Below are 121,896 nucleotides of genomic sequence, written 5' to 3'. Positions count from 1 at the left end.
TTCGTGGGTCGGTTCTTGGAACCAGTTTCTGAAACCGTTCTAGAAAAAACGATTTGGAACTGATTTTCATTAGTACAATTATAAGTAGTTGGTTTTGGTCTTTTAGGACCATTTCTAGCCCTTTTTTCATCATTTAATCACCATTTTGTCAATCCTACAAACTTGTATATATATCTAAGTTGAGTTTGATTAGTTTTAAGACCCAAATACTTAATAATCACTAATCTATCCAAATTCTCACAAAATGAAGACTAATTCCGCTTCCCAAACACAATCCATCGATGTTGGTTTTGTAAGTACGCAACCCTTGGTGCCAATAATAACTAAAATAAACCTCAAAGTATTTCAACATAAGGATGTAGTTGTTAAGTTGTGTAAATATTGTCACCATCTTTTGGTTAAAGTATTAAACATAATGTTGTCAAAAAATACAAAACAACATTGTCCAACGTTAAAACCACAAATGTAAGGTCTTTAATCTTGGGAAAATTCACCAGAGTTCGTTTATCATTTCTTACATTTGTAGGAGGGGATTCTTAGGAGGGGTTTCGAGAGTCTTGGGTTTCATCCTAAATTTGCAGTGGTTCAAGCTATGCATACTGCCCAATTGGATGTCACTGTGATGTCTCGGATGTAAACTGCTAACTATTAAGTACTAACTGCTGTTAAAAAAACCCACAAACGGAACAAAGTCAAACAACAATGGCAAATGATGGGACATTTTTTACATAGTTGGCAGTGCGTTCGTGAGCAATTTTATCAACTTGTCATTCAAGAAGCTTTGTCATTTAACCACTTCGACAACCTGAACTTGATTAGGGTGATTCAAAACACTCTCCAACCTCGGTACCCTACTCTAACTCGTTATACTCTTAAACGTAAATGTATGAAAATGTGGAAAACTGCTAAAAAACAACTTGTAATGGAATTTGAAAACACAAATACTAATACTTGGCAAATGATGAAGTGCACGATTGCTTTTGAAAACTTTGAGAAATCTCACACGGGTGAAAATCTAATTTATAGTTTACAAGATGTGTTGACATTCTTTAAAATTGAACAAATTGTTTTTTCAACATCATTTGATAATGCAAGTAGTAATACTAATGCTATTAAAAAACTAAAAAAAAAATATATTGCCCGTTTTGTGATGGTATTTTGTATCGTGGTTGATGTGTTGCACATATTCTAAACTTGGTTATGCAAAGCGGTTTAGATGTTGATGACTGAGGGTGTTAGAAAAGATTTAAAGAATTTTAAGGGATGTATTTTTGAGGAGTGATACAAGATAAAAAAAAAAAATCAAACTGTGCAACATTACAAATTCATTTTATAACCCCTAAATGGGTTTGTCTTAGCAGATGAAACTCGACTTTTAAAATGTTTGATTGCACTTTACGTCAAAAATCTATTATAAAACAATTTCATAATGGAGAATCGTTGTGCATCGAATAAGTTTGACAATTGTGATATTATTAAACACATAGTCAATTTGCTACAAGTGTTTAAAGATGCTACAATTTTGGTTTAAGATATTCACTATTCCACTAATCATTTGGTACTAATCAAATTTGGGTTTATTTGTGAAAAGTTCTGGGAATATGAAGTTGTTTATGGGGGGTTTCTTTGAAAGTATGGTAAGTACCATGAAAGAAAATTTAAAAATATACTTTAAAAAACTATCCCCCATTTTTACTTGTGACGCTACATTTGAATTCCACTAATAGACTTTTTTTCTTTCTTTCAAAAACTGAACCCGATCGAATTGAACCTGACCCAGTCCGGAAACCCAATTATTGAAACTGGTTTCAAATTGTCGGATTTTCCAAAATCAGAATCGGCTTTAGCCACCACACAAGTTTGACCGGGTTTGATTTCAGTTTTTCCAACCCGTTTTTTCAAAAACTGATATTTTCTCGCATATCTACCAATAGTCCAATACCAATGGGGGATGGCATAGATTTTTTCGAAAGGCCCAAACAATAGTAGTCCAGCCCAACTTAAACCCTAAATTACCAACATCTTATTCCAATCTGATCGGACGGTCAATAATCATCTGCATACTAAACTAATACTATCATCACCATCCGATACAACTTAACCCTAATCCTCACCTATCTATATATATCTATATTCTCATTTCCTCCAACCCCTCACTTTTTGTTATACATCTCCTTCAATTCATTCAGTTTTACGGTATGTTTTTCTCAATTTTATTCTAGTAACTCTGGTACCTTCCCCATTGATTATTACTCTATTATTATTCAGTATATATATATATATGCAGATATCATGTTAAATGGCATTATTTTATATCCGTATTTAAATTAGATATATATGATTATATATAAATATATTTAGAATCTGTGTATGTAATATGTTTGATTTAGCTGCAGATGTCTCTGAACTTTGCAGATCCATTTTATTTAAGTTTTAGATTTATTATTTTTTTTTTAAATGTTTTTTTGAAATATTGCTGTATATGTACTGCTTATATAAAAATTTAGTTATTTTAAATAGGTTATATAAATTATTATTCTGATTGTTGATGCTATTTTTTGTCTGTGATATGTAGAACTTATTTGAATGGTGTATGCTAACAAATAAGAGTTAAAACTTAATTTTATTATCATGTATATATATGTCTATATATCTATATATATTATGCTTACATATATATATATATTGTGATTTGGTATATATATAAATTCTAAATTGAGTTTGATAAAGAGATTTTTGATCTTGTTTGCATGTTGGTTATGCCAATATATATGTTAATGGTGAATTAAAATGTCTCCTAAATTGATACAACTTAAATCAAGGCTGGAGTCTCAAAAGGGCTTGTTTGCCAAATCCTGATTTTTTCGGATTTCGGTAAAAAACACTAATGAGCTTGAGAATTGACATAACTTTATATTTATGTCATAGGCCTTTGGTATATTGGAGCATACTATTTTCATCATAACATATACTTGGTTTAAACCTTCTGCATCTATTTTTTGTATTGTAAATGTTTTAAAAATATATATGGGTTATCAAAAACTGTGTTCCATTTTATATTTTAGTTTTTGGCTTACTCTGTTAGTTTTTTTGGTGAAAATGTGTCTTTTTTTGAACTTTGTCTTATTGTGTATGGACATGTAAATATTGTTCATTTGCATTTATGCAACTTTTGTAAAAGCTATAGGTTTGATGTCTCAGGATTGATGAAATATATTTGCTATATGGGGATATGAGTTTAATGAGCTTGAGAATTGACTTAATTTCATATTTATGTCATTTGGTATATATGTCGATTTTTCTGAGTTTTGTCTTATTGTCTATGGACGTGTAATCTTGTTCATTTGCCGGTTATGCAGCTTTTGTAAAAGCTAGTATTGATGTGTTAAGATTGATGTGTTTTATTTGCCATATGTGTATATGAAATTAATGAGTTTTGCAGGTTTATAGCAAACCAAGTATCATGTCTCATCGTAAGTTTGAGCATCCAAGACATGGATCTCTGGGGTTTCTTCCTCGGAAAAGAGCTGCTCGTCACAGGGGAAAAGGTTTAGATATTCAGTTACTTTTTTAGTGATATTAGGACTGAACTTTTGTATGATCTTGTTTTGGTCAAAATATTCACTCTGTTTGTTACTTTGTTATAACTGATTTAAAAGCCTTCTTTAGTCATTTTTACATAGTTTACTGTGGATTTCAGTTGGGTTATTGTGATTGTATTGTTGGTCACACCTTTTGAAACATTTGTTATAGTTTATATGGAATCAAATGGGATTTTTAAATGTCGCTTCTGTATTTTGTTAAACGTTTTATGTTTAAATTAAGTTATTTCGAAATCCACATTTTTTAAAAGCAGGGTTACATTTATGTTGCCTTTTTAAAAATTCATATTTTAATCAATCATATCTGTTAGTGATGTTTCAATGGATTACATTTGGTTTTCTGTAAATTGTAACTATTTTCAACATTGAACTCTCTTTAGTTTCTGTTGGTATTCTTGGTTAAATATCTTGTTTTTACTCTCTCCTTACGCTTTACTTATTATGATTATGCAGTGAAGGCCTTCCCCAAAGATAATCCCACCAAACCATGTAGTCTAACTGCTTTCTTGGGGTACAAAGCTGGGATGACGCACATTGTTAGAGAAGTCGAAAAGCCTGGGTCAAGTGAGTATTATCCACTTTATTTCTATTATTAATCAGTGATATTTTTTCTTTGTAATTAGAAAAGAGATAAGCCAATAGATCATCTTTATATATTTAAATAACACTTTATATAGATCATCTTTATGTTCCTATATTTTAAGACTCTATTTTTCTTCTCAGAACTCCACAAGAAGGAAACATGCGAAGCAGTGACAATCATCGAGACACCCCCAATGGTAGCTGTTGGGTTGGTCGGTTATGTCAAGACTCCACGTGGCCTCCGCAGTCTGGGTACTGTCTGGGCACAACATCTTAGTGAGGATGTTAAAAGGAGATTCTACAAGAATTGGTGCAAGTCAAAGAAGTGTGCCTTCAAGAAGTACTCAGCAAAGTATGAAACCGAAGCTGGAAAGAAGGATATCCAGTCACAGCTTGAGAAAATGAAAAAGTACTGCAATGTTATTCGTGTGTTGGCCCACACACAGATCCGAAAAATGAAAGGTCTGAAGCAAAAAAAGGCTCACCTGATGGAGATTCAAGTGAATGGTGGTGATGTGGCACAAAAAGTTGATTTTGGCTACGGTTTCTTTGAGAAGCAGATCCCTATTGATGCTGTTTTCCAGAAAGATGAAATGATTGACATCATTGGTGTTACTAAAGGCAAGGGTTATGAAGGTGTTGTCACCCGATGGGGTGTCACCCGTCTGCCTCGCAAGACTCATCGTGGGCTTCGTAAGGTTGCTTGTATTGGAGCATGGCATCCAGCCAGAGTTTCCTATACTGTTGCAAGAGCTGGTCAGAATGGATACCATCACAGGACTGAAATGAATAAGAAGATTTATAAACTCGGCAAGGCTGGTCAGGAATCTCATTCCGCTCTTACTGAATTTGACAGGTATAAACCAACTTTCATTTAATTGAAACTGTAATATTTTGTGTTATACCCGTATATCATAAGGCCCTAATAATTGATGCTTTAATGTTTAAGGACTGAGAAAGATATAACTCCAATGGGAGGTTTCCCTCATTATGGGGTGGTGAAAGATGATTTTCTGATGATTAAGGGCTGCTGTGTGGGACCAAAGAAACGTGTGGTGACCTTGAGACAGTCGTTGCTGAACCAGACATCAAGACTTGCTTTGGAGGATATTAAACTGAAGTTCATTGATACCTCATCCAAGTTTGGTCATGGTCGTTTCCAGACTGCCGATGAGAAGGCCAAGTTCTACGGACGAGTTAAAGCTTGAGTATTCAAACGAGTTACTGTTTTTTGCTTTTCTTTACAAAACTTTTTATTTTCAAGCACCTTATCATGCCATACATTTTGTTGATTTGAGAAATTTTTCTTTGAGATTTAGTTCTTGCTCTTTTTTTAAAAAAATATTTTTATTCTGGTTCTATTGTTGAAATTGCCAGTTTTTTTAATACTGGTATTTAAATCGTGTTCATTTGCATTGTTATACACTGGGTAATTAGCTAACCTACAGCAGTAAAGCATAGTCATATAACATAGAATTAGACTTAAATAAGCGTGCATTGATGAAATATAACATACTTGACATGCCTATAGGTTTTACAATACTTGTGTTGTGAATGGGCGGGGACCTGTATCACTGTATGCAAAGCCAGCCTGTAGGTACTTAGCCATTTGAAGTCTAAAACCAATTTGAAGAAAGCAACTATTAGATCCAGTATTAGTCTTAAGTACATAACATATTAAATGGTTGAAGGAGATTGGCACGATGATTAATTGATTATTAGTGGTTTTAGGGAAAGAAATTTTGTGATTTATCATTTTTCTATCTGATTTGGATCCCTGAACTTAGAATGGATATGGCTGTGTTATTACTCACATTGAGGCCAGCCTGTAGGTACTTAGCCATTTGAAGTCTAAAACCAATTTGAAGAAAGCAACTATTAGATCCAGTATTAGTCTTAAGTACATAACATATTAAATGGTTGAAGGAGATTGGCACGATGATTAATTGATTATTAGTGGTTTTAGGGAAAGAAATTTTGTGATTTATCATTTTTCTATCTGATTTGGATCCCTGAACTTAGAATGGATATGGCTGTGTTATTACTCACACATCAATGTGACTGTTACGTTTGTTTTATAGAATTTGATGAAATTTAATGTAATTGAAATTAAATTTCATATTTTAGTGCGTTTTGGTCCTTCAAAGAAAGAATAATCTTATTCCGTACAAATGTAAACATTCCATCATTTGATGGAATCTCCATTCCTTAGGGATGAAGGAATTCCGTCACTTGAATTCTCAAAAAATTTCTATCAAATTTCATTTCTTCAGATTCCAATTCTTTTAAGAGATTCAGTTTCTTCAAAAAACATTATGTGAACCAAATGAGCCCTTACATGTTCTTGATTTTTCAATTTTCATCTTGTATTTCAACCATTGTGCTTTAGAAGGGAGAAAATTACTATATCATCTATTAGGTTTACCACACTATAAACTTTTAAAGCAGATTGTACAAATTATAATATGAATATGTATTATCCGCCTGGTTCATGTTATATTGATCAAACAAATAAAAGCAGCCGATCTGGAGATCGAATAAACAATATCCATACGTGCAACAACCAAGGAAACACAAATAACTAGACATTTTTGTGACTCGCCAAACATCTAGTTACAAAAAGGGAAAAATCCATAAAAAGGTAATCTCTTTACACAAATTTTCTACTAAAGGGAACCTATTTAATTTTCGTCTATTTAGAGGATCATATTTTAAAAATTTTGCAATAAAGAGAACGTCGTTAGTTTTTAACAACAGTCTTCCGTTAAATGCCACGTCACCACTGCCACATCATCAGTTTTGCTTACGTGGCATTTGACTACACTTGAAAAAATAAAACTGATGCGTTGACTAATATTTACGACTATGTATAATTCTTTTATTAATTATTTCCACAAAATTCACAATTGATTATTTACGACTATGTATCCCGATTGCGTTGTAAGCATCGTCGCTTTACGATTTCCAACTCATTGGCCGTCTATGTTCATCATCTCCGGCGACGAATTCATCTTTAAAACCTATCATCAACGGACATTCCTCTATGTTTCCCGGCGTCAGATCTGACGAACATCTGACGAAAGTTATACTCACCTCCGATTCATCACATATGAATTTTAATACCAATCGAATTTCCCCACCAACTAAATCTCCTTACTTTCATCTTTACAAATATCAATTCCACTTTGAAATTGAAACATCATCACATACAAAGTTATACAGTTTTCCGACGAGTTTTTGTGGTATTTTGTTTTCTTCTCCGGCGACGATAGATCTTATATATGATTTATAGATCTATGATAGTGATTATGTGCTATGACTATGATTTATGAATCTAAATTTCAACCCTATTTGTTGATTTTATTTCCGCTGATTGTGGTATGAAGACGCCAAAAATTTGATGGGAGTGATGGTGGGCTTTAGTTCATGTTTGTTTATTTAGTGGGTCTTGAAAATTTGATATTGGTTACGGTATTCGATTAAAAACAGATTTATGTATATGTTTTTGTAACACATGGCATAACAAAGACACCATGGCAAATACATATTATCATTTTTATTTATTTTTAGTCAAAGTCAAATACATATGTTTTTGTAACACATGACAAATTCATGGGATTTGTCTTTTATAGACATTAATGTTTATTTCTTATTCTATTTATAATTTTTTAGTCACTTACATATCAAGGCATTAAATTTTTGAAAATTCCACTCAATACAATAAGAATAAGTCTTTTTAAATTAACTTCTTTCTTTTGAAAGACAAAAAAAAAAAATTTGGTTTGCCAAGTGATTTCAGAAGTTTAAGATTTTTTAAAACTTTCATTTCAATATATTTAAAATCCAACATGAATTAAACTTAGCTGAAAATCCTCTAAACTGTTTATGGTATGATTATGTATGATAAAAACCTATATATCATAAAAAAGGTATAATGTTTTTACATTAAAAGTAAAGGTATTGTCTTTATTTAAAATTAAAGAAAGTGATTATTATAAATAAGTACTAGTACTAGTGTTATTGGAGCAGCCTTAACTTTTATGGCAGCTTTCACTTGTATTAGTGGGAGGATTATGTTGATGTTCAGATTTGATGGATCAAATGTATATTGGTAATGAAAGAATATATTATGTCTTTGCTAAATAACTATATCAAAATAAATAATCAAACATAATCTTTTAGATCCGGTTCAACCCGCACCGAAAGCATGAATAGTGTCCATTTCCATTGTGAATGAGACGAGAAAAAGTAAAGATTTGTATTACTTTTAAAAAGCCCCAACAGGATACTCCAGTTATGGCTCTCCAATAAATAACACGAGTAATTCATAATAATAATAATAATAATAATAATAATAATAATAATAATAATAAAAATAATTATTTCTTATATCTCGGTTTCACATTAATTTCTTGTAAACCCAAAATTTTTTAATAATAATAATGATAATAATAGCAAAAATAATAGTTACATGAGTGACGCAAATGACATCATACAAAAATGTTTTAAAAAATTGCAAAATCTTTTATATAAATAAAAGAGAATTGTTTCTAAAAGTTTTTTTGAACTAAAATCTGATGTGTCAACCTCATACTCTTTCCTACAAAGGTTATAAGAGTATCTCCAATGGAGAGGTTTTTTCAAAAGCTTTTTACTATTCTATCAAGCTTTTTATTCAAACTAAAAGTTTTTTTTAATTATAAGTAAAAGTTTTTTCTTAATGACTTATAATTCCTCAAGTCATTACACTCTCTCTCTTATTTAATTTAATGTTTATTAAAGAATTTAAAGCTTTTTAAAGACTTGATCCATTGGAGCAAAAGCTTTTTACAAATTAGTCTTTCATAAAAAGCTTTTGAAAAACCTTCCATTGTGGATGCTCTTAAAAACCATGACATTATAATTCATTTTTCCCCCCTTTTGACTGTTGTATAATTTAATCTAATTTAGAAACCAATTATTGATTATTGATTAGTGATGTGTGAAAATCTAGTTAAATTAAAATCCTTAAAAATACTCCGAATCGAATACCACACACAATCGGGCAGTGGACCCGTTCGTATGCAATATAGATTAAAGTAAGTAAAGGTTCGTTCCACGGAGACTACAAAGAGCTAGCGAGTTTTAAGTAGTTAAAAAGAGTTTGGTTTTTAAAGACACCACGTCATCTTGGTGTTTATATTAAAAGTTAGTAGATTGAAAGAGTTAGAAATTCCTAAGAATTTTTCGAAAAGAAAAATTGTTTTAAATCAAATAGGATGAGAAGATCATCCACTTCGACTCCATGATACACATTATTTAGGTTGCATATAATTGAAAAACCAATTCAAATATGTTGATTTATAACCGAGAACTAAACAAAGACTCACCCCGTACCCGTCAAGTTCGTTACTTTATTCAATTCCCTTAATTAACTAGTTCCATTACTAAGACCGGTACCCCAAGACGTCTTTCATAACTTTCCTAGCCAACTAATTGTTTTGGTTATTTAGATAACAATTGTGTCTATTGATTGTACCCAACCATTAGCCCGTTAACCCTTATTAACTATTAATTACTTTCTACCGTACCCGTCATAAAAATAATTGCTTCTAACCAAGCAATCAAAATAACTTCTACACAACCTAAGTTACCACTAAGATCATGCAAAAACTATCAGCAATCAAGAGTTAAATAACAAAGAATTAATAAGCTAAGATTACGACACAACGTTAAATCAAATCAACTTGAATTCAAAAGATTATGCAACCATTATTCAATGTATCACTTTATCTCAGTGGATGACGATTTATTTAGCTACTCATAATCATAAACAAAGCACAAAAAGTAAAAATATAGAAGAACGTATTGTACCAATGTGTAGAAAACAAGTAAACGCTAAGAAAATCGACAACCGAATGCCTTGAAGCTCACGAACAACCCTTAGACCTTGATGGACGAAAAAGCTGCTGAGAATAGCCCCAAAGAACCCTAAAATCGACTAGAAGTGATTGTATATCGAATGGGAGGGTTATGGTCTTGTATTTATAGAGTTTACAAAAAGTCTTCACAAACCGACCTACAGGTGCGACACACCAAGCTTCAGGTGCGGCGCACCTGGCCTTGTTTCCAAAAATCATTCCTACCCGATATGCGACGCACCACAGGGTTGGTGCGCCGCACCTCCCTGCTTTCTAACATCTTCCAACTTTCTGAGAAGAAAATGTTCCGCACCACTCTACCAGGTGTGACGCACCTGCTCTGTTTTCAGCCAAAACTTGTAGTTTCCATTCCGTCTTCACTCGTATGCGTCCATGAACCATCCTAGTGCATCTTCTAATCATCCGAAAGCTGTTTCTAACCATTTCACCTGTTCTAAGCCTACACCACTAACAATACCATCAAAGCATCGAATATACATGTAAATTGCACATAATTAAGCTTAAAACGACTTAGAAACGATATGGGAATATGCATATAAATGGACATATCAATTAGCAAAACTTGTATTAAAATACCCGAATTATTTAATTAGTAACTTAATAAGAAAACCATTAAAAACGCGAAAGGTCACTAATTTCACATTACGTTGTATTCTCTATTATTTTTAAAGGCACGCTATTTTTCAGTAACTTAAACTAGAAAGGGTACTATCTGACATCTGAGACGTGACACAATAAGAGACCCCCACATCAATATTCAGTCAGTTGATAATACTATTCATTCAATTTTGCAGGTTTATTAAATGAACCGAATGAAATTTTTTATTTAACATAATAAAAAAAGTACAAGTTACGTATATCTCTAGACCTTTAACCATATTAATACATATGTAAAATGTTATAGATTTTACTACTAAACATTTATAAGATTTTGCTGGCTATAAGTTCTAAAAATTCTTTTATTGCAAACAATAAATATAATTGAACACTCAATAGTCAATATCACAATATCCAATATTTTTTATTTTATTCTAACCAGGATAATCATATCTTTTCAGTTTAAAGAAAAAATTAATTTTTATGCTATGAAATATACAGAGTTATAAAAATATTGTACTTGACTACCTATTAAATATTTTAATTCTATATGATAATATATAGCCAGGAAAAACAGTTTCATGTATTTAAAATGCTTAAGTTTTAAAATAAACATATGTCCAAAAGGACCATGAAAATACGTGTTTTAAAGTGTCAATTACATGATGTTCTAACCATATTTGCCATGATAACCAATTATGTCGATATATTAGATGAGCACTATATTATTTGCTCATAAGGAAGTGAAAGTATTTGAGTTAGAGTGAACATATTAGTCCTTCTCTATTAGCTTCTCCCTTCCTTCAAAGAGTAGTAAACCTACACAACCATGGACGAGTTCGATACCGAAAAATCAAACCATGTGAACTTGAAAGGAACTCCATCGCACGAAGAAAATGAAGGTATGTGGAAGACTTATGGGATGTCGATTTCTTTGGGTTTTGTTGCCACTGCGGTCTTGATATCCATGTTTCTTATCATAGCCATTTTAGAGCAACTCTTCAAACCAAATGCTTCATTTCGCTTTACTCAACGATCCATCCAACGACTACATGAGCCAAGATCGATTCACAAGCTCATAGATGCGCAACCCTCACATGTAAGTTTTTTTTTTTTGAATGGCAAACTTTCAAACTGTTTCAAACTTTTTGTATTCTTTTTTTTATTTTCTTGGTCAGGGTTACAATTGAAAGTTTGAAACAGTTTATTACTACTTCCAACCTAAATTATTGGTTCATTTTTTTCTTTTTGGATTGTCACAAAATCGATGTCCACTACTAGAATAGTAGTTGAAATTGTTTAGCTCTATTATGTTACCCGTATCAAAATTACTCATACTATTTAGTACGTAAAATATTAAATTAGGATGAAAGTATTGTACCGATATCGAGTTAATTAGCATTCAATATTAAATTACTAGTAAAATATTAAATTACTAGTAAAACATACATATATTAAAAAGTCATAAAATTGTCTTGTGGTTTTTGCAAACATCAAAGCTGTAATAAATATATTTTTTAGACTATATGTTTTTATCTAATGCACAAATATTGAGACGGATTGAAGTATTATTTTAGAATTACTTTTTGATGACACAAGTCACTAAAACATCCGGTTTTTATAGGTACAAATGGAAAATGAATCAGATATATCGGTATTGATGCCGGGAGATAAGTACCCAACGTACATTGCACATCCAACACCTCTACCTTGTTCAAGGGAAGGTGTATATTGGCCTTCACATTCTCAACACGATTTAGTCCATAATATTAGTTAATCTATGCTGTTTTTTATACATTTTTCTCTTAAAATTTGTCTCAAGATGATCGATCGACTTACCTTTACCTATGTGGAATCTTTGTATTTCAACACTAGCATTTATGCGTCGTTTGGATATCGTTCAAAAAACTTGTGATTGGAATTTTGAGCGAATTGAACCCGACACGAAGCATACATACAATCTTATAAATGTTCGTTTGGTCGGGTAGAGTGGAATGAGAAAATGAACGGACGAAGAAAGTATCATCAGATAAATCAAATATATGGTTGCTTTACATGTTTCGTTTGTCCTTATTATTTTTGTAATGGAATTTATATGTGATGGCAAATTGGCAATAATACCGTTTATATGTTGACATTTCTATCTATCATCGTACATGGCTTTTATTTGGCCAAAAAAAACTAGATTTTAGACCCGTGTTAGATACACGAGTTTACAATATTATAAAGATTAGATTATTATCATATGCAAGCAAAAAAGTCTTATAAATTTAAATAGAAAACTTAGCCCAAAAAGAATCCTCGAAGTTTAGATCTTAAGAAGCATGTATCCCCCTTCATTAACAGTTTAAACATTAGAAGCATGTATCCTCTTTCATTTTTTACAATATTGGAAGTTTAGATAGTAAGACGTTAATTCAATGTTGTAGTGTTTTTTGTATTCTCATCTTTGTCACATATTAGCACCTTGAAACCCTTTTTTGACTTAACCTTAGAGATTGCAACATACAACTATTCGTAGATGATGACTGTACATTGGAATAGGATCTAATATATAATTTTTTGAGAGTTTTGTTAAATTTTTTAATTAATATTAATTATGACATCATCAATGTTTAATTTGATAAAATTGAGCTTTTTGATTGGTTAATAAGCTATTATGTCAGTGGTCTTTTGGTATATATAATGATAAAGATAGATTTAGACCTGTGTCAAATACACGAATTGTTTATGACATATTACAGATAATTAAGTAGATGTAACTAAAAAAAACTGTGAAGAACAAATCAGTAAGTTCAAATATAAATAATATAATTAAAATTATGAAAGAACAAATCGATAAATTAAATATAAATAATGTAATTTCAAAACTTGATGGTATTGCTTGTAGTATGAGTCTCTTAATTGTATTCTAAAGATTTGATGTTTTCTATATAAACTAAAAATGTTTTCTTTTACTACATCTAATTGATATATGCAAGTTAATAATTGATACTTTGTAACATAATCTCTATCTTTTAAGTCATCTCTAATGGTGATGAAAAAACTTTTTGGAAGAAAACCTTCCGAATAGGTTGATACCAATGGTTGGAGGACTTATCCATTGGGTCTGAGGACTTATACTGATACATACTAGCATTGTACCCGTACGATGTGGCGGCTGTTTGGTTATGACGACGACTGGTGATGGTGACGGCGGTCGTGGTGGTGACGAACTATTGTTGGTGGTGGGTGTAAGTAATTAATGTAAAAATATAGTGAAGATATTTTAAAAGATAAGGGATTGATGATATAAATTAATTAATCAAGTGTAAAGTGGTAATTTTGCATCTAACACTTTATGAGAAAGAAAGTGATAATTATTATAAGATAGTACTAGCATTGTACCCGCACAATGCAGCGGCAGTGACGGTGATAATGACGGTGGTTTAGTAGTGTCGGTGACGGATGGTGATCGATGACATCGACAATTGGTGTTGAGTGGTCTAATTGTGTAAGTTAATACAATGGTGATGGTGATATATTAGAAGATAAGGGTTTAAAGTGTAAATTAATTCATTAAGGGTAATTTTGGTAATATCTAATAACTCTTTCCTTAAGGGTTGTTTATTAAGGGCAATCTAATAATTTCCCATCTGTGACACCCCGCTAAGGCGGAATATAGGATGCAACAGATGTATAGTACATAGCACAAGTCAATAGATCATAACATGCCATTATATTACAAGAAGTACAAAAGGAGGATTACATTGTACCAGAAAGTCCCATAACAAAAGACTAAAATAGACAAGATACATGATCTAAAACATACCAAAAGACTATACAATGATCTAGAGAACAATGTATCTTGACGAGGTACAAGTCTGAAACGTCTTCTCGAGAGTTGACCTTACTAACGATTTCCTGAAAGACACGCAAATAAAAATGGAATCAACTAAAAATAGTTGAGTGAGTCCATAGGTTTTCAGGTTCCATGTCAACTTGTTTATAAGAATATGCTTAGTCAATGTACTTAATTAATATAATTGGTTGATTAAGTCTAAGACATTTAGTATTCTTGAGCTGTCAATTGCAATGAGGCCATTACTAAACCGCTTGACCGACTGTGCCCTATGAGGATTCATACTCTAACATCGTATTAATAGGATCTAAAGATACCATGCACCCACTGAGCAGTGTGGATGAGGGCTGGTCTGACCCTAGATAGCACTATCCCATAATATCTATGGCATAAAGTTAATAGTAATGTGAATGTCTCAGGGACTTAAAGTGTTAGAACTCATGCAATAACGTACAAGTATACAAAATATGTCTAAAAGTGTATAACAAGCTCAAAAGCTTAAAATATGTCTATGAGTTCAACAAAAATATAGATAAGTCTAAAAATATTAAATATATACAATTATGATCAACCAAGATTTAATTAAATAAATCATGCCTTTCACCCCGAATTTAGAAAGCTGTAAATTAAAAAGGGATATGAACTCATCTTAGATAAACTTCTAACGGATAAAGCACGAGTAAACGAGAGGTTACTGTCCACGAACGTCTAATCCCACGCACAAAAATATGCAAATGAGAACTAAGTCTCACGCTAAAGTCATGTGCCTAGAAATTATGTCTTTTCTAAATGCCATGATGTGTTTATTATATGATTATCTTTTCAAGTCTTATGTTAACATATAATAAACAATTTAATTGACTTGATAATGTTGTATATGGATTGATAGTGTTGTATAGCAACTGCCATGTTTTATGTCACATATCACACGTTCATTAGGCTAGCTATCACATTACTTTGCCCTTAAACAAAATACATATCTCGAACTCATGGACATGAGACTCCAGATAGGATATATTTAACGTACATCATGAACTCATAACGAGTAAGATCAAAATGTTAAATCGAGCTTGACTCGGAATATAGTTGTATATTGAAGTAGAATAGTTACGACATTGAGCTAGACTCAAAAGCTTTTTGTTAACACTAATTACTTGCACAACTTCTTAGACCAGACGATACTACTTAGGGGCTGTTGCGATACTATGAAGTTGGTCGTCACTAGTTTTGAACGACTCTACTATACCTGATCAACTCGAATATATTGGACATCACTAGCTTACTGATGTTGTCATCTCCATCAGCTCCTTGTCGAGGTTACGGAGACTATAATGAGACCAACTTAAGGTAGAAATAACGACATGAATTCACACATATTTAGATATCTATTAGTGTCTTCTAAGATTTCAGATTTAATTAAAGCTTGAAATGGCTTATTAAGTATTTACAAACTATATAGTTATAGCCTACAAAAGTTAAGTTTAATCTGCAATAGTCCATTTAAAGTCAGTATTTGGAACTCACTTGTTATTTAGCCTACTAAATTCATGATGTATTATGTGAGTGCAAGAACTAAAATGATAATAGTATAGTGATTGACTCCATCTTTTGTTCATTTAAATTTAAGAGTGCTAATAATATTATAAGTATAAGGCTCCTGTACTAATTAAATTCTATCATAATAATGATACAACATATCTGGTGATTAAAATAATGTGAAGTAAAAGATGAACTTAGAATGTTATCAATCTTACCAATCGGCTGTAAACTTCAAGACCAAAGATGGGCTGAAATCTAGTTTTGTTTATGACAAAAACGGTGCGTGATTGTAGAACGAGATGATCTTCAAATATCTAGTAGCAAGTAATAAGTTATTATCTCCCTTTACTAATGTCTAAACCAGAATGGAAAATCATTGGTTATTAATTATTATGATGATTATTATTATTATTAGTATTGGTGACAATCAAAACTAGAGTGAAAATTCTTTGTTACAAAATCATAATAATATGCATGATCATTAAAGGGGTTTCAATTTGGCCATGATTCTGTTTTAGCTTAGAAAATAGAAGAAGGTGATAAAACTTTGTATGTGTTTCTTTTTGCAATGGAACATGATCTGCTAACTAACGTAGTTAGTTAAATTGATGACTAAATTTTAACAAGTTTTTTTTTTTCTCCATTTGACAGGTGTTAACTTAATTTGATGATCAACGACTAGAATTTAGTCATAGGGAGACACATGTCTTATAAGTAGACATGTGTCTAATGACACCCCATAACACTAATAGCCTATTTATAACACTAATTTATGTTTAAACTATAATTAAAATGTTAATTAAATACTAATAGACTTCTAATGTAAGTTTAAGTGTATAACTATTATACTTAAATAAATATAAAGGTTATTAATGTATTTAATTATAAGTCTTAAGTTCATAATTACTTATTAATATTTGATGATGGCATTTTGTAAAACATATGACAGTTTAGGCATTACATGACTAAAAATGACATGTGCTAGGTTTTAAAGTACTAGTCTCGTATAAAACACAAAAATGTTCAAGTCTAACCTTGAAATTAAACTTGACGGTTGTTACACCATCTAACTATTTTTTAACTCTTTCCTAAAATAAAAGGGCGAATAATCATTATAAAGGAGTAGTGGATAGATAAATTGTAGATGTATTTAGAAAAACTATATTAATTTTCTTTTCTTCTATAAATGTATTATAAATACACGTATATGCAAAGTTATTTAATATTAATAATATTTTTCTGTTATTTTCAAATTACAATTGTATTTAAAATCTATTAGTTTTGGATCTTTGTTCGTAGAAAAAGTTTGGATTTGATTGCTTCGACAAGGATAAAGTTATTTTATTATAACATTTATCTATAACTTAGAATTGTAATGGGATTGTAAATTTTTTTAGTTTGAGATATTTGTTCTAAAGGAGGTTTAATTTTTTATCTATTAACATACGGCTTTAATATAATTTATTAAATGGGTTGTATATAATTTAATTACATGCTTAATAAACTAAATTTGCAAAATTGAGAGTTGTGATTGGCCAATTGAAGTTTAGTCAGTTGCCTTTTATTATAAACTAAGATAAGATTTATAAGTTTTTTTTAATGACAACTCGTTATCTCTTTAACGTGCATGATCAACGGTATTTTTTTTTTTTAGTTAAATTTAGCGGGTGGACTTTTCATATATAAGGTATCAATTTTTATGTATATTATTGATATCTTAAGTTCTGTTATTAGTAAAATACAATCTAAAATTTGTCATATGAATCAAGAAGGAAAAGAAAACTCAATCTAACAATGAGTCGGTAAATCTAACACAAAGAAAATTGAGTCAAGAAAATCTATCAATGAGTCAGTTAATCTAACAAGACAGGTAATGGAATTCACCCACTCTAGAAAGAAAAAAACCTAATGTTACAATTCTAGCATATATGCTAATGTAAACACTTTTTGTCAACGGATTATAAACATAAGAAAAAAACAACAATATTAAATTCCGTCGACCAAAATATTAAACATTTAACTACAAATTAAACATAGCATGAAATAATTGTATCGAGATTCGAGAATGTAGCTAAAATACTAGCGTTATAAACTTTCTAGTCAACAAACAAAATATGTAGTTAGTATGCATCAAGATTCAAGAAACAAATACAAGGAACGTGCTGCTTTTCATATTAAAAGAACACAAAGTGAAAGTCATAAATGAAATACAAAAGTTGTTTTTGTATTCTAAACAAAGAATGAAAAAGTGAGGGAGTTGTTTAAGGGGTTTGAACCCGACGTGAATCGAACACGCAACCTTCTGATCTGGAGTCAGACGCGCTACCATTGCGCCACGGATCCCTTTGTTTGGTTTCTTATCCATGTAATTTATATTGCAACTATTAGAAAAAACATAAGTTGAAGTCATTTTGTGATTACAGATATGATTCACGGTGTCATAATTTTACCAAACAAATATATGAGCAATGGAATAAGGGAAAAGATCGGCTAAACTTGGCCCGGACCGAACTGAACAATGAAAACCAAATTTGCTGGAAAATGAGACCCACGACCTAGAACATAAGTCGTTATTTGGCTAAGTGAACTCATAAAACGGCTACTTTTACAACTTTTCGATCAATGATCACAACATTCGGTACTCGATAACGAGTCTAGCACTCGAAACAAACCAACACACCGGCGATTCTTGCTCAACGGTAAGAAAAGAACTTTCTTGAACCCATGACTCTATGAGAAAGTGCGTTTTCTTAATATACTGGTGCACACGTGGGAAAAATACGTGCTACCAACTTCCATTGATCTTTTTCGTAGTATAAATGGTCGTATAGTCGATTCGTGGGCCAAGTTTCCATGTGGATTGTCTTCCAGTTGGACGACTTCGGGGAGACACGAAAATTGTCAACCTTTTTAAAGACGCATGGACTTCTAGATATAGTGAATGTGATTTTCCTTTGAGTTGCACAAACTAAATTTTAACAAATTGCCTCAAAGTCTTCTGAATGAAAATACGATACACATTAAATGACTTTTGACCCGTTCTTTTCTTAACTTTGCTAGTTTGTTTACTTGACCCGTTTGGGCCATTCATTAGAATGGGCCGGGATCCACATCGTGGCCTTCAATGTGGTGTGGATCTGATCGAGTATATCTGTATATAAGGTGCAACCAAGAACCATAAAGGCAATATAAACTTTGAAAAAACATTTCTACGAATAACCCTTATACCCTTGATGACATGTAACCAAAAAACAAGAAATAATATACGAATTAGGAGTGACAAGTCTGTGGGTTTTTTCCCTGAATCACCTGTAACGGCTTATGGTCTACATCTCGTAATCTAGAGTAAGTGCATGGCTTCACCATTATACGGTGAGGTGTTCCCTGATGTCGAATACTGACTAACTGTTAAAAAAAAAAAGAATCAAGAATAATGAATAGATAATTAGCCCAAAACCTTGTTTTATTTAACCTAGGTTAATATCCTAATCCTACATGTATGATTTTAGCTAACATATGTTTACAGAGTACTTAAAAGCTAAATAATGAATAGATAATTATGTGTATGTAGACATATCACATATCGTGTTTGGAAATGGTAGTTAAAAATTTAGGGAAAAAGAAACATATTGTTAACATGGTTAAACAAATCAATCTAATCTACTTAATCCATAGCTAAAATAGAATTATTTGTTGTTTTTTGATTATGAAACGGATGATCTTATATAAAGGGTCTAATTATCACTGACTACCATTCCATGAACAACAACTTTCTTATGTTTGTAAAGTTAACAACCATTCTATAAAGATGTTAACCACTACTAACACTTAAACTACCAATGTAAAAGGCACAAAATGACAAAATATTGTGAACGATCAATATACAAATGTGTTATTTGGTACAAACTATACACTAAAAAAATATTATTTATTCACACTTACTTTTTAAAAATATGAGAAAACTTATTAATTTGTTCACATTTAAAAATATTTAAAAAATATAAAGATTTAAAAGTATGAAAACTTTTAAAATTTATAATTTTTCCACACTTATATATGTGGAAAGAAAAAGTTCACATTTAAAAGTGTGAACAAATTTCAAACATATTCACATTTAAAAATTATAACACCTAAATTCTTTACACTTTTCTTGTGTGAAGAAATTTAGTGTTACCAATTAATCCTCACACTTCTAAGTGCGAACGATCAATATACTTTCACACGCTAAAAAGTGTGAATTTTCTTTTTTACATATATAAGTGTGAAAAAAGTATAATTTTCAAATTAGCTTACACTTTTATAAGTGAATACCTTTTACATTTTGTTAAAATGTGAATAAATTAAGCAATTTATGCACACTTGTAAAAAGCAAGTGTGAATAAATGAATTTTCTTTTTGTAGTGACATATATTATCCGTGTACAAGTGACTTGCAACCTAAAAACGATGGTTGTGAACTTATGGGTTCAAATCCCGGCATATATCATTTAATGGTCGGATACGGTATAATGTAGTAGGTTTAGGCCTATTTTTCTTTTTTTACTTAACAGCCTTAATAATCAACAACTTAATATATTCAGTCAAATTTTATGTTTTCTTTTTTTACTCAATAAACAAAAATAACCATTAATTGCTTATTTTATTTTTAATACAACAAATATTAATTATACATTTAGTTGCTTAATACACTATTAAAAAAAATGAGACCTTAGTTAATACTTTACAACGGTTCAAAAAAGATCAAATGGCGCCCATGGCCTAATGGATAAGGCGTCTGACTTCTAATCAGGCGATTGTGGGTTCGAGTCCCACTGGGCGTGCTTACAATTAAATTTTACTTTTTTTAACCTTTTACTCTTGATCAGATCAGTTACGAATGGCGAGTTCATTCATATTTAGTAACTGTAGATTTATATTACGTACATACAAAAACCATCTAGATATATAATAAGTTACATTTCTTAATCCAAACATCACATAAAATTTTTCTGATCTCCCAATATTTTTATTTGACACATTCTACATATATACACAACAAGTACGCATATATATAAAAATTTGTAACAAAAAACATAAATAAATGTCGATCATTGGCGGTGATGTCGAATCGGTATCACCGAGTTCCACCGCCGGATCGACACCGGCGACACCCAGAAATCGTGTCAAATTCCTATGTAGCCATGGTGGCAAGATCCTCCCTCGTCCCACCGACGGCCATCTCAAATACGTTGGAGGGGAAACACGAGTAATCTCTGTGTTACGTGACATTACGTTTTTAGGTATTTGTCCACGCATTTTGAAATCTCATATTTGTAATCAAATTATGGTTTCATTTTTATTTATATATTGGTTTTGTATGCATATGAATATTTTGATCTTAGATTTTATTTTATTTATATTTAACGTTTGTGTTTATGTATACGAAGGATGTGGATGGTCGTGTTTATATATTTTAAAACACATTTTATTTGTGGTTTATAACTTTATCTGTTATGATTTGAATCCATATAACGTTTTACACGTGAATGAACATAGATACACACTTTTTACATGTGATAAATATACAGTACAGGTACTTTTGAAAATTTTGTAGTTCTCTATGACTTTTATTTTGACCTTTCACTAAGAATAGTATCATATATCATCATGCTTTCATACATGTTGTATTTTATTCAATGTACCAACCATTTTTGTTCTAATTGTGAATTGATTGATATGTAATTCTTGTTTTGAATTTGAATTGATAGAACTTAAGAAGAAGCTAACTAGCATGTTCGACGGTGAAATGATCTTAAAGTATCAGTTACTGCCAGAGGATCTTGACGTATTAGTTACGGTAAAATCAGATGAAGATGTACGCCACATGGTTGACGAATGTGATAGACACGAAGAGCTAGGAGCACCAAGACTTCGGGCCTTCCTTTTTCCTGCGAATCAAGTTGTTACAGTAAACCATTTGGGCCCGATAATGGATCACTACTCTCTTGAGCAAAGATATATAAATTGCCTCAATGGGATTACAATTCATCCAACATCACCACCATTATGCAACAATTTTAGACAAATCCCGGTTAACACTAGGCACACGACTTTCAGCATTTCCTCTGCTTGTTCTTCCCCTAGAACACTGCCTGAAACAAATAGTACGGTTACAAACTCTGAAGTAGTCAACACTAGTCTTCATGGTAAGACTAGTTCATTAACTAGAAACCATAGTTCACCTAGTTTGTCTAATCTTGGTTGCAGTTCTATAACAAACCACCAGAACCAGATTGTGACGGCGAACCAAACCAACCAACAACTGCCACAGTCACCACAACCGAACCATTTTCATCCACACTTTCATACTCATCACCACTCCCAACCCCACATGTCTCCAAAACCACCGTTGGATCGCAATCCTTACAAGACTCCTTCTGGACCCGAGAATATTGGCAGGATAAGGTCTGAGTATTACAAGCATCAAATGGATTATTCACCGTCATCTTATAACGTTAGAGGGAATAGAGGGGGACAAATGCACTATCAAAGAGGTTCAGTACCTTATGATGATTACTATGGGAATTATAGGTATGACCGAAGCAATAGTCCTCCAAGCCCTGATGTCGTGTCTCCAAGTCATAGGATTACTTCAGGACGCTATGAATCATGAAATGGTGTCGTCGGTTCATTTCTTCAGTTATGAATGAAAATATGGTTATATATATAAGCCCCAAGTCTGACTATGTTTGTTAGTTGATTACCTACAAATGTAAATATATGAACAATGATATATTAACTGTAAAGCTTAATATGGCATATATGAAAAGAGTCGTATTCTGAAACTCATCACTGTTTTTATGTCCAAGTGAAATTATTGTTCAAGAGATATTTGCTATTCGGGTCTTGAAATGTTTCGACTTTCAAGTGTGTACTTGAACTAAGAGGATCCCCAAACCTTGCCACAGGTGTTATCAAACAATGACGAATTATAACAAAGGTAACCGGCAAACAAAGGAACAAAACCTAAGTGAGCATATAATGTATGTCTCCATATATTCATTTTCACTAAACTGCTTCTTTAGCTTACATGTATAAATCCTATAACGTTTTTGGTTGCACACGATCATGACAAGCTTTTCTTAGACACAGGATTACTGGTTTAGAGACCCCCATGAGTCTTAGAATAAGGGTGGTGATTATCTTCTATGTACCGTTACAAGTTTATCGGATGTCCCCAAAGGGACAATATGGGTGGTGTTTATATAGATAGTCAAGTTATGTAAAGGAGATTTTGCATCCATGCTGCAATTATGGGATTAGGTGTCTGCCTTTGCTAATCTTGAGGTGGGCTAATTCTGTGCTGTATTGAGGTTAATCTTACTTCAAACCAAGGTTCTATTTCTATATATCTATGTTAATTTAGAGTTGAAAAATATACTTTTTTATCTATGAAAACGTCTTACGCCTCTGTATGCAAGCAATTAGCATCTCCACTGTATGACTGTTGTGGTGTAGACACTCTATTGACACTTGCACACACGTTTATCCTTTACACGGTTAGTGCTTGCATTTTCTAACAGACATTGAGTGAATACATATGAGGTTTCGGTTTCTAGTCAATGTCCTCGAGAACAACTAAATTTACCATTATAAATGTTTTGTCAAAGAAAGGTTGGTGTGTATATCAGAGAATCACCACTTTTACGGTTTTACCTAAGAAATCAAGGAAAGACAAAATCAAAGTAGAGACTGGACTTGCACTTGCAGGATGTTAGAATTCGACATGACTGTTACACATATTTAAATGAACTCTCGTTCTACATAATTTGGTGACATTCCGATGACTATGTGAACACTTTTTCAGAAAAGACTTTGGTAAAGCCTTGTTTTCGCTTATTGCATCCATTGAGTTATTATCAGACTATCAGTATTTGATGAAAGTTTGTGTTGTTCAGCATCTATCTTGTGGAATAAGAAATGGGATAACAAGACTTGGGTTGATAACAAGGTACAAATCCCTCTTTTTGACCTTTTTATAACTTACATTGATTGTTAAAAGTTACTCGTAATACAGATAAAATTTAAATAATTTCAAGTATGTTAGTATAAGATGATGATTCAAGGCAAAAAAGACTGATCACAGAAAGGTGACAACAACCGAACAACATAAAAACAACAAGAGGACAGGATCGAAAATCAATGTTGCTTACACAACTCTAGGAGCTGAAGGTAAACACCGATATAAAGTAAGTTATTATTTGATGATGAGTGCATAAACTAATGTGGTATGTTTTGAGACTGTCATTATATTAAGTTTTTGAAGATATCATGTGGTTGTATATGTTCAAACTACAGCAAATTTTATTAAACATTTTCAGATCTTTTGGGTTGTATGAGCTTCTAATGTCCTATTCAATTAGTAAACAATGCTTTTTGTTTTGCTTCAGGTCCCCTATATTATAGAAAATATGTATGTCACAGTTGTGACATCTGGTTTTCCTATCTTTGTGTTAATATGATTTACTAGTGTAAAACAAATTTTGAATGATATATTGTCTTTACAAAGCAACTGCATATGTGCAGAGAAGTTTAAAAGTGCAAGTATATTTTTGTAGAACATAATTGATACATGTATATGACAGATCCGATGGAAGAATACATGGAATTAGTCTCTACCTTTTGATAGAGATACAACTGTATGCATTTGCAGTATTTCAACTTCCTCGTATGCCATATTGCCACCCATGGCTGGGATTTTGGTTATTGTTGATCTTATGGAAAAATGTCCTACAAGTTTAGAGTCTGTTATATATCTTATAGTTTTGTTACTTATCATATTGTACCCAAGCATGTTAAATAACCCTTCATAGTTCTCATTGACATATACATACAAGGTATATAACATCTTTTGATAATAAGTAATTCTATCAAGCTTGTAGTCTGTTATTGCAGCCACATAGCTTATACCTCCTTTTGTCTTCTTCAATTGATGGGTTCCACACTTTATTTTTGTAGTTACATACTTACATAGCTTATAATTGATTATTGAGATGTAACATTATTTTGTCAATGAGATTTGCAATTGAGTTCATTGACCAATGTTGCATACTTGCACATAACGTACATATAGTTCAGGGGTAAAGAGGAATATAGGCATGAAAGTACATATAATTATATCAGTTGATTTAGGTTGAAAGAGAATTTGAAACAATGGTCTCGACTCTTGACAACTTCTTTTCAGAATAGATGCTAAAATGAGCAGATCTCATGATCATGGTTAATTATTTGAGCTCGTCAATTACTAGCACGTCACTACAATATCGTTGCAGATGCAATCAAACACTACATGTTGAACGGGCTCATCATCATATGTTTTCAAACTAAACCTACACCTATTTCAGGGTGGACAAAAACCATGCCGATTATTGTGAATCTCCCCAATAACTCAAATGGAGCTCAAACTGCTTGAGACAGCCATGTAACAGTGTACCAAAATTGATGTCAATCCGTCTGGAATTTTTAGGAAATTTGTTTCACTGGAAGTGCTCTCCAACCAATATCTTTTCGATAAAACCCACCTTCCCATTTTATCTCTTCAACAGCCCGGTAAGCTCTATCTCTTGCTTCTTCAAGATCTTTTCCCTTTGCTGTGACTCCCAAAACACGGCCTCCAGTTGCAATATAATTGCCATCTGCATCTACGGCTGTTCCTGCATGAAATATTTTAACACATGGAGCTGCTACCTCTGCTTCTTCAAGGTTTTGAATTTTGGTTCCTTTCACATAGTTTCCAGGGTAGCCGTTGCTAGCCATGACCACCACCATGGCTGAACCAGGGGCCCAATCGAGAGTCACAGAGTTTAGTTCACCTTTACAAGCAGCAAGTAGGACTTGTGCTAGATCAGACTCCAAACGAAGCATCAATACCTGTTTTACTCAGAAATTCATTAAACTTCGAAGAGCAACTCAGACCAGGGTTTCTGGATTTGCATTTTATTAACTGGCAACATCATCATTACAGTTTTTGGTCACAATAATAAACTTTTAACATATGCTTAAACAAATTCTGTTTCTGCATAAATGGCTATTTAGAGGGCAAATAATCAGTTTTTGATAATTGATAATCAGTTGGTTACATGATTCTGATTAAGTCGCCTACATACTAACTGAAAAAGGTTTGTGTTGACTTTTGTCATATACAGGTAGAACCTAACTTACCTGGCATTCAGGATCTCCAAAACGCACATTGTACTCTATTAATTTGGGTAACCCAGATTTCTTCTCAATCATAAGTCCTGCATACAGAACTCCAACAAACTTGCAGCCCTCTTTTGACATCCCTTTAACCGTGGGAAGAATTATAGAACTCATAACCAAAGATTGAAGTTCCTGTGTCAAAACAGGCGCAGGACAGTATGCCCCCATTCCACCTGTGTTTGGACCTGTATCTCCATCACCAACTCGTTTATGGTCCTGTGCAGATTCTAAAGGTAGAGCATTTTCACCATCAACAAGAGCAAAAAATGACGCTTCTTCACCATCCAAAAACTCCTCTATAATTATGGAAGAACCCGCCTTTCCAAATGACCCCCCTACAAGAATCGAGTCAACAGCTTCAAATGCTTCCTGCAGACTCATAGCAACAATAACTCCTTTTCCTGCAGCCAACCCGTCTGCTTTAACAACTATGGGAGCCCCTTGATCCTTGATATACGTTTTTGCAGCCGACGGATCCGTAAATGTTGCATACTGCAACAGGAAATAGACAAATATGATAACAGAATTCTCAGTTTCTTTATTTGCAGCGGAAAATAAATGAAACGAAAGCATTTAACAGGTGCTTCGGTGTGCACTTTGAAACTGATTATATGAAAGATAGTGTTTGCAACTGATTTTACCCTTTGAAGTTGTTATCATTAGATAACTAGTTTAAAAAAAAAGGGTAGAGGGCACCCTGTCCCCGGAACCACATTAGATCCCCATCATCCCACCCCGTAAGGGTTATAATGCCTGTAACATATACCTTCACTTAATACATTAGATAACTAGTTAATTAAGTGTTATACAGGAATTAAGAAATAGGACATTCTTTAAAAAAAGAAAGAAAAAAAAAGTGAAACATCTTACGAAATGGTATAAAAAGTATCCCAGTGAAACAGAGTGGATAATTAAGTAGTAATTTCATTTGACTCTATGATTATCAGATTTGTTGCAACTAGTATGAAGCTGCTTACCCAAAAACTGGTTATTTAGTAATTAGATTATTAGAAGTACAATATTTTTATCTAAGCATTAAAGACTGATTGTTTTGATTATACAAGTGATAATAATGAGATGATCAGTTCAAAAATGCTAATTCAGATTCCACTTTTTGTAGCATAAATTCAAGAATAGTACAAACCTTTGCGGTTGGAATTCCGTACTTATCACATAAACTCTTCATGAAGTTCTTGGAACCTTCCAAAGCAGCAGCTTCTGCAGAAGGGCCAAAAGCATGGATCCCAGCTTTCAGAAGATCATTTGTGAGACCTGAAACAAGAGGAGCTTCAGGACCCACCACAACAAGCCCAATTTCCCATTTACGGCAAAAATCTATCACGGCTGAACTGTCAAATATATCAAGATCTTCAATACAGGTGGCATCCCCTGAATTAGAAATGCCAGCATTTCCAGGGGCACAAAAAACAGCATCACAGGACTGAGACCGCTTCAAGGCGTAACAAAGTGAATGTTCTCTTCCACCACCACCAATAACCAGAACACTAACTCTTTCTTCTAAAAAGCAAATTGGATAAAAAACAATCAGAAAACATTAAAAAATAGGTTGATGTTGGTGTAGCTATTGTCCTTGTTTCTCACCAGAAATGGCATGATCTGCAGAAACACTGTTGAAAATAGCGGTGAAGGATTGAAAACGCTTCATACTGTGATAAGTATGTGAACCACAAAACACTACTGATTTCAGAGTTCTGGGTTGCAGGAAGAAAAGTTGAGAAACTTTCTTTGGAAACTGCCTCTGACCCGAAAAAGGCAGCTGATTTAATTTCATGGAAACTCCGAAACTATGTGAAATGCAAGCCATTTCAATTATGTCCTAGCAGAATCTATACCCAAGACAAGAAAATTATTAGCCTCCATATATACTAGTATAAGCAAACAGCGAAACTATATATAAAGAAAGGGTAAACATCCAAATGTTATTAAATCCTTTGGCTGGTTCAATTATTCATGTTCAAAACACCTTTAAAACTTGGAGTATATAGCCTTGAAAAAAAAAAGATTTCTTTTATTAAAAAAATGCATTTTTCCATCTTTTTCGAAGGCACTTGATTAAACAGTCTAAACTGCTCTAAAACCCTAAAGATTAAACCCCTTTAGTTATAATAAAATTAAAAGCAACTGCATGCACAAAGATAAACAATTACATAGGCAAGTTAATCAATGCACACACACTAATATATAATTTGCAAGAATTTAACTATAAACATATGCTAAAAACTAAAAAAGCACAGAACTTTAACCATAAGAAACAAAACCCATCACATATAGAATAAAACTATAAAAGTATAAAACATTTAAATTTCTTTTTCATTCAGGCATTTTATCAAACACCTGCAGTGCAATATAAAAGCTTTGAAAGAAAAAAGAGTTGTTACCTTTTTTTAGTAGCGGTAAGAATATTCACACAGAATAAAAGGGTGTGCTGTGTTACATACAAAGAGATGGATAGATATAAACACAGCTCTGTACGATAAAGATAAAGAAAGTATTAAACCTCGAAAAACCTGACAATATATATCTTTTATCTATTGGCGGCCCACCGGAGAGATGACAATTAACAGTAAATATGATACAACGTTCCAATCTAATTTGCACTCTAAAACAAAAAAAGGTTAAGCTTGTAGCTTGTGAAGTAAAAGTAGTACTTTATCAGGGGACTTGATTCTTTGATGAATTTTGTGGAGAAAACATTTGACTTACCTAGAGATTGGTGAAGTAAAGGCTACTTTAGCACTCTAATACGTTGTTTCATAATGGTTGACAAAATGTCCAACTAATTTTTACTTTTTTTAAAAGTTTACTACTCGTATTATTCACAACGCCAATACACACCAAATCACAGTAAACTATACACAACAATATTATATCAACTCAAAATTACACCACTTGTTCCATGAGATCGATCATTTTTTCCTCTATTACTATACCATAAGAAACCAAGTGCTCTAATATCATTAAAAATCCTCTCGATGTTGATAGTGCCATTGGCAAAACACAGTTCATTTCGCATTTTTCAAATGCACCAACAAGTGATAAAGACATTACCTTTCAAGGCTTCAACACCCATCTAGCCTTTTTTCCGAGCCCAACTGTTTTATGGATATTGAGAAGATCCTCTAATGAAAAGAAAAACAAAGGTGGAACCTTACACCACGTTCCCACCCTGTGCCAAATAATCGAAGCCACTTCACACCCATACATCAAATGCTCGACTGATTCTTCCTTTTGCTCACACATACCACAGATGACAGAACCAAATTGGCAATTTCTTGATCTCAAAGCCATAAGAGTTGGAATTCTATCCATCCCGACTCTCCACATAAATAAGTTACATTTCCTTGGCACCCATTTGGACCACCTAAACACCCGTCTATTGCTGAAATCTTTGTCACTCATGAGAAACTCTTTAACGTTCTTAACTGTAAACACAGGTTCCTTCCCCCCGATCCACAACCATCGATCCTTGTTACTGTTTAATTTCTTTCATTCCAGCATCGGCTTAATACCTCTACTTTCACCTGTTTCAACATTCACCAGCCAAGTACTAAACTCGCTATCATCTCCCAAAAACATATTTGTATCCAAACAATACTTTTCAGTCTTTTATCCTATTATTTTTGAAAAAGACCCGGGAAAACATTCTTTAGCGGTTCATTGCCCATCCAATGGTCGGTCCAAAACCGAATATCTCTGCAATCTCCAAATTCTCATTTGACCAGATTGCCCAACCCAGTTCCAGCTACCTTCAGTTTCATAACACATTTCATAATAGAGCACCAAACTCCCGTCATTGCCCCATTAACTGGAACAGTGGACCAACACCTTTTAGTCTCGTGTAATGCTTTAATCACTTTTCTCCAGAGACAATTTGGCTCGTTTTTATACCTCCAAAACCATTTGGACAGGAGAGCATCGTTCACGTCCCTTAATTTGCACAATCCAAGACCTCCCACGACGATTGGGGATGCCACCATATCCCACACAACCCAATGTATCTTTTTCACCTCATCATTCCGACCCTATAAAAATCGTGTCCAACTAAATCAACATTTTAAGTTTGACTAAATGGATGTCTGGACGATGAGCGCCAGTGATGTTAATGATGACATTATGGTGGCGGTGGCGATACGTGGTAGTAGCGTGGCGATAACCGGTGATAGTGGTGCCAACGACTAGTGTAAGTAATTTATGTACAAAGAGTGTAATGTAGTTATTTTAGAAATCAAGTGATAAATGTTTTAAATTAATGCATTATAGATATTTTTAGTATAATATATGTTTCGGTTATTAGAGATATAGAAAGTCTGTGGGCATTTTAAGGTTATGAAATCTTAGTTGAGAAAAATATAGATAATAAATACTTTATAGGGTAAATTACACAAATCATACCCGAGGTTTGTTCGAAACTACATTGGTAATACTTACAATTTAAAAATTACGCGAGGCATACTTATCGTTGTCAAAAACTTACACTAACCATACCTATCACTGACAATTATTTATTTGGCTGTTAAGTCAAGTCACGTGCCGTCCATGTGAAGTACCAAAACCGTAATTTCGTGTAAACTTCGAATATCATCCATGTAATTTACCCTAATGAAAGGAGTCAAGGTATTTTGGCCAAAATACCAAAAGGAAGTAAATCCGTTTTTTTTATTCCCGTGGAAGTCCACATTTTGGCCGAATCTTGTTCCATAATGGTACGGCAAAATAATTAAGATATATATATATAAGGAAAAGTGAGTATGAGGCTGTTATGCACCCAACTGAGTGAAAAACCCCTCACATACTAATATTTTAATATTTTAAATAAATACATGGCCCCCCCATGATTTTTACCTTTTAAAAAAAGGTATGTGAGGGGTTTTTCACCCAACTTGGGTGCCTAACAGCATCATATTCCCTTCCCCTATATATATATACATTTCATTTATTAAAGTAAGTAGATATTCTATATTAAAATTCACATATACACATACAGTCAAACCTCTATAAATTAATAATGTTGGGGTCGCGGTATTTTATTAAATTATCGAGATATAATTATATCGATAAATTAATAAATTATTAATTTAAAGAGGTTCATGTATCACTTTCAAAATTTTCATATCTAATGTACATTCACACATTAAATGACACAAGAGTCCAAAGCAAATTGCTTTCGACGATAAAATTTGTTTCATGAAAAAGACATTCGTGAGCTTAAGAGCTTGATTACGGGTATGCATTATTAGCACAAAAAGGATGTGAATGAGTTGCGGGATTATCCTGGTGAAAATAATGAATGCTATGAGGTTCAAAACATTAAAAAATTTGTGATGGTTACTGTTCAAAATCTAGTTGATGGTGATATAGTAATTTTGAAATCAATCACTCGGAAATAAGCGGCTAACAACTCTTCACAACTTTTTGTTGCGACAATGTCTCAACTTTTAAATGCAATGTAGAAATTTAAGGATAAATTCAACATAGATTTAAAGTTTAAAAAAAAAAACAAGTGACTATAGATGCATTTTTTACTAAACAATATTAAAATTTTGAAATATATATAGTTTTGATGGGACCTATATATTTACCTTGGGTTTCAAACGTGTGGTTTACATCCCTGTTATGAGGTTCAAAACATTAAAAAATTTGTGATGGATACTGTTTTAGCAGGTTCAGGACATTTTCAGGTTTCATAGCACTTTTGGTCCCTACTTCGGAAACCTTTTGCAAATTTGGTACAAATTAACGGTGGTTGTTAAATGAAGCCGTTAAGTGCCGTTAAAATTAAAAATGGTATTTAATTGTAAATTTCTAAAAATCTAAAGGGTATTTCTGTCAAAAGTGTTAATCAAAAAGTTTGTCCTTTTGTCACAGTTTATTCCGATTATTGCTTTTATATCCATTTCTTTTATTTAAAAAAAGATATTTTTTCTGCAAACTTCCCTCTTCGATTCCATTTTCGCAATTTGTTAAATTGATCTGAAAAACATCAGATTTTGTTTGTGATCCGATTCCGGTCATATTCATATTTTAAGTTTTCCGATTCATCGAGATTCGTTGACAGTTACTTTCCAGGTGAATTTTCTGGCAAAGTTTTTTGACTGAATAATAGGCTAGGGTTTGTGCGGAATGCAAGCCTGAGCATTTTGGTACCGGGCGTGTTTTATTTCGTAAAATCAAAGTTGAAATCGCAAATTTAAGTTTTTTGGCAAATTGCCATATTTTCCAGCGACGGTTTCTGAAGTTCATTTTGGTCAGGGTTTGTGCGCGGTGGAATTCTGAGTCGATTGGTATTAGTTTCGAGTTTATACTCGAAGAAGGGAGGAAGAAATCGTGAATTTCGTTTTTCCCGACGCGTTATGAATTTTCCGACGAACTGTTGAACATTCCGACCACCATTGTCTCTTACATTTAGCGAGCTAAATTATAAAACTTTCATTTATAGAGCTTGTAAATTTTTATAATTTTTTACAAACAAGCACTTGTATATCTTAATGACAACGTGACAAACTTTTTAACCATCACTATTAACACAAATACTCCTTACACTTTTATAAATATACAATTAAACACCATTTTTAATTTTAACAACACTTAACGGTTTCATTTAACAACCACCGTTAATTTGTACCAAATTTGCAAAAGGTTTCTGAAATAGGGACAAAAAATGCAATGAAACCTGAAAAGGTCCTGAACCCGCCAAAACATACAAACCACAAGGACCAAAAATGCAATTAACTATATAATTTATCTCACACACAAATACACCTATATATACCCCACACATATATAAAACAAAAAATAAAAGATAAAAGGTCGACTCACCTCGAGCGTCCCCATCTTCCACAGGAGGACTAATGTTGAAGACGCAGACACAAGGACGCATGGTATCAATAGGGAGGGAGCGTCTACATTTCCAAGGACGCACGTGAAGACTCCCTATAAGCACTGCCCTAACAGCATGTTGCCAAGTCATGGTATAATATTTAACCGACAAATCTATCGTTATGATACACCAAAGCACGCTATCATTTAACTTTTATTACTCCATAATATTACAATATTAATAACAATCTTAAGAAAATATATAAAAAGGAGATTTCTAGGCATTTAATGCTAAAATATACGTATCATCAAATTCGATTTTTGAAACCACTAAACTGCAAACCAAATTGAAACGAAACAAGAGGCGGTGGTGTGTTCTACCGGTTTCTTCCAAACCGGTTTCAAACCAAGTCTCACACCTTCCCCCCTCAGAAAACTACTACAGTAGTAGACATAACCATCAGGAAGATTCTATAACCTACCAGCTATTCCTAACCTTAAGATGTTTCAATTGGGAAATGCTCTCTGGAAGATTCTTTAACCTATCAGCTATCCCCAAGACGTCTAACAGTTCCAAACTTTGTAAACGTCTAAACTCATCAGGCAGTTTCTCAAGCTTATCGCAATATGAGAGATCCAATGTTTTCAAACGAGTTATCCAACGAGTTGCAACGTTTCCACTACTTTTTGACTCGACTCGTGACTCGTACGAGTTTAACAACTATGCCGATATCCCCAATTATATACATACAGACGCAAAAATCCAAGTTTATTAATACGAGTATATAAATGATGCCATGTAACAGAAATGTACAAGCCATGAATGTTAATTAGGAAGATTCTCTAACCTAGCTTCTAGCTATTTCTTGACCTCAAGATTTTTCAATTGGGAAATGCTCTCTGGAAGATTCTTTAACCTATCAGCTGTCCCCCATGTGACGTCTAACAATTCCAAACTTTGTAAACGTCTAAATTCATCAGGCAGTTTCTCAAGCTTATCGCAATATGAGAGATCCAATGTTTTCAAACGAGTCATGTTACAGATGCAGTCAGGAATATTCTCTAAGGATGAACAATTGAATAAGAGTAACTCCTCTAAACACTCCAATCTATCCAGATCCTCGGGTAACTGCTTTAGGTTCTCACACCAACCAAGGTCAAGTACTCTTAGACGAGTCATGTTACAGACGCAATCAGGAATATTCCGCAAGGATCCAGACAAAGATAGGCTTAACTCCTCTAAACACTCCAATCTATCCAGATCCTCGGGTAACTGCTTTAGGTTCAGACACCATTGAAGGTCAAGTACTCTGAGATGATGCTTCAACATATAAATGCTATCATCTACTCGAAGATGATTCATGTTTGGAAACGACAGAGTACTACTCTTAAACTTCTCCAGTAGATATGAAAACGACCCATAATGATGTTCATCCTCATAATCATCGATGACGGAGAGGACTCTAAGCCTTGGAAGTTCTACAGGCACAAAGATTTTTTGACAGCTACTCAGTGATAACACTTCCAGATTAGGGGTCAGCCCAAGGTTGAAGCTACGTAACTCTTTATTACCACTGAGGGTGAGTTCAGTGAGCATTGTACATTCAACAGGCATATCGAGTTCCTCTAAATCTTTACAATAATCAACAGGCATGACTAGTTCCTCCAAGGCTTCACATTCTTCAACTGATAACACCTCCAGATTAGGGGTTATCCCAAGGTTCAAGCTACGTAAGTTGGTGTGACTGACGGAGAGTTTAGTGAGCATTGGACATTCAACAAGCATGACGAGTTCCTCCAAGACATCACAACGTTCAACTGATAACACCTCCAGATTAGGGGTCATCCCAAGGTTCAACCTACGTAACTTATCGATACCGAAAAGGGAGAATTTAGTGAGCATTCGACATTCAACGGGCATGACGAGTTCCTCCAAGTCTTTGCATTCTTCAACTGATAACACCTTCAAATTAGGGGTCAGTCCAAGGTTCAAGCTACGTAACCCATAGATACTATGAAGGGAGAGTTTAGTGAGGGGCAGCACAAGGTTCAAGCTATGTAAGTTACCGATATAATGAAGGGAGAGTTTAGTGAGCATTCGATATTCAACAGGCATGACAAGTTCCTCCAAGCCATAACAAAATTTAACTGATAACACCTCCAGATTAGGGGTCAGCCCAAGGTTCAACCTGCGTAACTTAGTAAAGGAAACGTTGAGGGACTTCAGAGGTGAAAGACATTCGTTGGAAATGGTGAGTTTTTCTAAGGCTGTACATTCGTATAGGTCTAGCTTCTTGAGATGCGAACATTCATCAGAAATGTTGACTTCTACCAACTTTTTACATTGACGAAGAACCAATTCTTCAAGATTTGGAAGCATCCCACCAGAATTTAAGGTTTCTATTTTAGAATAACCAAGGTCAAGGAGCCTGAGTTTGGGAAGAACCTATCAAAAGAATATATAAAAGAGAGATGAATTGAATATAAATAAAATAAAATATATGCAGCACCATACAGATCAAATTAAACAAATTAACGAGTACTCTACCTTTTTTTTTCCCCCTTTCCAGAGTTGATGGATATGGCTATAGGGCATTTCCATCACAACAAGCCTATCTCCTTGAAATGTATTAGGTAAATACCTATAAGGGTATCTATACCAATGTAGAAATTGTAAACTGCTTGGAAGGTATTTGCCAGCTTCAACAAATTCATCTATTTTAGATAGCCACACCACGTGAAGAAAACATAGTCTTCTCATCTTTTTAAGACTTCGCGAAAGTTTAGCTGGACGGAGATTTGTGTGCTGTAGTTTTATACCTCTTATTGATTCGGTACCCTGTAATATAAAATATATAAATGACATAGAAAAGTTTATCATAACAAATAGAAATATGATATCTCCCATATTACAAAATAAACTTGACCCTTACCAAGTCTTTATCTACTATAGTTTCAATTTCATGATTAATCCATAGTAGCTTATGGCGTTCCGGCTCATCAGGATACAAGCTACGCACAATATGCATCCCCATTTCTTCTACATGATCATGCATGTCCAACAACCTCTTATCATTATCATCATCATGCATGTCCAACAACCTCTTATCATTATCATCATCATAAGCATCATTACGATCATAATACTTATGACCATCACAAAAAGTAATTAAGGATTTCTTCTCGAGAACTCCTAAACCAATTTTAGCTCGATATCCTAAACTTTCTAGTATTATGATTGCTCTCTTCTTCTTTTCGCCTTTCAATAGGCAAGCAACATGTAGGAATATGTCTTTCTGATCCTCCTCTAGAGCATCATAACTTATTTTCAATATTTTCAAGGTATCACCCCATGGAATTGTTTCTAATCTTTTGATGGCATCTTCCCATGCATCCGTAGGACAATCACGAAGAGATGAACTTAAAGTTTTGATGGTTAAAGGAAGACCAGCAGCATATCTTACAACCTTTTCAGATAGCTCTTCATAACCCTGAGCTGGACACTCTGTTTTAAAAGCATACCTACTAAGGAGACGAATTGCATCCTCATCTGATAACGTACTAACATCATGAATACTGTGACTCTCAACTCCATGGGCTACCAATACTTGCCTATCTCTTGATGTAATGATGATTCTACTTCCTGGCCTAAACCAACTTGGTTCTGCCAATGCCTCAAGTTGCTTTCCATTGTTCACATCATCTAGAACTACAACAACTTTTATACTAGGCATCCTCCTTTGCATCATACTACGCCCCTCAAAATCACTTGGCACATCAATGCTTTGATCACCATACACAGAAGTTAGGATCTGCTTTTGCATATCCTGCAAACCCTTGGAGTCTTCTGAGCGTTCTCTAACATTCTGAACAAAGCTTTTACCATCAAACTGATTGGCTATACGATTAAAAATTACACCTGCCAGAGTCGTCTTCCCCACACCACCCAGACCGGTGATCCCTATCATCCGAACGTCATCAAAGCCAACTTGTAAACTCAAAAGTAATTTCTCCACCCGGGTCGTCATGCCCACTAAGTTATCATTAACATTGAAATTGGCGAAATATGGCTTTTGTGAAATGGCATGAACAATTTTCTCGATGAATTGAACTTCATGCCTGTGTGTTGAAGAAGATTCAATCAAGTTACTCGGAATGTCACTTGACCAGTTATTTTCAATTGTATATATGACTTGTATATATATAATCATACATGAATTAGTAAACTAATTAGAAACTACAGATCGATTAAAAACCAACCATCAATAGATGGATTTGTACTTGGGGAACTTGACACTTGTAGTTCTTAATTGGTTCAAAATGGTGATACATGGTTTTAGTTTAAAAAAAAAAAGTATACTTCGTATATATATACAAACATGAGATGAGACATAAGAAAATACCCATCACCGGTCTTGGTCAACTCCCACCCTTCTAGAGACGCTGCTTGTGCCATAGCAGCTCTCCATCTCCCAGCAGCCTCATTCTCTAAGTGTACTGAAAATGCCTCTCCAACTTGCCCCTTTAGGTCGCGGACTTCGCTGGGTTTCACGTGATAGAAGATCGGGTATAAAGTTCGCTCCTCCTTTGGATCCTGGCATATTTCTAGGATCTCTACAAGCTCGTTTAAGCACCAATAGGAATCTGCATATCTCTCGGAAAAAATAACGATGTGAAACTTGGAATCTCTAATGGCTTTGGGGAGCTTGTCACTGATCCTTTCTCCGACCTTGATGTCTTTATCATCTTTGAAAACGATAATGCCACTTTTCCGAAGAGCATGGTAAAGGTGATCAACAAAACTGGTACGCAAGTCTTTACCCCTGAAACTTATAAAAACGTCGTAAATGTAACTCTTTTCAACCGATGAAGATGAAGCCGATGCCATTACGAATAAAATGGAAATTTTGCGTTTGGAGTGTGAATGGTTGTTTAGTTGACTTTGAATGTTCTTACAATCTCAATTCTTAGATCTATAATCAAATACTACTCGTAATAATAATAATAATAATAATACTAATAATAATAGTAATAATAATAATAATAAAAGCTTTTTAGACGACGTTGACTTGAAGAATCTTCGTTTTTTCTTAACGCGTTATTATTACCATTTTATTATGTTTCGTGTAATATCATTTTAAGGGTTTTGATTGATAAAATAATGTTATTAAAGATAATATATGTATATTACTAGATTTTAGACTCGTGTCCAACACTGGACACGAGACTTACAATATTATTAATATCAGATCTTCATACAATTAACTATTTAAGTCATAAAAGGTTTACAATCTTAAAAATATACGATTCCATGTTATACTTTGCAAGTTGTAATACAATAATTACATGAGACATATTGATGGTTCTGTTTGCTATAATCACTCCAGAAGGCAAATGTTACAATATTTTCAATATTATAAAAATCTTTGAAACCAATTATACTCATAATGTGATATATTATTGAATATATATTAGTTATTATTCAATTGAATATATATTAGTTATTATTTTATTGGATAAGTATTAGATATATATTAACCATTATTATTTATTTAATATATTAATATTATTGGGTAAAAAGTGTAAATTTGTGATGGAAAATGTACAAAAAGTGTAAATTAAAGTCAAAATTAAAAACAATGGTCAACTTTAAAAAAGCGAGAGTTGTGATTGGTCGATAAGTTATTAGAGCAACTATGTTTTAATATAATAAAAGAAGTGACCATAGTTAAATTAGTTTGTATAAATCTAAGTTTCTCTAGTTTAACAAAAACAGCTTAATATCAAAACTTATGAATGACCTACTCAAGTCTTTCAAATTTCATCAGTTTCTTAAATAATGTAGTCTAAATAGTTCAAACCTCGACCCAAAAACTAAAATGATTATCGCGTTTCATTTAGCAATGATATTGATTGAAATGACTATTGAACTTTTATCTTTTTACCTTCATATGATCATTATTTTATTTAATTTATGCACCAAACTAATCATTTTTACTTTCACAGCAAACTTTTGCTTCTTATCACCAAAGTTTCTATTTTCGACACCAAACAAACTTGTAATAATTATTTTTACTTTCTTTTTCTCATTTCAATAACAGCATCCATCCTTTTTTTCCCCTACAATTCCAACAAAATCAATGTTTTTGAAGTGTAAAAATAATGAAAAAAAAGTATATGGATGTAGATAAAGATTAAACATATTTACAAGATTGGGTTGCACTAAAAGAAGATCGATGATGGTGAGGAAATAAATTTTTTTAGAATGACAATACACTTATACACCATTTATCTAGCTTCATCGAAAAACCTGACCCAACCAAGTTTCAAACCCAAATCTGTGGGTAAAAACTTCACATATCTTCATACTAGTTCCGAGGTAATTGCCAATTGAATTCGACCTCATTGGCGAGAATAAAACGTTTTGCCAAATAAAATGGAGACGTGTCACGTAAAATTAAAGTGTAGCCTGAGATTCACCATAATCGGAAGAAAGGTATCATGCATTTATGTATAAAACTTGAAAGTTCATTAGAGTATATAGATCAATGAAAAAGTATACGATCTAACTGTATACAAGCCGAGAAGTACATTCAGACCTAAAACCACTTGGTTTCAAAGCCAAAAGATCCGAGAAGTACTCATAATGTGATATATCATTGAATATTGTATACAAACTAGTTGCAAAAGGGCTTTACTCAAAAGGACTGAATCGATTATTAAGAGACCTTATCTTCTATCTTAAAACGATCCCTTAAAGATCGTTATGACATTCGTATCTCATCATGATTTAGAGTTACATTAGATGGATGTCAAGACCACTTTCCTGAATGAAAACTTGCAATAAGACATATACATGTGAGCCTGAAATTACATAAGGTAAAGAACACATGGTCTACAAGTTGAATAAGTCCAAATAAGGGTTGAAGCAAGCATCACTAATATGGTACCTTAAGTTTAATGAAGTCATAAAAGAACCAGACTTCCTAAAGAATCAAGTGGATTAATGCACCTATCTCAAGATCAGTGAGAGTAAATTTACAATCCTTGTTTTGCATGTGGATGATATACTTGCAAGTAACAACTTGGATATGTTGCATGAGTCGAAGCATTTACTTTTCGCAGAATGTCGACATAAAAGATCTCGGTGATGCCTCTTATGCCATAGGTATCGAAATACATCGAGATAGGCGTAATGACGTTCTAGTTCTTTATTAAAAAAGACTTATATTGAACACATCTTAGAACGCCATAACATATAACACTACACACCCACTATAACTCTAGTAGTAAAAGGAAACGTATGTGATTGTTTCCGAAGTTTGAATAATGAGATTAATGAGTAAATGAGGATGATACCTTACTCATAAGTAGTTGGGAGCATTATATACGCTCGAGTCTGTACTTGTTCAGATATCGCTTATACTCCCGGTATGCTTGGGAGTTAACTATCTAATCCGTGATTAGCATATTGGAAAACGGTTAAAAGGTTCTACGATAATTGATAAGGACCAAAGACTACACATAAACTTATAGAAGAGGTGACAACTTAGAAGTAGTAGAATGTTTTAATTCCGATAAGAAGTCTACTTCTGAATGTATATTTATGATTAGTTGGCAAACCTATCTTTTGACGGAGTCATAAGTAGAAACTGATTACAACGTCTACCATGATGGTTGAATGTTCATAATTTCATATCATGGGATGTTGTTAAAGAGCCTAGTTAGTGGACTCGAAAATCGTCAACTTTGTTTATAGACCATTGAAGCTTTAGTGTGATAACTCAGCTACCGTAACTTATTTGAACAGTAATAGTTCAACTGGCGCTGAGATGCATCTCGATACAAAGTATCTGTTTGTGAACGGATTGAGGAAAATGTTCTTTGTATTGAGTGCACAAGTACACATATGATGCTAGTGGATCCAATGACCGAAGGTCTTCCTCCTAAAATCTTCGTAGGACACGTGTCGATGATGAGGCTTATTAAAAGACCAATTATGATAGCATGTTGTACTTATTGGTCATTATTATTATGTTAATGAAAATTTTCCTCCTTATTCAAGTTTTGTTTGTCTATTAGCTACACTTCGAGCTCATAATAGTGTATAGACATTATATAACAAAATTTGTCTTAGACAATTGATCATTGCTTATTAGTTTTAAATTTGAGTCATAGTTTGACTAGTGGAGGTCCTGAGTTGATGTTTTTCTTTACAACTGTACTTATTGGCTATGATTTCGGTTTAAAACAAAATGAGTATTATTCCGGAACTTATTTGAATACTCATAGATAAATGATGGCCCGGTCAAGTGGGAGAATGATGGAACCACGTTAGTGTGACCGTCACTGATCATGTATCATTCCTGATATGATAATTGACGATAATGAAATCTCTATGTCTAAGTAAATATATGATGAGCGTATTTACTCTTAAAGACGTAGCATAGGGTTTCCCATTTGATAATTGGAACTATGAGGACTAATGTTACATACATTAAACGCCAAAGAGGTTGAATGTGAAAATACTCTCGTTATAAATAGAGAGTCATAAACCCTAAGTTTAGGTTAATGAAGAAGCACTAATCACACATAATACCCTCCTAAAATTCGTGTGTCTCTTCCTCATCAAATCCGTGCATCATGTTCAAGCCGAATACTCATCCCATTATTACTCAATCAGCTTGTCATGGGAACCTGAAACCAATGACAATTATGCTTTATGTTCTTACAGGTTCCACAGGAAGATCTGAGATGTTTTATCACTTGAATCAAATCATGTTTATTTCAACATACGTGTCAAATTGTGCACCTCATGGGTATGATTTACAGATGTAATGTATCAACCAATGATTTGAAGTTTTTGTGTAAATTTAATTATCCAATTTAAAACTAGAAAACAAGTAATGTACGCAATCAAATCAATTTTTAGACTCCATAATTAGTTTGTGGATCGCGTAGTTCAACCTCTGACTTCCTGTCTTTAAATACCATAACTGCTACTAAAACTCTTTATCATTGTGTTCGTAAACATACTTCAACGTAAGTTACTCCTTGCAAACATGTTTCAATCTCCCCAGTATATGACTTCATGCTCACCACTTTTTAGGCTTATGATTGCCAGCCAATACATGTATTGAGTCAAGTATGGAGCACATAAAGCTTTTATTAGTGAAAATCTGCCATAAAGCGTTCTCGGGTATGGACTCGGGATTTGAGATTCTTGAGTATTTTTTGGTTGTTTTATATCATTGACTGTATTCTAATCATGTAGTGATTGATACATTAGTTCTTTATGTAAGATGGTATCTTAAAAACGTGCATCACAAATGTTTTTACTTAAGCCGTGTATCGCACAAGGCTACACTCTAGTGATATAAAAAAATTGTTCATATTAAAAAAAGGCCCCTCGATTTCAATAGTGTTTTTATCCCAAGCTTCTATATATTTTTTCTTTTTTAAAACCCTATATGATAATTACCTTTAGTTTTTTTTCTCATTTCAATAGCAACATCCATCCCTTTTCCCCCACAAATTTCCAACAAAATCAATTAAAATTTAAAAATAATGATAAAGAAAAGGTATATGATTAGATAAAAGATTAAGAATGTTTTGTAAACAGAAAAAAGTGATGGCAAAAAATAAAAGGAGAAAAAACAAGTATGTTTATACATCATTGGATTGCTTTGCAACTAATAACTCATGAGTTTTACAAAAGATATTATTAACGTTCTCAGAGAGGATTTAATTGCAAACTTGCACAAGGTATAACTGAAAACAATAAAATACATACATGATACATACTAGGATCGATGGGAGTCAAAAGAGACACAAAAATGAAGTTTCTATAACCTTCTAGCTATTTCTTTATAACCTGTAGTAAACGACAATTGGGAAACGTAACTATATGGAAGATTCTACATTCCAGTCCTTTATAACCTTAAGATTTTTCAATTGGGAAATGCTCTCTGGAAGATTCTTTAACCATGAATGTTAATTAGGAAGATTCTCTAACCTAGCTTCCAGCTATTTCCCTTGAAACCACAAGATGTTTCAATTGGGAAATACTCTCTGGAAGGTTCTTTAACCTATCAGCTATCCACCAGACGTCCAACTCTTTCAAACTTTGTAAACGTCGAAACTCATCAGGCAGTTTCTTAAGCTTATAGCAATATGAGAGATCCAATGTTTTCAAACGAGTCATGTTACAGATGCAGTCAGGAATACTCCGTAAGGATTCACAACCCATTAGGGTTAACTCCTCTAAACACTCCAATCTATCCAGATCCTCGGGTAACTGCTCTAGGTTCTCACACCAACCAAGGTCAAGTACTCTGAGATGATGCTTCAACATATAAATGCTATCATCTACCGGAAGACGCTTCATATTTTCAAACTTCACATGCAACTCCTCCAGAGTACTACTCTTAAACTTCTCCAGTACATATGAAAGTTCATCATCATAATCATCATCATCGATGATGGAGAGGACTCTAAGCTTTGGAAGTTCATCAGGCATATAGATTTCTTGACAATCAGAAAGTCTTAACGCCTCCAGATTAGGGGCCAGCCCAAGGTTGAAGCGTAACTTATCGATACGTTCAAGGGTGAGTTTAGTGAGCATTCGAAATTCAACAGGCATGACGAGTTCCTCCAACTCTATACAGAATTGAACTGATAACACCTCCAGATAAGGGGCCATCCCAAGGTTCAAGCTACGTAACTTATCGATATCAAGGAGGAAGACTTTAGTGAGCATTCGACATTCATCAGGCATGACGAGTTCTTCCAAGTCTTTACAAACTCTAACTGACAACACCTCCAGATTAGGGGTCAGACCAAGGTTCAAGCTACGTAACTTAGTATTGTAAAGGTTGAGGGACTTCAGAGGTGATGGACATTCGTTGGAAATGGTGAGTTTTTCTAAGGCTGTACAATGGGATAGGTCTAGCTTCTTGAGCCGCGAACATTTATCACAAATGTTGACTTCTACCAACTTTTCACATCCAAAAAGAACTAATTCTTCAAGATTTGGAAGCATCCCAGCAGAGTCAAATGTTTCTAGTACTTCAGAATAACGAAGGTCAAGGAGCTTGAGTTTGGGAAGAACCTATCAAATGAACGGGAAAAAAAAGGATTAATTTAAATAAAAATATATATAGAACCATAAAAATTGAATTAAACAAATTAATAAGTATTCTACCTTTTTTTCTCCCTCTTTCCAGAGTTGATGCATATGGCTCCGGGGCATTTTCATCACAACAAGCCTATCTGCTTGAAATGTTTTAGGTAAATACCTATAAGGGTATTCAAACAAATATAGATATTGTAAACTACTTGGAAGGAAAAATTCATCTATGTCAGATGGCTCCCCTATCTGAGGAAAACATGGCCCCCCTACGTGAAGAAAACATAGTCTTCTCATCTTTCTAAGACTTTGTGAAAGTTTAGCTGGATGGAGATCCGTTTGCTTCAGTTTTATACCTCTTATTGCTTCGGTACCCTGTAATATAAAATAGAAAAATGACATAGAAAAGTTTATTATCATAACAAATATAAATATGGTATCTTTCATATTACAAAATAAACTTGACCCTTACCATGTCTTTTTCTACTATGGTTTTAATTTCATGATTAATCCATAGTAGCTTATGGCGCCCCGGCTCATCAGGATACATGCTACGCACAATATGCATCCCCATTTCTTCCACATGATCATGCATGTCCAACAACCTTTTATCATCATCATCATCATCTTCATCATAAGCATCATATTTCTCATCGTAATAATAAACATCAGCAGCAGCATAATGACTATCACAGAAAGTAATTAAGGATTTCTGCTCGAGAACTCCTAAACCACTTTTAGCATGAAATCCTAAACTTTCTAGAATTCTGGTTGCTCTCTTCTTCCTTTGGCCCTTTAAGAGGCAAGCAACATATAGGAATATGTCTTTGTGATCCTTCTGTAGAGCATCATAGCTTATTTCCAATATTTTCAAGGTATCATCCCATGGAATTGTTTCTAGTCTTTTGATGGCATCTTCCCACACAACTGTAGAACAAGCATACAGAGACGAACTTAAAGTTTTGATGGTTAAAGGAAGACCAGCAGCATAGCGTAAAACCTCTTTAGATAACTTTTCATAACCCTGAGCTGGACTCTCTGTTTTAAAAGCATACCTACTAAGGAGACGAATTGCATCTTCATCCGATATAGTACTAACATCATGAATATTGTGACTCTCAACTCCATGGGCTACCAACACTTGCCTATCTCTTGATGTAATGATGATTCTACTTCCTGTCCTAAACCAACTTGGTTCTGCTAACGCCTCAAGTTGATTTCCATGATTCACATCATCTAGAACTACAAGAACTTTTATATTAGGCAACCTCCTTTTCATCATAATACGCCCCTCAACATCACTAGACACCTTAATCTTTGGATCGTCAAACACAGAAGTAAGGACCTGTTGTTGCATATCCTGCAAACCCTTAGGATCTTTTGAGCGTTCTCGAACATTCTCAACAAAGCTTTTACCATCAAACTGATTGGCTATCCGGTGAAAAACTACACTTGCCAAAGTCGTCTTGCCCATACCACCCAGACCGGTGATTCCTATCACCCGAAAGTCATCAGAGCCAACTTGTAAACTTAAAAGTAATTTCTCTACTTGGGTCGCCATGCCCACCAAGTTATCATTAATACCAAACTTGGCGAAGTATGGCTTTTGTGAAATGGCGTGAACAATTTTTTGGATGAATGGAACTTCATGCCTGTGTGTTGAAGAAGATTCAATAAAGTTACTCGAATTTCACATGACCAGTTATTTTCAATTGTATATATGACGTGTATTTATATAATCATACATGAATTGATTAGTAAACTAATTATTGATAGCATAGTGATATATTATTAGTAATTGTTGATTGTTAATCTAAACTTTGGCTTAAATGTGTCAAATTAGAAAATACTTGGTATGTGTATTGTAAAGTTAGGACCAAAAGTGTCAAGTTAAAAGATTATAACCGAAAATAAAGTTATATGTTTAAAGGTTGTGCCTGTGTGTGAAGGGTCTTGTGAAGGGTTGTGTTTGTTAGATGTGTCTGGTTATGTCTAAAGCCACAACAACCGCAAGTTATTAGTGTCGATGGTTTCTATATACAAAAACAATTATGTGTAATTTACAAGCAGGTTTATTCAAGCAAACATAGTATTGTTTATCATATTATCCTGTGAAACTATAGACTGAGAACCAACCATCAATAGATGGATTTGTACTTGAGGAATTTGACACTTATAGTTCTTGGTTCAAAATAGTGACATATGGTTTTAGTTCGAAAAAAGTAAAATAGTGACATATGTTTCTATATATATATATAGAAACATGAGATGAGACATAAGAGAATACCCGTCACCGTTCTTGGTCAACTCCCACCCTTCCAGAGTCGCTGCTTTTTCCATAGCAGCCCTCCATCTCCCAGCAGTCTCGTTCGCTGAGTGCACTGAAAACGCCTCTCCAACTGGCCCCTTTACATCGCGGACGTCGCTGGGTTTCACATGATAAAATATTGGGAAAAGAGTTCGCTCCTTCTCCGGGTTTTGGCACTCGAGGATCTCTATGAGCTCGTTTAAGCACCAGTAAGAATCTGCATACTTCTGGGAGAAAATAACAATGTGAAACTTGGAATCTTTAATGGCTTTTGGGAGCTCGTCGCTGATCCTTTGTCCAACCTCGATGTGTTTATCATCTTTGAAAACAATAATGCCATGTCTCCGAAAAGCTTCGAAAAGATGATCAACAAAACTGGTACGTAAATCTTTGCCCCTGAAACTTACAAAAACGTCATATATGTAACTCTTTTCAACCGATGAAGTTGAAGCCGATTCCATTACAAATAAAATGGAAATTTTTGTTTGGAGTGTGAATGGTTGTTTAGTACTACTGAAAGGCTGAACCAGAACCAACCAAAAAGAGGATAGATAATCTCAATTCTCAAATCTAACTATCTAAGATCAAATAATAATAAAAATAATAAAAGCTATAAGACGACTGAGTTGACTCTGAATAATCTTTTGTATAACGCGTTATTATTACTACTCTATTATTAGTTTTTTGGTCCCATTCTGACCTCTTTTCCACGGAACCAGCAAAGAAAAACTTATGTGGAAACATTACTACTAGTCAATGATTATTTTCATAGTATTTTACAACCTAACGAAGATTTTATTTTTATCATATGCCTAATACTGTAAATTAATAACACCAAATTTATCCATATATATATATATATATAGAAAGAGATGAATATCAAATCGATTCATCATTCATTTCAATAACAACATCCTTCCGTTTTTCCCTCTAAATTTCCAAGAGAATCAACTGTCTTGAAGTTTAAAATAATGGAAAAAATATATAGATGTAGATAAAAGATTAAAAATGTTTATAAGATTCAATGAAAAGTACATTCAGACCTTAAACCATAAAAATTATGAACAGTTGAATTAACTGCAACTATAATCCTACAGCATCAAGAAGTTCAGAGTGTTGAGAAACCGAAACCAGCGAATTAGCAACAATGGCACCACTAGCAGCAACAGCAGGGACTCCGATTCCAGGAAATGTAGAATCTCCACAACAATAAAGTTGCGGAATTGGTGTTGGGTGTCCAGGAAACGAGTCTTTTCCAGCTTGTATTGCTGGCCCATAAGTTCCTCTATTTCTTCTAAGAAATCTTTGGTGTGTCAATGGAGTTCCAACCAACTTCACCTCACATTTATCGCGACTGAAACCTGGACCTAGTGATCGTTCCACTGCTTTCCACATTACCTGGAGTGTAACGTGATTTTAGATTATATAGAATGATCATAGTTTGCCATATGAAATGTATTTAACGACACAATGTTGACCATCAGCCATGAGTAAATGAAACATATTTGTCCTTCGATAAGCCCCATTAGAATCAAAATATATCCATTTAAGTACGTACTCGAGTTAGATCATTAAATTACCCACTCATATTGATTAACGGATTTTATGACATTTGAATCAGTTCAGAACTGCCAAAGAGGTCTCATACCTCTACTATAAGCAATATGAATACTAGTTAGGAATTACCCCCTCTTTACTTGAGAATGAACTAATTCAGGTTAAGCTTTCAAAGAGTCAAATGGGTAACTTTTTTAATTAAAAATAATAATAACAACTTATGGGCCTTTATAAAGCATAAAACCTCCAAAATCATTTTATTCAAGAAGTGAGATTATTATTCAAATTAGAGAATTTTGATACTCATGTGTACCACAGTTATTGCTAATAGAAAACTGAACAAAATTCCGAGTATTGTGCAGACCCATAGAAACAGTGATTACCACAGTTTAAGCCTGATACCTAATTACCCAAATGGCCTGACCCACCCAATTTTCCATCTATACCAACAAATCTGAAATGATAATAGAGGCAGTGATTCTACCTCGGATCTTTCGGCTTTGAGTTGCTTGTATTCTGCACTTCTACGGTCAAGACCTTCCCAAAGTTCAAATGGTTCTGTTCCTGGAGTGTAAGCATGTAAAACATGTTTTCCAGGAGGGGCTAGATCTGGACTGAGTACACTGGGCACAGATATCAACACAACGTTTTGATCAGCATCAACTCCACGATTCCAATCATTTACAACAATGTGATGAATCCCCAAGTCTTCCCGTATTCCCTAATGGTTAAATACGCAATTAGATGCATTTTTACAAGGAATAAAAGATAAATTGAACTAATCATATTGAACAAACTCTTGAAGTGTGGAAGCTGCCTAAGTTGCTGCTCATAGACAAGACCTAGGCGTTTGTGTCTTTTATTATTTGTATGTGGCTTTTTTATTCATTAAGTCTAGGTACTTTGGGATTAGTCATAAAAAGTGACGTGTCACGTTTCATGAGATAGGCTATTGTCTTTTTTGACATTATTCTTGTACTAAGCCGTATTGATTTTCAGTCAACACGCTTGTTTTAATTGGTGATATATATAAATGCTAACCAAGGTAATCTTTTACCGAAAAAAAAAGATAAATTGAACTGGAAAACCGTAACATCTGAATATGACACTATTCCCACAAATTATGGTCAAGAAATTTTATCCGTTTGCAGAAGTATTTGAACTAGAACTAATTCTACACGAGTGTAGCCTTGTTTACCTTTAAAACCATTAGAACTTGAAGATAAAATTGAACTGTGCAGTTTTTTTTATTTTTGTTCTTAAATGGCTTAGGCTGAAAGTTGGACGGGTTGGGAAATCGGTCTAAATGGTTTTATGTCCATCTTTACAATCTTCTCCTAATTTATGGGCTACATATTGTTACATATTTTTTCTAACTTAATCAAACGATTTTTAAACATTGTATGCATTAACAATACACATTTTTGGGCAATTTCCAACTTTTTCAATCTGTTAGACCAGTTTCTCATTTAGCTAATATTGTTTATTTTACTTGGACCGTTAGAGATAAGGCATTACCCAAGTCAATACTTGTAAGTGAATGGGTGACAATTGTGGCTGTTACATTCACATGCCCAATCCAACCAAGACACTTGGAAAAATGTAGAAAAGTAAATCCCTCAAAGAATAAAGAACAAATAAACACCCAAATGGTAAAATGACAACCGAAATCTCTCAGTTGGATGGGTGTTTCTTCGGCTATTTGTTTGGCCATCCCCGGTGTTACTTTCACTATTTCCGGGTAACAAAAATGTCCTTTGTGCGTTAACACCAAGTACAATGGTTTGAAATGCTAATCACAAGATGATGCGATATTGTTAAGACTAGTACTCACCTCTGCATCAAATCCCAAATGCAGATGCATAAATGACTCGCATTGCTTAGTATTTTCAATTCTTTCCTCATATGATTTTGGGACAGCTTCCACAGGTAGTAACTTTAAAGTGTCCCACATGGATGCATTGCTTACAACAGCTTTCTTTGCACGCACAAACTGCAAATGTAACAAAAAAGCTTTTAAAAAAAGAAAAAAAAAAAGATAAAGTAACACCAAATAAGGCTTTACATGGGTAAATTACGAGTCTTGGTTACTCACTTGCCCACTTCTTAGTTTCACTCCTACTGCTCGTCCGTTCTCAATTACTATATTCTCAACATGACTTCTTAGTGAGATTCTGCCACCAAATTTCTGTAGTCCACGAACAAGAGCATCAACAACTGCTCCACTTCCCCCAAGAGGGTACTCTAAACTGCAGCCTGGTTTATACCATTCAGCAAACATGTAAATCTGCAAATATGAAATGTAAGAACAAAATCAGGAACTTATAAGGCATGAAATGAAGAATGAAGCAATAGAGGTGTCAAAAAAGGCAGTTCCGGAAGGTTGACTACAGTTATTTGGTCAACGGGTAATATTTATACAGGGCTGATCAGTCAACAATCTTTGTTCCTTTTTTCCTTGATTTCTTTAAATAACTAATGTATTAGAAATCACTAAAAAAAGTCATCTCGTTAAGATATTAATCTAACTCTTATGAATAAAGAGATTGAAAAGGTTGTAAGCTTAAATACACCTCAGGTCACCAACTTTTGGCCAGCTCAACTCATTTGACCTGTTTCATATATATTTATAAATATCACTCTCATTTGACACATTAGATAGAAGTTATAACCCAAGTCAACCCATTCTAAAGTAATCAGGGCAGAATTTTCACTCTAACCAGCTTCTTTGTCGTGAAATATCTTTTAATGGTAGCTTAGGTCCTGAAAAACTTGTCGACCTACCATCTCTGCTGAAAGTACACCATCAGATTTCACTCCAGCAAGTAAGAAAGACAAAAGATCTACCCAGTTTCTGATGAAGGGGTCTTTCAATCCCAATGAATCAACAACTTCTGAAAATGGTCTTAAAAGCTTTGTAGCACCAAGAGCACCTTGAGGTCCCATTTGTGCGAAAGATTTTAGTAGTGACAGTGCATATCTAGCTCCAGCAGTGGAAAGAACACCCAAGTCACCTCTGATAGATAGAGGAGGTAATGCCATGGCAGCTGCAGATAATGGAAGTATTGCATCCTGTATAAAGTTTATGTTCACTTCGGAAGTATTTGAAAATGAAAAGAATGCCAACTCTTAAGAGGAAATGGTGTTGAAACAACGGAAGTGAAATGTCACTAACAAGAAGTTTACGCCATTCCAGCACAGCATTTGGGCCAGCATACGTCTCTAAGTCCTGATATGTTTTTGAAAAATGAAATATTAAATAAGTCTTGGATAAGAAACTATATCTCACTGTTCACTTACAAGTGTTGATTAACTACCTTGAAGAATTCTGTAGGACCAATGCGTGACAGAAATTCCCCTTCAGGTACATAGACCATCCACGAGTTATACTTGGCACAGGGAATTGACTCACCCAATGCATCCAAAACCTGTAAACCGTGATGACCATCAAAAATTAATCCGATATATAGATTGACAATTAGATATCATTATGCATGTCCATCTAATAAGTAGTACCATATAATTACTTATCAGTAGTTAATTCAGTTTTAATACTATACATAAGTAGTGGAACTAGTCATATAGTGTGAAATTTGAGCCTAAGGCTTGTTAAATGAAGAGTATGAAAGACATACATACTTGTGCAAGTGGATTTGCCTGGGAACCTCTAGATTGAAATCCCGAAAACAGAGAAGGGCCAGAGTCAAATTTGTAATCTTTGATCTCAAATGAATGAGCAGCACCGCCTGGTAAATCATGGCTTTCTAAAACTAATACATCCTTTCCATATCTAGCCAAAAGCCCTGCACAACATAGTCCACCAAGACCACTCCCTATAACAACAACTTCGGCTTCTGCCTTGCCTGCATATTAGCATTCCATTGCATCATAATTTGCTATATTGGACTTCAAGTACATGCAGAAATGAGCGTTTCCCATTTTGAAAATAGATATACTCGAATAACACTTATTAGTAGAAGGGTATAGTAGTCATATATCCATTGGTCGCATAAATCTTATCTTCAAACTAAGAATACAAGTTTCAATCTCTACTATTATTGCATATTAAACTGGAAAAACAGAAATTTAGTCAAAATCAAATGTAACATAATATATCAATTTTGACAAAGCAGAGTATGTAAAATTTCTGTGCTCCTACTAAAGGAGATACGCATTCAATCCATAGATTTAGGCATCACCAAACCAAGGAGCGAATAGAATGGGAAAAAACTTATAACTCCTATTAAGACGTTCGGGCCCTTCATCTTTCTGAATTGAGACGCGGGCAAGTGATAGTACAATTGATAGGTCTCATCAAAGGTTGTGCCTGGTATTGTTGCTCTATGTCCATTTGGGGACTCTGTGCCATTAACAAACGCCACGAGAAACGAACGTGTAAGAGCAGGGCATTCATGGGGAATAACTGAATAAGGGGCAGCTACTATTAGATACCCTTTGGTAATCTTTTTTGTTTGGTCTCACAGGTAAACCTTTTGTCATTCAAAGGAGAAGACTTTCAAACGCGCAAACACTTGGCCTAGCAGGACAGCAGCGGGCAGCCACCAACTTGGTCCAGGTAACACGAACACCCACAGAGAGCCAACTTGTATATCTCATCTTGGCTAATGTATTTCATCGCTCCCACCAAAAAGTCTCATTTGTTCAAAATCTATCTACTTCACTAGAAACTGCAAACGATGAGAATAACAATCCTAGCGATGAAGAAGAGGTATATGCATCGCCTTTTGAATCTAATGTGTTACAATTAGGGGAACATTTCTAGAAATTTAACTTCCACTTGTATGATAGTCAACATAGGCGCCATGTCCATGTATCCTTCAGTCTACAACATGACAGACCATTCTATCAATCAATTTGCCCGTCCAAGTCATCAAGCAACCGGTTACCTTTTTCCTCATATATATAACAACAACAGCACATCATGGAACTTTAAAATACCCAATTTACCTTCTTAAATTTTGTTAAAGTTTCATGTATTTAATCACAATAGGTGTAAAATAAAAGAGTATAACTATAAGAAGCTGGTTTAGGACAACAACTTTCTCAATAATCAACAACATTATTATTATGGAAGTAAAAATTTTAACACCAATCTGGGTTTCTTCGAATTAGTCATTTTCTCAATCGGGTATCTCTGATTCTACCCAAAACAAGAAAAAGTTACAACCTTTAAGTGTAAAGATTCAAAATCTTTGAAATTTGAAGAAATGAGTGTGTTTGGGATTGAAGTTAGCAGAGCCTGAAGAGCACAAACACATATTCGATACAACTACTTGTACAAAAATAATACTAATATAAAGAAGTATAGTTATAAATTGATAAAAATACCTGAGAAAGAGTTGGTTTGAGTGATTGTAGAAGACGATGAAGTCGAAAATGAAGGTGTTTCCTCGTCAGTGACAACAACGTTGGAAGCAAAAATCCTAGAATTACGACGACTACTAGGTTGTGGTCGTATTAGTTTGGCATTGTAACAAGGAGCTGGTTGCTTGTAGTCCAAACAAGAATAACCAGTGGTTGGTTTGAAGAAAAACAAAGAGCTAGTTCCAGCTACTGCTGCTGCTGCCATGATCATTACTTGATTTTAACATATGTCCATAACCCAACTAAAGTTATATAATAAGTGATAGACGGAGGGATGAAATTGATTTCTTGTTTTAATTCTAGTTTGAAAGTTGCCACGCTTTCTTTATTATGCCCATACACCACTAGACCATAACCAACCAAAAACTAGCCCCAACCTTTTTGGATATTATTATTATTATTATTATTATTATTATTATTATTATTATTATTATTATTATTATTATTATTATTATTATTCATTTTCAAATAGACAATGCCATATAATTTACATACAACAAAGTGAAGAAACATATTATATATTAAATTAAGGGGAATGATTAATACTCCTAGCTCATTAGTCTAAAAATCATCTTAATTAATTGGATGGTGATATGTGGAAATTTAAAGAGCAAGATTAGAAAACGGAATAAATAGAATCTACTTGTCACATTTATAAGGTTTTAGGAGAATTTTTAAGTAAATATTTAAAAAGATCAATCATTTCCTTAAATTAATAATGATTGGATATTTAAAGATTTCGGTAAACCCCAATTGAATTCATATATCAAATTCTTTAATTTTGTTACTTTTTTTTTTAAATGTTGATAATTCGCTTTTCTTTATTAAATTGAGCTAATGAGCTTGTATATGCTTCTTTTTAAATCTTCCTCAACACCAAAAATCTATTTAATTGTACAGTATATGGATCGTTCGTATTATTAGTTAACTTTAATATACTCATCTCTTTTATTCACTAACTTACCTAATATAATTATAATACTTTAATTAATGAAATCATTTACAAAATACATTTTTCAAACTTTAAAATAATTATATCATTCCTTTTTACTACAATCACTTGTACATTAATATACGCTGCTACCTCCACCCGTAGCTGCCTCTAGAGGTTTACAAAACAAAAAAACCGGGTTGGAACCCGAACACAAAAACGAACCTGAAACTGGTCAACAACTGGGTTTGACCCAACCCGGTTCGGGTTTGACCTAACCCGACAGTTACTAACCGGTTTGGGTTTTTGGTTTCTACTTTCGGTTAGAGACCGGGTTGAGATCGGGTTGGGTTCGGTTTTTGGTTAAAATAACCAAGTCAAACCTAGTCAATAATTGGCTAAAGTTTGACCCCAAACCAGTAACCGGGTCAGGCATGTCAAACCAGGTTATGGTTCTGTTGACCAAAAAACTGGTTTGGCTTCGGGGCGGGTTGAGTAGAAACCGATTTTTGTTCACCTCTAGCCGCCACCAATAACGTGTTGCCGCCGCGCCACACCTCCGCATCATGCGAGCATTGTCTAGTGTTTCAAAATACGAACTAGTTGCTTCCATATATTTAACATCTTGGATACCAATAACACAACATGTTAACTTGTGGCATGGGAGATCAAATGATCACATGCAATTGGTATTTCTCCAAATTAGTCGTTATTTCATTCCTCGTCTTTGAGATGCAGATATGGAAAACATGATCATGACACCCTTCCTAATGGGTAAACCCAAATCACGCAAGCCGACAAAATAAAAGAACTTTAAAAAGCTGCTGGAATGGCACAAAAGTTGATGCATGGCATGGCATGGCATGGCCACATCACAAACCACGGTTACAAAACACCATAGAAACATGCTCATATATCATAAGGCAACACAACATTGCAAGTTAGTATTTACAGGCAGCCTTCAAATCATTAAAAATCGCCTATATAAAGACCACCAGACAAGCCATGTAAACAATATTTATAACCATAGCTTTGATGGACACGCAGGCTCCCGATAAAAAGGGACACTTACTTTTTTCATTCAAGAAATAAACACATCACTGCTGTTCCTGTTCAGCTTCCTTTCACTGTTCCGTTTGTAAGTAGGGTTGGACCTCCGTCCTACCCTAGGGTCTCACAAATAAGCAGAGCAGCCTTCTTCACTTCATGATCATTTTTGCTTCTTCTTGGATCATGAAGCTAGCAAAAGAAAACTTCCTCATCTCCCAACTTCAATACTGTTTAAAAACCATGTCTTCAATCACAACTGCAATCAGAATATGATTTCAGTTAGCATAAAAACCAGTAGATACCAAAACAGAATCAAATCGAGATATATTAGCCAACCGTTCAAAAAAAATTGAAGATCTATTTACCTAACTTCGACAATAGTGCCACCTTGTGATGGTATTAAAAAGCAGCATTTCTTATTTGGCAAGTATCCAATTCAAAATTTACCAACTTGAACATTAGCAGTCTTAAAAAGAAATTGGCGATATTATTTTTGGTTCACAAGTGTTCTTAGAGTTTGCAGTAAACTATAAAATCCACATGTCAAGTGAAACTTTGCAACTTTTAAGGAAATGGATTACCTTACTGAGAAGACTAAGGACCGGAACTTGACTTCTGAATCCAGACCTGTTTCTGAAATGTCATCACATTGTATTAGTAAATTAGAGAGACACATAGAATGCAGATGCAAATGCAGACAACTCTTTGGAACCAATCTAAAGCAAAACACACCTCATGAGAACCATGGCCAGTAGAAACTCCTCTTTTCGAAGATTTTCCCTCACTTAAGGTTGGATACCCATCTGCATCCTTAGCTGTATTGTGAGATTGTCCTCGTCGACCACCATGTTTTTGGGACCCTACATATTTATCTACACATCACGGCTAGCATGAAAAATCTTGCCTCTTTAACTTGTTAACCTTTTCTCAATGCTCACCATAAGGTAAAACATATATTATGGAACATAGTAGAGAGATTATTTTTCCGATTTATAGAATAGCATGCATATATATCATTGCACTAATGTACCGTACTTCAGCTTTTACAAAGTAAACTAACCATTATCAGATGAGAAATGACCACCACGTCCACTTCCAATCGGTTTAAATTCCCCACCTCTGGCATTTGACGGGTACTTCACCTCTCCATGAGTTCCTGTTGAACCACTAACAATATGATTATACGGTACAATTTAGTGGCAAGCAGACATCTGCAAGGTACAATCTTGACTAATTCTGTGTTTCAAATCTCATGACAGCATTAGCTACTACAGGTGGCAAATTCTTTAAAGGATCATACGGGACAATCAAAATTCAGAAAAGAAACGGGTCAAGTGGGTTAAGAACTTAAGAAGTCTCCCAAAGTGTATTTTTAATGAATGCATAGAAATCATTTATAAACCTAGATTATCATTGAAATAATATATTATCTCTGGAAGGGACACGATGGAGTTATGAATAACAGCTTACTTTTAATAACCACCATTATGTGGTTGGTCATTAATAACCCAATTTTAATGGCCAATGATAGATAATAAAACCATTAACACCAACCACCTAAAGCCTAAAGGTATTCATGGACTGAAGGTTTATAACCGGTTTTCTTTTAAGTTGGTTTCAGCTGGTTGTATAGTTACATTTTTAGTTTTATAATCATATTTGACACAAGTTATTTATAATATCAAGAAAAAAAAAAGTAAAAGATTTAGACAAGTGTTTTAGTCAATACGGCTAGAAGCCTAGAACCAACCAAATATTGCCTGTTCTATCTGTTACCCAACCAACCCACATTTTGCCTCTGCCAACATTAGATATGTGATGGCCACACCTTCTGCAAAATCTGGTTGCATTTGGGAAGATTGAGAATTATGAGATGAAAGGGATTCGTCACTGGCATGTGATCCATCAGAACGCCTAAGAGGAGTCCAAACACCACGGTCGGGTCTGTCCTTGTTCCTAGTACTACGCTTGTCATGCTTCTCATTGTGAAAGCCATGTGTATCATGATCATCTGGCAATCCGTTAGAATCCTTCAAGAGTAGTGCATTGGAAGGTCTTGGTGGTCTTCTGTCCACAATATCCCGGTTTGGAGTCTGGTTCTGTTGTTCAGACTGATGTTGTCGTGCATCCTTGTTGACAAGTATGCTTCTGATAATCCTCCCACTACTGGCCTCTCGTTGCTGGTTCTGTTTGGGACCACCAGAACCATGGGAAAGTTTAACAGACGATGAACTCTGCTGTATCTGGCATCCAAGTAACAATAGAACCATCAGAAATGTGTTGCAAGACAGATAACAATACAATAACCAAACTTGGCAAAAACAAAAAAAAAAAAGAAAAAAGAAAAAGAGAAAAAGAAGAAGAGAAATCAAGAGCCTACATTGGAAATTTCCTTTTCCTTTCCTTTCAAGAGCAGAATTTTCTTTTTCCCAATATCAGAGGTTCCAGAAGAACCTGTACCAGTTCAAAATGATAAAGTTCTATGAGTTTGTGTTGTATTCACTCAAGATACTCGCATTCTAAAACAAATCAAGCTCCTAAAAATAGGAGCCAGATATTATTACTGCAAGTTTCACACTATAGATATGGTATGTGCCATTAGTTGGGGTCTAGAGACAAGGGACGATTCTTGGGTCATAATACATTGACCCATCCACAAGGGATTTCTTGCCTTAACCAGTCTCCAGTATATGTATACATGAGTATACATGTACATGATATTTACATCATAAGAATATAGATACATCATTGCAGGATGCATATTATTATTATAATATATACATATTAACAGATGTATTATGCACAAGAAGGTTTAGATGCATAATACAGGTACATGTATGTATCAGAACAGCATACATAAAGAAATGGGCAACAATTATGGAGCAAAAAAGATCAGGGTGGTGAGAAATACCCCTTCCATCCTCAAGCACCACACTTCCAGACGCAGAAGATGACCCCGTGGGTTTTTCAGAAAGCGGCTGATCATCATGTTTGTGCACCTGAACGTAGGTTGACTTTTCTTTGCCACCTCTGCCTTTCGCAGTATCCCGTGGGACATACTGTCAATAAGGAAAAAAAGATGTTGAAGATAGTTCATCAGCCATGCACAACAGAGAAAACTACACAAAGCGGAACCAAAAAACACTAAATATTGAAGGGCCGTTTTCCAAATGCCATGCCAATAAATTGATTCTACCTTATAAAATAGTACAGAAAAAGGATAACTAAACAAACTACAAAAGGAAATTCGACTTTAGATTTGACTCCTTGGCGTCCATAAATTTTTTTAAATAAAAAAATGAAGCACTACAACACTCGGCATGTTGTATAGTGATATTTAATGAGGACATAACTGTACTGTGATAAAAATTAAAATCCAAGCATGTTCTTGTCATGTTAGAAAAAAAAAGTAGTGAGCCTCGAGTAACAAGAGATCCATTTTAAGTTCACTTTAACTTTCAAAAAAAATGTGTGTAAGAACTCAGATACCATGGTGGTAGAAGTTCTCCTCCTGTCAGAACCATGTTTCGGGGCAGCAGAACTTGAGCTTGAAGACGATGCACCGGTAGCCCGTCTCGCCAATTTCCCATTAACCAAAGACCTCTGAAATAGGTCATCAGAATTCAGACACGGTAAGGTCGAATACATGTGACTTAGTAATTTTATAGTAATCATAATAGATTAATAACTACTATAGTAACTGTATGCTAAATACTGAATTCATGAAACAACCACCAAACTGTAAGTTACAAAGGCCAAAGTTTATGCAATAGGAGAACTAGAAAACAAATTTTAATATTTTATATTTCTCTATCATGTCAATTCTTTCCAGGGCTTTTGCAACATAAAAAGGCACGATCTTTTCCTGTCTTACAGTCAATAGCAACCTAATATCTTAAAAGTTGATTAGATATGCAAATATGAAGAAACATAAATCCTACCCGAGGTACACTCTTGGCAGCTCTTTTCTGGCGAATAAAATCCATTAAAGGGGTAACTATAGGGGCTTCTTTAGCGGCACCTTTTAAAACAAAGTCAAGAAAAAAGGGAGGTAACTCAATTCCATATGATAGAAATATGTCCATTTCTAATGGTCAAGTTTAAGCTCATTGCATGAGCCTACATATTCAACAAGCTATAGGACTAACCAGCTCGTTCAGCTTCCTTTCTTTCCAGCTGCAACTCTGCACTCGGAAGGTTCTCAACAGGCTTCGAAATTAATTCAAGAAATTCGAGATACTGAGGATCTATAAATTCATCATAAAGTTAATTATGGAATATAAAAGCAACGAAAGTCTAGCAAGAGTAGATACATTAGCTAGCTAAAAAACCATCTTAAATACCTTTGTCTATAGTCCCTTCACGTCCATCTTTCTTAGACCAATGCTTTGGAACACGCTGTGAAGGCGCGTACTCAACTATGGTTTTGCATTGGGTGCCTGACACAAGGTAATATGTTAAGACCTTCTCCTCCATTATATATTAAAACAATGAAGTGACTGAGCAAGAACTACTAAAGCACATTAAGAGAATATAAATGTGATGCCATTTTTGCTCTTACCCTTTTCATTGACAAACACATGTCCGTTAAAGAACTCAGCAAACTCAATCACATCCTCTGGTTGCTTAAAGTCGATGTAGGCTCTAGAATAAGATTGAGTCTTCAGACTGCAAAAATGTTCAATGAAAATTTTCAAATCACATGTTCTTAACACGTATATAGAACATTTTAAGGCACTTCTAAATTCTGATGCATGTAAGCAAACTGCTAAATGAATTGTGTTTTTCATTAGTATACTGAAAACAAAGGCAGTTTGACACTTTGACCTTTACGGGACAATGTCATATACATCTTCACTAAAAGAACAATATGGTCCTCAAATGAATAACCTATGAGGCCAAAATATTACTAGATAACTGTCTATGGTGTTTTATGCTTAATTAAGGGCGTGTTTGGGATTGGTTTGATATGCGGTTTTCTGTTGGGAAAAAATAAGCAGGTACCTGCTTATAAAAAAGCATTACTACTTACAAAATAATCAGATAAGCAGTTTCCAACATAATGTTTGTTATTGCTTATCTGTTTAAAAAAACAAGCAATAAGTAGATAAGCATAAAAATAAGCAATCCAAACAACCTATTAGATCACTTAATTGTTACCTGGTGAGTTGTAATTTGGTGAGTACTAATTTACTAAAAGCATTCTTTGATTTTCAAAAATAAGATAAAATACGACATTAGCAAGGTATAACAAAAAAAAAGTAAATTATAAGGACATGTTATCATGGCAATAACGGGAACGTCAGTAAAGACACTCCTTTTAGAATTATTGACATAATTCAACTTCTTCTATGTCATCTTTGTATACATCACTTAAAGATCCAAAAGTCCACTAAAATTGTCTCTATTGAACTGTTAGGCATTCGTTTTGAAAGCGATATGTTTCAACAGCTACAAATGCTCGTTTTACTTAAATTCTGAAATCAGGTAAACAAAAATCATCACCGAAAGCAAATGTAATCTGTTCACAACTAAGTCCATACCAAAACTCCAATTTCACCTTTAGTTACCCCTAAACCTCTTTATCTATACTAGTCATACCGATGACCTACAGCCACCAAAACTTTAAATTCTTATTTATTTAAAAAATAAAAAACTTGACAACTACTCGAAAGTCGAAACTATCCCCCGTGCAGGAACTATACTAGTACTTTGTAAAGGCAATTATCCAACATACATCCATTCATAGAAGCATCAATATATACAGATACAGATATAGATATAGATATTGATATATATACATTAATCTATCAACTAAGTTAACAAATTCATAACAAAATCAAGCAAACTTTTAATTAAAAAAAAAACTGCAAGTAAAACCCTAACCTGCTCTTGCCAGGACGAAAACAAAACCAGTTGTAACGGCCCGAAAACCGGGCATCAATAAGCTCCATTAACGCCTCCTGAGATATATTATGTGGCAAGTGCCTCAACACAACTTTTTTTCTATTCCACACACCTTTCATTCCTACTTACAATATAATTATATATATATGTATGTATAATAATTCCACCAAACCCTAATAAAATTAATGCGATTTTTCGTAATTAATTAGAAACCCTAGAAAGTGAAATTGGTGAGATTTTATATGTGAATTACATCTTTAATTGTGGTTTTGGATAAGTGATCGGAAAACTGGTTTTTTTTGTGCCCTAATTTTGATCGGAAATTGAATTAAGGAGAGAGAGGGGGGGATAGCGAGCGTGCGAGAGAGTTATGAAATTTATTTTGAGGGATTGATTGATTAATTAATTTTTGATACTAGGAAATTATAGAGAGGGATGGAAAATTTTTCTAAGTGATACTAGGAAATTTTGACCTATATAATATTTTTTTAACAATTACCTTTTGAAAGAAAAAAAAAATTAGAATCGAGTCACTTTATACCTTTAATTACTTTATTAAATTAATCGTTTTGATAACGCGTGAAAATAATAAAATTGTTCAAATATAAATGTGATATAAATTTAAAAATAAATACCTTGCGTTAAATTCAGATCACGATGTATTTTGATCAGTTTTTTAATTTTCAAAAAAAATTTACTCGTAGTTTTCAAATACATTTCACCAAAGCTAATATATAAAAAGGGATAAAATTAATTATGTTGTCTTTTATTGATAGATTATGTTGAAATTTTTTTAATTAATTAAATGAATCGAGAGTTATGATTGGTTAATAAGCTATTTAGTCAGTTGTCTTTTAGTATATATAAAGATTATAAATAGTATTATTCAAATTAACATGAGTAATATCCAAATTTGTTTAGGTTAAATTTAGATGGATATAGGTAAGGTACAATGTTAAATTTAAACTCACCATATCCTTTTCTTTTTTTTCATAAAGCAAACTTAAAAAATGTAATGGGGTGAACATGTCAACATGACTAAAGTGAATATTCTTTTTTAATCAATTTTTGTATGATTCTGTCAATATAAATGTGGCTAATGAACATTTAATTAATTGACTCAAGGTTTTAAAACTATAAAAGTAAATATGTTTATGACTCATATAAAATTAGTAAATATTAGTTTGAATTAATAAATATGTATTCGTTTATAAAGAAAATATAAATTTAATCACATACATGTGAATTTGGGTGTGATGAACACACATTAGCAAAAATCTTTTATAATCTACAATTGTGAAACTAAATTTTCAAACATTTGATATATTCGGTGATGTAGTAATTGAGTTAATATTAGTTACAAGTCACTATTAAACGCAGTATACATTATTTAGTGAAAGATCAATTAAGATTATACATTATTGACTTTGACAGGTGTCACATCACAGTTAAGTGTCACGTCAGCAAAACTGATGCCGTGGCATCGATGATGTGGCACTTAACGAGTTCCATCTGTTAAAAACTAACGAGATACCATTTATTATAAATTTTTTGAACAGATGATTCTTTAAATAGACGAAAACAAAATAGGTTACCTTTAATAGGAAATTCGTGTAAATATGTACCTTTTGTGGATTTAACCCATAAATGAATGATATTGGTGAACTATAGAGGATGGATCACTAGTCCACTACAGCGCAAACAATTCCATTTCGGGCCATTTTACAACGATTTGTATGTTTTCGTATTGTGTGTTACGTACATATATGGTTGACAACCATTGGTTGTTGATGAAATTTTATATGTACTTGTATGCTTTGATAGTAAATTTGGTTTCACGTATGATTATATCGTATTCTTTGAATTTAGTATTGTCATATAGAGGTAGACACGACTTAACGGTTTGATAAATGTGTTGGAACGGCGGCACAATTAACTAAAGAAGTTGGGTGATGATTAACGTATATGAAATTACCCGCACGTTAACTCGAACATGTCAACTCAACACGACATTAATTAACATTGACATGCCTATCACATTACAAACTTGCAAATGAAAGATACAAGAAGAGCGTATGATTGGAAACAAATATACAAGCAAAAGGAAAAACACGCAAGCTAAATATGGTAAATGATTTTGCTTGCATTTAGATTTCAGATATTGATAACCAACTTTTTAGAAAGTTTGTTAAACCTACTCTAAAAAGGAACTATCTTCTTTTTAAGAAAACTAGCACGTTACCCGTGTAATACGGCGGTTTTTGTGGCGGCGACGGTGTGGTGGTAGGGGACGTTTGTTGGTGGTAGTGGTGGATTGGCAGCGTCGAGTGATGTTATATAATTGATGCAAAAGTAATTGATGTAAAGGGTTAATGTGGATACTTAAAAAGAAAAAAAAGGTTGATAGTGTTATACTCATTAAGGGTATTTTAGTCATTTTCTCCCATATAACTTTCAACGTGGGGGCTATTTTCTTTATTATATAGTATATATACTAAATGTAACCCTAAAGGTTATCCTTAACGTGCATATATAGTTTGCAACAATTTAATACACATTAACTACAGCTGATGAGGTTGTGTTTAACAAAACCCTTTATTTTTATTGTGAACGTTTTGTGTAAATAGTGTCGAGTATTTAGGCACGTAGGGTATCGCAGCAAAATCTTAAAAGTTTTGTTGTGATTTCTAATTGGGTTTTGTTAAACGCAACTCTAATAGATGTAGTAAGGTACATTAAATAGTTATACATTTACTATAAATTTCAGGGGTGAGCTTTTAGTTGAAGGGTACAAATTTAATATTTTCTCATTGTATGTATTTTATAATAGTTGATGAAACTTTATATCATTAAAAAGTACATTAAAAACTCAATCCATTAATATTTTCTATATACATATTTTTCCTTTATACAATTACACCATTTATTTAACTCATAAAATACTTACACAACTCTTTTTTACATCAATTACCTATACTAGCATAGTACTCTCGCAATGCGGAGATGGTGATGGTGACAATACTCAGGTGGTGAGGATGACGGGTGTTGATGGCGGCGACTATTGGTGGTGGTGACAGTGTCAAGTGGTGTAAGTTAAAATATTTTAAAAGATAAAGGCTTGAAGGGTAAATTAGTAAGGTAAAAGTTTAAGATATAAATTAAGTCATTAAGGATAAATTGGATAATTTTTAATAACTCTTTCCATCTAAAAAAAGTTGATTAAAGATAATTGGCTTATTTTTAATATAAATTTCTTGTAAATATTTTTAAAATGAGAAGGGCTTATATTTTTATATAAAACTATAAAAGTAGAGACTACCGGCTAATTTTACCGCATCACGCGGGTACCCTATAGTTTTCTAATATACACAATAGACCTTTTTTGGTTCATGTCACTAGAGGCTGTATTGATACATCTACCTCAACAAATGGAAAATCCGAGCAAAAGATTACATACTTTTTTGATCATATCGTCCTCATCCTTTTCGATGGAATCAACATTTTGATCTTTTCCAACGACTTTACCCACTCATGTTTTTACTTCTTTCATCACAGCCTAGCTGGTGCCATATCATGAGAGTTAGGACTAAAACCACCCACTAGAAACAAGTTAAAAAGGAATACTAAAACAATCAAACTTTCCAACTATTATTGAGCTCTACCAATACTTTTCCATCATGGTGTTTAGTCGATCTGAAAGCCATGAGATCATCTTACCAGTTACAAATAAAGTAAAAATACTTGCTCTTCATTCATGTATGGATCCTAAATTAGTTTGGTTTGACTGAACTATGAAGAACACACACCGTCACCCCAAAGCTGATTTCATAAACTAAAGAACGACGACTCAACAAGATTTTGTGTTACGGCCATTAAATAGCTACCTGGCAAAAATATAATCACAACACAACCTACTTGCGCAACTCTGATGATTGACATATACTATCGATCTGTATGGAACAAGAAACTGGGTGTGAGCTGAATTGGGTGACAATATGTATATACATAATCACCCATTTGTTTCTGCCATTACTTTTCAATCACATAAATCAAATTTACAAGCCTTTGTCAAGGTCAAGATCGCAATACTTCACACACAAAAAAACAATATTTCCCTAGAAACCAAAAAGGATGAGAAAGATATCAAAGAAGGGGAAGATAGTAAGGGAAGTTTGTGTCTTTGGTCATATCAATACACATTTTGATAAAAAGATTCATATCTCCCCACCATGTATGGCACTGGCATGGCATCTTTACATATTCTGTTCATGTTCTACTTTGGCTCCTGGAACTCACATTTTTCATCCAGAATTACCATTTACACCTGTGCAAACCAAATAGGGGCCAAGTTACTTCATAAGTGTATTTGCAAAAAGAAATTCCATTAGCATTACCTACCAGTAAAGGTGACACGTTCAACAAATGTAATTTATGGACAGATTGAGTTACCTACGTCTTATATTTAGCAAGTATAATTCATAAAAAAGTTAGCCAATTAGAAAAATAGTCAAATAGATCTAAAGTGGCAAAAGTGCCCCCTAAATAACATATTTGTAAATTTAAACTATTCAGATAAAAATACTCTGTCAACATATTTGACAGACCAATGATTTATACAAAATATACACATACAAAATTGTGAAAATGATTTATTGGATAAACCGAACGCACACCACAAAAGTACCTATATTGACCCATTACCCAACCAACCCTTAGCCACGCTTATTTGGCCACCTTACCTAACAATTACCAGAAGTGTTATCTTTACCATAAACTCAAGAGGGCTGCACAAATGCAGCAAATTGCAAGCATATCAAGGGCAAACATGTAGTGTGGAGTAGGGGGTATGTGTGTGTGTCTTTTCTGTTCAAAGAAACAAATTTGAGAATGATATAATTGTTATTACTGTTGGTCATGATGATTGTCATAAAGCTAGTCTTTCTCCACATTTTAAGTCTGTATGAGAACTACAATTTTGACTTTGAGTATTGAAAGACAATGATCTCAAGAATCCTCTTACCTTATTTGGGTTTTAATATTTTCTCAACAGCAACATTCAATAATTTTTCTCCCTCAATCCCCAAAATAATTGTCCACTAGACAACAACACATAGTTTGAAAAAACTATAATTTACGTATTATACTAACTTTATTGACAGTTTTACCCTTCACGCTGTATTTTGATGTTAAAGTTTTGCAATACTAATTTTTAATTAGGACAACTTGGGAGACTTAGTCATATTTATACCAATGTACACATCAAATTCTAGTAGTATACAGCTATTACGGAACAATTTAAATAACAAGACAGACAATACTTTAGGGACGGCGTGAGTAGTATGTCAAAGAAGACAAGAATCTAATTTGAAAATATCTGCTTCACCATAATCTTTCTGTATCGATTAAAATTTTTTAGTGATGTTGATAAATTATGCCTACAAGGTCACTCTGCAGAAAGGACACTTTCTATCTTTGATATGTATACTCATTTCAAAACTTACAGAAAACATCAGAATGATACTATGTAAAAGAATAAGCTCTGTCATATGTGATTGCTAATGCTAAATCAGAATCAAAGTGAGAATTTCCGACTACGATATATGTTAAGTGGACCAAGCATAAACATGGTTGGTATGATCCGACATGTCAAAAATTCATTATAATCCTCATTGTCATTAACACATGAAAGCTTATAATATCTTAACAAAGTAGGTAGTTCCAAAGATTATTTATGTTCTCAAAAAGATGTCACTCCTCAGTCCTCAATGTTATTAGGCGTCATATTCCCATTCTAAGTCAAACTAATTATGCAATATATCAATTTCTAAGGTCGCTTTTAATGCATTTGTCACATACCCTCGATATATAACATGAAAGATGTCACCCCACCCCAATCCAACCAGGTAGCAATGTAGCATGTTGTCTGATATTATTACTACCCTTTCAAACTTGGCTCTTAATAACAGATGACAAGTGTATATTCACAATGTTATACTGTAGTTAAAGTATGGTAACAAACACCATTGATCATATCAACACTTAAATTTACCAACTCACTTTCAAAGAAACAAACTTTGCTAACAAATATGGAAGACAAAATATCAGAATGGAACCTACCGCCATCATGTCAACCAGCTCAGTCCCGAAGACCAAGTTCCACCTCAAGCTCATCATCTTCTTCAAAAAGCTTCAATAGACGAGCATACTGCTCTTCACGCTTCTTCTTTTGCCATAGCCTGAAAAGGAAAAACGATAAACCCACAACTGTTGCTACTGCGATGCATAGTACAAGTATTGTAGATCCACTCATTCTACTTGAAGAATGAGGTTTTGTCTTGTTTTCAGAGTTTGAATCAGCTGAAAAACCTGAAGAAATATAACACACAAAAACCTTGAGCTTAAGGACGCTAAAACCACTTCTTGGCATACTAGAATAAGCAATAGTTGGAACGATAAGTTGGATTGAAATATAAGTAGCACTTAACTGTAACCCACTAGCATGCACTAATAAGGCTAAATCACAAACATTTCGTAACAACATAAAGATCCTCGGAGTACTAAATTGAGCCAACAAAACTTAAAACTATTTTGATCCAAAATATAGACAGCAAAAGCTGAAAATATGCATAATATACAATTATTAAAGTACACTGAGACCGATTTTCAAGATGAACATACACAGAAAGATAAATCATCAAAACCAAGCATTTCTTATCTAACATGTACTTAAATGTTCTTTCTCATATCATCTTTACTGCATAACAATCTTTAAAATCTATTCTAAGAGCCATGTATCTGATTCTAAAGCGCAAAACAACAAAAATCTTTACCTCCAACTAGGGAAAGAGATCCGTTCACCAAATTTTTGATGTGTACACTAAAACACTACCATGTTTTTAGGCATATAATACAACACCCTAGATACATACTTTTGGTGTACATAACAAAAACTTTGGTGCACAAATACGCAACGACTAGTTGAGCAAAAGCAACACATTGTTCCTTACTAAAGTTATAACAAATAAATAACTTAGAGATCATATCACAATCTTCTCCATATACTTCTTAAAAACACATCTTATCTCATAACTTAACGGCTTAACGCATCATCGAAACAACAGAACGAATCGACATATACGAAACAAGCTATATATAAACAAAAGAGCTATATATACAATTAAATTATCATACATACATATACCCACCAAACAAAAACCCCTTTTCACTTCATTTGTTTTTAATAAAACAACAACCACAACCTAGTAACTCACATTCCAATACATAAGACCTATACATACAGCTCAATTGTTATACATACACATAAAACATATATCAGATCACAATTTACAACAGCAGTAATCAATATACATATAAGTAAAATAGTAAATAATTAAATTGATCTATATATATGTATGAACAAAATTGAAATGGGAAAAGAAAGAAAGAAACCTGAAAGAAATTGAAGAGAAATTAAGGAGATTAATAATAATGATTTTCGAGGATTTGAGATCTCACTCATCTTTTTTTTTTTTTGGTCGTCTGTGTATATTGTTTTTCTCTCGTGTGTGAAAATATGTTACGCTACCTCTTTATATCATACCCCCTTTTAAATTTTATTATTATTATTTCTTTTTTAAAAGCGTGAATCATTTGCTCGCAACAGGGGATTTAGCTTATGTTGTCTTAACCGGGTCCGCATTAGAGAGCCCCCTCACCCTCAATACCTAGTAGGAGGAGAAACCCTCAACTAAACCGCCGGAAGGCACGACATTTAATTAAGAGAAAACCTTGCCTCCTCTGTATAACTCAAACATGCTTCATTGGAGGACTTTATTTGTGAAATACCTTGGAGTGCCCTTCCCATGTCTCTAACTCAAGACCTCCAGCATGAAAAGTTGGTGTTCAACCATTGAAAGCTATGAAAGTAGAGTTAAATAAAAGAACGGTCCCTTTAGTTTGTTCCTTTTTGCGACGACAGTCTCTCACTTTTTGCAACGTGTTTCCGTTGCAGCTGTAGGTATGTAGGTGGAAGGACATTAATAACCTCACATGCTACTCACGTGGGCCACTTGACGACATTAAATAAATGGATCTTTTAGAAAGGTATTATCATTTCAATTAAAACACGTACACGTCTTTAGAAGGAACTGACGTTGCAAAAAATGACAAACTACATGGACCGTTCTTGCATTTGACTCATGTAAGTAAGTATATAGGTTATTTTTGTGTGAGTTTTTTAGTTTTTAAGTGGGTTGGGATTTATGGATTTTGAAGCTTTTTATTGTAGTCAGTTTGACATAAAATATAAGGAGTTGGTCTAGTTGGTTTTTTCGGTTTTGTAATGTAGTCATCTGTAATATAATTGTTTATAAGTTTAAACCATGCAAACAAATGTAAAAGGTTTTCATACTAGAGTATATTAGCGTGGATAAAAAAGATATACTTTCATTTTGTATAAGATAAAAGTGTAAAACTTCAATATACTTTCATTTTGTATAAGATAAAAGTGTAAAACTTCAATATGGGCTTAATATAGAATGGGTAGTGATATTCGTATAATAGTTTTTGATGAATTTACCACAATATACTATAATTTATGCATAACTTACAATTGTTCATTGCACAGTGATGGTAAAAGTATCACTTTTCGTGGTATAATTATCATCGCGATATAGATATAGCTATATAATAGTATAGATAGATATGTTAAAATTTAAAATGATAATTAATTCGAGCATATAGCTAATGATGTCCAATCCAGCTGGTCAGAGATACTACTGGTTTTATCCAAGGTCTTGAGTTTGATTATCATAGATGGTAAACCTTAACGGGCCATAATCAATATCTCGTTGTCTAGGGTACCTACAAGGTTTCACCATTATATGATGAGGTTTCACTAATGTCGTATTCCGACTGAATATTCGGAAAAAAATACGAGTAGATCGATAAAAGTAGTAGTACGAAATAAAATAAAATACGTGTGGCAATAAATAAAAAATGATATCGACAAAACTAAACAATGGGATAGCAAAACTAATCTTGGGAAATTATTGGTGACGTCTAATACGACTCGGTATCAAAAACGACAATAAGTTTGAATAATTTAGTTTCACGAAAAATATTTTGTATCTTTCACCGTCAAAATAACAGAAGTTTCAAATTATTTGTTTTATTTTAGAAGACTGGTCAAGATTTTTACTATTTTTTTCTATTAGCTACTCAAAACAATAAGGTATTGTATATATATATTATAAGAGAGTAAGTATCCACGCGTTGTGACAGTGAGATGGTGGGGGTGATAGGTCAAAGTGTCATAGGTTATAGAGTGTGAGAGCCAAATGTTTTAACCGTACGGTTCCGCCTTCGGATTTAAAAATTCGTCGAAAGTATATCGAATGACATCTCTAATGAAAGAGCATGAAATTTTAAAAACACTAATATAATTTTTATAATTTATCGATGTACGGATTTTGAGATAAAAATTTTTGAATGGATTCGAGAAATAAATGATTTATGGAGGAGAGAGAAAAAAAATGATCGGTTGAGATTTAAAGAGAGATAAATAGTATTATAGTTATTTTAGATAAATATAAAATAGATAAGAGGACATTTTGGGAAAGTAAATGTTGAAACTTAAAAGTTAGCCAGGGGGAATTTATAATATAGTATAGATAATATTAGTACAACGCAATATGGCAGTAATGGCACCAACAACGGTCTGACGGTAATCACAACGTTGAATTGTATAGATTTATGTAAATGTAATTAATGTAAAAGTGGCAATGAAGTATTTTAAAAATAAGGGTTTATGGTGCAAAATTAGTTCATTAAAGGCAATTAGACAATTTCTTTTAAGTAGTAAAGAAGAAGAGTTCATTAACACTGTATTCTTGAGTTTTTTTTAAAAGAAATGAAAAGGAAAGATTGGATAGGAGAAGAAATGATAGAAAATTAGAGTAAAAAAAGTCATTCTCGAGTTGAAAGGAAATTAAAAGAAAACAATAGTTAAATATGATAGCCTTCCATGTCCAACACTTCATCCCCAATATCCACATCTTCTTCCCCTGCCTCTCTCTTGTTCTTCTTCATCCTCCACCATCTGCTTTCTCAACCAAAGGAACCTCCATTACACAAAACAATATATCTATACACACACAATCACTAGTATCCACAAAACCCCTTTCAATTTCTGTTCTTTTTTACAAACCCACCACCATCACCTCTGCCGGCGGCGGCGGTGGTAGTTTCAGACCCATTTCACCGTTAGCTCATCTCATATCAACAAACCCTAACTTTTTGGATGAAAAAACCCGATGATTAAGATCAAAAAGGAGTAGAGAGTGAGGAGACAATCATACACACACACTTTTCCATCCAAATCAGGCCATTTTTGGCCTGAAAGTTTTTTGATGAAAAAACCTAAACTTTTCCTTCCATACACTTTCTTTTCTTTTGGATGAAAAACTCAAGAATGCAAAAAGGTTAGATTTCTTATCTTTCCCTTTCTTTTCTTTTGAAAAAATAACTCAAGAATGCAGCGTAAGGGTAAATTGATCATTTCTAAACTATTCTTTTCTTAACTTTTCAAGAACATGGTATAATTTTTATAAGTAGTCAAGATAAAAATAAAGGTATACACAACTAAGGATGTGCAAGGGTCAAAACCCGGCCCGACCCGCAAAAGCATGAAAAATAAAACCGTGACCCGACCCGTGAAGGTCCAGGTCGGTTCAGACGGTTCACGGGTTTCTTTCACAATTTTTCGGTTTTTGGCTTCACCAGACCCGGCCCAGCCAACCCATGACCCACGAATGCACTAAAAACGTGACCCGCGATCCGACCCGTTAGTGTTTCGGACGAGTCGATTCCGGGTCGGGTCACGGGTTTCGGTCCAAATGTTTATCCCTATACATAATATATTATTGTATAGTTGTTAAACTCTTACGAGTCACGAGTTGACTCTTACGAGTCTAGTCGATTTATGTAACATCCCGAACTTTTTAATTAACGGTTGACTTGAGTCGTTAAGTCAACACAACGTGTCCATTAAGTCTATAGGAGATTTAAATGCTTAGATGTGTTTAATGTGCTATATGTCTAAGGCTTTAATGCCTTAATGATTGATGTACTAATGTGTTTAAGGTGTATTTATGTGCCTTTAGAAGTGCTTGAAGTGTTTAACGAGTTGTAAGTATTCCCTATAGGTGTTTTGAGCTGAATATGAGTCGTTTGGAAACTTAGGGACTAGTTTTGACATAGGGTTAAACTAAAAAACGGGATTAGGGTCTAGGAGATGGTCATCAGCCTCTAATTACCGATATTATCATCTTCTCTTTGAACCCTAACCGCCCTCTTGTGCCACAATCTATTCCTTGTTCAATTCCATCGATTTCGGGTTGATTCGGAGAGATCTATGGATTATATTTCGATCTTCTAATCATCTTCAAGGTATAGATTGCAATCATTACTGATTTTTGATCATTTCCATCTATTCAATCTGTTCATACCTGGTCTTGATCGATTATATGATTTTCGTTGCTAGAATCGTTGATTTCGGTTTACCCGATAACCGTTATTGCAATCTATTGGTGTGTTGGGGATTCTGGAAGGTATAATCTTGTTGTTATTGATAGTTTTATGATATAATGGAGTCATTATAAGTGTCATATCAGACCTGGACCATAGGGTGTGTTAATCGATTGAAAATTGTCCACTTTGTCGATTCGGTAACCTAAAACGATTGTTATTGTATTGCAAATCAATTAGATGTTAAGGGTTGTTTTCATGGCATCCTTAGAGTCTTAAAATGATGAGTTTTAAGGGTTAATAGTCGTTCATGGTGTTTGTGATGGTTTGCAATTCATTTGGATTTGTTTTGGAGTGAAAAACAAGCAAAATTGAACAAACTTGCAGATGGTCATGTCGTGACCAATAAGGTCATGTTGCATCCAAATAACAGAGGTGGAAAGAATTGGGTTTTTGGTTAGAGTTCATGCCGTGACCATGGTGGTCATGTCGCATCACGAGTCTAAAATGTAAACTACTTAGTTTTTTTAAATAACCATAACTTTCAAACCGTAACTCTGTTTTTGACAAAGAAGCTATCCACGGAATGGTGGGAGAGTCTACTTTATAATGGTATTGCTTTCAAAATATGATCATGATGTCAAGTTTCCTGAAAGGTTAATTAAGTGAGTGAATGCCGAGTTTTGTCGAGTTCTGTGAGCTCTAAAGTATTAATCGAATGTCCGATGCATCAAGCCTTGTCATGGGTCATTTTTATAGATATTTAGGCTTGATTCCTGAACATAAGTAAGTAGGTACTTGTTTAGCTCATTATGGCCTTTCAATGCTTATAGGTAGCCGAGAATACTTGCAAAGCTTGGTAACTTACGTTATCATTTGTTGTACGCTTCTACGAGGTAATATACACTACTTTGACACGCTGGGGTTCAAGAAAAACATGGTTTTCATATAATAACTTCCTATTTGATATCTTGTTTACTTATGGTTAATCGGGATTACACGGGAGGTGATATGGGCTATGTATATGGATATTGAAGCCTGAAATGCTACCCCAAAGATATGTGACGTTATGATTTGATGTGAAATGATATGAAATGCTTTGAGTAGCTATGAAATACGATATGTAATGAACTATGTTATGCAATGAAAGATGATATGTAATGATATACGATATGCAATGACATATAATGTGTAACGATATGAGATATATGATGATGTACATGATGTAACAATGTATGAGACGTAATGATATGCTATGAAACGCTATGTAATGTCTTGAGATGAATTAAAGGTGATATATGTTGATGATGTGTGAAATGTGCATGATTGTATGGTTTGTTCATCTAGTTCACTAGACTTTTAAGTTGTCATGTCACGTGCACGTTTAAGGGTCCAAATGTTAAGATGTATATGTGATAATGTTTAGGTTATATGAACACCTAATCTATATGAGATGTTAAATCGAGCTCGTAATTTTAGATAAAAGTGTTAAGCTTAACCCGCACTTGCCCTTGCCCGGTGGGTGCGTAGATGTGGTTGCTTGGGTGGCTCCTTGCAACATGGTCAAAGATGTGAAGAGTAATACGGGAGGTCTGACCCGCCCCACTTGTCTTGAACATACGGAGTACTCCGGGATTGACTTGCCATTCCTTAATGACATTGTGGACAGCCGTAAGGTTTGTCCATCTAGTCGGGTGTGACTTGTGTTACACTTAATGAGATGTATATGTTATATGATATGCGTGACTTATGTCACACTTGCAAAGATGATATGTGGAAAAGATATGAAAGATGACTAGGCACATTTAGGATGACCCATCCTATGTGAAATATGTGTAACACAAGATGTGATATGATATATGTGATGACTTGTGATGATATGTGCCTTAAAGATGAAATATGACTTTTCTATAGTGTTTTAAATGGACAAATGTTTTATTAATGATGTGTTATCTTACTTAGTAAATTCGTTAGCTAACACTTGCTCTTTTAAAATGTGTTGTGCCCTCAGGTCCAACAATAGTGAGTTGGTAGATGTGAGAAGATGTGAGACATGGATAAATGATCTTGAAGCTAGCTGTAGTTTACCCATAGTGGCTGCTCGCATTAGACGTTGATTTATGTTTAGATATTTATGATTTGTATTTACTATAATGTCGGTTGTTTAATATTGGGCAACCGATGGATTTCCATTTAGACTTGTTTTGATGATATGACTAGTAACACCATTTAATGAATAAACCAAATAGATTTTGCTGGTTTGGACCTTTTAAGTTTAATTCCGCTTTCTTTGACGCCGTTAGGCGAAAAATTTTAGAAATCTATGTTTTTAAACGACGGGTGTTACAATTTATACCCAAAACAAGTCGACTCGCTAGGTGACTCGTTTTTTTCAGAATCTTACGAGTCGTTGTGTAAACTTGGACCGAGTCACGGGTCGTAAACTTATAACTATTGTAATTTGATATACTATGGTTATATATTGTATAATATATTTATTGCTACGTTAATTTGTGTGATATCTATGTAGTTTTGATCATTTTATTGCGAATTTGGAGTTAAGCTGTAAGTTAATGACTCAAAACTATTGAATTTGTATTATTTTAGTAAATCTATTTAGATAATGAACTTATATTTTGTTTATAAAAACGTCACATGTATATAATGATACCATATTATCTAGTGTTTAAAATGTCATCACTCTTACGACTCGAGTCACGAGTCAAAAAATCATATTTTCGAGTTGAGTCAAAAGTTACGAGTTGACAACTATGATAAAATGTATTATATAAAAACTAACTATTATAAAACAGGTATCAAAATAAACATTCAAAATGGCTTTGCGTGTATTGTGAATGATTTCTTCACGAATCCGTTCACATGTGAACAAATAACTATAAATAAGGTTTTGAAAAAATAGATTTGACAACATACATTTTTATAATGTTTCACATGTGAATAAAATTTATTGTTCATCTTTCTTAGAGAAGCAGAATAAGTTTCTCTCTCTCTCTAGAAAGAGTTGTTGATAGTTCTATGGCTTCTCTCTAGACCTGAGATCGAGATCTCCTCTTCTCTTTCGGCTTTGCTCTGGCTAGCCGTCGAGACTATTTTTTCTTCAAGGGTGATACCCTAGGCCGGAGGTCCTTAGAAAGTAGTCTCTACCTTTTAAGTAGGGGTAAAATTGTCTACGTCATACCTCCCTCAAACCCCGGCACTCGCCGGGATTAAGTACCATTGTTGTTGTTGTTATACATGTGAATAAAATTTAAAAACACATGATCCAATACATAGTTTAAAAATTCGTACGGTTCTTGCAGAAAATATTTCTTGAAATAAGATTTATCATGTATGTATAATGTCTAATGTATATGGATTACACATTATTAGTTATTACCTATAATCTTTTATTATATTAAATCATAGTTGCTCTAATAACTAATCAGCAATCACAGTTCTTGATTTTAATATAAAACTCAAAGTGTTGATATATAGATCATTTTGTATTACTCAAAATAGTATATTAAAATTTAAATTATAACAAATTAACATATAATATTGATAACGTCGTAAGCCCCGTGTATTAGGCACGAGCCTAAAATCGAATATAAACTATACAACACATTAGATACTTTAGTCGTTATTTATCAAAACTTTTATTATTTATTTATTTAGATTCAACAAAAAAACATGAGCTTTTCTTCCTTGTTTAGTCTGGATATTCAAATCCCCGTAGCGGCCACTGTTTCTGGACCATGCTCATCTTTGGAATATTTCATAATTCAAAAGTAGGAAACTTAACAAATCTAGAAATATTTCATAATTCTAAACCATAATTAAACCCTTTTAAATAAAAAAACAAAAATAATTTTTAAGGAAAATGCTATAATTAACGTGAATAAAAAATTACTATACCTTTTTATTTTAAAATTTCAGACATTCATGATAGAGAGTTTTTAAGACTTTATTTAGAAAAAACCTTTTTATAAAAAAAATGATAAATTTTTCTAAAAATCCACTTAAAGTTATAAAAAGGTAACATATAATACTCATTAATTCTCTTTTTCAATACATGTCATCAACTCATGATTAGAAAAAGTTTTAGGCTATTTAATTAAGAGGATTAATTATTTCATTTTTTATAAGAAAAATGATAAATCATTTTAAAAATTTGCTTAAAAATCCTCCTAAAACTATAAGAAGGTGACATGTGGTATCCACTAATTCTTTTTTCTAATATGTCATTATTTCATAGTTAAAAAGATTTTTAGGCTATTTAATTGGAGGATTAATATTTTTTTTTATATTTGTACTGGTATCATTATTTAACAAAACATAAAGTGTCTTTTACTTTGACCAAGTGACTTATGAGGTAATGGCCTACGTAATAACATGAATATGAAATAATTGATCGAAAAGATTCTAAATGGAGTTTATAAATGAGAAAATCTGAAAAAGCGAAGATTCATAATTTCATTTGGCAATATGGCAGCAACCAACAACACTCGCATAATTCCTCTTCTATCTCCATACAAGATGGGCAACTTCAATCTCTCCCACAGGTAATAATATATCTATTCAAACATGCATATATCATCCAATATTTACTTATATTTGGTATACATACTGTACTTGTATTATAAGATATAATTTCTTTCACTTACTTTTCGCAAAATTTGAACTTGTGACTCGCAACGTTCATATGTGATCGACATTATCAGTTGATCTATGATCAATTGGTTAAGATTACGTACATGAACAAAAGCTACAAGTTATTTAATTTCCAATTAAAATGATTGCAGGGTTGTTCTCGCACCAATGACAAGAGATAGATCGTATGGTAACATCCCACAACCACACGCTACTTTGTATTATTCTCAAAGAACAACTCAAGGTGGTTTTCTTGTCACTGAAGCAGTTGGGGTCTCAGACACCGCACAAGGGTAATAACTAACTACTAATAACTTCGAACTCATTTTTTTTTTAACAAATTAGGGGAATCATTTGACAAACAAGGCATAATTGCCATCACATTTGAAAAACAAGTTTTGAGCAAATTTTTTTTTTTGCAAAACAGCTATTCCCGACACTAGCAATGTCGGGTTCGTCCCAATCACCACAAATCGGCAATAGAAGTGCCCGGTTCATAGAACTCGATCAATAACAACCTTAAAATCCCCAAATACCAATTCATCTATTGATGGTTTGGTAATAGCTTCGAGCTTAGTAAATGTAGTTGCATTTACATATGCATATTGAATTTATGAATTACTTAATACTTAATTGATGATAATGTTGTCAAATACAGGTATATCGACACCCCTGGAATCTGGACCAAGGACCAAGTGGAAGCATGGAAGCCAATCGTGAAAGCGGTTCACGACAAGGGTGGCATTATATTCTGCCAACTCTGGCACGTAGGCCGTGTCTCAAACTATGGTATGTGTCATTTTTCAAAACCTTTTTTTTTTTTTAAGTAACAATTGAGTTACATCCTTCATTTTATTGTGTAATCAAACAGGATTCCAACCCAATGGTGAAGCTCCAATATCTTCAACAGACAAAGAGTTATCCCCGGGCCTAGCCGGTGGAGATTGGTCACCACCTCGTAGACTAAGAACGGACGAAATTCCAGCTATAGTCAATGACTTTAGGCTAGCAGCCCGCAATGCCATTGATGCAGGCTAGTATATATAGTTAGTTAACTAACCTGTCCACATTTTTATATTCTTAAAACAGTTCATAAAACGACATTCTTTGATCAAATTTACAGGATTTGATGGAATAGAAATTCATGGAGCAAATGGATACATAATTGAGCAGTTTTTAAAAGACCAAGCCAACGATAGAACAGATAAATACGGTGGATCGCTAGAAAACAGGTGTCGGTTTGCCTTGGAAATAGTAGACGCAGTTTCAAACGAGATAGGAAGTGACAAAGTCGGTATAAGGTTATCCCCGTTTGGGAATTTTATGGAATGTGGTGACTCTAACCCGGAAGCCTTGGGTCTTTACATGGCCAATGCACTTAACAAGTATAATATCCTTTATCTCCATGTAATTGAACCTAGAATGGATATAGCAGGGGAAAAGTGTGAAACTCCTCATAGCTCTCTGCCAATGAGAAAAGCTTTCAATGGTACGTTTATTAGCGCGGGTGGTTATAAGAAAGATGATGGAAACAACGCTATAGCGGAAGGCAATGCAGATTTGGTTGCATATGGACGTCTTTTCTTGGCAAACCCAGATTTGCCTAGGCGGTTCGAGCTTGATACAAGTCTTAACAAGTATAATAGAGATACTTTTTATACTCAGGATCCGGTTGTGGGCTACACTGATTATCCATTTCTTGAGACATGATGTCAATTTTGAAAAACAAAACTCATTGTATGAATAAAGGAATATGGTCAATTGTATCAGTTATTATTTTGTCTTTCAAGTATTTCATCAAGTTAACAACTTGTCATAAGGAGTAATTTAAAACTTATCCATATATCTATAACTATACTAAAGCAGATCTCTCTCCTGTTTACATTTTAAGTTTCAATATTTACTTTCCCAAAATACCCATATTTTAATTCTATATTTACATAACACCCTTTATCTCTCCTCAAATCTCAACCAATCATTTGTTTTCTCTCTCTTTCATAAATCATTTATTCTTCCAATTCATTCAAAATCTTTTATCTCAAAAACCGTACATCGATAAATTATAAAAATTATATGGGTGTTCTTAAAATTTCATGCTCTTTCATTAGAGATGTCATTCGATATACTTTCGACGAATTTTTAAATCTGAGGGCGGAGCCCGTACGGCTAAGGCATTTGGCTATCACACTCTATGACCTATCACCCCCATCATCTCACCGCCGCAACGCGCGGGTACTTGCTCTCGTTAAATTATTGTACGGCTAAAATTGTCAAGACTATTAACAGTTTATGCGTGGGTAAGATTGTCAAAGACTTTCTATCTGAGACATATTAGATGCACATACATTTAATTACAAGTGGGTTGGCCACTGGTTTGACTTTAAGTTCAGTACTCTCCAAGGTCTCAGATTCAAGCTAATCTTGATTAGCAAGATAAGGTTTTATTTTTCGAGAGTTTAAATGGGGATATGTCTATCAAAGAGGCTCTCTAACACGGATCTTTTTAAAACAATGTATATTAAACATTCCGACATTCGTAATTAATTCACATCTTAAAAAAACATACTTTGACAAGTTTGCAACATATAAAACCAACCTAGATCGGTTTGGCGGGCTAAATAAAGATTTCACACTTAGTATCTTAAACCAGTTCTAATACAGAGTCATCTCATTAAACTTAACGAAGCACAAACCGGGTCAGTACAACTCTATATCATCTTTGGACCGATATTGTGAACATAAATAGCAATGAGCCAAAGTAGTTTTTTTATACATAGTACAGGGACAGTTCATGTAATATACTCAAAAGATCCAAAGTTTTCGTATTGACTAGTTTTTCATTTCCATATATGAAAAAACAAGACCAGTGTCCGTCTACACACCATTATAGCCAGCAAAATGTTTGCTCCATCGATCATGTCTTGCAAAAACTTAATATATCATTAGATTTAAAAACCGATTAATCCGGACTATTTATATAACTGATCACTTTCTTATAAATTAGATTCAACATCTATGCATAAAGTTTGTCATTAATCGATAACATTTCTGTTTTTCGTACCCATTTTCTGCATGTAAGGTGTAACTTTACGTTTAAACCAGTGGAATATGTGCAGCCATGTTTGTCGGAAATGGAGCTGACAACGTTTTTCTTGTTTTCTTTCAGGAAATGGCGACAATTTTTGTTGATGCGGATATGGAAGCTTCTGATTGTACTAATATCAAGGTGCACTGATGATGGTTGCTTTCGTTCTGTTATTTTTTTTTTAAATTTCAAACACGTCCGTTATAGCTATTAATCTGAAACATTTAATAGATATAAAACGGAAGTTTAAAATACTACTGAATTTTGTGTGAATTGTACCAATGGAATTTTGGAAAGTAAGCATGGTTCAGTTCTTTAATAGTTAAAGGAAGTGAAATAACTTGTCGATTATGTTAGCAAAATTAGCTATGACATGATTGGTATATATGGCGTTGTTACTCATCTGGGCTTGGCGTACTGATTTCTTACTACTGAATCTGAACAGTTGTCGCCTGATCTAGCAAAACCACCATCTGTTACATGGAAGAGGAATTTGAACACCGAGGAAGTCCCCCTTTCACATTCTATGTTCAACTTGAAAGAAATGTTCCATTTGGTATGTATGCTATATCAATCTCTTATTTGCATAATGGTCGATTTAAAGAAAACTTGGAACAAAATTAGTATCAAATGAAATCTCTTCCAAAATAGGTTGTTCACTTTATCGAGACAAAAGACTTGATTTAGTCATTCATTGGGTTCTATTTATGGTTTGTAGGCTCCTATGGGATATCGATTATGGCGTTGGATAAGGGAAGATGCTTCAAAGGGAAATGGAAATGTAGCTTTTAACTCGAGTCATTTCTTTTCTGATGAGTATTTGCATCGCAGCAATGGGCTGACTTATACCCTATTGTTTCAGGGAACTCTGTATAACCCAATGAAGAAACACTATTATTCCTCTTGTAACGCTGTACCAGTAGGGGGTATTGGGTAAGCCCTTGGTTTCTGATAAAGATATAAAGTTAGGTACCTCATGGTTTTTTAGCGGCTGTCTGGTTGAATAAATCCATGTCTTCCAGTTCAGGTAGCATTGGAAGGACATTTAAAGGCGAATTTTTGCGTTGGCAACTCTTTCCTAAAATATGTGAAGACAAACCAGTATTAGCAAATCAGTTTTCTGTAAGTTCTCTTTGTATCAACTGTTTGATACTGTAAGGTTCTTTATAGCATTAAAGATTATGATCTTTTATATTACTGTTCATGTATTGGGAGGCATGCTTCTCTTTGTCCACAATATGTGGAAAAAGGTTGATAAACAGCAACTCAAAGGTCCCAAACTGGCCCATAATCGCCTGCCTATCCATAATGGGAGGCATATCCAACTTTTTCAGCAGTTGTGGCTAGGGGGGTGTTTGGGCTCGAACCTGAGGCCTTGTACTATTTGCTGAAAAGATGCCTTGCCCATTAACACACCATTCACCATTTGTTCACAGTTTGATATCCATATTGAGATTGCCGGCTTGATGGTTAATTATATGGAACAACATACATTATTGTTAGTATTTAATTCCTAAACTATTTCATATTTACCTTTAAGACATTTTGCAGGTGTTTGTGTCACGACCCAATGGAAAGAAGTATTCTACCGTTCTCTGCCCACCAAATCCAGAAGTGCTAAAGTAAGCAAACTATAGTACTCTGAAATAAAATACGCTAGTAATATAGGAACCTTTAGTCTGATACTTGCACTCCAATTGGATTTTAAAATAGCAATTTTGCTAGCTTAAAATAATCTATATAGATCATCAATGTACTTATGTACACTTAGAGGGAAAACGAGATTTGGAATATACGAATTTGGACACAAGTATAAGCGGATGTGTATCCATGAACACCGTGGTGTCAATCTTACTACCTTGGAAAAAACAGAATTGTAATATATTTTCATTGCACAACAGCCATCAGAGAAAAGTTGCATACTGATATAAACTTTTGAATTCATCATATGTGATTTCAAAATAAAAGCATGTTTCGAATTACTCCTATTTGGTAGCTACATTCAATAACCACTGGGATCAGACCTAGAAATTTGTTGTCATTTCTTATAATGCTTAAATGTGACTGAACAGAGAAAATTCAGTTGATGGGATTGGATCTTGGGACTGGAATTTCAGTGGAAACAGTTCTACTTACCATGCGTTATACCCAAGGGCTTGGACAATATATGACGGTATTTCTCGTTCTCTTTGTTCCTAGAAATGTTGACTACTTCTGTCACACTCGTCAATCTTTTCGTTTTAAAATAGGTGAACCAGATCCAGAACTAAAGCTAATTTCTCGTCAGATTTCACCAATCATTCCCCATAACTATAAGGAAAGCAGTTTTCCCGTAGCAGTGTTCACTTACACAGTATGATACATCTCTTATTCAAGTTAACTTGTTTTTCAGCTTTCTTATCTGTGAATGACATAACATTATTGGTTGTAATTTTCGGTAGTTGTTTAACTCTGGAAACACTACTGCGGATGTCACGTTACTTTTCACATGGGAGGTAAGTAACTGTTTTTGGTTCTCTTGCAATGTCTTACTTCAGTCATGATACTATTGGGCTAAAATGTCATTCTTTAATTCCTGTTTCTTAGAATTCTGTTGGTGGAGCCTCTGGATTATCTGGTCATCATTCCAACTCCAAAATGACGTATGGACGTATATATTTCACCCCCATATAATAACATCAATATATTTGGTTTCTTTGTCATCAAAACTTGTCACAGTTTTACTGTTTTTTACATTTTTGTCAGAGTGTAGCCAGCTTCATATTGGATTCTGAGTTCTGACCTTTACTACATTGTGTTATTAGGGTAAAAGACGGCATTCATGGTGTAAACTTACATCACAAGTAATTTTAACTTCTTGAGTATTATTTTCCCTGTTTGTGTGGCATTCCGTACTGTTTGTGTGGCATATATATGATTTGTATGTCCAACACAGGACTGCAGATGGGCAACCCTCACTCACCTTTGCTGTTGCAGCACAAGAAACAGATGATGTTCATATTTCAGTGTGTCCGTCCTTTGTAATATCTGGAGACTTCCAGGGCTTCACAGCAGCAGACATGTGGCATGAAGTAAAAGAGGTTTGTTTAGTTTTTCATTTATTGTAAAGGGAACTTCTTTTTACTAGTAAGACCTGTTAAAGATGTTGTCATTTTTGTAGCGTGACTTCTGTGATTTTTATTATTCAGAATGGTTCCTTTGATCACATTGATTCATCTAAGCTGCCAACGGGTTCAATAGCAGGATCCTCTATAGGTGCAGCAATTGCAGCTTCTGTGACCATACCATCTCAGGCAGTACGTAGTGTCACTTTCTCACTTGCGTGGGACTGCCCGGAAGTAAGGTTTCCAACCTGGACATACCATAGGTTGGTCACAAATTCTTTAGGATCTTTATTTCGTATCAAAGGGTTATGAATAAAAAATTGTTTACTTTCTTGTTTTGTGAACCATCTATTTTTGACCCATAAAACTATGTCAACGATACCCATTCCTGATATGAGCAGGGTGTGGGTTTTGACTTTTGACCCATAAAAACTCTTTCAACAATTAAACTCGATGGTTGCCAGGTCAAAATGATAGAATTGACAGATGAGGTACCAATAAGTTTAAGCATGTTGTTTTCTTTGGGGTCATTACAAAGTTAGTAGCCCAAAATAGAGATCAGATCAACGTTGGTTATACACATATCAACTAATCTAGCAGGCTTCTTAGTAAGCTTTGTTGTAACAGGCGTTACACTAAATTTTATGGTTCGGAAGGGGATGCTGCAGAAAAAATTGCACAAGATGCTATCCGAGGTAATGTGGTTTTATCTGTTTTAGATTTAGGGATTTCATCTTATCATACCCAATATGATCTATGTAACTTCAAACAGATACTCGTGGAAATATGTAATATAGATTTGTTTGCCCGTCTATGAAAAGTTGCATATATATTGAAACATCTACTACTTTTTTCTGAAATTTTAGGACATACTAACTGGGAGGCACAAATAGAATCATGGCAACAGCCTATCCTTGAAGATAAGAGGCTTCCTGAATGGTAAACGTACCTTCTTCTTTTTAACTATAGGTTGCAATATAGACGGCTGGGTTGACCCTGATCACTTTTTGCCTTTGATAGTAAATAAGTAGTGTGTCAAATATGATTTCGGAAACATTTTAGTTCAATAATAATATAAATCAGTGAATAAAATAAGCTTGGCAGTATCATGCACTAAATGTCAACTTGGGCAAATTTCGGCCCATTTTACCCATTTCCTATTAAGCCTTTTATTTTCTCAGTATTTTATCTGTTTGACACGCTAGAGATTAAACATACCCCAGAAACCTCTACTTTTTATAGCCCATACAGCCATACTAACTTAATCTGGAATCGTAATGGCTTGTGCAGGTACATAATGACCCTTTTCAATGAATTATACTATCTCAACTCAGGAGGAACAATTTGGACAGGTAACCCCTATCTTTTTGCATCATTCATATTATAAAAACTAGCTCATAATTGTTATGCATCTTGCAGATGGACTACCTCCAGTATCAAGCACTGAAGGAAGACTCTCAACTGATAGATCTAACTCAGATTCTCAAAATAAGGGTCAACGTCATGCAAGAATGACTTCACTACTTGATGAAATTCATAAACCAACATTGAAAAACTCAGCTTTTGGTACAAATCTTCTACAAGAAGGAGAAGAAAACATTGGGCAGTTTCTATATTATGAAGGAATCGAGTATCATATGTGTAATACATATGATGTCCATTTCTATGCATCTTTTGCTTTCATGATGCTATTTCCGAAACTCGAACTCAGCATCCAACGAGACTTTGCAGCTGCTGTATTGATGCATGATCCACGAAAAATGGATCTTTTATGCGATGGAACATTAGTCCCACGAAAGTCCCTTGGTGCAGTCCCACATGATATCGGGATGATTAATCCATGGTTTGATGTTAACTTCTATAATCTTTATAATACTGACAAGTGGAAAGACTTGAACCCAAAATTTGTGCTCCAAGTTTACAGGGATGTAGTTGTCACTAAAGACAAGGATTTTGCACATGCCGTTTGGCCCTCAGTTTATATTGCAATGGCATACATGGAACAGTTCGATAAAGATGGGGATGGTATGATTGAAAATGAAGGGTTCCCTGATCAGACATATGATGCATGGTCAGTCTCGGGTATCAGTGCATATACTGGTGGACTGTGGGTTGCAGCATTGCAAGCTGCATCTGCATTAGCTGGAGAAATTGGTGATAAAGGTTGCGAAGATTATTTTTGGGGGAAGTTTCTGAAAGCAAGGGTTGTGTATGACAAGTTGTGGAATGGTTCTTATTATAACCATGACGATAGTACTGGGAGGACAAGTTCATCTATTCAAGCTGATCAGTTGGCTGGACAATGGTTTGTTGCGATTCAAGCACCTTCATTAGTGTTCAATACCGTCAAATAATCCCAGTCCAATGAAATTTTGTACTCTCGTAATGACCATGGTAGAATGGGCGAGGCAGGTAATAGGAATGTGTTTGGGTCAAAACATAGTTTTTATACAGGTCGGAGATCGACCCAACCCAAAAAGTAAATACTTGGTTCCCCAAATGATATTATAACTATCAAAATAGAAGGGTTTAGGAAGTTCCAGGCATTAAAAGCGAACTTTGAGTGACTTTCGACTCATTTGACATGTTCCCATTTTAAGTTTACAAAGTTATTGGAAAGAATGCAGGCATTTACATGTGTGGGTCTACCTTATATAGCATTATAAGTTCATATGAGATAATGGAAATTAACTGAATATCAGAAGGCGCTTCTTGTAGGTATGCTCAAGCATGTGGCCTTCTTCCTATTGTTGATAAGGAGAAGTCCAGAAGTGCACTCGACAAGATTTATAACTTTAATGTATTGAAAGTAAAGAATGGGAAGCTTGGAGCTATCAATGGCATGCTACATAGTGGTGAACCTGATATGTCGTGTATGCAGTCTAGAGAAATATGGGCTGGAGTTACTTATGCTCTTGCTGCAGGTATGATCTATGAAGACATGACCGATGCAGCTTTCAAAACTGCAAGTGGAGTCTACGAGACTGGTTGGTCTGAAGAAGGAGGCGGGTAAGTCTACTAAGTGAGCCTTGTGTGTGGTTAACTTTCTAAACCATATTGTCACATCTATAAGCTGGTCAAAAGGTCCAAAGTGTTTTCGGGTGCTTAAAGCATCTTAGACCACCTTATATTAAAAATATTGTATTATTTTTCAAGAATATACTTTCTATAATCCTATTTAATGTTAACTATTGTGAAACTAATAAAGGAGAAAAGAGAGTTGGTGGGCTGTTCTAACCCAAACCGACCTATATAGAGTATAGACCCTAACCCATACATAGCGTGTTTAGCATGATGGAGGTAGTGGTACAATGCTTCATCTACAACTCAAAATTTTAGCTTCAACTTGGTACATTTCCAACTTGCACTTGACTATACTTTTCATGTATGCAGATATGCTTTCCAAACCCCCGAAGCTTGGGATCTAGACCGAAGATACAGAGCTCTGGCATACATGCGCCCATTGGCAATCTGGTCCATGCAATGGGCCTTAACACAACCCAAAACTCCGGAACATGAACTGAAGCCAGAGGTAAAACCTGAATCTCTCATCAGGCAACATGCCGGTTATTCAAGAGTGGCTCATCTACTGAAGCTGCCAATAGAGCAAGACTCTAGGGGCATCTTTCAAAGTATTTTTGACTACACTAGCAAAAAGTTGATTTGAGATTTTGCTTTCACTACAGTTCTTGGTATTGGTTTAGCAACTTCTTATCGAAGACCATGTGTTAAGAAACTTTAATCACACAAGTTTCATTAGCGTGTTCAACTTGAAAATTCTATGTATCAGCCAAGGCCCAAGGACGGCTACAAATAATATTATGGTTCAAAAGATTTGGGGACAACAAAGCGTTTCTATGTTTGGTCAGAGGTGACCATTTTTAGTATTAGTAAATGGATCGATTAGAGTTAAAATTGTATATTAATGAATCATAAGCCAAGTGTTGGCAGGTCAACAAATCAAAAGCGACTGTTTGGCCAGGACAGGCCATCATGCTAAAACGATTAGATCACCCACTTTTTTCGTATTTAGACCATTCAGCCGGCATAGTGATTCTGTGGGTTTTACTGTTTTAGAGGAGTAACATGTCCAAGTCCTAAAAAAAAAAAATTTTTTTTGATAAGTTTGTCCATACATATATAACTTTAATACGGAGTATATATTTTTTAGGAATGATCCCTACACAATTTTTTGTTTTCATACCCAGGCAAAAATTGAATAAAACAGGTGTTGGAGGGAATGGTGGGGCTCCACTAGTCCACTTTATATGTAAGAAAGAAGTCTCCAACTCTCCATTAATGCCCCCGTCATGTTGTAAGAGGCGAAGCCATGATTTACAGTTGAAGAAGGCTCAATCGTATTCTTTTTCTTGTGGTTGTATATAATATAATAGAGAAGACATAATCAATTATTAAGAGGTTAATAAAATAGAATTTTATGACAATGATTTACTTTTATGGAGCCAATGTAAAGGTTTTATTTACATTGTCACAACTATAAATCAAATATTTATAAGTTGGGGTGGATTGGTTCGAAAAAATCTTTATACTAGTCGGTGTAAACTAGCCTTTGCAATAAAAATTATGGATAAATTGGCGGGGGCTAAACACCCGCCAGTCCCCCTACTGGCTCCACCCTTTCATGTTGTGAGAAAATATATTCACATATTGTATAGCTCACAGTACAAGCCGGTAATACACAGTTGTGATACATCTATCAAAATAAATGGTACGAATATCACTTCTCATATATTAACCCCCGCCCCCTCCGAATTTCACCATAGCAACGTATAAATTTTTACCAAATTAGTTTTGTATTTCAGCCTTTAGGGGTTCATTAACAAAAAAAAATTATAAAAAGATTATTTATTAGTTGGACTTTTGTCACTTACATTTTTGTTATAACATTTTGTCTTTTATCATTTAAAAATGAACATAAACATTATTGCATTGTTATAATATTGTGTCCTTATAAGACATGTGGAAATTAAAATTATTGAAGTTATAAATATATGTTAAACCTTTAACATTAACTAACATTGTACTCGCATAATACACTATGATGTATGATTTATGAGATGTTAAGTTGTAGTATATAAAAAATTTGTAAATTTCGCTTAACATAAATGAAAAGGTAAAGACGTTGGTTCCACCCAACAAGTAGGTAAGTTCTATGAACTTGTGCTATGTAACAGGCTACGAGTGTTAAATGTATAAGATGAATGAATATGTATGTAAAATGAGACATCCAATTCGTTGTCAAAGCCCCCATTTCCAATTTGTCATCATATGTACGTGGGTTACAAATAAGAAATTTGATTTCCAGAAACTATCTTGATTCTTTGTTAGAAACGACATTAGAAATTTTGAGTTCACAAAGACAAATTATTATACCCTTGTCATCTTTTATCAGTTTATCCAAAATAATTTGTTTTATCTTTACAAATTCAATTTATGATGCTTACATGTAATGGTTCATAAGAAACCGAAATAGGAATTGAAGCTTGTATACATAATATAAGATTTGAAGCTTTGTAAACATTAGTATTAAACTTCTTATTATAAATGTAACTATACAAATGACTTTTGAATAGATAGGAGAGACATTTTGAAAAAGTATTTAAAATCAATATTGAAAAATTTAAATTTAATGTTGAAAATCTAAAAGTTTTTTGCTTTATAATATAGTATAGATATAGAATAGATATATACTCTAGTATAGATATAGATAGATATAGATAATTAAAATTAAAAATGACTTTTGAATCTTTATCTTTGATTGTATGATTGTAATGCAATAATTAAAATAGAAATAACTTTAAAAGATTTATATTTGTGATTTTGTCCCATATATTAAAATAGACGACTTAAAAAAGGTAAAGTATAAAACTCATATTTGAGCCTCGTTGCCACTCACTCTAACATGACAAATGACAATCCGATTCGAATTCTTATTCTTCAAAAAATATTGAGTAGTAATTATTACGAGTATTTGCTATTAATAGTAAATTTAGAAACGTGGTTAAAATATAAGTTTCTGATATTGGCAAAGTTAGCCTCTATACACAAACACATAAAAGTTGACCAACCAGGTAAGAGAATAAAATACCACAAACTCCCGGAAAGCGCAAACTTATTTAAATTATTATATTAAACAAATTACATTTAAAATACATTACAGCCAGAGACAGCAAAACAATTTGATTGATTACTATTATTATACGAGTACTATTATATTATTATATTATTATTAAGATTATTATTGACTAATTATTATTTTATTGTTGCTATATATATTGTCAACACACATATTAATTAGTAAAATTAAAATCTGTACTCAGCTTAATCATCATCAATTTATCATTATCGTGATTTAATCAATTCAGGTATGATTTCTTTCCGTTTTCATTCATGAATGTATGTAGTGTTACACTTGATTCATTGCTTATAATATATATATATATATATAATATAAAATTATAGAATATTGAAACCTGTTATTGATTGATGTGAGTACAATAGGCGGTTTTGAAATTTGGTACTAGCTATAGTATGTTTTTGAGCATGCAGTTTTTTCGGATTTTTACGATTTTTTTGTGTATGAAAAATTGAAAATTGAAGAATTGAAATTCATCAAATGCTTGACTGTCTGGGTTGGTCCCAATAACTCGACGGTGTATTTGGGAGGTTGAGATGTAGACAACCTTACCCTAGGTGTAGAGAGACTGCTTAGAAAAGGACCTCCAGTCTTGCAGGTTCTATCTAAAAACTGGTTTTCATCAACGTACACTTTGTTCATATTTCTATATATATATATATAGAAATATGCAGATTTTGGTCTCATGGATGGTTGATACTGTTTACAATTCTCTCTGTTTTTGCTCTGACTTGTTGCCTAAAATATGCGTGTCGCTATGGAATATACCACAGTAGGTTTTGTGCAAAGGATAAAAAATTGGCACTTTTATGAGTCGATGTACAGTGAATCCTTAGGGATTATAACATTATCCTAGTCATTCACAAAACCTATATTTCTAACAGTTGGTATAACTAGTTAGTAAAAATTAAGATTCTGCAAATGATTATTCTACATGCTAAATTTACGAGATTAGAGTAAAATTGACCAGAGCTATTTATGTTGTAGAGAAAGATTGGTCATTACATTAACTACTTATTAGTAGGGTTAGGTATCACTAAAATTGAACAGTTAGAGCAGTTTTTGCAGTAATATTACAAGTCGGAGTTGTGAGAACCAAGTTGAGTGCGTAAGTATTCACTTTTAGTTTCCTATTTGGAGATTTCGACTGGTGTAGCTATATTGTGGCAAAATGAAATAGATGTGTCAATTGCTAGTTATAAATGCCGAATCTGTCTAAATAGAGCTGAATTTTTTCTTTTTGTGTTTACTTTCAGGAATATGACGAATGTTTCCGATGCTGATAAGGATGCTTCTAATTCTACTATTATTAAGGTGCACCAGTGACGAATGCTTTCTTATAATTTTATGTTTAGTTGTTCGATGTATCATATTATTATCTGTTATATTCACTTTGTTAAAAGTTGTTTTCGAGTCGGCTTTGATTATTATTAGTAGAAGTATCTGTGCCTGTACCAAAAGATAAATAGCAAAGTACGGTCCTATAACCGTTACTATTACTTAGATTTCTATTTGGTCTGGTCTGCAAATTCTTTCCTGCATTGCATCTGTATTTGGGTTTCAACTTTCAAGTACTGTGTACTACAAAAAACTATAATCAATCACCATAGATTTTATATACATTACATCAAATTTTATAAGTAACTTGATGTCTTTCAGTATATGTTAGAAATATTTGAATCAACATGATTGGTATGAATTTGAACAGTTCTGACGTGGTTTCTCTCACATATAATGGTAAGGTTGATCCAGCAAAGCCAGCATCTCTTACATGGAAGAGGAAACTGAACACTAAGGAACATCCTCTTTCAGAGTTTGGACTAAAGATCAAAGAAATAATCCATTTGGTATGTATGCTAAATATCTGGCAGTTATTCAATCATATGAAGACCTACAAGAATGAAAGTCAAACGAAGTTCTGATCTTATATTGTCATTATGTATTCCGCGTCAATATTGGTATTATGATAACCATTTATACCTATTCATTGGTGATATAGCGTTTTTTTTTTGTATTTGTAGGCCCCACTAGGATACCGCTTATGGCGTTGGAATCGAGAAGAAAATTCGAAGGGAAATGGAAATGTAGCTCTCTGACTCATATCAGTTTTTTTCTTATCAGTATTTTAACTAGGGCAGTTAGGTGACTTGTACTATATTGTTTCAGGGAACTTTTATTGACCCTTTCAAGAAACATTACTATTCGTCTTGTAATGGTGTTCCTTTAGGTGGCATTGGGTAAGCCTTGGTCTTTTTTTATATAATAAAAATGCAGCTCATGTACGTATTTATCATCTTTCTTGCAAGGCTGCCACGTTGATAACTAGTGTTAGGTAAGCCACTGTTTAATTGTTTATTGGTGGCTTAATAAATGCATCTGCCAGTGCAGGTAGCATTGGAAGGACATATAAAGGCGAATTTTTGCGTTGGCAACTCTTTACTAAAATATGTGAAGACAAACCAGTATTAGCAAATCAGTTTTCTGTAAGTTTTTCATTTCTGTTGAAGTATCACTCCTGTAATACTTTTTATCTTGCTGCAATTTGATATCCCTTACTAGAAAAGACTTGTCTGTTTGAATTTGCCATGGTGATCGTCTATATTGACCAAGATGTAATTAATTATTTTGGATGATTAGATAATTTAGTAATTTGTTACCTATGCCATGTAATTTGGGTGAAAAATGAATTGCATTGATTAAGAAACTTAAAAAGATCCTTAACTGAGTAAAAATTGCCATATTACCTTGAAAGCAAATAGACGGGACCTACTGAGTTACTGCAGTCTGCTTACCTAGCTCATGTATTCAGGAAACTGTCAAGATTCTATTATCTATATCTTATTTTTTGAAAATTAGAGTTGATATGTTACTTATAAAAGTTTAATGGTAGGTGATAAGTTTACAGAATGGGTTTCTATAATACGGAGTGTATAAGTAACATAACCCCAAGTTTATGGTAGATGATAAGTTTACAGAGTGGAACTCTATTTGTTTCTGTAATATATAACCCATAAATGATTCACTTATGACATTATGCAGGTATTTGTTTCACGTCCCAACGGAAAGAAGTATTCGACTGTCCTATGCCCACCAAACCCAGAAATCTTAAAGTAAGCAACGTTTTCCTCTGGTCTGAAATTGTTTAGTCTTTTGCTTCTATTGTCCTACTGGGCCCTCCCTAACTTTTATGCTTGCACTTAAATTAGATTTCTACATTGCAAATTGCTGGGTTCAATGATATGTTATATCAATGATTAATGTACATATTTTGTTCTAAGAGATGTCATTCCTTATTACTCGTCTAAATACACCACTCTTTCTGTATTTATATTTTTCAATATTTCCAATTTTTCATAATGAATGATAACAGCTATAAACCAGATAGAAATCGAAGCTTCACCATGAGTAATTTTCAAAGCAATAATTTGGCTCTAAAATGAACTTCGGTGTACAATAGCATGAAAAGGGGAGCGGAAGAATTCAACAAGGTCAAGCTGTGAGTAGTAGCTCAAAGGGTTAAAATGATTAATCGCTTAGGAAAAGTAAACATGGTGTGCAAATAAAAGAATTAGTTTTAACTTTCAATACAAATATCCCCGAGTCACTACTAAAGTACCCAGGACTATTATTGTAACACCACAACGGAGGAGATAGGATTGTAATATACCAATGGTTTTTGAGATCATGGTATAGACATGGTTGTAAAAATTGCTAGGCGGTACTTGAGTGGTCAAGGACCTTTTCACGAGTAATAAGCCTCAGCGGGTACGGAGAGTACCTGAATTGGAATCTTAGTGTATAAATATCGAAATTAGATTGAATATTTATGTATCAGATTTTATATTTAAGCTTCTTATTAAAATAAAGTCTATAGACATGTTTGTCTCTACTGGTTCAACTTGAATTATTGTACAAATCCTCCGATTCAGTCAGAGTTTTTGACTAGATGAAGTAGGTTGAAGTCGGCTGGTCATGGCCGAGTAGAGATTACTCACTAAGTAGTCGGCTGTCTAGCCGAGTTTTACAATACCGAGTGTAGAAAGGTACCAACCACCAACAAATATAACATGTTCTGATGTTGAGGGTTACTCCCATTTAATTAACTGAGTTTTATGATCCCTGAGATTTCATTTAGCAATAAAAGAGATGTTGAAATCCATTAAGTTTTCTGTTAACTGTTTAAATGAGAATGAACAGAGATAATTCAGCTAACGGGATTGGATCTTGGGACTGGAATTTTACTGGACACAGTTCTACTTACCATGCATTATACCCAAGAGCTTGGACCGTGTATGATGGTAATTTTCATTCAGTTTATTCCTGGAGATGGTCACTGCTATCTATTTATGTCGTCACTCGTTAATCTATTTTCTTTTAATTAGGTGAACCCGATCCGGACCTAAAAATAGTTTGTCGTCAGATTTCCCCAATAATCCCGCATAATTATAAGGAAAGCAGTCTTCCGGTATCAGTATTTACTTTCACGGTATGATATATCCGTTACAAATGTTCTAATTGTTTTCGTTTTTACCTTTTTACACACCCCAAATGAGATTGTATTGACCTTTCGTTGGATATGATCTTCTATAGTTGTCTAACTCTGGAAACACTGCTGCTGATGTCACCTTACTGTTCACATGGGAGGTAAGTAACTATTTCAGTTCTCTTACACTGTCTTGCATTTAGTCATGCTATATATAGGCTTTAATTTTCATTGTTATGAATAGAAAAATAAAAATAATTTCGTCTAATTCTAATGTCCCAAAGAATGTTCTGACAAATCAATCATATGCTTCAGAATTCTGTTGGTGGTGCCTCTGGATTATCTGGTCGTCATTCTAATTCCAAAATGATGTAAGAATCCATTTATATCCGCATAATATATAGGTTTGAAGAGTATTGATGATGTACCTCACTGGATGATGCCTTTGGTCATAATTATTATATTCATTCATAACTTGTCAAGATTCAATGTGTTTATCTTTTGTCAAAGAGTAGTCAGATTCATATGTATCCTGATTTCTTGGTTGCATTGTGTTCTCAGGGTTAAAGATGGCATTCATGGTGTAAACCTCCATCACATGTAATATTATCTTTTTAAGTTATCTTCATTTGATAGTGGCATGTGTCTCATTTTATATGTCCACCACAGGAGTGCAGATGGGCAACCCCCGGTTACCTTTGCTATTGCAGCACAAGAAACGAATGACGTTCACATTTCAGAGTGCCCTTTCTTTGTGATATCTGGAGACTCCCAGGGCTTCACAGCAAAAGAAATGTGGTGTGAAATAAAAGAGGTTAGTTTATTCTTCAATAAGTTGCTTGTTCGTGTCACGCATGTGCAAATGAGCTCTTTCATCTACTCTAAGGGGACTTGTTTTCATTTTTAACATCTGTTGAGATTTTGCCACTGTTGTAACAAGAATTCTATTCGTAATGTTTATCATGTAGAATGGCTCATTTGATCACATTGATTCATCTCAACTACCAATGAATTCGAAACCAAATTCCTCTATAGGGGCAGCTATTGCAGCTTCTGTTACCATACCATCCGAGGCGGTTCATACTGTCACTTTTTCACTGGCATGGGACTGTCCGGAAGTAAGGTTTCCAACAAGGACATACCACCGGTGGGTTTCAAATATCAACAAGAACTTTATCATATACCAAAGGGTTATCGTCAACTTTGGTCTAATTCTTGTTTTGGGAACCATCTGTACATTCACCTATTAAAACCTAAAATGTTAAATCATAGTTTTTGAAAATTTGGGGTTTTTATGTGTCATGACAAAGATGGTTACCCAATTAGAAATCAGGTAAAAGTTGGTTGCCTATATATCAAATAATCTAGCATGCTTTTTACAATGGGTTTTTTGTAATAGGCGTTACACTAAATTTTATGGTTCTCACGGGAATGCTGCAGAAAAAATTGTGCATGATGCTATTCTAGGTAATGTCTGGTAGTTTTGAATAGGGATCTTCATAGAAGTATGTGATATGGATTTGTTTGACCATATGTGAAAAGTTGCTTATAAACTTTCTAATATTCTTCTCTGAAATTTAGAACATGCTAACTGGGAGTCACTGGTAGAGTCATGGCAGCAGCCTATTCTTGAAGACACAAGGCTTCCAGAATGGTAAACTTCCCTTTTCTTCCTTTTACTAGAGATGGCAAAATGGATGGGTTGGTCAGCTTGAGTAACTGGTCAAAAGGCGTATGTTTTTATAATTCGCTTGAAGCGACCGGGAAGGGGTTGACCCTAATACTTTTTTCCTGTTTTTCAAAAGGAAAATAGCTATAAATAGTTGCTGTTTTAAAAATTATTACATAAGTTATATTATACGATAATAATCTAACCTTGTACATACACTCATGAAGTGAGTACGAAGATATAAATTATATACGAGTAATATGTTTGAATGTATTTGGACTTTTGACCCGCTTGAGCAAAACTACTTTTTATTATAATTCATTCAACATGTTTCAGATAAATGGATTAAAATATCCACATCCAAAGACTTTACTGCCCATACTGGAATCCTAATGCCTTTCTGCAGGTACCGAATAACTCTTTTCAATGAATTATACTATCTCAACTCAGGAGGGACAGTTTGGACAGGTAAATCCAATCATTTGGCATAGTTTATATTAATGAGCCCAGCTCTGTTTTATTTTATTTTATTATATTTTATCTATACCTGCAGATGGACTACCTCCAGTCCACAATATATCAAGCATTCAAGGAAGAATATTCTCAATTGACAGATCTAATATTGGTCCTCAAAGTACTGGTGATTCATCTCATCAACATGACACCGCTATTAACGTTCTAGAAAGAATGACTTCAGTACTTGATGAAATCCATCAACCTGCATCAAAAAACTCAGCATTTGGTACAAATCTTCTACAAGAAGGAGAAGAAAACATTGGCCAATTTCTATATTATGAAGGAATCGAGTATCATATGTGTAACACATATGATGTCCACTTCTATGCATCTTTTGCCTTAATCATGCTTTTTCCCAAACTTGAACTCAGCCTTCAACGAGACTTTGCAGCTGCTGTAATGATGCATGATCCAAGAAAAATGGATCTTTTATGTGACGGAACTTTGGCCCCTCGAAAGGCCCTTGGTGCAGTCCCACATGATATCGGAATGATTAATCCGTGGTTTGATGTTAACTTTTACAATATCCATGATACTGATCACTGGAAAGACTTGAACCCAAAATTTGTTCTTCAAGTTTACAGGAATGTGGTTGCCACCCAAGACAAGAATTTTGCACGGGCCGTTTGGCCTTCGGTTTATATTGCAATGGCTTACATGGAACAGTTTGATAAGGATGGGGATGGGATGGTTGAAAATGAAGGGTTCCCTGATCAGACATATGACACGTGGTCGGTTTCAGGTGTCAGTGCGTATTCTGGTGGACTGTGGGTGGCGGCGTTGCAGGCTGCCTCTGCCTTGGCAGCTGTAGTTGGTGATGAGGGTTGTCAGGATTATTTTTGGGCGAAGTTTCAGAAAGCAAGGAAAGTGTATGACAAGCTATGGAATGGTTCTTACTTTAATTATGATGATAGTGAAGGGAGGGCAAGTTCATCCATCCAAGCTGATCAGTTGGCAGGACAATGGTATGCTACACATACTTTTAGGTAGAAGTGGTTGGATAGGTGGTTTGGGTATAGAAACAAAAAGGTAAAGTATATGTGTGGTTATAATTGAGTCGGGTAGATACACATTTTGTCCAAAAAAGTCTTTTGGTAACAATGTTTTTGTCAAACATGATGACAGAAATTACAGTTTTGCAGTAATAAGCTAGTATTTTGAATAAAATAATTTGGATTATTACGCATTAAAAAAATGAGTTTTTGGGTATACCCGTTTGACGAGTATTGATAAGAAGTAAGAAATAACCCCGCACCAACCCACTCTTAAGTAAACGTGTCTAAAATTCCATTTCTACTTTTAGGGATGTCTGATGAAAATTCGCATTACCCTTTTATTTGATGAATGTTATATCAGACATTATTCGCTTGTCCTTCGTGATCTCAGTGTGCTTTCTTTAAAAACCAATGGATTTATGTATGCCTACTAGGTAGATGTTTGATTTTAAATCCTATTAACGTAATCTACTGGAACCTTGCCAGCACCTATGCTCCCTTTTCCTAGATCCTCATTTACGGGCTGTCACTCTATATTTTTTTGGTATGACTATCAAATCTTTTACATTAATGCCAAATACTCTACTTTTACCCTTCCACAAACTAGAACAATTTATGTTAACATTTCCCTCTGCTGCAATTTGAATCACATTTCGGTTGTATGTATGTGTTTCATGTTATATTTGGTTTCATATGTAAAAGTTAGTATATACATGTAGCAACTGCATAGTTATATGCATATAAACTCTGATAATCTAAGCTGCTTCTTGTAGGTATTCTAGAGCATGTGGCCTTTTTCCCATTGTTGATGACGACAAGGCCAGAAGTGCACTGGAAACAATTTATAACTTTAATGTGTTGAAAGTAAATAATGGAAAGCGTGGAGCTCTTAATGGGATGCTACCCAATGGAGAACCTGACATGTCATGTATGCAGTCGAGAGAAATATGGACTGGAGTTACTTATGCTGTTGCTGCAGGTATGATTCATGAAGATATGATTGATACAGCTTTCCAAACTGCAAGTGGAGTGTATGAAACTGGTTGGTCAGAAGAAGGAAAAGGGTAAGTCTACTTAATGAGCCTTCTTGGTGATTAAATTTATGGACTCTTGTACATGGATTTTTGTTGCACACTTGCATTTGCTTTTCTAAATTGCCAAGAAAAAGGCTGCAAAGTATTAGACTGAACAGTTATAACAGAGAGTAAAGATTGTTAATTTTGTGTCTCCTGTCCTTGTATTCAAGTTCACTAAGTTTCTAAAATTTGCATTGTGACGATCTCCAAAGTAATAGACTGAACAGTTTTTACTACGGGGTTGACCCACACTATTTCTCCATATTTTCAATTTTTATTCAATTAATGTTAGTAACAATTACCAAAACAAGTTTTGTTACGATAACAAGCTAAATTTCTTAATGAAACAATTTAGGAAGTTGTTTTCATTAGATATAGAGCGGGAAGCTTTCAAACTGTTTTCTGCTCCGCTTGTAGCTAGTTTTTTTATTCGGCCATTTGAAAGAAAGCAAAACAAACTGACCCATCCATAAGTACAAATGTCTTTTGTCTAAAGTATTTGTTAGTTAAATGCGATTATTATTTCAATTATAATACAACTATGAATTTGAAGCTAAATGTTTTTACAGTATCTAAAGACAACCCAGACAGGACTTAAAAGTTAAACTCTCACCACTTGGTTGAGGACTCCAAAGCCACCTTGAATACCTTTAGGACATATTTAGGACGTTGTATGCAATAAAAAGACACTTTAGGTGATTTTTAATCCCTATGACCCGTTTCTTATTTAGCTTTTTATACCCTTTCGGATCTTGAAAGAGAAGACATGTCCCAAATAGATCCATCCATAAGTAGCTGGGCTGACTTGCCACCTCTTTTTTTTTTTTTCCTTTTTTGCAACTCATATATTGGTGATTGGCATAACTACCCTTTTCGTACTTGCAGCTACTCTTTCCAAACCCCGGAAGCTTGGGACATGGATGGCCGATACAGGTCTCTTGCCTACATGCGCCCTTTGGCAATCTGGGCCATGCAGTGGGCATTAACACAACCAAAAACACCAGACCAGAAACCAAAAACAGAGGCAAAGCCTGAATCTCTCGCCAGACAACATGCTGGATATACACGAGTTGCTCATCTACTGAAGCTTCCAAAGGAGCGAGACTCAAGGAGCATCTTACAAAGTATTTTTGACTACACTTGCAGAAAGATGACAATATGAGATATTCTATTTTATGCCTACATTATAGTTCTTGGTATTGGTATAGTGGCTTCATATTCATGACTGTGTTTTCAGAAACTTCAGTTCAATACAAGTATCATTAATATGTTCAACCCAAATTATACTAATAGTCTGAGCATATAACAGATAACCATATTTTTCAGTCCTAGGAACTGGGTTGAGCATATGTTCGAGTGTGCATAGGGATATCTATTCATGTATTTATGACAATCGTGTAAATGGTTTGCGTTGGCACACTTCTTATTCTTACCCAGTATCTATTCCATTGTTTCACAAGTTACGTTGTTTTGGTAATCTCGGTATTCAGCTTTTGGCTGCCTATAGAGGACCGAATCTACTGCCCTACATAAATAAGGACTTGTAATAGTAAATCTACATCAAGTAGATAACCAGTTGTACAGGTCAACAAAAGTTTGACTGCACAATAAACTAGATGATTGCATAATCAAAATATAAATCCATTTGTCTCCTATAGGTCAAGGCAGTTGGATACATCCTATTTTTGTTGGGAAGCTCTAAAAGTTGAGCAATCATTTGGGACAGTTTGAAGTCACCGGTGCCCCGGTGGGTCAATATCCAGGGAACGAAATGCATTTTTGGTCATTGTGTTATCACACCTTTTGTAAGTTTGATACAAACATGTGCAAAGTTGCGAAACGCATCCCTGTCATATCACACCGTTGCAATCTTGGTCCAAAGTTAACTTTCCGTCTAATTTTCACCGTTAGTAACACCATGTGCCAATCACGTGGAGGGTACTTTCGTCCATTTACTGACCATAGGACCAGTTTTGTAAAATAAAAATAAATAAATAAATTTAGTATCATCATTCATTATGTGAACAGATCCATCGACATCACTTTCATTAGTTTCATCCTCAAATATAAACCTAAAAAACCAATTAAAGCATAATACCACCATTATTGTTGTCGACCTGTTGCAAACAAACTATACCACTTGCAGTCCAAAATCAAAATGACTACTGCATCTTACAAACATCACAAACAACCACCCTAAATAACAAATAAATACATAAATATATACACAAAAATCAAAGATATAATATATATGGGAGATCTAGGCAAAAATCAAAGATATAATAATATTGTTACTGTATTATCACGAGTGTGATTACACACATTTCAAGAGCAGATTCTTTAATTAATATTAAAAAAAAAAACAGAAAATCGTCCTGAAAAGTAAAATTTCTTGAAATTCTTTATTCAATTTTGTCTTCGTTTTTCATCAAATCGTCCTGAAAATCGCAAGGATTTACTCGCAATCGTGTGCTGATCATTCTCATCTTTTCAATTTTTCAATTCGTTGAGTTTTGTTGACGGTTAATCTTCCGGCGATCTGACATATTTTCCGGCGAGCTTGAAAATCGATTTTTGTTGTCGAGGATTTGTGCGGAATCTGTTTGTGAGTATATTGGTGATGGTTTCGTGGTTTAATGCAAAGAAACAAGTGAGAAATCGTCATTTTAAGTTTCCCGGCGAGGTGATTACTATTTTCCGCCCCCCATGTGGTACTGTTCACCGCCGTGATTCTTGAAGAAATCTTTCCTACAAAAAACGTTCATTTCCAGATCTTAATTTTTTCCATAGTTAAAGTTTTTACAGATCTTGATGATGATGAGGATGATGAGATATGTATTTTGGTTAGTTGCAGAAATAGTCCTCGTTTATATGAAAAGACAGTATTACCCCTCACGTGAGGGGCACATGATGTCTTTAACGGTAAAAATAGACGGAACGTTACTGTTGGACCAAAATTGCAAGTGGTGTGATATGACAGGGGTGCGTTTTGCGACTTTGGATATGTTTGTATCAAACTTGCAAAATGTGTGATAACACAGAGACCAAAAATGCAATTCGTTCATATCAAGGGGTTGCTTTTCCTTAGTTATAGTCCTTGTTTGAAATACGAGCCTAGAACCCAACAAGGCTTTTAGGTTGTTTGAACACATTCTTCATCGACAGAGAGCGGCACATCACGAAGCAGCACCGGCGAGACCCGAGAAGGCGTGGATTTACACTCATAATGCTTTTAATTCCTGCCTTCCATTAAGGGTATTGCATCATACATCAAAAAATATATTTATTGCTTTAATTAAATGTTTAAGCAAGAGAGTTTTTCTTTATTTCACACATTATATGGCCGATAGAAATGAAATAAAATATAAGTTTGAGTGGCGTATAAGTAAAGCTTTTATATATTTATTGATCTGCATTTCTTTTTTACTTTTGCTAAATACAATTGTGCACTAAAAAAAAGAGAAAGAAATTGGAATGATGAACAAATAACATAATAGATTAACACATACATGGAAAGAAGGAAAAAGGACAACATCATAAGAAAAGAAATTAACCTTAAAAGGGATAACTGCAGAAAATAGAAAGCACTTTTCGACCAATTCACGAAAATAACAGTGATCTTTAAAAGTTTTGCTTTTTAGAAATGACCTTTCATTTATTGCCAAAAATAGTAACATTTGACACTGTACATGGTGACGTGGAAAATTTTGATTACATGACATTTTTTAATGACGTGGCATTCTTTATAAGACAAAAAATAGAAAAGACCTTTCGACCAATTTACGGAAATAGCAATGACTTTTAAAAGTTTTACTTTTTAGTAATGAAATCTAATTTATTGTTGGATTAATTACTCCAACACCTCGTCGGTGTTGAATGTGGGGATGATTTCTTCTTCGATTGTTTCAACTAACTTAGAAACCGCCGATAGTTTGTTCGAGTTTGAGCTAACCTCTGAACCTTCGCCATATGGATCTATGTCATCCATGGACAAACTCTTCTTAAACAGCACAAATCCGACCTTGAACATCCTTGGATTTCTCTCCGATGAAAACGTAGACGTATTGGCATTTAATTTTAGAGATTTTAAATCTCGAGATAGTCGAAGAACTATGTCTCCTTTATGATCTTCATACACAGCTTCTCAATGCTTGAAAATGGAAAAGACTCAACAAAAATCAATGAAAGGAAGTTGAAATTAGCTTCAGAATAAAACTACGAGAAGAAATACCTTGTCGGAACCGAAACGGAAACGGGGCCATATTATTTTTTTGGTGGGAAATGACATGACTGATAAAAATTAAACTGTAAATAAATAAAAAATAATGTCACGTCATTAAATATGCCACGTAATCAAAAACTGTCCACGTCACTATGTACACGAATCAAATGTTGCTATTTTCGGTTATAAATGAAAGTTCATTTCTAAAAAACAAAACTTTTAAAGTTCACTGCTATTTTCGTGAATTGATCGAAAGGTGCTTTCTATCTTCTGCAATTATCCCTCTTGAAAAAGGTTTATGCTGATGTCTCTGTGACACATGTATAAAAACATTAAAGTAGTCTTTTTTTTTTCTTTTTTTTTTTGAAATGCTATTAGGATCACTCACGGCACCACCTTTTGCAATCAGTGGCAGCCACGCGATCATCCCCAAATACCTTTCAGGAGGAAACCCAAATAATTGAGAAAAACCCTTGTATGCAAGACTCGAACCCGTGATGTATGCACATCCAGGGGCTCTATCCCACTTCTTGATGACCATTGAGCTAAAGCTATTGGACGAGAGTAGTTAAAATGCATCCATCCAAACATACGTAAATTTCATTTTTAAATAGTATATCCAAACATTTGTCACGAGAGTATCAGTTAACAAAATTTCCATACTTTGCTTACGACGGAATTAAGTACCAGTGACATCGACATAAAATACAAGTTATCAGATTCAAATTTAAGTTTATAAAAATTGGATTTTCCCGAAAATTCTTAAGTATACATGTTCGTATAACTATGTGGCGCGGCATGAAGACGTTGTGATCCTTTGTTACCTATAAAAAGATTTATGATTTTTTTTTGGAGTCGATTTCTACTATATCATCATATCGTGGTGCTAAAAACGGATCATTTGTCAGAGTTAAGATCGAGTTGTGAAATATCCTATTTCCATAGCTTCTTTTATCTCTTTTCAAAATATAGTACAATGTGTTTAAATATCTAAATATAAAGCACCAAAAAAATGGGACAAAATTTCTACTTGCGTGGTACATTGTCATTGCTAGAAGCCATAATAAAATTCCCAAACTATATATGAGGGTATGATTTATGTTTGTAGATTCGATATATACAAAAAGGTAATATCATATAGTAGGAAACAAATATCCATATAATTGATTAGGAAATATGTTAGAATAGATAAAAGATTGTGTCAAAGATATAAATCTACTGATGCTAAAAAAATGGGTGATGCATAACAATAAATTATCTGTAGTTATCCCTTGTATCATTATCATTATGGGGTATAGTCGTATAGATATACACGTTAGCATGCATGATTTAAGACACATATCTACTTAAATTATTACATTCTCAAATTTATGTTAATACAATCAATCAAAATAATTACCCCGATCTTGGTAGAAAGATGTGGTCGTATATTCTTGTTTACATATTGATATCTGTTAAGAAATCTAAACAAACTCATATATATTGAATCTTAATCCAATAAACATTCACAAGACTAATTTCAATCAGACTAAACACAAACAATCTAAATAAAAGTTTACCCCCGTTATTCGGTTGTAAACCTATTATCTAATAATGATAATAGTTCTATTACAAAAACAAATTAAACAATAAACTGGAGAGGATAGTACAAAACTTTAAATGGTATGATTTCTTTCTAATCTCTCTCAAGAGAAGAAAACCCTAAGTTGAGTATAGTCTTCAATATACAGGAGACAAAATAATCATTTTTCAATTTTCACCCTCTTCTTTCTTCTTTGACACTTTTGGCACCAAACCTGCAAAATAACAAACTAACACAAATGGTCCCTCAGGTTTAAATAGTTTAAGTTAAGGCTATAATTCAACATCCCCTCTTAGCCTTAACCTTAAACACATCATAGAGGCCTAATTTTGAAGCTAACTTATCATGTTGAACTTTGTTCAACTCTTTGGTCAGAATGTCAGCAATTTGATTTGCTGAATCAATCTTTCTTGTTTCAATGACACCTGCAAAGACCTTGTCTCTCACAAAGTGGAGATCAATTTCAAGGTGTTTTGTTCTCTCATGGAATACAGGGTTGGCTGCAATTTTAATTGCAGCCTGACTATCACAATATACAGGTACATGAAGCCATTTCCCCCATTTAAGATCATCAAGCAGTTTTAGAACCCAAACAACTTCAGATTTAGCAAAAGCAAGAGCTCTATATTCTGCTTCAGCAGAAGACTTGGATAGAGTAAGTTGTTTTTTGCTTTTCCAGGATACCAATGACCCATTTAAAAACAAGCAGAAACCAGTAACATATTTTTTAGGTAACTACACATTTGGCCCAGTCAGCATCAACAAAGGTTTCAAGATATAGCTTGGGGTTCTTGACAATGTGAACCCCCAAACCAGGTGACCCTTTCAAGTATTTTAATACTCTAAGAGCAATTTTCGCATGAGATCTTAATGGTTTATGCATAAACTGGCTCAAACAATGGACAGAATAAGCAATGTCAGGTCTAGTATGAGTAAGATAGATTAATTTGCCAATCAGTTTTTGATATTCAGTGATGTTATCAATGACACTATCTTTTTCACTAGCTTCGCTAGTAATAACAAGATTCTGCTCAAGAGGAGTTGCAAAGGGTTTACAAGCAAGTAGGCCAAATTCACTTAACAAGTCCATACAATACTTTCTTTGAGATAGTACTAAACCCTGTTCTGTTTTAATCACTTCTATTCCTAAAAAGTATTTAAGTAACCCTAAATCTTTAATCATAAACTTGGATTTAAGAAACATCTTAAATTCATCAATAACATCAAGATTGTTACCAGTGACAATAATGTCATCAACATACACCAGTAAGGCAATAAACACATTTCCTTCACTTTTTGTGAAAAGAGAGTAATCACTCTTACTTTGCACAAAGTTGTGTTCAAGCAGGGCATGAGTAAGTTTGGCATTCAACTGCCTAGGTGCTTGCTTTAATCCATATAAGGATTTTTTAAGCTTACAAACCCTTTTGTCATCCAAATTAAAGGTAATCTTCAGGTACAGACATGTACACAGTTTCATCAAGTTCTCCATACAAAAAGGCATTGTTAATATCAAGTTGAAACAAAGGCCAATTCATTTGCACAGCTAAGTTAATCATGCATCTAATAGTGACAATTTTAACAAAAAGGGGAAAAGGTCTCATCAAAGTCCACACCAGGTTTTTGACTGTAGCCCTTAGCAACAAGCCTAACTTTATACCTTTCTATTTCCCCATTAGCCTTGTACTTGATTTTATATACCCATTTGCATCCTACAGGTTTTCTACCCTCAGGTAACTCAGTAACTTCCCAAGTATCATTATCATACAAAGCACTCAATTCAAGGTTCATAGCTTCTACCCAATTACTATCCTTACAAGCCTGCTAATAGTGGACAGGTTCAACAGATTTGTTCAATTCAGAAATAAATACAAAGCTTTCATGATCAAGACTAGCATAGCCAACAAACTTTTCAATACCAAATTTTACTTTAGAATCAATGACAAAATCCTTGTATTTGTTTGGCATGTGTGATGACCTTTCAGACCTTCTATTTCCAATTTGAGAAGTATTTTGACCTTCAAGTTCATTTATACTATGTATGTTATTTTGATCATTTCCCTCAGAATTGTCAATGTTTTCCTCATGTGTTGCAGCCATCTCATGTGCATTGGTACCCTCATTGGAATCTGGTAAATTACTTCCAGGTAATTCTCTAAGATCAATAGTTGGGGTGCCAGACTGCCCAGAGTTGCTGCCTTCACTAGTAGGGGTGCTAGCAGGGTCATTTTCATCATAGGGTACATCAGGATCATCACACAAATTGAAAATTTCAATTTGATTTATTTCTTGATCATTATTTAAGGCAGTCTGATCACTTATTTTAAAGGGAAACACTTTCTCAAAAAATTTAACATCCCTTGAGTAGATAAAGTGTTTCTTATTAAGACTGAATAACTTATAACCCTTTTTATAACTAGCATAACCAACAAACACACACCTCTCTACTCTACTACTAAACTTGTCATGATTGGCAAGAGTAGTAGCAAAGCAAAGACATCCAAATATTCTAAGATGAGATAAAGAAGGTTCTTTTCCAAATATCATATAGTATGGAGATTTTCCATTCAACACAGAAGCAGGTAATCTGTTAATCAAATAGCAAGCAGTTAAGATACACTCAGACCACAAGTACAGGGGCAATCCCCCCTGGAACAAAAGAGCCCTAGCAATATTAAGCAAATGCCTGTGCTTTCTTTCAACGATTCCATTTTGTTGAGGAGTGTAAGCAATTGAAGTTTGATGAATAATACCTTTGTTTTCACAAAACATGATGAAATTTTTATTACAAAACTCAGTCCCATTATCACTCCTAAAGATCTTAACCTTTTTTCCAAATTGATTTAAGATCAAATTGTAGAAAACAACAATGCAATCATACACTTCAGTTTTAGACTTGAGTAAATACACCCAAACAGCCCTAGAATAGTCATCAACAATGGTGAAAAAATATTTATACCCTTCAAGACTTGGGACCATATATGGACCCCACACATCCAGGTGCACAAGCTCACCAAGGTGTGTGGATTTATGATCACTTAAGGGAAAAGGTTCTCTTACTTGTTTGGCCTTTTGACAAATTTCACACATTACAGTTTCCTTTGAAAAATTTATATCATCTCTTTTGTTTAAAACAGTTAAGACTTGATCAGAAGGGTGACCAAGTCTATTATGCCACATTTGCTTAACAGAGTAGGAGGTTATTTGACTCATTGTAATACCTTGATCAAAATAATAAAGTCCATCAATCTGTCTACCAATCCCCAGAATTTTCACATCCCTCAAATCCTGAGGTAACACATAACAAGCATTTTCATTAAAAGCAACAATACATTTATTGTCTCTTGACATTTTATGCACAGAAATTAAACTAACACAATATTCAGGAACAACAAGAACATCATATAGAATGATGGGATAGTACAAAACTTTAAACGGTATGATTTCTTTCTAATCTCTCTCAAGAGAAGAAAACCCTAAGCTGGGTATAGTCTTCAAGACAAAATAATCATCTTTCAATCTTCACCCTCTTCTTTCTTCTTCGACACTTTTGACACCAAACCTGCAAAATAACAAACTAACACAAATGGTCCCTCAGGTTTAAATAGTTTAAGTTAAGGCTATAATTCAACAATATCCATCCATATCTTTCACACCAATCAATATGTATCTATAAATATAGCAAATAGCCAAATACCACGGCTCGTACAAACCAACCTCCATACTCATAATCCTATATTGTAACTAGAGTTTTACCTTTTTTTTTTGGTTCGTTTTGCCCCAAAAATGGCCGACGCAGGTGGTCCAACCCCCCTTACTGATGTCAGTTCTCCGGTTGTTGGTTTTGTTATCCCGCGCATTGAAGGTGATTCCATCCCATTAAACATTGTACATCGCAAATGACCCATTTGTTTGTATTGCTCATAGTCTGCATATCCATAAAATACATGTAATGTTATTTTATGTGAAAATCTATTTTTTATTATAGGTGTACGATCGACAGGCTAGTCATGCCCAGGTGTTCGACGAGCTTTATTTTGAGATTAATGATGATATCCGGTTGGCTCAATATCGCCTGAATGAACTTAATTTGATTTTTCGACGCATTCGTCGACAAAAAAATCACCTTGGTATGTCAACATCAAACAAAAAGACACATGAAAATTTATTAATTTGAGTAATCTCTAAAAAAATCCATAGTTTATTTAAAGCCTGATAGTGCATCATAGACGATCATCGAACATTAATATATACCCAAAATAATTATATATATGACATATTATGACTTAAGGTAGACATCATCAAGGTGATATGTCATATCAAAAAGATCACCCTCATGATCTCTACCTTAAGTCGTGGGTCATATCATATTATTGGTATAGTTATTTTGCGTATTGATGTTTGATGATCGTTTATGATACACTATTGGACTTTAAATAAACTATGTGTTTTTTTAAAGATTACTCAAATTAATAAATTTTCATGTTTTTTTATTTAATGTTGATTTACCAAGGTGATCTTTTTGTCGACGAATGCGTCAAAAAAATCAAGATGAGTTCATTCTGACTATCTTCAGCCAACCGGATATCATCATTTATCTGAAAATAGAGCTCGTCAAACACTCGGACACAACCAGCCTGACGATCGTACACCTACAATAAAAAATACATTTTCACGAAAAAATTTACATGTCTTTCTTCATAGATAGGCATAATGAGCAAAATACAAAACAAATGGGTCATTTGCAATGTTTAAAGAGAGAGCATAATAGAGGATGGAATCACCTTCAAATCTTCAATGTGCGGGATAACAGAACCAACAACCGGAGATATCATGATAACGTATTGTTATATATGGAGTTGCTTGTGAATTATATCATGTTAGACCTCGCCATATTCATGGGTGAGGTGCTTTAACATGAATTTGGGAAATGAACTCTTGCCTCATTATGACTTTGGAATGGCATGGTAAATGAATGTAATAAATGAGCTATTGCACTTTGTAAGATAATGAGTATCATTACGTTCTAATGTTCTATAATCATGTTTGGTTATCAAGTATGATTTTGAACAGGTTACTTTGTAATAATCATTACGTAACTTCGCATGCTTTATATTATCATCATCGTTTAGCCGCCGCAATGCTCAGACACTAAGCTATTATCATCATCGTTTAGCCGCCGCAATGCTCAGACACCAAGATAGTGGTTCTTATATATGTCATGATCATGATTATTGTAAAATATGTGTTATGGATTTTTTGATTAACATAAGTTACAAAGTATCTTGGGTCATTATTCCACGATTACATAAAAGTAACAAAAACAATAAAGCTACGAAAATGTGTATAATTCATAGCAACACTTACATTCCTATAAATTGGGGTTCTTTTTTTTTTTCAACCAGTATTGGAGATTATAGTAAAACTATTTTGCGTTGATTTACATTTGGACTACTTCCAGTCTGTACTTAATAATGAATGGTTTTAAAGTGCTTGTAATTAATGTTCGATAATTGGGCCAATATCCTTCCTGTTAAATTATACATCAACTGATGTTAGTAACCAGTGACACATGGTTTCATAAACTGAATCTACCATCTACATACACATTAGGAGCTTTAATCTGTTGACATTCAGTGTATCACTTTTTCAGTTTGTGGCTTGGCGTAGAAATCATTTGTTTGCCGAGTGCTCGTTTTTGCAAGATCAAAGTTAATTATCGTCTTAGTTACAGTGCCCGCTCGAATGTCTAAAATGGATTTCGTAGCTGCTATTCTCAAAGAAGTATATAAGTTATATGGAAGCTATTTGTATGACGTGGTGGTGACTTTTGGACTTTAAAGGCAAAATGGCAACTAGGTACGATGACGTAATTTTTGTTGCTTTTGATTCCTCATCGAAAGATTTTTAATGCAACTTGCTGTATCGCATTCCTTAAAGCGAGGTATAAGTAATCACATCCTAATTTAATTAAACAAATTACACAACAGTGAACTATCTTAAAACACTTCAAGTGAAATCATGACAAGCACACACAATTCAACATTATTGATATTCTTTGCTATTTGTGCATATTATATTATTAGGTTTATAGTTTTAATGGCAAATTCGATGAAGTATCAGTGTCTATGAACTCTTGTAACTTCATAAACCTCACTTTGAATTCATTGTTTAAAGAACAATGTCATCATTGAATCGAAATGCTGATCATTCATACAAACATACTAGGAATGGTATTTTGCTTTATATCCCACCAAAGACATCTACCACTTCAAGTTCAGCTCCAACAAAGTCTCCGATCAACATTGGCAATAAAATGCAAGAAAGAAAAAAAGAAGTGCCTATCCTCTCCAAGGGCATAATGTTTGGTTGACGTCTCGGTAAAAGGCACTTCCCGAGAGACGCCGACTTTCTTCGTCGTGACCTAAAATGCTTAATGATGCTAACAAAGTTTCATGTGTGAGGTATTTACAATGAATTGAACTTTTAGAGGCATTTACAAGCATAATCATGATATAGACCCTTAAAAACTATCATGAAATCAAGGGAGAAGCTTTTTTGAGCATAAAAACCACCACCAAGGTAGTCTAGCTAGATTCCTCACTAGAGGCCTGATATTCAAACATCACTGAGTTAACATCTTAAGGATGGTCATGAAAAAGGTTTGGAAATGGTCATGGAAATAACCCGGTTAGATTGCTCACATGCGAGTCAAAGGGAGTATCCAAAAATGAAAAAACCTCATTCATTCACACGTGTTTATTATAGGCATAAAACTTTGTCCGAATGAATAAAACTGAAAGTCACAAAAGAACCCCTTATACAAAACGAAGGGACAAAACCTGTATTGCTCAACTACTGAGTGAACCATATATTATAAATCAAATCTTATTTCTGTATAACACAAAAGTTCAAAAAAAAATTCCCAATACTATAAGTAGTAATATATTTGATTTATCATAGTCAAATTGAAGAAATTTAATGCCTAGTCTGCTTTTTTTAAGAGATTTGTTGTTAACAAAATTTTGTGGTTTTTTTTTTCACTTTTCTTGATTTTAGTTTCTTTGATGCTCATTTGCGACCCTGCTCCACTATCATATTTGCTTGCTACCGGAACCATACTCCCCTATTACTTTTCCTCCTTTCCTGCTTACTATTGATCTTCTATCTACTATCAAACTAATCTTTATTATTGGTGCCATGAGAATTGAGAAGTACATGAATATAATACTACAGTAAGGTATTCTATTTGGATTACATCGTTTATACGACATTAATTTCTAATTTCATGCATACAGATTATTAATAATAACATGAGTGACCAGCAGCTGAAAGTAACATATATAATAGCTTTTATAATATATCAAAAGTGACCAATTACAAATATTCTTATAAGTTAACACAAATTTCAAATTTAATGATACAAGGAGTGACCAACTTCTGAACCATTATACTTGGTTTTGTTGCAAACATAGGTTTTCTTTGACCTAAAACACTAGGTACAACAGTTGAACAAATTGATCACTCAATTCACTGCAATATAAATTCACCTTTTCTACCAAATAACTCATTGTAGAAGAGAAAACAAGGTTACAGATATAGCTATAATCCAGTTTATGACTCCATTAAACTCTTTAAGATGGTAAAACAGAGCCTTTTCCCTACGTATCTTTGTATATAGTGTCACTATGTATATAATCCATCATAATTTGGAATACAACATTTACTTCTCGACATCAAAGCAATCGGTATATTAATCCAAATTGCAAAAATGGCAAAAAGCCAAGAGAAATTTGTACCTGCAGACACTACAATCAATCTGAATAAACTCTGATTCTACGGCTAGGATCCAGAGGCCAAATTGAAGCAAAATAAAACTGTTTCGGAAATTTTAGTTATGGTTCAGAGGCCAATTTGAAAGTGCGAAAGAATTTCTGGTGATTGCGGAAGATGATTGTGATGCAGATGAGGAATCACTATTTCTTGAAGTTTTAGATGCAGTTTCTGGAATAGATGAGAAATTTATAAGGCCATAACCCGAATCTGTTGCAGATGTAAGGTCGTTGGTTTTTGAAATTTTGGGACAAGTGTGTTTTCCCAAGTAAGTGATTTCAAAGATAGACGGGTCATCACTAGATCTTTGAACTTGTTTAGTTGCACAACAACCGTGTGTGTTTCTATACGTGCATCTGTAGTATTCTCTGCAAATTTTAACTGTAGAGTGAATAGGCTGTCAAATTTGAAATGTGAAAAACATGGGTTAATTGCACAATGGGTTAAGCACAGGAGGGTAGACATTACAAAAAAATGTTTAGCTCAATCACGCTACTTTTTTTTCCATTACAATTATTCGACTCTTAAAACTTGTTTATATTACTCCTTCAAGATATACATGTTAAACTGGATGATAAAATTGAACAATTTCGTAAAGTACAGGGATCTTATAATGCTTTGACACAACAGTGGGGGTATGTAGATAGACAAGTATTATAAACTGTAGTAACACTTGATCAATGTTCATGGAATACAAGTGGCTTACTATAAATCTTGAAAGTAGAATAATACAATTGAAATTTTAGTAAAGTAAAGCGACCCTCTAGTGCTTTTACCCGTTGCCATGGTTGCAAATATCGGCCGATATATCGGCTTTCAACTGATACGAAATATGGGTTATCGGTTGAACTTATCGTTTTGGTCAAATGTCGGTCAATATCGGTCAAAATAAAGTTGACTTTAAAAAAAAAAAACACGGGTTAAAACCAAAAATAGGGTTTTTGACTTTAAGATTAAAAGGTATGTAAAATTTGCTTCGTAACATAGCAATTAAGATTGAAAGGTATGTAAACTTATGTCAAATTGTATATATTGTTAGTATATATAGAGAGAAAAGTGAGTATGAGGTTGTTATGCACCCAACTTGGGTGAAAAACCCCTCACATACCAATATTTTAATATTTTGAATAAAGGTTTGGCCAGTTGGCCCCCATGATTTTTATGGTTTAAAAAAAGGGTATGTGAGGGGTTTTTCACCAAACTTAGGTGCCTAACAGCCTCATATTATATATATATATATATATATATATATATATATATATATTGTAGATAAATTCCTTTACAAATTAGGGTATCCGATATATCCCCGATATATCGCATATCGGGGGTCGGCCGATACGATACCGAAAGCGATATTTACAACCTTGCCCGTTGCATAAATAGGTAATCGATTGTGGTCCATAAAATTCCTCTTTAAGGTATCTAACAATGTTGCCATAAATGAGACTTTTCGATCCTTATTTTTTTTATAAAAAAAAAGTCGATGTAAAGTCATTTCAACCTTTAAGTAAACAGTTTGTCACCATCTAGTCAAAAAGGTCAACAAGGTCATGGGTACCGACATGTCATCTGACATATTAATCTTTTCAATTTGGCACCTTATACATATTACCTTAAACTGTGTGGGTTTTAATAGAAAGGGTTTTTTCTGGGCAGAAACATGGTTTCCTGAAATGAAATTGAAATTGGATCCAACTTGGTTAACTCTTTATTCTAATAACCATTAAAAGGTAAAAGAGAAACCTGGGGTATTTTGCATTGAGAATTTCCTTTTGGCCGTACTTCCTCCACATATAACCATCATTTGGGGGCACTTCTAGACCTATCTCCAGACTCACTTTCACTTGCTGCTTCCACTTAACAATGCTATTACTGCTACTCTTTCTGCATAACACCAATAACTGATTATACATACCCGCTTTATTGGTAATGTTGTCTTGTATGTTAGTATAAACAAGTAATGTGCGGGTTCTAGTGTGTCAAAAGGGGTATGTTACTGGTTAAAACAGGTTGGGTCCTAACACTTTCTGTCAAAACTTTTATAAACTAATTATCAATAATTTTTGTGTCAAATGTGATTACAAACATATATTGTTGTGATAATAATCAAGTTTTCTTATACAATGTTGAGTAAATAACCCAAATAGTCCATGTGGTTCTTCAAATTTTCAAGAATCCTCCCTCAAGATACAAATTGCACTGTCCGTCACAGTGTTGCTATTATTTCCCAAACTCGTCCCCGGGCTGTTACATTTAGCAGAAAGCTGTTGAATATCTAAAAATGACCATTGTACCCTTCTCTACGGTGCACTTTTAGTCCCTAAGGTTTGTTATTAGTTTCTGTTATGGTCTCCCTATAGAAAAGGTACAATGGTGATTTTCAATATTTTACAGCTTTTCGCCATACCTAACGACCCCAGGCATGAATTCGGGAAAAAAGTAATAGTATCAGAAGGATGGTGAGTCGGTCTGTGTAATTAATTCTAGAATCAGACGATTTGTGAAGAACTACAAGAACAATTTGTGTAATTCATTGTAATAAGGATTTATGCATTAACCAATGATCCGTTCCATGTTAAGCTATTTTTTCCAACCATTCACCCACCAGGGATTATACACAACCAAAACTAACACATTCTAAGATAAGTAGTTCAAATCACCACCTTGACATGTCCTAACAAAATAAACATAGTCCGAAGACTATGCATATCATAGCTGGAAAAGCCTACTGGTTCACGTTAGACCACCTCAGGCCCATCATCAAAATTTACACGCACATATATGTACAATTGAGACTTACTTTTTCCTAGAGCCATCTTTTTGATTTGAATTTTTGGTATCAGAATCATCATTACGTGAACTGTCATTAAACGATCGTGAATCTTCTGACCTTCTAATTTCCGTCCCAGCATAATGTGACAGAGCCTCATCATCAGAATGTTGGGTGTTGTCTTCGGTTTCATTAGAAGAAGCGGGCAAATTGAGATCTATCAGGAACCTTTTACATTGGTCAGTACCTTTGGCTAACTTGTGATACAGGCAATTACTCTCTATGTGATTATTGCCTGATGAGTTCAGATTCATTTGGAAATCTGCAGCAGTAAAAAAATAAACTATTAATTCTTCTATGATGGCTTAAGTGGAAATTAGAACTTTTTTATGTGTAACTTAGAAAATCAACAAACAGAAATATATAGACATTCAATATGCATGATTGAACCTCCTAAAACACCTTCTAATGAATTATAATGTATTACCTTCCATGATAAAGACTCCATTTACTGTGTAACTATATTTTAATCATGCTCTTGTTTATCTTTCCATTCACCGAGTATCACTGAACACTTTTGAAATGTTGTCCTCTTACATTGAACAACACAGACAATTCTTTTTGTGAACATCATTTCCTTTCGGTTTCTGAACATGATGCTATATGTTCCACGTATTATTGTAACTTAAATGCAAATTATAGAATGTGATATGTATCCATCAATGTGGTAGAGTCACTTAAATTGATCAGTTACTAGAAATAAAGTCAATTAAATTAATCATTTGCCGGAAGTAGGAGAGCTAATCATGGGACAATTTTTACCTTATTTGTTTTGTAGTACCGGAGAGAGAGGAAGAAGGGGTCTATGTTTTATTTTATGAAATTAGGGTTCTTACCTTTAAATTAAAGATCAGGCCTATCTTGAACTTGACTTTTTATGTAATGATGACCTCATAATCAACGGAATCAATTATCTGGTTCTAGCATTGGTTTCATTTCCGGAAAATGAAGCTAAGATGGTTCAGACCCGGAATAGTCATATCAAAAGGGGAGATTCAAGACTTGATCTGATTGCCGTTCAGTTAGTAGAAATTGCAGCAAGATTAGATGCTATTTTTGCAACAATGAAGGACAATGTTAAAGCAACCAAGTCTATGCAACACCCCTTCGGTGCACCAATCAAGAGTTGGTCAAAGATCCTGTGACCACAGCCCTAATATTGACAATATCACGTCAAAGAGTTGGCTACCAAATTAACTTCTGCCTGACCTGATTTCATGGACAATGAAAATAAAAAAATGGTATGAACATGGTGGATGGATAGATCTAGACATGTTGAAAATGGGAAAAGGAGAGTATTGGTCCGATAGAGTGTAAGCTAGCCCACTTGCAAATACAAAAGGGGCTATTTATTGGTCCGATATTAATCTCAACTCGACCCCATTTGTTAAGGCTCATAATGTCGGAAAGCATACTACTCGAATATTATCGAAGGCACAGATCTCAATAACCATGGAATGGCTTATTGCTTGGAGCACTAATTACTTTCTTTCCGACTTGAGGACAAGTCGTCTAACGAGCGGTGAAGAACTGATGTGTATCCATAGATCTGGTCAACTAGGGTCAATTATACCAATTGGTTACTAGAAATAAAGTCAATTAAATTAGCCAGTTACCAGAAATGGAGGAGCTAATTATGAAACTGTTTTTACCTTATTTGTTTTTTATAGTACTGTAGAGAGGAGGAGAATCGTTGATTTTTTATTTATAAAAAATAGGGTTATTACCTTCAACTTAGTGATCACCCCTATCTCAAATTTGGCTATTTATGTAATCGTACCCTCAGTAGTCAAAGGTTTCAATTTTCGGGTCATGTGATTGCCACTGTATGGAGCCTATCCTCCTTAATTTCCACCGAGCCAACATATATTGAGGACTCATCATTATTTGCCCTAATTTGATCGGATAATTGGTGGATTATGTTCACTGAAGAACAGGGGTTGACCGGAGAAGACAACTGGAATCGGAAGCACCGCCGGGCGGTGGTTCTGATACCAAAATGTTAGATAAAATATATTGAGAGAGAAGAAATGATTGGGTGTAAATCAAATTCCGGATACGGATTTCTCTTTCGTCATTTCTTCCAAATCGCATCCCAGACGAGGTCATGACTTAGGTATTATGTTTTCTATCAGCTGATCTAGAAGTCTTCATCTTCTAAAGCTTCCCTCCAGTGTTGTAGTCTGGTAATTATCACACCCGTCGTTTTCGAGACTAGTGCGATATCCATGAAACGCTCTCATGCATCCCTCGTGTCAGCTTTTTGAAATTCGAAGTAAATAGGTATGGGCTAAAGGATGAACCCTGGTGTAAACCTACTTTTACTGGAAATACTTAGTGTTTCCCACTGGGGTTTGTACACAAGTCTTTACCCTTTCATATATGGGACTCCTTTATCATCTTGGGTACTCCAAATCAGCTCCCGTGGAACATAATCATATGTTTTGTCCAGGTCTAAGAAAGCAACTGACAAGCAGTAACTAACTGCATCACATGTAAACTGCAAATAAAAGTGATTGCCTACTAATTTCTACTTGAACTCAAACCACTACCTAAGCCTAAGATTTCTCGCCAAAGGGAACTTTCCTAGCTTATTGAGGTGGCTCATTCATCACTCACCAATAGGTTATGTGTTATTGTCTTGGTGTGTGTAGATATTGGCCTATCTAAAATAAAATAAATAACCCTAAATTTATTCAAAACAGTCGCTTTCCTTCACTGTTGTATATCTAAAGCATAGATAACTGGTTATGCAAGGAGAACTTTGCATATATATTCACAAGATTTTTCTCATATACTATCGTAGCTTCATTGGTTCCATAGGAATCCTCAAAAAAAAAAATACGTTTGCGTTTCCCAATATGACGGATACTCTCCTTACAAGACTCCTAAGTCACCATAAGCTCGGCAATACCTACACCTTGTCCTTGGTTCGGGGCATGTAGACCATTGATCATTGCCATTTATCAACATTTTGCAAAACAACTTAGAGTTTACCAATAAAGATACACCGTTTGCCTATTAGGCTAGCATCTCAAGTAACCTTTCATCATAAGCACATTAAAAATCATAAATTCAAGCTCCCGTACACTCCGCGGTAAACACACTCTTAATCTAAAACTCGATTCGATGTCATGAACACGCTACGAATAACAACTCGACTACCAACGCATAACCTAAACCTAAAAAAATTCCTCAAAGCTGTAGCACTCATTAATTATTACACATCTAAAAATATAAATACACACACACACACACACACATATATATACACATATGATTAACATTTAAACATAGATATTATTTGTGTTAACTAATATTTCAGTTAATCGAAATCGAGCTAAACAAGTATTAAAGTTTAAACAGCTAATAAGTCACACTATATATGAAAAAGAATAATGAAACAAATAATTTAAATGTTGTCACCTTTCGCCGACTGAAGTTTAAATCGCCGGAAAATGATAAGAGTGGCGGTGAAGTAATCGGATTCCGGTGAGTTTGAATTTGATAGATTCAGTCAGAAAGAGGAAATGAGAAACAGAGATCCGGTGCGGCTGATCGAAAGAAGAGGTTTTCAATTTTGTTTTGTTTTTTCTTTTCTTTATATTTTATTATTATAAAATATTTTGTATTTTTGTCGAGCTGCTAAAATAATACTAGTACTAGTATCATCTTCTCTTATATCATGTTTGACTTTTTAACACACCCACTATTGTTGACAATGCATCACATCGAAGTACTATTTAGTATTATAATTACTCGTATATTTTTTATTTTGATTTGATTATATTAAATGTCTATTTAATGTTTCAACTCAATTCTTCTTCTTTTTTAACTTGTTTGAATTCAACTTATTATTATTCTTTATGGGATTTATTAAATTCAATTTTAAAACTGAATAAAATAGTTTTATATCTATGTATCTATCGAATTAATAAAACAGTAATTATCCAAGCATTCTAAGACATCCTCCTTATTATAAAGCTACCTTAGATATTGTCACATAGGATTTATGTGGCATCTCCATATTTTTTTTACAATATATTTTTTTATATTTTCATTTATTTATATTGCCACATAGGATTTATCTTAGGTGGCATCCTCATATTTTTTTTACAATATATTTATTTATATTTTCATTTATTTATCTATACTATACTATATTATAAAAAAAATAGTCCTTTTTACTTTTGGTAATGTTGAAAATATGTAATATTTTCACTTGGCACCCCTTAAAAATACTTTCACACACACTACCTCCTTAACATTAATGATTAAATTACACTATCAATCCTTTATGTTTTAAAATATGTCCATTAACCTTTTACAACAATTATATACACAACTCAACGTCGCTCCATGACCAACCGTTGCCCAACCATCACACCGTCACCGTCATGACTACCGCTGCATTGCACGGGTACCGTGCTAGTATTTATAAAAAATATTAAATATATTTCTTGATTATTTTTCCAAAAATACACACATTACTTGTGGTAAATATATTGTTTATTTCTAAAAAAATATTTTTCCAAAAATACACACGTTACTTGTGGTAAATATATTGTTTATTTCTAAAAAAATATTTTTCCAAAAATACACACGTTACTTGTAGTAAATATATTGTTTATTTCTATACAAATATGCTTCCTAATGCCCATCGACACAATTATATAAAATTCTTAGGTTTTCTCTTTAATTTTGTTCTTCACCACTTTCAATATGCAAGTTAAACGATTTGTTATATTTCATGTGTTCTATTGCATGTCTTATTTATGTTTCTTAATTTATTAGTTATGGCACAACTTAATTACAATAAGATTTATTTTTTCTTTGCTTTATCGTTATTGTTACTCAACTACAATACTTTTTTTCTTAGATTTTGGGTGACCATTTTTAATGGCAAATCTCATGATGGTTGTTAATCAAAGGTGTTAGTGAAAAATCTTTCGTTTTTGTAAATAAAATTTTTGGTTTCAATTAATAATTAACAACATAAATAATAAATAGACTGAGTTATATATACTATTAAAGTAGAAAAACAATTTGTTAATAATTGTTAGCGTATATATATAGTTTTAGCCAACACTTAATTGAACTATATCTTTAAACAACTGCGTATCGCGCGGGGTAAAAGACCTAGTTTATTATAAATTTAAAGGTAGACTCTTAATATAAAAGTGACAATGCCGACATCTCAATGCATTTCCTCAACAGTTTTAATATGATCAGAGCAGTACTATGAAACTAGGCGGTCGTTTTAGGCCCCTAAGTTTTCGAGGCCTCAATATTTTGTATATTCGACTTAATGTTTGGATTTTGGACTAACTACGATATATAATTTGTATTATAGTAACGCCCTTATTACTAGTAGTTTATAATAAAAATCGAGTTACTTTTTTTTTTCTTTTCTCTTTTATTCTAATTTATATGGTAATGAACTAGGCCTCAAAAATTGATACTGTTTGAGACCTCAAAAAACCTTAAGCCGCCACTGAATATGATTTAGCTTAAACTGTAAGTGAAATCAATTTAACAAGTGAATGCATTTGAGTTTTACTTTTTATAGCATAGAATTTATAGTATCGAATGTATAGCCTAATCTTGCTTCATTTGAAAATTGAAACGGAATAGGGTCTCAACCTTTGATGATGAGGTGTCTCGAAAGTTATTCAATAATCTGTCGTTATAAAATGATATATTAATTTATATCGTATTTTTTTAATTAGATATATAATTTATCTGTATATATAATTTGCTTTGCGCTCAAGTTTTATTTCTCTTTTTATTTTAAGCGATCATCATATATTAAAAGTTATTACCTTTTCTAAGGCTGATGCCTTATGTAGCACCGAAACGGATACAGCAAAGGGGTACAGGAACGATACGGAAACGGGAAACGGTAAAACTAAAAAATTTAGGATACGGGTACGGCAAAGATACGGCGATTAAAATATAAAAAATTAAAAATATGTTTGATTTATATGGAGAGAGACTTGAGACTTGAGAGATTAAGTATAATTATATATGCATAATTTTATAATATATGTTTGATGGTGACTGGTGATCACAAATTAAATTTTTACTAATCAATTTTGAAATAGCAAAAGCCTGATGTGATCTCAATTGTATATTTAGTTGCTTTGTGTTTGGGGTATGCATAGTCACAAGATGAAAGTCGTTTTTGGAATACAATAAACTCATTGAAACCCTAATATTAATTAGATACGGTATTAAAACTTCATAAAAACGTTTCGGTAAATACGGAAACTTCAAGGAAACGTTTCGTACGAGTTTCCGTTCCCATGGAGTTTCCGAAACGGGTACGGCTACCTGTTTGGAGTTTCGGTGCATCATAGCTAGTGCCACATTTATTCTCGAGCTACGGTCTCCTGTTCTAGGCATTTTTATTAGCACATTTCGTTATAAGAACTCTTATTTTCACGATCAGTCTCCGTGAAGATGTGAGAATTTTTTTTATTTTTAGGAGCCCAATTACTTTTTGTATGTGTATATGTATATATAACTTTTGACCACATAGATAGGCATATATATATATATATATATATACACACTCCTTTATAAAACAAACTATCATCTCCCTTCCTTAATTTTAAGAACCTGAAATAACACATTTATCCTCCATCTGAATACATCTTTATTTTTATTTTATATATTGTGACTAAAATACCCTTAAAAAATCAACCTCTATCTCTCCCTCACGCGGAAACACATAGCAAAAAAC

At 33.9% G+C, this 121,896-nt stretch overlaps 13 protein-coding genes and 2 non-coding genes across 25 annotated transcripts; 7 read left to right on the top strand and 8 right to left on the bottom strand.

Moving 5' to 3' along the window:
- Positions 1 to 3,402: 3,402 nt before the first annotated feature.
- Positions 3,403 to 5,502, top strand: LOC122592832 (60S ribosomal protein L3-like). The gene is made up of 4 exons (XM_043765150.1): positions 3,403 to 3,548; positions 4,056 to 4,166; positions 4,326 to 5,040; positions 5,134 to 5,502. The coding sequence occupies exons 1-4, from the start codon at positions 3,464 to 3,466 to the stop codon at positions 5,390 to 5,392; spliced, it is 1,170 nt and encodes a 389-aa protein (XP_043621085.1). The 5' UTR covers positions 3,403 to 3,463; the 3' UTR covers positions 5,393 to 5,502.
- Positions 5,503 to 11,384: 5,882 nt separating this feature from the next.
- On the top strand, positions 11,385 to 12,843 carry LOC122593874. The gene is made up of 2 exons (XM_043766328.1): positions 11,385 to 11,801; positions 12,327 to 12,843. Exons 1-2 carry the CDS (start codon positions 11,532 to 11,534, stop codon positions 12,477 to 12,479), a joined length of 423 nt encoding a protein of 140 aa, XP_043622263.1. The 5' UTR covers positions 11,385 to 11,531; the 3' UTR covers positions 12,480 to 12,843.
- Positions 12,844 to 18,353: 5,510 nt separating this feature from the next.
- TRNAW-CCA lies at positions 18,354 to 18,425 on the bottom strand. Its single transcript has one exon. It is a non-coding gene; the product is annotated as a tRNA-Trp (tRNA).
- Positions 18,426 to 20,828: 2,403 nt separating this feature from the next.
- Positions 20,829 to 20,901, top strand: TRNAR-UCU. The gene has a single exon. It is a non-coding gene; the product is annotated as a tRNA-Arg (tRNA).
- Positions 20,902 to 21,115: 214 nt separating this feature from the next.
- Positions 21,116 to 22,733, top strand: LOC122591780. The gene is made up of 2 exons (XM_043764021.1): positions 21,116 to 21,360; positions 21,829 to 22,733. The coding sequence occupies exons 1-2, from the start codon at positions 21,162 to 21,164 to the stop codon at positions 22,731 to 22,733; spliced, it is 1,104 nt and encodes a 367-aa protein (XP_043619956.1). The 5' UTR covers positions 21,116 to 21,161.
- A 2,475-nt stretch (positions 22,734 to 25,208) lies between these two features.
- Positions 25,209 to 28,910, bottom strand: LOC122592347 (phosphoribosylamine--glycine ligase). Of its 3 annotated transcripts, none has more exons than XM_043764548.1 (5): positions 28,839 to 28,910; positions 27,923 to 28,167; positions 27,465 to 27,838; positions 26,282 to 26,812; positions 25,209 to 25,990 (listed from the first exon to the last, which is right to left on the bottom strand). In XM_043764548.1, exons 2-5 carry the CDS (start codon positions 28,143 to 28,145, stop codon positions 25,583 to 25,585), a joined length of 1,536 nt encoding a protein of 511 aa, XP_043620483.1. In that variant the 5' UTR covers positions 28,146 to 28,167; positions 28,839 to 28,910; the 3' UTR covers positions 25,209 to 25,582. The 3 variants fall into 3 exon arrangements, with proteins under 3 accessions (XP_043620483.1, XP_043620484.1, XP_043620482.1); XM_043764549.1 differs by having other exon boundaries at positions 27,465 to 27,835; positions 28,720 to 28,894; XM_043764547.1 differs by having other exon boundaries at positions 28,720 to 28,893.
- Positions 28,911 to 29,995: 1,085 nt separating this feature from the next.
- LOC122591779 (disease resistance protein RPV1-like) lies at positions 29,996 to 38,045 on the bottom strand. The gene is made up of 7 exons (XM_043764020.1): positions 37,561 to 38,045; positions 36,091 to 37,276; positions 35,706 to 35,996; positions 34,029 to 35,603; positions 33,640 to 33,878; positions 33,158 to 33,285; positions 29,996 to 30,087 (listed from the first exon to the last, which is right to left on the bottom strand). The coding sequence occupies exons 1-7, from the start codon at positions 38,043 to 38,045 to the stop codon at positions 29,996 to 29,998; spliced, it is 3,996 nt and encodes a 1,331-aa protein (XP_043619955.1).
- Positions 38,046 to 42,925: 4,880 nt separating this feature from the next.
- LOC122593881 (disease resistance protein RPV1-like) lies at positions 42,926 to 47,113 on the bottom strand. The gene is made up of 4 exons (XM_043766335.1): positions 46,573 to 47,113; positions 44,758 to 45,937; positions 44,361 to 44,660; positions 42,926 to 44,267 (listed from the first exon to the last, which is right to left on the bottom strand). Exons 1-4 carry the CDS (start codon positions 47,052 to 47,054, stop codon positions 43,173 to 43,175), a joined length of 3,057 nt encoding a protein of 1,018 aa, XP_043622270.1. The 5' UTR covers positions 47,055 to 47,113; the 3' UTR covers positions 42,926 to 43,172.
- Positions 47,114 to 47,584: 471 nt separating this feature from the next.
- LOC122593547 (prolycopene isomerase 1, chloroplastic) lies at positions 47,585 to 53,827 on the bottom strand. 2 transcript variants are annotated; one of them, XM_043765969.1, is made up of 9 exons: positions 53,500 to 53,827; positions 51,790 to 52,013; positions 51,468 to 51,578; positions 51,326 to 51,379; positions 50,935 to 51,222; positions 50,246 to 50,437; positions 49,985 to 50,143; positions 48,635 to 48,871; positions 47,585 to 47,991 (listed from the first exon to the last, which is right to left on the bottom strand). In XM_043765969.1, the coding sequence occupies exons 1-9, from the start codon at positions 53,744 to 53,746 to the stop codon at positions 47,677 to 47,679; spliced, it is 1,827 nt and encodes a 608-aa protein (XP_043621904.1). In that variant the 5' UTR covers positions 53,747 to 53,827; the 3' UTR covers positions 47,585 to 47,676. The 2 variants fall into 2 exon arrangements, with proteins under 2 accessions (XP_043621904.1, XP_043621905.1); XM_043765970.1 differs by having other exon boundaries at positions 50,998 to 51,222.
- Positions 53,828 to 55,351: 1,524 nt separating this feature from the next.
- On the bottom strand, positions 55,352 to 61,830 carry LOC122591287 (regulator of nonsense transcripts UPF3). Its single transcript, XM_043763528.1, has 13 exons — positions 61,403 to 61,830; positions 60,078 to 60,184; positions 59,860 to 59,955; positions 59,665 to 59,763; positions 59,458 to 59,537; positions 59,006 to 59,119; positions 58,428 to 58,575; positions 57,897 to 57,970; positions 57,345 to 57,759; positions 56,577 to 56,672; positions 56,249 to 56,376; positions 56,098 to 56,149; positions 55,352 to 55,772 (listed from the first exon to the last, which is right to left on the bottom strand). Exons 1-12 carry the CDS (start codon positions 61,540 to 61,542, stop codon positions 56,111 to 56,113), a joined length of 1,536 nt encoding a protein of 511 aa, XP_043619463.1. The 5' UTR covers positions 61,543 to 61,830; the 3' UTR covers positions 55,352 to 55,772; positions 56,098 to 56,110.
- A 3,567-nt stretch (positions 61,831 to 65,397) lies between these two features.
- On the bottom strand, positions 65,398 to 68,979 carry LOC122593144. The gene is made up of 3 exons (XM_043765507.1): positions 68,873 to 68,979; positions 67,541 to 67,789; positions 65,398 to 65,747 (listed from the first exon to the last, which is right to left on the bottom strand). The coding sequence occupies exons 1-2, from the start codon at positions 68,940 to 68,942 to the stop codon at positions 67,560 to 67,562; spliced, it is 300 nt and encodes a 99-aa protein (XP_043621442.1). The 5' UTR covers positions 68,943 to 68,979; the 3' UTR covers positions 65,398 to 65,747; positions 67,541 to 67,559.
- Positions 68,980 to 77,403: 8,424 nt separating this feature from the next.
- LOC122592768 (putative 12-oxophytodienoate reductase 11) lies at positions 77,404 to 79,391 on the top strand. Its single transcript, XM_043765076.1, has 5 exons — positions 77,404 to 77,511; positions 77,752 to 77,892; positions 78,258 to 78,388; positions 78,471 to 78,632; positions 78,723 to 79,391. The coding sequence occupies exons 1-5, from the start codon at positions 77,435 to 77,437 to the stop codon at positions 79,307 to 79,309; spliced, it is 1,098 nt and encodes a 365-aa protein (XP_043621011.1). The 5' UTR covers positions 77,404 to 77,434; the 3' UTR covers positions 79,310 to 79,391.
- A 1,380-nt stretch (positions 79,392 to 80,771) lies between these two features.
- On the top strand, positions 80,772 to 87,677 carry LOC122592769 (non-lysosomal glucosylceramidase-like). The gene is made up of 19 exons (XM_043765077.1): positions 80,772 to 80,825; positions 81,130 to 81,240; positions 81,403 to 81,465; positions 81,547 to 81,617; positions 81,707 to 81,806; positions 82,236 to 82,306; positions 82,757 to 82,857; positions 82,934 to 83,037; positions 83,126 to 83,179; positions 83,271 to 83,326; positions 83,489 to 83,527; positions 83,620 to 83,764; positions 83,873 to 84,051; positions 84,416 to 84,483; positions 84,655 to 84,727; positions 85,079 to 85,140; positions 85,208 to 86,093; positions 86,507 to 86,797; positions 87,182 to 87,677. The coding sequence occupies exons 1-19, from the start codon at positions 80,796 to 80,798 to the stop codon at positions 87,453 to 87,455; spliced, it is 2,778 nt and encodes a 925-aa protein (XP_043621012.1). The 5' UTR covers positions 80,772 to 80,795; the 3' UTR covers positions 87,456 to 87,677.
- LOC122592766 (non-lysosomal glucosylceramidase-like) lies at positions 81,726 to 100,103 on the top strand. 7 transcript variants are annotated; one of them, XM_043765074.1, is made up of 20 exons: positions 90,084 to 90,174; positions 91,202 to 91,259; positions 91,682 to 91,792; positions 91,967 to 92,029; positions 92,112 to 92,182; positions 92,329 to 92,428; positions 92,985 to 93,055; positions 94,134 to 94,243; positions 94,328 to 94,431; positions 94,536 to 94,589; positions 94,744 to 94,799; positions 94,990 to 95,028; positions 95,098 to 95,242; positions 95,397 to 95,575; positions 95,828 to 95,895; positions 96,010 to 96,082; positions 96,504 to 96,565; positions 96,651 to 97,578; positions 98,382 to 98,713; positions 98,777 to 99,052. In XM_043765074.1, the coding sequence occupies exons 2-19, from the start codon at positions 91,206 to 91,208 to the stop codon at positions 98,674 to 98,676; spliced, it is 2,583 nt and encodes an 860-aa protein (XP_043621009.1). In that variant the 5' UTR covers positions 90,084 to 90,174; positions 91,202 to 91,205; the 3' UTR covers positions 98,677 to 98,713; positions 98,777 to 99,052. The 7 variants fall into 7 exon arrangements, with proteins under 7 accessions (XP_043621010.1, XP_043621009.1, XP_043621006.1 ...); XM_043765071.1 differs by lacking the exon at positions 98,777 to 99,052 and adding an exon at positions 99,570 to 100,103 and having other exon boundaries at positions 90,092 to 90,174; positions 91,688 to 91,792; positions 98,382 to 98,672; XM_043765073.1 differs by lacking the exon at positions 98,777 to 99,052 and adding an exon at positions 99,570 to 100,103 and having other exon boundaries at positions 90,092 to 90,174; positions 94,143 to 94,243; positions 98,382 to 98,672.
- Positions 100,104 to 111,817: 11,714 nt separating this feature from the next.
- LOC122592540 (probable WRKY transcription factor 53) lies at positions 111,818 to 118,796 on the bottom strand. Of its 2 annotated transcripts, none has more exons than XM_043764793.1 (4): positions 118,578 to 118,796; positions 115,212 to 115,413; positions 114,065 to 114,205; positions 111,818 to 112,689 (listed from the first exon to the last, which is right to left on the bottom strand). In XM_043764793.1, the coding sequence occupies exons 2-4, from the start codon at positions 115,403 to 115,405 to the stop codon at positions 112,380 to 112,382; spliced, it is 645 nt and encodes a 214-aa protein (XP_043620728.1). In that variant the 5' UTR covers positions 115,406 to 115,413; positions 118,578 to 118,796; the 3' UTR covers positions 111,818 to 112,379. The 2 variants fall into 2 exon arrangements, with proteins under 2 accessions (XP_043620728.1, XP_043620727.1); XM_043764792.1 differs by having other exon boundaries at positions 115,122 to 115,413; positions 118,578 to 118,795.
- Positions 118,797 to 121,896: the final 3,100 nt, after the last annotated feature.

The sequence above is a fragment of the Erigeron canadensis genome, chromosome 3, assembly GCF_010389155.1.
Source record: "Erigeron canadensis isolate Cc75 chromosome 3, C_canadensis_v1, whole genome shotgun sequence".
Lineage (NCBI taxonomy): Eukaryota > Viridiplantae > Streptophyta > Magnoliopsida > Asterales > Asteraceae > Erigeron > Erigeron canadensis.
The sequence above is the reverse complement of the archived record's forward strand: the minus strand, read 5'-3'. Positions and strand labels throughout refer to the sequence as shown.

Coding starts and splice junctions, on each gene's coding strand:
- LOC122592832 (XM_043765150.1), top strand. CDS start 3,464: ATGTCTCATCGTAAGTTTGAGCATCCAAGACATGGATCTCTGGGGTTT. Junction 3,549..4,055: donor TGCTCGTCACAGGGGAAAAG/GTTTAGATATTC, acceptor ATGATTATGCAG/TGAAGGCCTTCCCCAAAGAT. Junction 4,167..4,325: donor AGTCGAAAAGCCTGGGTCAA/GTGAGTATTATC, acceptor TTTTCTTCTCAG/AACTCCACAAGAAGGAAACA.
- LOC122593874 (XM_043766328.1), top strand. CDS start 11,532: ATGGACGAGTTCGATACCGAAAAATCAAACCATGTGAACTTGAAAGGA. Junction 11,802..12,326: donor TAGATGCGCAACCCTCACAT/GTAAGTTTTTTT, acceptor CGGTTTTTATAG/GTACAAATGGAAAATGAATC.
- LOC122591780 (XM_043764021.1), top strand. CDS start 21,162: ATGTCGATCATTGGCGGTGATGTCGAATCGGTATCACCGAGTTCCACC. Junction 21,361..21,828: donor ACGTGACATTACGTTTTTAG/GTATTTGTCCAC, acceptor TTGAATTGATAG/AACTTAAGAAGAAGCTAACT.
- LOC122592347 (XM_043764548.1), bottom strand. CDS start 28,145: ATGGCTTGCATTTCACATAGTTTCGGAGTTTCCATGAAATTAAATCAG. Junction 27,839..27,922: donor TGCAGATCATGCCATTTCTG/GTGAGAAACAAG, acceptor TTTGCTTTTTAG/AAGAAAGAGTTAGTGTTCTG. Junction 26,813..27,464: donor ACGGAATTCCAACCGCAAAG/GTTTGTACTATT, acceptor TTCCTGTTGCAG/TATGCAACATTTACGGATCC.
- LOC122591779 (XM_043764020.1), bottom strand. CDS start 38,045: ATGGCATCGGCTTCATCTTCATCGGTTGAAAAGAGTTACATTTACGAC. Junction 33,286..33,639: donor CTTAAGGTTAGGAATAGCTG/GTAGGTTATAGA, acceptor ACATGCTGTTAG/GGCAGTGCTTATAGGGAGTC. Junction 30,088..33,157: donor GGAAGATGGGGACGCTCGAG/GTGAGTCGACCT, acceptor ATGAAACTGAAG/GTAGCTGGAACTGGGTTGGG.
- LOC122593881 (XM_043766335.1), bottom strand. CDS start 47,054: ATGGAATCGGCTTCAACTTCATCGGTTGAAAAGAGTTACATATATGAC. Junction 44,661..44,757: donor CCATAGTAGAAAAAGACATG/GTAAGGGTCAAG, acceptor TTTATATTACAG/GGTACCGAAGCAATAAGAGG. Junction 44,268..44,360: donor GGAAAGAGGGAGAAAAAAAG/GTAGAATACTTA, acceptor TTCATTTGATAG/GTTCTTCCCAAACTCAAGCT.
- LOC122593547 (XM_043765969.1), bottom strand. CDS start 53,746: ATGATCATGGCAGCAGCAGCAGTAGCTGGAACTAGCTCTTTGTTTTTC. Junction 52,014..53,499: donor TCAAACCAACTCTTTCTCAG/GTATTTTTATCA, acceptor GCTAATATGCAG/GCAAGGCAGAAGCCGAAGTT. Junction 51,380..51,467: donor GTCCTACAGAATTCTTCAAG/GTAGTTAATCAA, acceptor AAAACATATCAG/GACTTAGAGACGTATGCTGG.
- LOC122591287 (XM_043763528.1), bottom strand. CDS start 61,542: ATGAAAGGTGTGTGGAATAGAAAAAAAGTTGTGTTGAGGCACTTGCCA. Junction 60,185..61,402: donor TTTCGTCCTGGCAAGAGCAG/GTTAGGGTTTTA, acceptor ACATTTTTGCAG/TCTGAAGACTCAATCTTATT. Junction 56,377..56,576: donor TCATTTCTCATCTGATAATG/GTTAGTTTACTT, acceptor ATAAATATGTAG/GGTCCCAAAAACATGGTGGT.
- LOC122593144 (XM_043765507.1), bottom strand. CDS start 68,942: ATGAGTGAGATCTCAAATCCTCGAAAATCATTATTATTAATCTCCTTA. Junction 67,790..68,872: donor TTCTCTTCAATTTCTTTCAG/GTTTCTTTCTTT, acceptor ATATTTCTTCAG/GTTTTTCAGCTGATTCAAAC.
- LOC122592768 (XM_043765076.1), top strand. CDS start 77,435: ATGGCAGCAACCAACAACACTCGCATAATTCCTCTTCTATCTCCATAC. Junction 77,893..78,257: donor GTCTCAGACACCGCACAAGG/GTAATAACTAAC, acceptor TGTCAAATACAG/GTATATCGACACCCCTGGAA. Junction 78,389..78,470: donor AGGCCGTGTCTCAAACTATG/GTATGTGTCATT, acceptor GTAATCAAACAG/GATTCCAACCCAATGGTGAA.
- LOC122592769 (XM_043765077.1), top strand. CDS start 80,796: ATGGAAGCTTCTGATTGTACTAATATCAAG. Junction 81,241..81,402: donor TGAAAGAAATGTTCCATTTG/GTATGTATGCTA, acceptor TATGGTTTGTAG/GCTCCTATGGGATATCGATT. Junction 82,858..82,933: donor GGCTTGGACAATATATGACG/GTATTTCTCGTT, acceptor GTTTTAAAATAG/GTGAACCAGATCCAGAACTA.
- LOC122592766 (XM_043765069.1), top strand. CDS start 91,206: ATGACGAATGTTTCCGATGCTGATAAGGATGCTTCTAATTCTACTATT. Junction 94,800..94,989: donor CATTCTAATTCCAAAATGAT/GTAAGAATCCAT, acceptor TTGTGTTCTCAG/GGTTAAAGATGGCATTCATG. Junction 95,029..95,097: donor GGTGTAAACCTCCATCACAT/GTAATATTATCT, acceptor TGTCCACCACAG/GAGTGCAGATGGGCAACCCC.
- LOC122592540 (XM_043764792.1), bottom strand. CDS start 115,405: ATGAATCTGAACTCATCAGGCAATAATCACATAGAGAGTAATTGCCTG. Junction 114,206..115,121: donor AAAGATGGCTCTAGGAAAAA/GTAAGTCTCAAT, acceptor GGTGTTATGCAG/AAAGAGTAGCAGTAATAGCA. Junction 112,690..114,064: donor CTCAATGCAAAATACCCCAG/GTTTCTCTTTTA, acceptor TAAAATTTGCAG/AGAATACTACAGATGCACGT.